General features: G+C 48.4%; 1 protein-coding gene across 6 annotated transcripts; it reads right to left on the bottom strand.

Annotated features, from left to right (window-relative positions):
• Nucleotides 1-87,321: 87,321 nt before the first annotated feature.
• TMEM205 (transmembrane protein 205) lies at nucleotides 87,322-143,812 on the bottom strand. Of its 6 annotated transcripts, none has more exons than XM_086962783.1 (6): nucleotides 143,642-143,768; nucleotides 99,300-99,387; nucleotides 99,047-99,084; nucleotides 97,267-97,391; nucleotides 92,514-92,677; nucleotides 87,322-91,868 (listed from the first exon to the last, which is right to left on the bottom strand). In XM_086962783.1, exons 4-6 carry the CDS (start codon nucleotides 97,364-97,366, stop codon nucleotides 91,566-91,568), a joined length of 567 nt encoding a protein of 188 aa, XP_086818909.1. In that variant the 5' UTR covers nucleotides 97,367-97,391; nucleotides 99,047-99,084; nucleotides 99,300-99,387; nucleotides 143,642-143,768; the 3' UTR covers nucleotides 87,322-91,565. The 6 variants fall into 6 exon arrangements, with proteins under 6 accessions (XP_086818909.1, XP_086818899.1, XP_086818902.1 ...); XM_086962773.1 differs by lacking the exon at nucleotides 143,642-143,768 and adding an exon at nucleotides 143,439-143,459; XM_086962776.1 differs by lacking the exon at nucleotides 99,047-99,084 and having other exon boundaries at nucleotides 143,642-143,812.
• Between the last annotated feature and the right edge of the window lie 367 nt (nucleotides 143,813-144,179).

Genomic DNA, 144,179 nt, shown 5'->3' with positions numbered 1-144,179 from the left:
ATTGACACTGTTGATGGCCGTGAAGATGGGGTCAAGCGTGTGTTCTGCGTTGTGTGTGGGGTTGGTGACTAGTTGGGTGAGGCCAATGTTGTTCATTCTTTCGAGTAGGTTGGTAGTGTTGGTGAAAATTGAGGTCTCCAAGGAAGATGTAGTGTTTGGAGTCAATGATTATTTGGGCGATGAATTCGGGGATGGTAGCCCAGGAACTGGGGTGTGTTCCTTGAGGTCTGTGGGTGAGGGTGCCTCTGATAGTGGTTTTGCTGATTTGGGGTTGGAAATTGAGGTTTTCCATGATCGGGTTGTATTGTGTGTGGCAGTGGTTGGTTTCTTTGTGGATGATGGCGAATCCACCTCCGTATTTGTTGATGCAGTTATGTCATTGTACACACACTTACACAGTACTGCGGCCTCCATTTCCTTGGATCCCACTTCTGACACCACCTGTGGGAGGGATGGGCGGAAACAGAATCGAAGAGGCTTGATGTGCAACTCAATCTTGGTGTAGATTTATTGAAATGATACAAAGCAATACTTCAGAACAGAAAGGGTAGGACATTCCCAGAGGGTCCAAACAGTCACTCTTCTCTTTCCTTCTTCCTCTCCAAGTGTCTTCCGTCAGGCTGTCAGGATGACGTCCCCCGGAGTCGCCAAAATTGAAGAAAGCAGCAGTAAATATATTGACCCTGTTGTTGGGCTTCTACAGTCACCACACCAAAGTGCAGGGAGTTAGAAACGAGAGAAGGGCTTGGGAACGTGCCTGCCAAAAGACTAGGTATATAGTCCTGTTTTAACGTCTCTCTCCCTCTTCTCCTGGCTCAGCCTATCCCTTAGTTTCAGGGAATAGGACATGTGGCCCACGAAAACAAGAAAACAAAGAAACAAGGTCTAACTCAGCATGAAACGTTTCAGTGGGTACATTTTCCACAAAGCCTGTCCCAGCCTCCATCTCGGGACGTTATGGGTAATCCGTAAGGGAGATGGCAGGTTGTAGTAGTGCACTGTTTCAGGGTGATGTCCCTTTGTGACCCCACCCTCCTCCCTTGTGCCAGACCCTTGGATTTCCTGCCCGCTGCCCGAGTCACCTACTGCAACTCTCCTGAGTTGCGGTGGCTTGAAGGCAATCCCCGGGGGCATCCACCAGTCTTAACACCAGTCATCTGGGCTGTCGCCCTCGACAGTGTCTTCCTCCTCTCTCCTAGCGTCAGCTGGGCTCTCTTCTTTTGTCGGCGTGGTGTCTTCGTTCTCCGTCACAGCTGTGCTCCTCCAACACTCCGCGTCTTCCGGGTTTCCTCTTTCCTCTTCTTGGGATTCCCTCTTGTTACGTACTGAAGGTCCCTCCTCTTCCGCCTTCGTTGACAAAGTCCAGTCGCCGTCCTGTCCCGGAGAACACCCTTCTTCCTGTGAGGAGGAGACCTTAGTTAGTGTTAACTCCTTCCTCTCCATTGGGTTCCAGCCGCAGATGTCGGAGAGTGGAAGACCGTGAAAGAGGCACGGTGAGTTACCAGCCCATGTCCTGTCATCCCCCCTCACAGCACCCCAATGCTAAGCTAAAACTTTCACTGGTGTACCTGTCATGGTATTTGAAAAGAGTAGGGGAGGCTCCTCCGTAATGGCGGAGGAGCATCTCCCCACTCCCAGCACAGGATAAATAAAACAATAATAACACGTTGTTATTATTTATTTAATTTATCTCTGTTGGAGTTACTTATTTCTGACAGGAGGGGCGGGACGGGACGGGCGAGGGCAGGGCAGGAAGGAGTACTCTGCACTTAAAAGTGTGCATATGTGTTTGGCCAGCCGTCTCAGGCCTGCCAAAAACACATGCGCACATATGTTTCTCCAACCTGGCTGTTGTACAGCTGAGTTAGAGAAACCCCACATGCTCCGAGGCACCGTCTGAGCGGAAAGCAAGGCTGTTCACACCAATGCTGGTGCTGCTCTCGTGATAGAGTAGCGTCTGGATTGGGTGGGGAGCAGGTGGCCTTAGCCAGAGGTCTTCAAACATTTTGATGCCGAGACCCCCCTGTCAAAATATTTTAGGCGTAAGGACCCCCGACTGACAGAAATTTCTAGAACTTGTTCCTGCTCATCATTACCAACTATCGACAGCCATAAATGCCCCATATTCCCACAGCAAATCATTTTTACATTGGGGCAATAAATTAAACAGTGTTTAGCAAACTAAAGGTCGGTGAGCGTTGGGGCATGGTCAAAGGTGTGGCTAGAAATAAAGGGCCGCAATTCTTCTTGCTGCGCTGCCCTAGGCCAATGTGAAAGAGCAGGAATGCACCTTATTTATGAAATATGGTGCAGTGCTATCCTTTCCCCCAGCGTTGGAGCACAAATTGCTGCCTAGCACCAATATAGGTAGGATTGTTTTTGTGCCAGAGGGGCACCTTCCTGTACAAAAACAATTCTGAGAGGGGTTTTCCTCTTTCTATGTGTGCTGCAGAATGCAACACACATGAAAAGAGAAAAAAAGGAGAAATGAAAAAAGGTCTCTTCGTTACACCTGCTGTGGGGAGGCGTAAGGTTTGGGTGCTGCCCCAGGTTTACATGGTTTTGCTAATCAGGGGCAGCATCAAAATCCATGAGTGTTGCGTGGGAACACCCACCGCAATGCCTATGGAATGCCTACTTGACAGAGTAAGACAACGCAGTGACTTGTGCTGCTTTGTCTTACTCCATATCTATGCGGCCATGCAAAGCCACACTAGGTGACTTTGCCTCGCCGCATAAAAATGATTAAGACGCTTGTGCCGCTGAAGCTTCAGAAAAAGTGACGTTCTTGTGAATTGGCCCCAAAATATTTTGTTTGTTTTTTTAGGTCTTTCACCATCAGGTAGCTACATATAAAATAATGGGTGGCTTAAATGAGAAATACATTTTACAGTTGTAACTCAGTGGGAAATGCACTATATAGTACTTTATGAAACCTCTATTTAATGCACTGCAGAGGTCTGTGTGTAACCAGAGAGCCACAGAATTAAATTTGGGTGGTGCAGTGGAGAATAGTGACTTGTGTAAGTCATTCTTTCATTTTATACTTTCATTACACACGTTATAAGATAGACTACTACAAACTGTGCAAATAGTTTTAGGATAAAATGGAGCTTCCATAATGTAGATTTGAATATCACATCATAAGTAATGCATTTTGTTTTGCATAACTGTCCCTTAAACACCTCCTCTGGGTACTAAGCACTGTGTAAATATAGTTATGAACAAAACCATGCACTTCACAACCCAGTTGTTAACCTTTCATATTACCACTAAAAGAAATAATCTTTGCCATCACAATGCTTGGGGTGATTTGAGCAATTAAAACCAGACCGCTCCTAAGCATCCTTTACATTTGCAGATTAACTCCTAGCACACAATTGCATTTCACTCAGGCAAGCAGGCAACCTGGCACAAAGGCTTGGTTGAAGGATTGTTTTACCTGTCTGCTGGGCCTCTGTTTTACAGCAATGAGACTTAATTAACTTCAGTTGAAGCATTTTAACTATTAGAATAAAGGTACCCGTGCGGTTGTCTTTGTCCAAAAGGAAGAGGACATGTTTTGCATTCCAGGCAGAAGTTAGGCATGGAAATGCGAGACCCCATTCCCAGGACTCCACGGCCCCCCTGGGGGTCGCGCCGCCACAGATGTAAGACCTCTGCCTTTGCCCATCCATTTCCGGCTTCAAGACGCGACACGAGGAGCGGAAGGAACAAGGCGGCCGGCAGCGGGGGCAGAGCAGAGCAGAGCAACAGGTTAGTGGTTCTTACTATTATTATTTTTTTAGATGCCAACCTCTTCTCTCCCCTCCTGCTGCCTAACTAGTTTTCATTGGCGGCAGCCACCACTGGAAAAAAGCTCTGCAAATGTACCTCAGTGGTCGACAACTCCTACTGTTTCCTTTGTTGTATTAACTTACGGCTCTCTGTCATGCACTTTAATAGGGTTTTATCCACTACTTTAATACTGCCACTTTCACACAGCTCTGCTAAAACATCCCAGTGTTGACCTGCAGGGCACAAAAAAAGTATTGAGAAAAAAAAATAATGAAGAAAAACGATCACATGCGCATTTGCATGCTTCTTGTTAAGAGCACTGGCTGTGGAAGATATCCACCAACCAAGTGCATGTAAACGCGGGCAAGAAAACTGTATCTTACACCAAAGATGTAACATTCTTTATTTTTTGCATCAAACCGTTGTCCGCTCATGTGGAATCGCTATGTTCACATGAAGGGACCATGAGCAATAAACTATCGCTCTGAATTCGTAACTATAAATGAGGGCTGGTCGTCCTGCTATATTGAGCATAGGCTTTCCCACAAAGCAAAAACTTCCACAAAAGCACTCAATTTCAGCCGAAACACACAACTCCCCAATAAAACATTTGTACTGAAGAGAATCAACATTTTTGCAAAGTCATAGCCCTTCTCTCAGTAGTCATAAAATTACAAATATGTACAAAATGACAGTTGGCAAAACAACACAGAACCCTTCCTAAAATATCCTAGCATGGATTCTCAAAGTGCAAATCATCTAGCCCAAAAGTTTCTCATAGTTGGCAACCAACAACAAAAACCTTGTCTTTTTTTTGGTAATCTGTGAGAATACCTGTAACAAAACACAAGCCTACAAGCTTTAACACAATGTAATGACAATCCACCCTTAAACGCTGACTAGCTTTAACAGATGTTTTTTGCAATAAATAAGCCAGGCCAACTTCCTTTTTTTGAGGTTTTTCACAATAAAAATATTGGCAAAGCACAGTGGCGTAATGAAACTTGAGGGGGCTCCCCCTGCAAAGTACATGCAGGGGGTCCCCCACGCTCCGTACCCAGTCCAAAGCTTTCACCCCTGAGGCCTGCCAGTGCCGGAGGGGTCGCTGGAGCTCGGAGCCCTCCCACACTTCGGGGGCTTTTGTTAGGCCACTTGCTAAGCAATATACAACCCTTCCTAAAAAGGCTGAACAAGGCTTTGAATAGTGCAAATCTTATACCCTGAGGGTTTGTCACAGCGGGTGACCAACACCAAACCTGTTGCCTACTATGGTATTCTGTGAGATTCCCAGTAACAAAATACAAGCTTTAACACATTGTAATAACAATCCACCCTTGAACAACTATTGGAGTTAACGTATGCTTTTCAAAATAAATGTCAGGCCTACTGTCTTTGCCATTACTTTTCATAATAAACTGATCAGTCCTATGGCAGCTGACATAACTTTCCCATATGAAAGGGGCGTGGCCAAAATGGCAGCGCCTGCGGACGCACAGAACTAAGCTCCCCAAGAGGCCTGTCTAAATATCCTGAATAAACACAGCAACCGCCTGCTACATGCAACGCTGATGCTGCGGTGCACCTCGTGAGTTTATGCTGTCCAGCGTTCTTGAAATCTGGATGCAGGGGCGATGGGGATCGGCGCCGATTCGGCCTGCAACTACGGAGCTCAAGTGATGGCGGCCTGCCCGGATGTGGCTGGAATCGGCGCTCGCCAAGCGCATTGCCCGCTGTGAATATGCGCCTATTGCCTCGGAAAACTGCGAGGCTTGAGGTACGCCTGCCACAGAGGATCTGCGCTGATTGCTTAACTCTGCCTCGAGGACCCTGCCTGCTACTACACGTTTGGCGCCGCTGGCAGTCTGTTTTTGTGCGATTCCAAAATGTCCTCTCTGGTCAGTGCCCGGGCTGCGGATCCCACCTCGTGGTGCCCCTTGCAGGCATGCATGGTGCTGGCGACCCGAAACACAGTTATCCCCCACGGAAGAGCACTTGATGCAACGAGCGAGAGCCCAACATGGAGGGCGCCTTGGGTGACCGAACTGCATTGCCCACCTGTCTGCACTGGACCGTGTACTCGGATATTCAAGACTGTCTCTGTTTGAGTGGTGCCGGGAATTGGCACTCTACAGCCCTGCAACGTGCCCTCTCAGAGCTGACTGCAGCACCCGTAAGTCCTCGCCGGCTGGGCCTGTGCCTTTTTTGCAGACCGCTCCCGACGGGCTAGAGGGTGTGGCTGTCTTTCTAGATCTCGTAGACACAGGAGCAGGTGCCGGTCATCTGTTGGGCTCCTCCCGTGGCCCCCCTCACTTCTCACTAATTCCACCGGGGACTGCCACAATGGGGCTTCCGCCAGGTCGCTGACTCTGTCTGCTTCAGGGAATGGAGTTGGTGCTACCTTGACCATTTTCAGCTGTGCACCCTGCCCGTGACAGATGCCCTACCCTCCTTAACTTTCTTGCCAACTGCCATATCGACCTGCAGTACACCTATTCCAATATGTTTATATCAGTGGGTGCCTCAGCACTGAACACACCTTATTGCCATCGGAGTGGGTCATCATCGCTATACCTGTGGTAGTCCACTAACTAGTGGTACCCGACAACTCGTTTGTCTTTGCACGTTTATATCCTGCACTCTACTTGGTTATGTTGTAACACCATATCTCCATGTTACCAAGCACTCTCAATTACTGGTACAACATTCCAAACTCCCTTTAAGGAACTAATACTACCAGGGTACTTTTCCACACAACGCCATACAGCCAAAAAGTGGGATAGGGAAGCCCAGAGCGGTTGAACACAGTCCCAACCATGTGATGTGACAACCCTGGGGGACATCATGCAGCAGGAAACCTCATACACACTGGTTTGATGAACTGATGAACTGGCCCATACAATTAACTCGCTTTGCGCAGAAATGGGGTTTCTGAGGGAAGACCATAAAGATTGAAAGATAGAGTGGAGGAATCAGAGTCCACACTGGCATCCTTGCTCCCTACTGTGTCCATGGCAACAGACCAGATCAAATCCTGCCAGCAGGAGGTGAAATACTTGAAGAACCGGGTAGAAGACCAGGAAGGTAGGTCCCGCAGAAACAATCTTTGATAGTGTGCCTGCCAGAGCATGCAGAAGGACACAGCATGGAGCTCTACTTGGGGTCCTGGTTCACCACAGATGTTCTCAAGGGCAAACACTCTAAATTCTTTTCAGTTGAGAGGGCACATAGGGTTCTGGGTAGCCCCCCTGACCGGGAAATCCTCCTAGACCAGTGGTAGCGAGGCTGTTTAATTACTGCGACAGGGACCACATTCTCCAGGCAACTTGAGCCCGCGGTCCATGTCAAATTGAGAACCCACCAGTACACATATATCAGGATTATACCCTCTCAGTTCAAAGTCACATATCCTCCTATCTGGAAGTCAAGAAATGCCTTCGGGACCACGAGATACGGTACTCACTGCAATATCTGACCAAGCTGTGTATTCGTCATAAGGACAATACCATTTTTTGCTCTACTCCAGAGGAGGCCTGGACCTGGATAGATCAGAATGGATTTGCACATGCCCCACCTGCCACCCTAGCAGACCCTCGACAGACATGGAGACTTGCGAGCACAGGCAGAGGCAGGGGAAGAGTACAACACCCAACGACGGCCCAACTCGCAAAAGAACGCGAGCAAGCTATAAAGTCGCTGGAGCATCTGGGTGCCCCCACATCTCCTCCAAGATCCGAATCAGACTAGGACACGACGCTGGATCGAACATTGCCTTTAACTGACTGACAACCCACAGTATTGCTGGGAGGGGCCCCAGTGGTGACCCCACAGACTGCAGAAGAACTTGAGTGACTCCTCAGTTGGTAACCTATATGATCATGACGGACCACTGTATACTCCTCACCGGCGCGGGGGTCGGTGCACCCCCCTCTCTTTGAGTGCAGACTGCATACTGGAAACATGTTAATTGCTGGCTTGAATTTTACATGGCAGCCTACTTGAAAATAATGGGCAGATCTGCTACGCCCCCGAGAATTTAAGTGGCTGATATAGCACCTTTATATTAAGCATGGGCGAATTTTGCGAATCTCGCGTTCGCGAATTTTGCGGATTTGCGAATTGGCAATCCGCAAAATCCGCGAATTCTCGCGAATTTGCGGATTTTTTTTTTTTTTGTGTTCGCAAGTGTTTCTACCAGTTCGCGAGGATTTGGTACTAGTTCGCAATTGCGAACTTACTTGTCGGCTCGCAACGGTCGCGACTATGTTGTTTCTACGTCTGGTTCATCATCACAGCCTCCCAGCACCCTCTGTTTTACCACTGGCACCCTCTCTTTGACCCATGCCACCCTCTGTTACATCAATGCCACCCTCTGGTTCATCATCACTGTAGAAGATGGGGGGGAAAAGCAAGCCCACCTGCCCTGCTTGAACTGACATGAATTAATTTGGGGTTAGTTTATTAACAACACCTGCCCTGCCCCAACTGACAATAATGAATTAGGGGCTAATTAATGTGTCACTGAAAGAATTTCAAGTTCCAGCCTGGCACCTGCTTGTCTGCTCCTTTAGCTGTAAATCAGGACCTTTGTGGCATACAGTTAAGGTCAGAGCAGGGTCACACAATAGTTGCAAGCAGGCAACCGAATTCTGGAGGGCCCCCTCAGGAAGCACTACAAAGAATCGTTACAAATCATGAGGTTGACCTTTTGCACCTGCTCATTGCTTTTGCTTTTGCTGAAATCGTTTTTCGGTTTTTTTCGCGCTATTCGCGGGGCGCGGCGTCGTGCGAAACCGACCGCGGAAGCCGCCAATTCGTGCGAATGAGCATTTTATTTTTTTGCGGCTTGTTGTTTCGCGAGTTTTTTTGCAGTATTCGCGAGCCGCTTGCAGCGCAACACGCGAATTTACCCCAAGGTCGAGTACGGGCGCGGCCATTTTGTTTGCGTGACGTATTTCCGTTTCCGCCCGCTATGTATAATCTCGCGCAGTAAGCGCATTGCGAGTAGAGGTTCGCACGAGATCGCGCGGGAAATCTAGAGGTTCGCACGAGATCGCGAGGAAAATCTCGCGCGAACTTACTTTCGCGCTCGTGAACGGGCGCCGGCCATCTTGTTTTTCATTCATTTCCTGTGTCTGGGCATGGTGTTTAATCCTCTTGGTATCTTTGCCATCCTTTGCTTGTTTTCAGTTTTTTTTTTACGATTTTGCTTCTTATCTATCCCTCTCTTTTCCTAGCTGTATATTTTTGTCTTTTCTGCTATTTTTCTTTACTTTTAAACTACTTTTTTAAACTCTTTTCTTTTCTTCTTCCCTATCCTATTCTTTCTTAATTTTCTACTTCTTCCTACCTTACCTGCCCAGACCATGGTCAAGCCAGGCGCCGTGAAGCTGCCCAGGCACTTGAGGGCCGCAGCGGCGGCGGGGAGTAGTGCTGGACCCAGTGCCAGGACAGCATGCGGGAGATTGAGGGGGGAGCAGGTGACGCGACGGGAGATATTCAGCCCGGAGGAAGTGGGCGCGCTGGTCTACTTCGTCCGGCGCCGCCTGCCCAGGACCATCGCGGGAGGCGGCAGGATCGCGGCCGGCGGCTACAACATGCGGGAGCGCCGGAAGCGGTGGGAGAAGGTGTGCTGGGCCATATCCCACCTCTACGGGGTCCAGCGCACCTACAGCCAGGTCACCCATCGCTGGACGGACCTCCTGGACCGCGAGCGCGACCTGCTGGACCAGCTCGGCTTGGAGATCCCCGGGCTTGGTGAGTAGTAGTAGCCATTTAATCACTCACTACTATGATGTTTTCTCCTGCTCTGTGTTGTTGTATTGCAAATATTTGTTTTTTACATGGAGCAAGCCAATAATGCCGCTGATGACGATTACATTGTAGTTAAATTATATTTCAAAATCTTCTGTGCATTTCAGGTGCACTGCTCTCCTTCTCAGTGGCGTTGCTACTATGCTTATTTGTTTTCTATTTCGTGGTCTCATTGGCCTGAGTAACTATTATGTATGAGTGTACTTTACAGAACTGCGTAATGCTAGACACTAGGGGGCAGATTACATTTACAAGCCCCTTGCGCCACGTTTACGTTGCCTTGCGTGACGCAACAGCGGCGTAAACGTGCCGCATCCCTGCGAGTCATTTACAGCATGACGCATCTAGGGAGATGCGTCACGTTATAAAGCCATGGGCCTGCACCACAATGGGTGCGTTCCTAGTACGCAGGGTGGGCGGTCCAGCGGCTGTGCGCCTCGCAAAATTGCCTGCGTGAAATCTACAAGATTTAACGCAGGCACTTCTGCGACGCTGCTACGTCAATTCAATTCCTTATGTCTGCTCGAAGCAGGCGAAAGGACTGACACAGCATGTTAAGTATTGGGTGGCCCTGAGCATTACTGGAGTTGCATTGCGTTGGAGACGTGACTCCAGCGATGCGCCGCTCTTACGTGACGAGATGCGTCACGCAAGTGCCTACCCTTGCGCCAGGGCGCGCCGCATTGTAAATGAGGCACATCTGCCGTGTCGCAAGGGTAGTTTTGCGTGACGCATTTGATCTGGCGCATCTCTGGAGATGCGCCAGAACGCGTAAGTAAGTATGCCCCTAAGGGGCAGAATTGCAATTACCGTCGCATCCCTGCAAAGTAGCAGGGATGCGCCATTAATTGTGCGGCCCGCTACCACCACCAAACATGGTGCGCCGTATTTGCAATGCGGCGCACCATGGGCCCAAAACGTCACCGAAGCTTTACTGCTGGAGTTGCGTCGCAATGATGGCGCAGCTCCATCAATGCTCTGGGGTACCCTATCTCCCCAATGCTGGGTCAAGCCGTACGTCTGCTTCAAGCAGGTGCAGGGTTTGTGTGACGCATCATTGTCCTAAAGGTGACTGATTGAAATTTTGTAGATTTCCCTCAGCCACTATTAGGATGTGTTCCAGCGCAGGAATGCCCTCCCTTGCGCCGGAACGCCCCCTGATGGCGCAGGGCTTTATAACGGGATGCATCTCCCAAATGCGTCACGTTGTTATAATATTATACGCCGCACCATGGCGCCCTTTTTTGTTTAGCTGCTGTGTCACAAAAGTCACGCAAGAACGGCGCAAAAGAGCCGCAAGGGCTTAAATCTGCCCCTTCCTTTGTACCCCTGACAATAAGAAAAATAGTGGCGGTGGATTGATAGTTTGACTATTTAAATGACTGGTAATGTAGCAGGCAACTGTTAGTGTTGTCACTGATCTGACTGAAATCACAATGGAGTTTGTCTGTCACTTTGCGTCTTGCCTGCGGACTGCTGCCTGCCAGTCCTAGGTGAACGTTTCAGTACTTTGTTTAGTGAGTTACGTGACTTTCGAAGTCACAGGTCCGCAAATAAATGAAAACTAACCATAATCAATATAATTTCGCGGAAATATTTTGTTATTGTTCTTTTGAAATGTTTGATTTGGTTGACATTGACAAGCAACAATCATCCATGTTTTCTGTTCTTTCTTTCATGTTGTACGTCAGCTCCCCCCAGGGGCGAGAGGAGGACACAGGAGCAGCAGGCGGCGGATGCTGTTCAACAGGGCCAGGATCGGGCAGGCCAGGTCTCCTCTGCTGGCCCCAGTAAGTTTTCATTTTAGACTAGTACCTATTTTTCCTAGCGTTCCTCATTTGACTTTTTTCAAAATTGTCTTTGCTCTTCTTGTAGACTGTATCTAAATTCTTATCCTGCCTCTACTATGACTCCCTGTGGTATTACTAGATTATTCTTATTAGTCTGTCTGTGTAGCTAACTAAGATTGCACGGTTGGCGAAACTCCCATGATTCTAGTCAGCAATAGCTCTATCAACTTAGTGCAGTCCTCTGGGATTGTCCATATTGTCTTTTGAAGTGTTCTATCTGGACTCATGCTTGCAAAAATTGCAAAACCTTTCGCTCAGTCACTCTAGTCTGGACCAAAAAACACAGATTGTATTTAAGTTTAAAAGCTTTATTAAAAGTAAACACATTTATTAAAATGAAGTCATAATAAAACTAAACGTTTAACTGATAATGGAAAAGTGGTTAGTGCTGACAATTAATTGAAGACATTTCTTGTGGTCGAGCCGAGCTCTCACCTGGTTTCAACTTGATCTTGTTGTTAGAAGTCCATCTTCTGTCTGTGTGGAGAAAAATGGTGCGTGTTAAAGAAACAGCCTTCATCAGTTGTGCCAAAAAGTGCAGCAAGACAACCTTCCCTGGAAAAAGGGACATTTTTTTTAACTTTAACGTAGACAGTCACAAATTACATTGTTTTCACATGTCTTCATTCCTAGACCAAAGACTAGTGAGTGCTTTATTCTAACATTCTTAAATGTACTTTGTAGGTGGAACATCTGGTGGCGGGGCCAGTGTGGAGGTGGTGGTGCTCGACACGGAGGCGGAGGGCGATTCTTCAGGGGAGGAGGCGGCGGCTGTGAGAGTTGAGACGGTGGTGGTGGCGGCCAGAGGTAAGCTCTTATATATTCCTTACTTATTGAGATTGAAGACTAGCTGGGAAGGCAAGAATATGAGATGCATGGCTGGGTGAATGATGAAGCAATGATGGGTGGAAGGACAACAGCCTGGGTGGGTGACACAGAAACTGTATGTGTCCATATACCTGGATCATGCTACTATCTGACTCTTAGATAGCATATGTGTATCTAGAGCAGGGGTACTCATAGTACGGCCCGCGGGCCGGTGGTGGCCCGGCAAGCCTTCCTTGGCGGTGCGCAGACCTTGCAGACAATCACTGCTCCCCCGGCCCCCACAGAGCAGAGGCTTTTTTGTATTTCACCTGTTAGCGCCCCTGCATCTCCACTCTGACAATCACTGCTCCCCCGGCCCCCACAGAGCAGAGTGGAGATGCAAGGCCACAAAGAGGTGAAATAGAACAAAGCCTCTGCTCTGTGGGGCCGGGCAAGCAGTGATTGTCAGGGTGGAGAAGCAGGGGCGCTACAACAAACAAAGCCTCAATAATATGTTAATGGTCTTTTAAAGACCTGTTAAGTACTTTGGTGTTGTTGTCTGTGTGTGCGCGTTGAGGAAGCGGTCTCAACCCGGGCTGAAGGCTGACACAGATAGACACACACACAGTGAGATGACAGAGGGGGAGGGAGAGGGAGGGCAGGAGGGAGAGAGAGATGGAGGGAGGGCAGGAGGGAGAGCAGGAGGGAGAGAGATGTATGTAAATGCTGGGTCTGGTGGCTCAGTGGATGAGGGCATCTGCTTCAGGGACCTGTGTGCAACCTCATGGTCACAAGTTATCGTTTTGCTTTAGCCCCGCCCCCTCTGACTCCGCCCCCACCAGTGCGGCCCTCGGCCCAAAACTACACTGTAAATGTAGCCCCTGAGAGAAAGTTTGTGAGTACCCATGATCTAGAGAGAGTAGACGGTCAGTGGATGAACTAAGTGTAACTTTGAAGAGCATGTAACACTGCACCCGCACGTCCGTTCCAGTGTAGGAAAGGCAAGGAAAAGAACTTTTAATTTTGTCCAAATACTACCATAAATAGTAGCAGTAGTTTGTATTGCAAGCACTGCATAGATCCGGTTATTACGGTGGCCACTCCCTACCTCTCTTAATAAGTTTAGTAGTACTCAGTCATTCATGTGTGGATGTATCACTGGTCACTCAATAAAAAGCAAAGCACCTAAAGTCATCCCATATATAAGCAAAAACATCCCATGTGAAGTGATAGCTAATCAGATTATTTATCTTCTTCAATTTTCCATTTCTAGTACTCATTTCCACTGTAGGGTGAAAGTTAAATTAATTAAGCAGTAGCCCTTGAGTTGTAACAGAGTATTCTCAGTGCCACCCGTAATAGAAAAGTAAGAGCTTCACCACCTGCATGTACTGGCCGGGTACAGTAACGCAACGCAAGTCTAGGTCACTCCTCATGGCGTGCGTCTCTTTTTCTCGGGTGCAGTTTACTGCGCTGGCATTATGCCGGCTTGCAGAAAATAACGTACCAATTTTCCAAAACAAGAGATAAGAAGAAGAATAAGACTGGTGTACTTTCATAGTCGACTCCAATGGAAGTCCACAGTGCTCGTAGAATTTGTTCCTTAAACTCCCACTAATGTTAGAGCAAGGATGAAGAAGTGTGAGGTTAGATAGATACTGGCCTCAATAGTTATGTAATGCGCTTGCAAGTTGCTAGTTGTACTGCAACACAAATTTCTGCTGAATGATTGAGTTAATCTTAAAGAGCATTGGTTACAGACTATGTCTTTCTTTCTTCATATAGATGCTCCTTCCAAACGAACAAGGAGGAAGGAGCTGGCTAGAGCGGCCCGGCAACGGAGGATCGAGGCCACTGTTGCGGAATATCGGCGGCTGGTGGCCCTGGAGGACGAGGAAAGTGTGCAGTCGACAACAACAACAACGTCGTCTGCATCGGCCTCCGTGGCCCCACGGGCTGCCACCCAGCACAGTGGTCCACCCAGACTGAGCCGGGCTGCCAAAGGCAAACGCCACCGCCGAGCAGCAAGGCCAACAGCTGCCTCTCACAGGCATTGCACCTGCAAGGCAGTGAAGGCACGCCTGCGCCGCACTACCCTGATGGTGTCCCGCCTTCAGCAGGAGCTCGCCTTGCTCCGCGAGGAGCATGATGCCCTGGCCCAAAAAGTTAACAGCATCCACCCATAGTGTCCCTTGCCCCTTTTTTAGAGACTTTTGGGGGGTGGGAATTGGGAGTTGGGTTTTTGGGGACTTTTGAAGGACAATCGTTGGGGTTAGGGAGGGTCTTGCGGGAGATTATTTTGTTAGGGCTATAAATATACTTTTTCAAACTTTATCTGAGCATACCTGTTTTTTACTGCTTGCCTGGTGGGTGGGGGTTTAACGTTGACTGTTTTCCTGAAAGTTTAGTTCCATTTTCTTCCTTTAAGTGTAAATGCCCAAATGTTTTCAACACTAAGTGCCTCTCACAGACTAAGTGAAGTGAATCCAAGAGTCCTAGGACTTTAGTAGTACTACCTTCAGTCTCTCGTCTCTCGTACTAATACTCCATTATACCCCCAAACCACCAAACGCTTATCTTACCTGTAATTTGTGTTTGAAAGTAGGGCTAGACCCAGGGCTGGCTCCACGGGAAACACCGAATAAGGTTGGCAATCTTGGTCGGATAAAATTTCCTCATAGCGGTGGTACTAGTGGTGTGACACAGTGGCAGTTGCATGCCTATGAAAAAAAAGAAAATGAAATCTGGTTTGTCCTCCTGAGCAATTCAACGGTACAACTGAGAATATAGCAGGTGACAGAAGTACAGTAGAACAGTGCCACATTGTAGCCTAACAAATGGTAAAGTATAACTACTAATTCGGTTGAAGTTCTTTCACATTAGCAATGGTTCTTTGTCAAGCAGAGTAAGAATATATCCTCGGATTTCTTCACCAGCCTGTTGCTATCACCTTATCCTCCCCAGCAAGTGTGTGGATTTATTGCTGTAATAATAATTTAGTCACACATCAATCAAAACCACACAGCCCGGGGGAAGAGGGTTAGGGTTTGAAAAATGGATGGGTACGGGGGTTTTTGGGAAAGGTTTTGGGAGACAAGAAAAAATAGCACAGCATAGACAAACAATTGTGAACATAAACAAATCTTTGGGTACAAACCTATCCATCAATCTTTGAAAGTGCATGCACTACTGCATGCATGTCAGTGAAAAGTAAGTAGTACATTCGACAACTGTGGAAAGAAAGAATGCGACAGTACAGGGCCTGTGTGGAATTATTGATAACGATATTCAACATAAGGTCTCTGTAGCCAGATACCCGAGAGCCTTGCTGGTCACTATAAATCCATTCACAACAACACTCAATGGGGTTGGTCTGGAAGGTGTCAGGTTTACTCCCCGTGATCCAGTCGATGCAAATATGGTTCCACCTCCAAATGTCACCAACACCCAGAAGTGTAAACACAGGGTGTTCGAGCCATTAGGCGGGGGAGAAAAATAACAAACTAAAATAAAAAATGTGGGATGGGTAAAGGTAGGGTCAGCAGGGAAAGGATACCTGTAACAGAAGACAAGACAGGCATCAGTGAAGTGCTGTCCTAACATACAAGGCTACTCTCATATAGTCTCACTAAATAACCAAGGAAGTAGACAAGTACCTGAGCACCAAGAAAACATGACCTTGGATAGGAAATACTATAGCCCTTTTGCCACAATCTGTGAGGAAGGCCTAAGAAACACATAAACATATAGTTAACGAACACACTCCTGTCGCACCAAACACACTCGCGTTATACTAAGACATCAAACCCACTACTCACAACATACCACAAACATGGTAGAGGACTCAATGTACAAAGGGGGTTCCAAATAGTCAAAGCAAAAATGTATGGTCCAACAAAAAGGAAGAGGGAAACGGTAGTGTGTAGGAAGCAAGAACTACAACACTGCGCTCTCTAAGTAATGACCCAGTAGAGAATCTTTGGTGAAGGTCAAACAGAAAAACGTAGTTGCGACCACCACTGAATTCTGCACAAAGAGAATTCTACACAAAGAGAACTGGGGTAGCCTGTAGTTACCTCACTACATGCCCAGTTATGGAGGTCCTTTGAAATACACAGTTATACAACGGAGACGCGTAGTTGTCCTTACTACCGCGCTCCGTTTTAATAGTACAAAAACGATCCCCGATGTGAACGGTAACACGTGGTATAGACCGCCACTGTGCTCCGCCACACACAATTCAACCAAACAGGAATTCAGCAAAGGTAGAATTCTGTTAGAAAACAGTCACAGAACCTCCCTTAACAATCCGTTCAGGCAGTAATCAGCTGACCGCACGGGCGGCCGAAGAGTTTAGAGCGGCTTTACCTGAAGACGCGTGAAGTCCGTCTACCGCCAAGGACAGAACACGGAAGCGCTCCCCACTGAGCCTCAGGGGGGGGGGGGGGGGGGAAGGTGATAGTCCACAGGAGACACGATAGAAAAGCATGCAGAGCGTCCGCTCTCATGCCGGTGCAGAACAGAAACCAGAATAACGCGCAACAGGAAGCGCGTCTGTTCGCCAGATAAACTTCCTGCAAGTCTCCCGCCTACTCATGGGAAATGTAGTTTCATAGTACGGTAGGCGCTTAGGGGCTGCGTAACCTGACAGAAGGTATAGTAGATAGAAAAGGAGAAATTGCTTTTTTTCTAGGTGTCCCCTCACTCACCAGGGTTGCCCCTTGGTGACATGCTTCATCATTGGGGCCATCCCAGTCCTCTACGGCCTGGGGCGTGCTGCGACTTGCGAATTACGTAGGAGCACTTACAAATGACTATGTGTGGTGCAGATGTGATAGTGGAGTGGACTAAGTGATGTGTTAAGGGATCAATTTAGAAGCCGAGAGAGAGCCAAGAAATGCAGTCACAGTCAGAGAAAAAGGCAAGGGATACTGTATCTATGTGGTTGTAGTGGTCCTGTTGGAAGTGGTAAGTAAGTTGCCTGCAGAAAAAAAATCCTCCTATTAGCGGCACTCCTCCATTGCAGCCGACGCTTCGTCCATCGATGTTGGTCACCAGAAGACACCCTGTAAAAAAAAGCACAGCATAGACAAACAATTGAACATAAACAATTCTTTGGGTACAAACCTATCCATCAATCTTTGAAAGTGCATGCACTACTGCATGCATGTCAGTGAAAAGTAAGTAGTACATTCGACAACTGTGGAAGAAAGAATGCAACAGTAAAGGGCCTATGTGTAAATTATTGATAACGATATTCAACATAAGGTCTCTGTAGCCAGATACCCGAGAGCCTTGCTGGTCACTATAAATCCATTCACAACAACACTCAGTGGGGTTGGTCTGGAAGGTATAGTAGATAGAAAAGGAGAAATTGCTTTTTTTCTAGGTGTCCCCTCACTCACCAGGGTTGACCCTTGGTGACATGCTTCATCATTGGGGCCATCCCAGTCCTCTACGGCCTGGGGCGTGCTGCGACTTGCGAATTACGTAGGAGCACTTACAAATGACTATGTGTGGTGCAGATGTGATAGTGGAGTGGACTAAGTGATGTGTTAAGGGATCAATTTAGAAGCCGAGAGAGAGCCAAGAAATGCAGTCACAGTCAGAGAAAAAGGCAAGGGATACTGTATCTATGTGGTTGTAGTGGTCCTGTTGGAAGTGGTAAGTAAGTTGCCTGCAGAAAAAAAATCCTCCTATTAGCGGCACTCCTCCATTGCAGCCGACGCTTCGTCCATCGATGTTGGTCACCAGAAGACACCCTGTCCACTGCCTGCCTGATGCTGAATTGTGGCTCGCTACTGTGAAGCCTGACTCCATCCTTTTTTCCCCATTGCAGAGACTGAAACCCGGCCTGTAATTATTCAATGAAAAACAGGAAGTGATATAATATTACAACACCACTGATAAATAAATATAAGGTATGTAGGCTGTGGAGTGCAAAAAGTCACAATTTGATTTTCCTAGTAGACAGTACAATATTTTTGAAAGTGCGTACTCTGAGTCACCTTTTGAAGGATAAATAAGTATGGGCAAATTAATGTAGCGGATCTTGCCCCTCAAGCTAGGTGTACTGTAAACTGTGTTTTAGAACAAAATTAGATCTTCCTAGCAGTGCTCCCACCCAGACCCTTAATAAAGCCAGTCGCAAAAATGTAGAAGACCCCCAATCAAATCTCAAAAAACGAGGCCTAGCAGAAAACTGGTGACAAAACTTACTTTGAAAGTAAAAGTAGGCCGAAGTACCCCCTTCCTAATTACCCATTACCCACCGTGGATTGCATTCAAACCACTTGCAAGCAACCAAGCAAAAGTAGCCATAGCCAGCATCGCTCCAAGACTCGAAATCCCCCCCACTCAAACACATGCAATAGAAATACTGCTAACCCTAACGAACCCTAAGTTAAGAATAGTGGCAAAGGCTTTCTTTAACTATGCCAAATCCCCCCTTTCCCACCATGGATTTTCTTCAAATGACTTGCAACCAAAATTACACATTCTCACGAGTGCTCTAAGACCCCAGAACTCAGTTGGAAAAATCTAGAACACCCCGAAACACATGCAATCCTGCTGCTAGGGCTAACCCTAACGAACCCTAAGTTACAAAAAGTGCCAAAACTAAAGGCTTTTCCGCGCGGATTTTGTCCCAACCACTTCTACCCGGTATTAGACCTTCCCAGGAATGCCCCAAGACCCGGCAACCCAACCGCCAAGAAGCATAACACCCCCAAACAGGCCAAAAGCAAAATCTCATACTTGCAATATTTCTGGGCCTTCGGTCCAAACGCGCTGCGTAGCTAGGCCATAAGTCGGGGTTGGCACGACGGATTTCCTGAAAAGCAAATGCAATCAAGATTAGAGTGTCCCAGCAATGCTCCCAGACCACGAAACTCACCCACAAACAGACGGAACCCCCCCTAAGAGCACCTCAAAGGCAAGCAAGTCATCAAAAACACAAAAAAAATTCCGCCTGGGATTTGGTCCAAAACACTTTTATCCGGTATTAGAGCTTCCCAGCAATGGCCCCAGAGCCGTCAACCCAGGAGAAAACGAGTAGAAGACCCCCAAACAGCCAAAGAGCAAAAGTACAAAAATGGTGACTTAGTCAATTTTTCACAAATTTCCCAAATCACTCCGCGCGCGCTCTGCAGCTAGGCCCTAAGTCCCCTCTGCCACCATGGATTTGCTTCAAACCTCTTGCAAAGTAAAGTATATATAGCCAGCAGTGCTCCCAGACCACGAAACTCACCCACAAACACCAGGAAGCCCCCCAAACAGGCCCCCGAAAACGCTACATAGAGCAAAATGTCAGATATAGCCAAAAAAAAAATCGGCCTGGATTTTGTCCCAACCACTTCTACCCGGTATTAGACCTTCCCAGGAATGCCCCAAGACCCGGCAACCCACCCGCCAAGAAGCATAACACCCCCAAACAGGCCAAAAGCAAAATCTCATACTTGCAATATTTCTGGGCCTTCGGTCCAAACGCTCTGCGTAGCTAGGCCATAAGTCGGGGTTGCCACGACGGATTTCCTGAAAAGCAAATGCAATCAAGATTAGAGTGTCCCAGCAGTGCTCCCAGACCACGAAACTCACCCACAAACACCAGGAAGCCCCCCAAACAGGCCCCCGAAAACGCTACATAGAGCAAAATGTCAGAAATAGCCAAAAAAAAAATCGGCCTGGATTTTGTCCCAACCACTTCTACCCGGTATTAGACCTTCCCAGGAATGCCCCAAGACCCGGCAACCCACCCGCCAAGAAGCATAACACCCCCAAACAGGCCAAAAGCAAAATCTCATACTTGCAATATTTCTGGGCCTTCGGTCCAAACGCTCTGCGTAGCTAGGCCATAAGTCGGGGTTGCCACGACGGATTTCCTGAAAAGCAAATGCAATCAAGATTAGAGTGTCCCAGCAGTGCTCCCAGACCACGAAACTCACCCACAAACACCAGGAAGCCCCCCAAACAGGCCCCCGAAAACGCTACATAGAGCAAAATGTCAGAAATAGCCAAAAAAAAAAATCGGTCTGGATTTAGTCCCAACCACTTCTACCCGGTATTAGACCTTCCCAGGAATGCCCCAAGACCCGGCAACCCACCCGCCAAGAAGCATAACACCCCCAAACAGGCCAAAAGCAAAATCTCATACTTGCAATATTTCTGGGCCTTCGGTCCAAACGCGCTGCGTAGCTAGGCCATAAGTCGGGGTTGCCACGACGGATTTCCTGAAAAGCAAATGCAATCAAGATTAGAGTGTCCCAGCAATGCTCCCAGACCACGAAACTCACCCACAAACAGACGGAACCCCCCCTAAGAGCACCTCAAAGGCAAGCAAGTCATCAAAAACACACAAAAAATTCCGCCTGGGATTTGGTCCAAAACACTTTTATCCGGTATTAGAGCTTCCCAGCAATGGCCCCAGAGCCGTCAACCCAGGAGAAAACGAGTAGAAGACCCCCAAACAGCCAAAGAGCAAAAGTACAAAAATGGGGACTTAGTCAATTTTTCACAAATTTCCCAAATCACTCCGCGCGCGCTCTGCAGCTAGGCCCTAAGTCCCCTCTGCCACCATGGATTTGCTTCAAACCTCTTGCAAAGTAAAGTATATATAGCCAGCAGTGCTCCCAGACCACGAAACTCACCCACAAACACCAGGAAGCCCCCCAAACAGGCCCCCGAAAACGCTACATAGAGCAAAATGTCAGATATAGCCAAAAAAAAAATCGGCCTGGATTTTGTCCCAACCACTTCTACCCGGTATTAGACCTTCCCAGGAATGCCCCAAGACCCGGCAACCCACCCGCCAAGAAGCATAACACCCCCAAACAGGCCAAAAGCAAAATCTCATACTTGCAATATTTCTGGGCCTTCGGTCCAAACGCTCTGCGTAGCTAGGCCATAAGTCGGGGTTGCCACGACGGATTTCCTGAAAAGCAAATGCAATCAAGATTAGAGTGTCCCAGCAGTGCTCCCAGACCACGAAACTCACCCACAAACACCAGGAAGCCCCCCAAACAGGCCCCCGAAAACGCTACATAGAGCAAAATGTCAGAAATAGCCAAAAAAAAAATCGGCCTGGATTTTGTCCCAACCACTTCTACCCGGTATTAGACCTTCCCAGGAATGCCCCAAGACCCGGCAACCCACCCGCCAAGAAGCATAACACCCCCAAACAGGCCAAAAGCAAAATCTCATACTTGCAATATTTCTGGGCCTTCGGTCCAAACGCGCTGCGTAGCTAGGCCATAAGTCGGGGTTGGCACGACGGATTTCCTGAAAAGCAAATGCAATCAAGATTAGAGTGTCCCAGCAATGCTCCCAGACCACGAAACTCACCCACAAACAGACGGAACCCCCCCTAAGAGCACCTCAAAGGCAAGCAAGTCATCAAAAACACAAAAAAATTTCCGCCTCGGATTTGGTCCAAACTACTTTTAGTGCTTCCCAGCAATGGCCCCAGACCCGTCAACTCACCTGCAAAGAGGTAGAACAACACCCCCACAAGTGCTGAGTCTTTCTTCATTGGGCGTAAACCAGCCCTCTGCTTTGATGGAAATAGGAGTCTGGAGGAGGAGGATAGAGGAGCATGTTCTTCTGAACTTGTGAACCTGAGGAATGCAGACTGCGGCACCTTCAAATCAATTAGCAAACAAGTGAAGACAGTTCTGCTGATGGGCTTGTTTTTGTGATTATCTGATTAAAGTTTGAATTATATTAACTGTGCACAACAAAGAAAGACAGACACAAAGGAATAAAAGTGAATAAGGATGAAAAAGAAAGTTATTGATTCGTTGTCTCATTTTCAGGGCTCGGTATCACGGTCCAGGAATAAGAATAAGGCTTCGTCATCATACTCTGCGAATTCAGGCAGGGTGAGCTCAGTGTCACCTGACAGAGTAGAAATTCCCTCATCTATGTTGCTGCCCACCTCCTCTTCATCCGGCACGCTCTCTCGTACTCTGAAATCTGGTGGTATGAGGTGCTGATTCATCTTGATCATTGTTAACCTCTCCACATTTTTGGGCGAGAGGCGGCTCCGTTTGGGAGTTACAATCCCACCAGCCGCACTGAAAACCCGTTCAGAAGACACGCTTGCGAGTGGGCAAGACAAGTAGTTTAAAGCCAGGTTGGTGAGCTGTGGCCACAATTCTTTTTTCCCATGCCAATACGCCAATGGGTCAGAATTAACATAGACCTCTGTTGAGTCATTCAGATAGTCCTTCACCATCGACTCAAGGTCCTCATCCAAGGTTCCTCCACTTTGCTTAGCTCTTGCTGTGCCTCTGACATTTTGAGAACCAAACCCACGCAGAGCTAGCCAATCCTCTTCAGCCTCCAATGTTTCTGTTGTCTTTCGTGCAGATGATCCGGTTGCCGGTGTCTTTAACGGCTGAGAGGTCACTTGTGCCACAGCCACAGGTGCAGAAGTGGATTGTTTTGACTGGGGATGGCCTGCTGATGTACTGCCATTTCCTTCAATTTCCAGCCGTTCTGTTTCAAACTTCTTGGCTGACAAGGCTAGCCAACGTTTGTACTTTGGAACATGTTCATCACCAAAAGGAAAGAATGCTTGGCCTGCCAGCGCCTTTTTGTAGCGTGGATCCAGAATAGTAGCACAAATGTAATGCTGTTCTGAGTGGATCTTTTTAAGACGTTCATCACCTTGTAGGAGCTCTAATAATTGCTCAGCCAGAAGCAAAGAGTCTTGGTTTTTATCTTTTCCAAACACAGAACACACCTCCTTCAGTTGGTCCTCCAGCATGTACAACAATGGGATAGCTTTTCCCAAATTATAGTCCTCCTTGCTGACTGCACGCGTGAAGAACTCAAAAGGACGAAGCATGCGTGTCAGGCTTTCAACTATGTTCCATTGCGGCCCACCCATCCTCAGCTCCTCTGCACCCTCTTTAAGGAAATATTGATCGAGTTCCGTATACTGCTCATACAGACGCTCAAGCATGTAGAAGGTTGAGTTCCAACGTGTTACCACCTCCTGGATGAGTGCTTTCACTGGCATTTGATGTTGATATAGCAGGCTCCTCAGCTGCTTCCGGGCCTTAAAAGAATGGCTGAAATGCTTGCACATTTTTCGGCAGGTGTCCAATACACTGTACGCTGCACTGCCTTTATTACCCAAGAATTTTTGGACAACCAGGTTTATACAGTGCGCCAAACACGGCACTCTGAAATAGTAACCGTCCCTCATGGCCTTAACTATATTGGCGCCATTGTCCGTGGAAACATAACCAACCTTGCGTTTTAGTGGGGACAGCCAGTTAAGGACCTTTGTGTTAAAGACATCCAAAATGTTTTCTGCTGTGTGACGTTTCTCCAAACCAAACATGGCTAGTGTTGCATGTTTCCGAGCACCTTTAAAAACAATGTTCGTGTCAACACCTGCGTTTAGCTTTGCTTTAGCCCCTGAAAAAGAGACCCAGTGTGCAGTGATGCACATGTAATCAGCGCCTGCGCCACTGGTCCACATGTCTGTTGTCAGATGTATAGTGTGAACAGCACTCTTCTGCCAAGCTGCCCCAATCACCTTCAGAACATCTTCATGTAGTGCTGGAACCGCAACTCGGGCAAAATAGAACCGGCTAGGAACCTTCCATTTAGGGCAGAGCGCTGTCACTAATTCTAGAAAACCAACCCCTTCTACAAAAGAAAAAGGGAGAAGGTCCAGAGCTAGCATTTTAGCCAGCTTAGTGTTATACAGACGGGTCATTGGGTGGTTGCGTTCATATTGCGCTTCTGTAAACAACATCTTTTTAATGTTGCCCTGGACCAAGGATTTACGGGATGATGATGATCTCTTCGACCCAGTTACGCTCGCTGATGAACTTTTCCGCATTGATGTCTCACTCTCTCCCACACTCTTAGTGTGGCTCCCATGGGGTGTGCTGCTGACATGGGAACTGGGTGTAAGTGAAGTGTTTGAATCGTCTTCTACCTCCTCGTCATCAGCAGATGAAAAATCAACGTTTTCATTACGTGCAATTCCGGCTTTCTTGACCGCCTCTAGGTGCGGAAACCATTGGACAGGGTGCGCTCTCTCAAGATGACCTCTCTGGCCTCCGGTACCATAGTTAGAACCAAGCTTACCACGACTAAATCGAAGCTTACAAAGCCTACAAATGGCTACGTTTTCCTTTTTTGGGCAAACACTAAAGAAGTCCCAAACTGGAGACTTGAAATGTCTTCGGGGGCCGGAGGAGGCGGCGATACTGGTGGTGGTGGTCCTGCTGCTAATGCCAGATGAAGTGGAGGATGTGGATTGCCGAACTTCAGTACGTTTTGCACTTTCACCACCACGAATTGAGGTCGAGGACGAGGTGGGTACCTTCTTGCGAGGAAGAAATATGGAAGCGGTAGGTTTTGGTGTACTACTTAACTCCAAATCTAATGATTCCATTTCCATTGCCTCCTCGCCGACATCATCATCACGCTCAGCAGCTTCTCGGGATAGGGTCAAAATGTCTCTTTGCTGCATGCCCGGTGGGGCTGCAGTGACCTTTGTGATGACTGGCTCGTCGTCATCGTGAGAGGCTTCATCACCAGCAGTATCTGTCACTTCTTGTTGAGCCTCATCACACTCCATAGGTTTGAGTTTTTGGACGACCTTCCTTTTACGCTTAGGTACCGGTGTCAGATCATGGTGTGCCTCACTGTCAGACCGCAGTTGTGGTTCCCAAGACAGATCACTTGCATCAGAACGAGGTGGGCTTGAAGAAGATGTAGACACCCCCCTTGATCTTTTCCTTGCTAGGGATGTGGAAGACAATGAATGATCATCAGGAGGAGTGGCTTCCAATGATACCTCGGCTTCATTGTCGATTTCCTGATGTGCCCCTACTTCGGGAGGAACAACTATTGTGGGCACTTGTGAACCTCCATGCACCTTTGCTTGCGCATCTCCTTTTGCTGCCTCTCCTTCCACATGTACTTGGGCGTGTACTTGCACATGGTGTTGTTGTTGCGGCTGTGGTTGTTCAACACTTGTCAGATGAGTTACAACAACCTGTGTTGATTCAGGGACATTGCTGCTACTTTCTTGCGATGAGCCAACATCACTGGTCGATGGTGATTGGAGAAGTACACTGACTGCCTCTGAAGCACTCAAGGGCTTTGACTTAAGTTGGCGTGGTGGTGGAGGCACTGAACCCAATGGAGCAGGGGTGCTGCTCCCAGCTTGGTCCCCAGCAGATCCTGCTGCTGCAGGCGTACTTTTTTTTTTGCTCCCAAAAAACGTGGCGGGTGGCACACCAGCCTCCTTGGTAACTTGCTTCTTCTGCTCCTTACTAGCAACTTTCTTGCTAGAGGAGCTACGGAGAACTTTCTTTGGGGGCGGGGCCATCTTCTTCAGAGCAGGTCAGACAGCAGGCCGCAGTTGCACGAATTGTAGAGTTGTCTGAGGCCAGACGTGACGTCGCGTGACGTTATGCTGCACACACACACCGCTGCAGGACTTCTTCCTGGCACTGGTGGTTCTCTTGAGTCTTGTGCACCTAATAAAAATGGAAGACAGAGGAACATCAGTTCAGTTATAGAGCACAAAAAAATCGAAAAACACTGCAAAATCAGCACAATACCAATCCTTCCATGCCCTCCATAATGTTTAAATTCAAGACAACCCACAGAAAGACTAGGCCCATGCAAGACTCACTACCCCTGGGCATAAATAAAGGTTGAAAAGTAGGCAAAATGGTTGGAGGCCTAACAACAAAGCCTGCATTCAAAATGGCCACTTGCCTGCCAGCACATGGCCAGTGCCTGTAGCTGCACTCAAAATGGCCACCAGCCACATGGCATGTCCCTCCCCATGAACACCCCCAAAAATCGAAAAACACTGCAAAATCAGCACAATCCCATTCCATCCATGCCCTCCATGATGTTTAAATTCAAGACACCCCACAGAAAGACTAGGCCCATGCACCACTCACTACCCCTGGTCAAGGCCCCAACAACAGGTCAAAAATCGAAAAACACAGAAAAATCAGCACAATCCCATTCCATCCATGCCCTCCATGATGTTTAAGTTCAAGACAGCCCACAGAAAGACTAGGCCCATGCTAGACTCAAATACCCCTGGTGAAAAGGCCACAAGTACAGGCCCAAAAAACGAAAATCACTGAAAAATCTGCACAATCCCATTCCATCCATGGCCTCCATGATGTTTAAATTCAAGACAACCCACAGAAAGACTAGGCCCATGCAAGACTCACTACCCCTGGGCATAAATAAAGGTTGAAAAGTAGGCAAAATGGTTGGAGGCCTAACAACAAAGCCTGCATTCAAAATGGCCACTTGCCTGCCAGCACATGGCCAGTGCCTGTAGCTGCACTCAAAATGGCCACCAGCCACATGGCATGTCCCTCCCCATGAACACCCCCAAAAATCGAAAAACACTGCAAAATCAGCACAATCCCATTCCATCCATGCCCTCCATGATGTTTAAATTCAAGACACCCCACAGAAAGACTAGGCCCATGCACCACTCACTACCCCTGGTCAAGGCCCCAACAACAGGTCAAAAATCGAAAAACACAGAAAAATCAGCACAATCCCATTCCATCCATGCCCTCCATGATGTTTAAGTTCAAGACAGCCCACAGAAAGACTAGGCCCATGCTAGACTCAAATACCCCTGGTGAAAAGGCCACAAGTACAGGCCCAAAAAACGAAAATCACTGAAAAATCTGCACAATCCCATTCCATCCATGGCCTCCATGATGTTTAAATTCAAGACAACCCACAGAAAGACTAGGCCCATGCAAGACTCACTACCCCTGGGCATAAATAAAGGTTGAAAAGTAGGCAAAATGGTTGGAGGCCTAACAACAAAGCCTGCATTCAAAATGGCCACTTGCCTGCCAGTGCCAGCACATGGCCAGTGCCTGTAGCTGCACTCAAAATGGCCACCAGCCACATGGCATGTCCCTCCCCATGAACACCCCCAAAAATCGAAAAACACTGCAAAATCAGCACAATCCCATTCCATCCATGGCCTCCATGATGTTTAAATTCAAGACAACCCACAGAAAGACTAGGCCCATGCAAGACTCACTACCCCTGGGCATAAATAAAGGTTGAAAAGTAGGCAAAATGGTTGGAGGCCTAACAACAAAGCCTGCATTCAAAATGGCCACTTGCCTGCCAGCACATGGCCAGTGCCTGTAGCTGCACTCAAAATGGCCACCAGCCACATGGCATGTCCCTCCCCATGAACACCCCCAAAAATCGAAAAACACTGCAAAATCAGCACAATCCCATTCCATCCATGCCCTCCATGATGTTTAAATTCAAGACACCCCACAGAAAGAATAGGCCCATGCACCACTCACTACCCCTGGTCAAGGCCCCAACAACAGGTCAAAAATCGAAAAACACAGAAAAATCAGCACAATCCCATTCCATCCATGCCCTCCATGATGTTTAAGTTCAAGACAGCCCACAGAAAGACTAGGCCCATGCTAGACTCAAATACCCCTGGTGAAAAGGCCACAAGTACAGGCCCAAAAAACGAAAATCACTGAAAAATCTGCACAATCCCATTCCATCCATGGCCTCCATGATGTTTAAATTCAAGACAACCCACAGAAAGACTAGGCCCATGCAAGACTCACTACCCCTGGGCATAAATAAAGGTTGAAAAGTAGGCAAAATGGTTGGAGGCCTAACAACAAAGCCTGCATTCAAAATGGCCACTTGCCTGCCAGCACATGGCCAGTGCCTGTAGCTGCACTCAAAATGGCCACCAGCCACATGGCATGTCCCTCCCCATGAACACCCCCAAAAATCGAAAAACACTGCAAAATCAGCACAATCCCATTCCATCCATGGCCTCCATGATGTTTAAATTCAAGACAACCCACAGAAAGACTAGGCCCATGCAAGACTCACTACCCCTGGGCATAAATAAAGGTTGAAAAGTAGGCAAAATGGTTGGAGGCCTAACAACAAAGCCTGCATTCAAAATGGCCACTTGCCTGCCAGCACATGGCCAGTGCCTGTAGCTGCACTCAAAATGGCCACCAGCCACATGGCATGTCCCTCCCCATGAACACCCCCAAAAATCGAAAAACACTGCAAAATCAGCACAATCCCATTCCATCCATGCCCTCCATGATGTTTAAATTCAAGACAGCCCACAGAAAGACTAGGCCCATGCACCACTCACTACCCCTGGTCAAGGCCCCAACAACAGGTCAAAAATCGAAAAACACAGAAAAATCAGCACAATCCCATTCCATCCATGCCCTCCATGATGTTTAAATTCAAGACACCCCACAGAAAGACTAGGCCCATGCAACACTCACTACCCCTGGTGAAAAGGCCACAAGTACAGCCCAAAAAAACGAAAATCACTGAAAAATAAGCACAATCCCAAGCCATCCAGCCCCTCCATGATGTTTAAATTCAAGACACCCCACAGAAAGACTCAGTCCACCCACCACTGAGTACCCCTGGGCAAAAGGCCCCAAAACAGCCCAAAAATCGAAAATTCCAAAATTTTAATTGCAGCAACTGTAATGCCCCAAACAAACTTACTTGTAAAATTTCTAATCCAACAGTGATCCAAAGAAAGTCAAAAAGGCCTCAAATCCAAATATCCAGCAGCATCCACAAAAAGTAATCCTTCCAGCTCCAGACCCAAATGAAAAGTGACCAGGAGATGGACAAAGCACTGGGAGGAGCCTGCTGAACAGGAACAGGAAGTTGAAGACTGTGGGGCACTTCCTTCCTCCCACCCCCCTGCCCCCCTCCCCAAAATGGACTCCTCGCTAAAAAAGTGCAGGCAAATGTCAAACTAAGGAGTTATTCAGATAAAAATCATCATTTCTAGAAGGTTTATGCTGCTTGCTGGTGGATTTCTTGTGCAGAATTGCAAATTTATATTTTCGCTCGCCGCATCTCAAATCTCGCAATTGCGAAGTACCGCGAGACGTGATCTCGCCGTACTCGCGTTGACAAACTATCGCTGGCAAGCCGCGATGACGTAATCGCGCTCGCCAATTCCCGCGGGATCACACAGCAAGATCCAAAATGGCGCAGCACTCGCAAACTATCGAAAAAAACAACTCGGCAAACGATGATAAACGCCGCGCGCCGCAAAAATTGTATCACCAACGCCGCGTGCCGCCAAAAAAATCCGCTGCGTGCGAATTTTGCGGGAAATTCGCAAATCTCGCGGATTGCGGATTTCCCGAAAATCCGCAAAATCCGCGAGCGTAACAGATTTTCCGCCCATGCTTACTTTATATTTTCTTCTCTTCTCTTCCTCTCTCTCCGCTCATTTGCATTTTACTTCCCACCTAAGATATTATTGAATATTATTTCTCCCACTTCTCCTATTGTTTTTTCTTGTTTGAACTGATTGCATTTCAGTGTAGATGGCCAATTGCCCGTTGGCAAGCTAGCCTGGGGTGGGAAGTTGGGTATTTTTATTGCGAACTGTAATCTGTTCTTCCTTCTATAGTGTACAAAAGAATCAGGATGGCTGGTATTGTTGCTGCAATTGTGGTCAGGTGGTGGGGGTTGGTTGGAGGAAACTTTCTGAGGATGGTGGTGAAGAGGTTGTAGCCCCACTTCCACTCTCTCACTTATCGTCTATTAGATGGCAAATAATCATTATATTTTATTAACCTGGAATGTGCAGGAAGACAGGTTGCGCTAAACGCCAAAAAGTCTACCAGTAATTACGTAGTCATAAGATATTGGTTGCATTGTTACAAGAAACACATTTCACTACACAAACTCTCACATCTCTACGTAAACGAAAGAGGGGTACAGTTATAGGTACCACATACTTGGGGTATGCCAGGGCCACTCTCATATGGGTGGCTCTGGGCGTTCCTTTGAAGATACTGCACACCCAGACTGACACAACAATCTTAGAGGATCTCCTAGACGGCTTCCTGCTGACACTGGTCTCCTTGTATGCTCTAAACTCAGGGCAAGCTTCAATCCTACAAACAATCACACCATCCTTACTTACTGACCCTATGCCCCAACATACAGGGGCGGATACTACAATTGCGTACACAACCTTTTCCTAGATCGCTCGCATCCGCCACTCCCCGGAGCACAATCCATTAAATTAGCACAAATACATGAGGGAATGGACTATTCATATGCAACTGTGCGAAACTTGGCATAGTAACCATCCTACAAAGCGTACTTATTCACACTACTCTACAATCCACAACTTCCACTCGAGGATAGATGCAATATATTGCTCGGTCAATGCATTGCCCTGGGTAGTGCATGCTGAATACTTGGCATGCACGATCTCAGATCACAGTCTACAGCAATTGCGAGTTTCATGGGGAACGCAAAAAGCCAGATCGTGGCGTCCCCCCCTAGCCGCACTAAATGATGTGGCATGTCCCACTTTCCTATCTCCATCCATTACCTCATATTTCCAGACTAACTCGGGCACAGCTTCACATGCAGGGGTTGAATGGGATGCCTTCAAAGCTGCCCTTCAAGGGCACGCCATTAAAACGGCCTATGGCTTCCGTATGTCACTCACAAAAGAACTCCATAAACTTGAGTTAGAAATACAAAGATGCAAGCAGCTCTACCCCATGGAGCCCCATGTCATTCCCTTACTAACCGAGGCTCATCTGGTACACAAGGAATCACTAGACAGTCTTTGTGCATTGGATTATAAACAATACCTAGCCCGACGGCATACTGAGGGGGACAAGTCTGGAAACATGTTAGCATGGCTATTATGAACTGACCTCACAATCCCCCATTATGGTGATACATACAGCAGAGGGCTGCTTAGTGAACACCCAGGAAGCAAGCAATGACTCCTTTCATAATTATTATTCTTCTCTATGTAAAGCTCCTGACACTAGCGATCTCTCTCTCATTCAGCAATTGTTTTAAGTTTATTGTATACACCACTGGTTGGCACCCCACCAGCGCGTCTCTGGTAAATGTTATTAAAATGCTACACATAACATTATTTTCAAAGTCTAAAATCTGTATAACTTGCTGAAAATCAATAAAGACAAATACTAAAAAAAACTTTCCCAAATGAACCAATCAGTCTGAGAGCCTTGATCAGTGGCTTGTCATCATAACCAGTTCAATCTTGGTGTTTTAAGAATGAGATTTCACATAAGGTAAAAAGTGAATACAGGCACTTGTTTTCAGCAAACGCATACAAATTTTGCGCAATCAAAATGTGTACTCAAGAAAACCAGCTTTCGGCAAAGCAAATCTCTCTCAGCCATCATAAAGCCTTTTGTGTTAACCGCATAAGGTATGGTGACAGTAATGCTGTCAAGCCAGATCCAAAAATGGAGTCCCTCAAAAAACGAGAGAAACAAAGCAATCAGCAGAAGCTATGATGTCCACAGAGAGACTGAACACAAACAAGACATCTCGAAATATGTTCTCTGAACAACAGTGTGCTTTTTTTAGGAAGGATGAAATTCAAGCTTGTGGTAAAAGTGCGTAAAAGAGGAACAGCAGGACGAAAAAGGGGGATTGCTTCAACAAAACAGAGATTCTCTTTCTTTTCACCAGGGTTGCACCACCGTTCTTCCTCAAACACACCATTGCCTCAGAAATCAGGGATGTGGCGCAAGTGAAGTATTTAGGGCATAGTAGGCACGGCGTAGTACTGGCAGAGACTGCAGGGCATAGGCGACATGGCCTGAACAAAGAATGTATGGGATATGGCGTGTGCAGAGAGTGCATGGCGCAGTGCTTGATTTGAGCTGGTGGTTTCCAGTGCTCAGCACCGGCACCGTACTTATGAGTCGGCCACATGGTAGCGCTGCTCATGTGACTTGGAGATGAGCAGAACAACGGCTGTCTGTGAATGCAATATTCATTTATAATTATTAATACCTGTCTCCCCAGCCATTCCTTTATCTTTGAGGACCTCGAATAATCTGAATTGTTGCTCTTGCAGGCGAGAGAGATGGTTAGTAGTTGTTTGGTAGCGATGACTGGAGCGATGGGTGGTGCAAGCTGGGGTGGCCTCCTGGTCAGAGCCCTGGCACTTATTATTTTACAAATTAAGCACTGGTGCACAGGGCACTCTGGGAAAGGAAGAGCCAGCGGATGCAGGAAGCAGGTGGACAGGAACAGGTACAGGGCCAGGAACAGACACCAAGTTGCAAAGAAAAGACAGAGAGCAGGGTGAAGGGCAGTGAGAGAATAGAAGGGAACCCTGGGGCACACCAAAAAAGAGGAAAGGCACAGGCACAAAGGAAAGCACAGCCACACCACCAAAAAGTGCTCATAGTGCAAAGTAGGTCACAGTCACGGAGTACAAGACAAAAGTAGCGAGGTCGGTGATCTACATGTTAGCCTTTGGCAGGTTTGTCCTACAATCATGGCCCCTCTCCAGCTGCCCAGACAGATGCACTGCAGGACACCCACTGCCCCACATTTTGGTTCCCTGCCACTTCTAACCCTCTCAAAAGACAAGCAGCCTTCTCTTTTAGTCATTTATGAGCTGTGGGAGGGATACCTATTGGTGGCTAGAAGAAAAGAGCAGCAGCACAGAAGACGTCCCGCACAATGTAACTTACGGAACATGTTTCGCTATTGAGATGCAAATCCAGCCACTTGTCAAAACCAGACCTGCATTGGGTAATGAATGCCATGATGGGGACCGGTCCAGGGGTCATGCCACTGCTGTTTATTTTCTTTATTGAGCCTGTTTCAGAAGGCTGACAGAGGTACAGGGAGAGTGTGATTGGTTAAAGTAGAAGATCTGAGACTGTAGCACACTGCTACGTGCTGCAAATGCGATATATTCATCACAGTATTGCATTTTGAAGAATATACCTTGAGATTGGGCACGTTTTGCCTTCTCCAGGTATCTAGTCCATTTTTTTAAACTGCTCCCTTAATAGCAGTTTTTACAATAATTCTAAATAGTCCAAATCGGAGCAGTGGGATAAGTTCAAAAACTATTTACCCCAAAGAGCACACAATTTCGCCAACTGGGAGGCCAGGATTAAAAACCAGGTCTCCAAGTCCTACATTTCCAACTAGTCCAATTGACCACAATTAGGGTGGAAGTGATTCTTTTGACAAGGCCAACAGGCTGCCCTTCCCATGGAAATGTCACTGTGTTGTGGGCTCTGCCCATCTTTAGAATATCATGCTTATTTCCAGCATACCGAGGTGAGGTGGTAGAGCGGAGCTTAGACGTCAAGTATCTTTGTATCATGGCTAAAGAGTATCCGACTAAAACATGTCCTGATACATTAGGTCAGAGGTCTTAAAACTTTTTTGCTCTGAGCCCCCCTCACCCAAGCAAAATGTTTTGAAGTTGGGCGCCTGTCCAAAACTATATGGCAAAGATGTGGGGAGTGGCAGGGGTGCTCACAGGTTGCAGGGATCATCAGATCATTACAGGGGTGCTCTTCTGTAGCTCGTAATCCACACTAAATATGGGCCTAAATAAAACAACAGCATCAAACAAGAACAGAATTGACCAAAAACAGTACTGCCCATAATTGGGGGGCTGTCAGTCCCAATGCACCCCACCTGCTGCACCAATGGTGGCTGTAGCCCTGAGTAGCGGGCTGTTTCCTCTTTTTCATTCCTTTCTCACCATCTGGGCGGGCTTTAGCACTGGTGGCGCCCTGTGCGACAATATTTGTTGGCGCTCCCCCAAAGACTACCTCCACCACAGATTCCCACATAACCACCATTTGACATTGCTCATCAAGTCTCAATAACCACTCTCTCTTAGATTAATTTTGTTTTATAGCTCGACTCATACCAATTTAAGGTGTCCGCCCACTTTACATTACACACTCACACTGCACAATCATACAGGTGTAAATGAGTGTATAGGAAATGTTGCATAAGGCAAGGACCTACAAGGTGTAGGAGTAAAATGTCATCCATTCTGGAAGGCAGCATAGTTTGGTCTGGAAAAACACAAATCCGGAATTTAAAATGTTAACCCAATGTTAGGGGTTTTCTTTAATAATATGAATTGAGTTCTACATCAATGAACCCATTTTGCAATATTAGGATAACAAAAGACTGGCAAAAAACACACACAAAGCTCTAACACATTCCTTGCAGTTTGCATGCAGCTCTTTGATGACCGTTAAAACATTAGGATTTTAACTTATACAAGTAACAACAGGATTGATCTGATAAAAGCAAAAACCCATTGACCAATTTATATTTTATGCACTTTGTGATATGAATGCAACACGTTATTTGCAGCAGACATATTAACCCTCTGCACTATGAGTCAACATTTCTTAGACAAAGCTCCGGTCTCTCTCTACAGGAAGAACATTAATCAGATGAGTTAACTTGACATTTTTATTGCTGGAACTAGGAACGGGGCACCAGCTGCTTCTAAAACAATAAACATGACACCCCAACCCCAAGTCAGCACCCGGTGCCATGGCACCGATCGCACCGCCCTAGAGCCGGCCCTGCTCACCATGCCTGGCCATCGCTTCAATAGTAAAACAAGTCCAGTCTCTTTCTGAAAGAAAATGAGCTACTGCATGCCAACCCCCTTGTTTGCGCCAAGGGCGCTATCTGTCATAATGCCAGCAAGGCTATTGAGCCCCCATGCCTACTTTTTATCGTAAAACATTCATAATCGTAATGCTGAGGGGCCCCTGGGCATAAGTGCCACTGCACTTGTTTCACTAATGATAGGCACTCCTTTGCTGTCGCCTCTGATGTTTGTTAAAAAACAACATGGGCTCCCATCTCACACCATCCCTCTCCTTTCCATCTCTCTTCCTCTCTTCATCCCTCTTCCTCCCATATCTCGGAGTCCCTCTTCCTCAAATCAAGGTGTCTCCTGTGCTTCATTCCCCCCCCCCCATTGCTCCTAGGCTCACAGAAACACTGGCAAAGCAAGTATGCCCTGGGCCTCTAATGAACTGTAGCACCAATGATACTTACCTGCTGTCCACTCTGCCCACTCAACTGGACCATTACTTCTAGGCCAGATGCCCAAAAGAGGCTTTCTGCTGCTTTGTGTAAACAAACATTTACCCCACCACACACACACACACACTCCTGCTCTGTTGCTTGGGCCCTGTTCTGTGCACAACAATGGTGACCTGGACCCTAATGCTAGCAAGGAAAATGTACCCCATGTTCTTTTTCATAGTAAGACTGCCATAACCGTGGTCCAGTGCCCACTCACAGAGGGTGGATGGGGGGGCTCCTGTGCTGTGAAACAGATATTAAAGAAGAAACATGCCTTCTCACCAAGGTGCCCGCTACCTGAAAGAAATGTGCATGCATGCAATGGTTAATCACAAAATATAAAGGCTGCTTTGGAGCCAGTGTAGCTTTTAATTAATGGCGATTCACACCCTCCGAATCTTATTGACTAAGCCACCCCCCTGTCTCCAAGAAACGTGTACGCACAGTGCCCTGCAATGTGATAATAGCAAGTTGGCCACCCTACAGAGGGCAGGGTGGAAGAGGTAAAGGTAGAGATTTTAGTGAGGGCAGCCACAAGGTCCAAGAGTGCAAGCAGTAAGGCGCGGCAGAACAAGGACTAGTACAAGGATTTGTTTTGCCACATAATGCAACATTACATTTGTGAACCCTCCACCGCCCTCACCCCTGCGAAGAGGGCCATCCTTTATTGCTTGTGTGGTACAGACTGCCTCTCATCTGTTGCGAGGCTGTAAAAAGGTGGGAAGCAACCAATAAACAAAGATCCTTAAGTATTGCCCGGCGGTGTCGCCTCTTTAACCCACAAAATATTAATCAATGAAGAGGCAGGCGCTGGAGACTGGAAGGCAGGAAACAAGGGTTTATTCTCTCCGGAGGAGAACACATCAGTTCTGACAGCAAGTATCGTCACGAGGTGCTCTAACCGCATCTCTGAGGCCTGGCCTCTTATACACAGGTTTATGATCTTTATTGCAGGTAACACATTCTTGCAATGCTTTGAAGTATGAAAGGACATCCTCGGAATCTCCCCTTCAGGCCCGTTCCCACACACATTTACAGTTGAAGTCCCCACCCCGGTCACGACAGGTGATGATTATCGCGCAGCTGGACATTCCGCCGAATCACGGAATGTGTGGGGTTGATCGGATCTCATAGGGTGGGGGCTTTGATCAATTCGAGGGTCCTTTAATGGGGGAAGCTTCCTACTGTACGGGGGGGGGGGCAATAAATAGTATCCGCAGGGCCAGGTGGCGGCCTGGGAACGAGGAAGACAAACGGGCACACAGGAAAAGGGGGTTTGTATCAAAGGACCTGGGACCATGAAAGGAATGAAGGGAGGTGTCGCGCTGGGAACAGGATGGGATTCCGAGGCAGAGCTGCGCTGAAGAGGGGTTTATGACCCAAGGCATGTGAGAGCGGGGGGTTGTCAGCGTGCGGGGGATGCCTGCGAGGTTAGGAGAGAGAGAGAGAGAGAGACGCGCTGGCTATCAGCGAGGGGCAGGGAGGCCATAGTGCTCAAAATGGCTGCCGCTTACGTGCACGAATGGGCTCAAAAAGAGCAAGATGGCGCCGATAATGTTGACGTTTGCAGCCTAACTTTTAACAGTCCTCCCTTTTCAACATATCTAGCCAACTTGCCTACTCAATGTCAATCTTCATCAAATTCCTAACCTCGGCATCATATAATGCTCCCATGCGTTCGTTTCCAAAGTCCACAGTCTTAGGGCAAATACAATTTGTACATAATGAACACAGAGGTGGCAGACATTGAATTCCTAAGCATAGACCGCATATTACAACTACAGGAATCAGGATAATGGTGAACAGTCTCCAGCCCCAGTTCTTAACGGTGTTCCAGAACCAACCACCAAGCGACCATTCTTCCTGTTCCTGGTGGACTTCTGAAGAGAGTCTGTGAAGATGTTCGATGGCTTTGTACACTGAGGGTGAGTTGTCCGGTATGTATGTACAGCAGCTGGACCCAATAATGCGGCATGCTCCACCACGGTCCGCAAGAACCACATCTAGGACAAGGCGGTTCTGGAGGGCCACTAAGCGGACCGCTTGAAGCTCGGCGGTGTTGTTAGCAAGGATACCAGCTGTGATGTTCATTGTTGTCTCAACTGCCTGAGTCAGATGTCGGATGGCACGGCTGTTTGCCATCGGGCCCCAGAGGGGAACAAGTCCCTTCATAGCATCGAGGAACTGCGCTCCTGTTGAGTCGGCTTGTTCAATGTCCTTGGCTCGTTTTTGTCTATGATGATTCGCTGGAGCCACATAAGTCGGAGGAAGGATGAAGGAGATGAAACAAGTGCCCCCCCAGCCTTTGGGGAGCCAGGTGTAAGCCTTTGTGCCGCAGACGAAATACATGTTTGGGGACGACACAAAGGAAGGTGGATCAGTGGAGTCCAAAGTTCTGGTAAACCGGCAAGCACTGCGGCCTACCAGCTGTGTCCCAAGCCCTTCTATGCACATGTGGCCATTGACGTTTATGACTGACAGGGCCACAGTCAGAGTGGCAGCCGTTCGTTTCCGCAGGAAGGAGAAGGTGGGTCTGGTTGGATTGTTGAACACCTGCATTTCAATTCGTTCTTTAGCAGGGATGTCCATGTGGATTGAGTCGTTGGAGGTCTGCGGGCAGAAGTGTGTCTTTGTTTTGTTTCGCCAGACCCCGTGGAAGAAATGCGTTACGGTTTTGCTGGAGGTGGCATTGTCCTTATAGCTTTCTTGCAGGAGGATCAGCCAAGCAAGGCAGGAGCCATGAACTGAGAAGGGTGAAGGGATGAATGGTATCGAGTGTCCAGTGGCGTGGGGTAGCAACCCACAGATCCAACAGTTGGTGGCATTGGTGGCGAGATTGTGCTGGTGAAGTAGCTGTACGAAAGAGTTATTCCAAAACTCCTTTCGCCTCTCTCTGAGTTGAGGAGAGAGCGAAATCAGATAATGTTCCTTCATGGTGGTAGGCTGAGCAGTGGTCAGGAATGTTTCGTGAGCAGGTGCATTTTCTTCCATAATCCAGAGTGTGGTCATGAGGAGAAAGCAGAAAAGGATTGTGATGAAGAGTGCAATTGTCTTTGAGCTGTGGAGTCTGTCTGTTCTTGGGTTTCTGTAGTGGGTATTTCCTGTTGCTTCCATCATCTTCTTATTTGGCGCTTCCATCATCTTCTTATCTGGCGCTTCCATCATCTTCAAGGTGCTCGGTAGCGGGCAGAACCACAGACTTCGTTTAGCTTCTCTCCGGGTGACCCTTGGTGGTGTTTAGGTCACCGTTCTGAGATTTAACTTAGTCCGTGGTCTACTTAGCCGAAGCTCCCTCCTTTCGACGCAGGAAATACCCTTCTCTGGATGGCACAGTGGGATCAGAGAATTTTGAAAGTTCAAGTGCTTCGGTATCAGGATAGCAGGTTAGTGACGGTCGGTCCTTGTTCAGGAGCTCTTCTTGGTTGTCGATGTTTTCTGTCGTGGCCAGGGTCGAGGAGACCTTCTTACAGTGGTGTGCGTGCAGCCAGTGCCGTTTCCCCTCCACACGAAGAGCCGTCCGGGTGGTGATTAACACTTGCCAGGGGCCCGTCCACCAGGGTTCCAAACTCTTCAACCGCTGAAAGTTTCGGATCAGCACAAAATCTCCAGGTTGGATGGCGTGACCCGGACCCCTGGAAGCATCGGGGATGGCCTGCTGCACCTGCTGATGAATGACAGACAGAGTTTCAGTCAATTTATACAGATAATCAGACATTAGGACGTCCGGGACGTCATGAATGAAAGTTGGTTTCGGTGCAGACCAGACACTCATGGGTCGACCGAAAACAACCTCATAAGGTGTCAAGTGATGTTTGGTGGGGGTGGAACGCATCGATAGCAATGCCAGTGGGAGGGCGTCTGGCCATTTCAGACCCGTGGTAGCCACTATCTTGGCCAGTTTAAGCTTTAGTGTGGAATTGTGTCGCTCAACAAGTCCAGCAGACTGGGGGTGGAAGACTGCGTGGAACTTCTGCTTGATGCCCAGCCCCTTTAAGATGAGATGGATGACTTTGGCTATGAAGTGGGGGCCATTGTCGCTCCATAAAATACGACAAAGGCCGTAACGGGGGAAAAACTCCTTTAACAGTACTTTAGCAGTGGCCATAGCAGTGTTGTCACGGGTTGGGTATGCTTCCACCCATTTGCTAAATGCGCATACCACAACAAGTACATATTTCAGGCCTTGGCATCTGTCTAGCTGGATGTAGTCCATCTGCAGGACTTCAAACGGGTGATTTGGGACCCCAAACCCTCCCCGGGGTACTACAGTTCCTTTCCCGGGGTTGTGTTGCAGGCATATCAAGCATTGTTGGACCAGACGTTTGGCGGAGTCTGTGATTTTATCATTGTGCCAAACTCTGGAGACAAGTTCAATCATGGGGGCTGATCCTATGTGGGCAGGGGAGTGTGCCATAGTCAGTATGGGAATCAGGTACGAGTCAGGTAGCAACCATTTGTTTGTGTCTTTTGTCCGCCAGCAGCCTTCGTCATCTTTTAATCCCACCCGTGTCCATTCAGTCAGTTCGTGTTGTGTGCTAGCCATTTGAATGTCTCTAATAGTGTCCCTAGCGTCAGTCCATTTTTCTGCTTGTGACCTGGTCACGTACATATGTGTTGTCGTCCTATTTTCAGCTGTCGTTCGGGCAGTGATTTCGGCTAGTGCATTTCCCTGTCCAATAATGTCTGTCACCTTTTTGTGTGCCTGGCATTTGACGACTGCAAGCTTTTTGGGGAGAAGGACAGCTTCGATCAAGGCGGAGACTAGATCCCCGTGCAAAATGGGGGTGCCGTGTGAGGTCAAGAATCCCCTTTCCCTCCAAAGGAGCCCAAAATGGTGAACCACCCCAAAGGCGTACTGGCTGTCGGTGTAAATGTTCGCTGTGGTTCCTGCTGCTAGAATGCAGGCTCGTGTCAGGGCAATCAGTTCCGCTGCCTGGGCAGATCGTTGCGTGATGCGGGCTGTCTCGACTACAGTTCGAGCCGTGGTGACTGCATAGGCAGCTGAAGTGGTGCCATCGGGGAGTTTGATGCAAGAACCGTCCACCCACAGCTCTCCGTCAGGGTCAGGAAAAGCCGTGTCTCTGAGGTCAACCCTACTTCTAGTCTGTTCGTCCGTAAGAGTCACGCAGTCATGTACAGGGTGCACATTGGGATCGTTCTCTGGTAAGGGTAACAGAGTTGCCGGGTTCAGTGTGGTGCATCTTTTCAGGGTGATATGGGGTGCAAGCAAAGTCAGTTCGTATCCAGTCAGTCGTGCACTCGTCAGGTGTTGCGTCTTGGTTTGGTTCAGGAGGGTGTCAACTGCATGGGGTACCAGTACCGTGAGGGAATTCGAGAGCACGATCCCCTCACTCTGTCGGATAGAGATTGCAGCAGCAGCTACAGCTCGAAGGCAGGCAGGCAAGGCTCTGGCTACAGGGTCAAGAGTGGCAGAGAAGTAAGCGCACGGTCGTTGCTTTGGGCCAATGGACTGGGTCAGGACAGATAAAGCGCACCCCTCCCTTTCGTGAGTGTAAAGGGAGAAGGGCTTTGTGTAATCGGGGGTACCTAGGACAGGGGCCGAACAAAGGGCATCTCGTAGTTCCGTGAAGGGGGTTTGACACTCAGGGGTCCAAGGGAGTGGGAAGGGGACGTCTTTAGCTAGCAGAGAAAGCAGCGGTTTCACAATGAGGCTAAAGTTTGGTAACCACTGTCGGCAGAAGGAGGTGAGGCCTAGTAGGGAGCGAACCTGTTTCTGAGTCTTAGGGACAGGAGTTTCGAGAATGGTTTGGATCCGGTCGGGAGTGAGTTTCCTTCCGTCTTTGGACAAAAGGTGGCCTAAGTAAGTGACCTGGGGTTGGCAGAATTGCAACTTCTTCTTGGAGACCTTGTGGCCATTTTCCGCAAGGAAGTGCAGGAGTTGAATGGTGGCTGTAACTGCTAATGGAGTGGTGTCGGCTGCCAAAAGGATGTCATCGACATATTGCACTAACACCACTCCATCGGGTAACTGGACTTGATCCAGTTGTCTCTTGAGGGCCTGGCTGTAGATGCTAGGGCTTTCTGTGTAGCCCTGGGGTGCTCGGCAGAACCTATATGAGCGGGCTTTTAGGGTGAAGCCGAAGAGATATCGGCTGTCTGGGTGGATGGGGATGGAAAAGAATGCGTTTTTGAGGTCAATGACAGTGAAGGTGGTGGCAGTAGAAGAAATCAAAGTCAGGATGGTGGTGATGTCTGAGACCACGGGGTACTGGGGTACCACCACTTTGTTGATCTCTCGAAGGTCAATGATAAAGCGGTATGCTTTCTCATCTCCCTCTCCCTGTTTCTTGATGATGGGCAAGATAGGGCTGTTGCAAACGTTGCTAACCACTTCCTCTACCACTCCTGCGTCTATCAGTGACTGAATAATCTTTACCAATGCCTTCTCGCCCTCGGGCTATATCCGATATTGTGGAAGTTTTGGGAGTGTTGCGTCTGGTCGGACAGTAATGTGCACTGGGTCAATCATCATGCGCCCTACGTCCGAATCCGTCTTGGCCCACAGATACGGAGGCAGAGTGTCAAGCAGGGATGTGTCAGCGTCGGTGATGGAAAACATGCGTCGGGGAGGGCAATGTCTAAGCAGAACGGGGTTGTCGTAAAGGAAAACTCGAACTCCGTCTTGAGAACATCTAATTGTCGCTCGGAAGTGTTTCAATAAGTCAAGTCCCATAATGGCGTCAGGGCTATTGGAGGAAAGCAAAAATGTGGTGTCAGTGGTGTTGTTTTCTAAGTCGAAGAGGATCGGGGCGGACAAAGGGTTAGTGGAGGGCGTTCCATCGAAACCTGTCGATGTTATAAGTGAGCCAGACAAGGGTGCCCTTGGAATCAGTCGTTTAGATAACGCACTACGTGTTGCGCCAGTGTCTACCAGAAATGGAGACTTTGTACCCAAGACCTTAGCAGTGACGTAAGGGCCTTGCTGGTCAACATAGAGCTCGACTGGATCCCTCCCTTGCCCTTGGCAGTCCTATGCAAAGTCGTGGGCGTCATCGTAGCCAGATTGCTGGCATTGGTTCTGTCTGGGTCGATCAAATGTATTTGGTCTGCCTGATCTGTCGTTAGTCGTGTCATTTGGGGGCCCTCGCTGCTGTCCCTTATTTCTCGGTCCACTTGCTATGTCCTTGGGGTCTTTGTTTCTGATTATTTCCAAAAGAACCGGGCACTGGGATTTCCAATGGCCAGTTCCTTTACAGAAAGCACACTGGTCCTCTCTAATGTCTGTACGTCCAATGTGGGGAGTCAAAGTGCGGTCCTTGGGAGGTGCAGTCTTAGGGACGTTCGTCTGATAGTTTCCCCGGTATTGGTCTCGTCCTATAGTCACCCCTTGCAGTTGTGCAATCATCACCCTCTCTTTCAAGTCCTTCTTCTTTTTCTCTGTTGCTCTATCGTTTTCATTTTTCTGATGTTCATAATATTGGGCCATCTGGAGGATAGCCGTAGGTTTGGAGGCTGCCCAACTACTCTCGCTGGCCTGCAGTTTCTGGGAGACCTCTGGTGACAGACCCTTAACATAATTCTGGACAAACAGATGGTGTCCGGTTGCAGTGGTCATGTCCTGGCCGCTGTAATCGGAGAACACCGTTTCAAACCGGGAGAAGTAGTCCGATACATCCTCCTGGGGTTTCTGGCGACAGGCCGTTACTATCGACCAGTCCACTTTCTTTTCTGGAATCAGGGTTTTTAATTTCTGTACGATTTTATCTGGGAGGTCTAAAATGGATTTCAAAGGCTTTTGTCCAGGTTCTCGTTGTTTATCAATGCCATCGAGTTGTGACCAGGTATGTCCAAACAGCTCAAGGTGGTCGACTTTCCGGATTTGCTTCCACACATCAGCTGGTAGACATAACCCGAAAAACAAGTCGATGTCAGCCAGGGTCATAATCGTTGAACCTAGGGCTGTACCCAATTCAGTATAGAAGGCAGTGGGGTTTTTACGTAGGTCAGGCAGAGATTTCCGGAATGTCAGAATCTCTTGCCGGTCCCATGGCTGGTAGACCCAGTTGTACACTACCCTTCCTTTTGCATCTTTGTGGTTTGCATCATCGTTAGTCCCTTCACCTCGTGGAGGAACCCAGTAAGGGGCAGCCTCTCGTATCGGCATCATGGCGTTAGATTGCTCAGTTTGTGGTTCGGTCGCTACGGATGTCGTGGGTTTAGTTCCCGATTCTTGTTCAGTGAGGTGGCGGAAAACCTCAAGCGTACGCATAAGGAGGTCCGTCACATCACACTCGCCCTCATCCCCGATATCGACCTTCCGGTACAGAGTCGTTAGGCTCTCGGGACCTTTGTCTCGATATCGGTCCTCGTATGCGTTCAAGACATGGTAACACAGTCGTACGGTAAAATGTCGTCTGTGACTCCCTGTATACGAGTTAAACATATCCGTGATGTACTCTTCATCTTCCTTCCTTTCTACCAGTGTCCTTGCTATCTTGTCAATCCCTGCTCGCTCATCTTTGCTTAGTCTGCTTGTTCTTGCAGAACCAACCCTTCGGGTCTCAGGGTCGCCTAACGTTGTCGTTTGCGTAGTATCTAATACAAGGAGTTCGGCCGGCACAGAGGCCATGGGGGCCGAAGCTGTGGCGCTACTCTCGTTTGTACCTGGGGGTGGTGGGTGCTGTGCTAAGGGTTGGGAAGGGGCATATGGAGGGGGCATGTAGATGATCGGAGGACCTAACAGCAGATCATCGTTGGCTCGTTGTTTCGAGGGTAATTCAGGGTAGAGCGTGGAGGACGTTCTAACCGGACACTGGCTTGATGTTTCCATTTCTAGTTTCTGTTTGGCTTCCTCTCTTTCCTTTATCTCTTCTTCTAGTTTCTGAGCAGCTAGGTGGGCTGCTTTTCGCAGCTCTTTTCCCAACCTACTCTCAGTTCTCTTTTTACGTTGTTCAGTTTCTTTGCGCCACATGCCGAAACTATCAAGCATAGTGGGCGTTGTCTTGTTTTTACCAAGGGCTGTTTCTAGCGCGTTTATTTTATCATCATCGAAGGATCCTATCAGTGGCCACTGACTTTCTCGATCCTTTTTCGTATATTTATGCCACAGCTTGCTATAGGCTATAGCAATCAATCCATGCTTCATGAACATGTCCTTATTAGGGGTGCCTTCCAGTGGAGCCGGATGGTTCATCTCTAATAAGCGGTCCGGGCTAAACAGGCTACCAATCAGTGGGGAGAAGACAGGCATGACGGATCACAATGGGGACAAAAGTCAGCACTACCTATCTTATCACTGCGTGCAAAGACTAGACAGAATATTTCTATTCTACGTTGTTTGCAGGCAGTGAATACCTCATGAACCAATATCGAACAGTCAATGTTCGGTCAATCAAACAATCAGTGGGGAGAATAAGTAGGCCCGCAAAGGTCTGCGTTACCTACCCTTTCACTATCTGCAAAGAGGGAACCTGTTCTTTCCTGTTTGCAGACAGCGAATCTCCAAACAAATCAACAAAGAGTAATACTAGTATTTTCCAAACAATCAAACAATCATTTCGCAATTCGTCGTGTTTACACGACCTTACCCGGACCGCACGGACAGTTTCTTGTCTTCCGAATCCAGCGCCCGATCGTCCTCTTTTCTTCGTATTCCTCGCGGCACTCCTGATGGTTCCCAGTCAGGAACGTAGATCACTCGAGAGAGGTCTGTTCGGAACCAGTGAAGTTCGGATGATCGGCTGTCAGACGAGGGTCTATCGGACAGGTGCACTCCCGATTGTTGCAGTCGTTCACTCTGTCGTCAGGACCTCTCCCACTGGATCCACGAGTCGCTGATGGGCCCCACATTTGGGGCGCCAATTGTAAAAAGGTGGGAAGCAACCAATAAACAAAGATCCTTAAGTATTGCCCGGCGGTGTCGCCTCTTTAACCCACAAAATATTAATCAATGAAGAGGCAGGCGCTGGAGACTGGAAGGCAGGAAACAAGGGTTTATTCTCTCCGGAGGAGAACACATCAGTTCTGACAGCAAGTATCGTCACGAGGTGCTCTAACCGCATCTCTGAGGCCTGGCCTCTTATACACAGGTTTATGATCTTTATTGCAGGTAACACATTCTTTTTTTTTTTTTTGGAAAACCTTTATTAGACATCATAGGCAAACAAATATGGGCCTACAACCCACCGGCCGGCCTCGAGATCGTTTAAAGCACACCATAAGCAATTGGGCTCTCAGCAGCATATCGAGCAGAACACGATTCATCCAAGTTACACTGTAATTAAGTGCGCCGCCGAGAGGTAGGAGGAGTGAAGGTTTAATTTTAAATTTTAAAAAGGTCCAGAGTAATAGGAGCCAAGAAGGATCAGAGTCCAAACAATCCGTACCAGGACCGAAATGGGCATCAGTACACAGGAGCATCAGCGAGCGCTATCTATTAAGCAAGAGGCTGGTGGCAAATAAAACAGGAGAGAAAGCAACCAAACATCACATGTACCCCAGCCACTACCCACCACGTGCCAATCCACCCCTTGACCCAGGGAAATAAGAAGAAGAAAGAGTAAAAGAAGAAGAAGAAAAATAAGGCCCATAGTAACTGAACGATCGAAGAAAAAAGGGACCCCCCACCCTACACGCATGCGAAGGCTACGGCCTACCCCCCCTAAGCAGTGTGTCTGTCGCCCCAAGAATACCCGAAATGCAGAAGAAAGAGAAAGAAGGAAAAGAAATCACATAAGACCGGAGGAGGGCCAATTAGATGTTCAAAACAGTCAGCATCGTTACCCACGGCCACCCATCCCCGGACCCCGACCCAATACCTGACCAACATTTAACTCCCAAATTGTCCATTAATGTCCCAGTAAAGCACACAACCGGATACAGCCGAAAGAGAGAAACATCCTCATCCTTGTCCCCTTCGATCCAGCATGTCGACGGAGTCCAGATCTAGAACAGCCACCGTTGACGGAGAAAGCGAAGATGAGGGCCACTGCAGCGCACGGCGCCAGCCACCAAAATCTCCCCACCACAGAGCCAGACGATGAACGCACATCCAAAAAGGGGCAACGTACAGCCGCAACGTTTGAAGGGCAGCCGACAAAGACAGCATTCTCAACTCCAGGATAAACCGGTGGGACCCACGAGGAAGCCCCGAAGCAGTCGTGAGGCAAGGCGCCCAAACACAAGTCTCCGGTGTCCGCCAGGGGCCAAGATCTTTACACATCCCTGCAACAGAACTGGGAGGCTTGGCAGCAACTACATCGCTCACAGCCAGCGCCATCAAGACCGTCTGCGCAGGGTGGCAATCACAGGCGTGCACAGGGTGTGGCGAAGTGCACAGCACAGGGGGTTCGACATGTCCATCCGAGGGCTCCGCAGTAACAAAGGTATCCGATTGGCATTGCAGGTCCAGGACCATGTCACGCACAGCAACACGGAGGTCTGTCAGGGCATACATTACATCAGCCAGGCTGGGAGATGCCGCAGAATGAGAGAGAACTGCCGTCCCACACACCCCGGGCGCAGGATCAAGTTGTAACCCTCGAAGTTGGTTGCCTTCGGCCATCGCTTCAGCCCCTCGCCAGTAGCCGGTCCCCAAAGTTTGCCACTCCGGGGAACACAGTTGTAGTACGGTACCCTTCGCTCGGCCACCCGGCGTCAGTGCAGCACAATCCACTGGGGCCACGCCAAATGGCCGCCGTGCGCCCAGCTCAAAATGGCTCCCAATGCTGCTCTGGGGAACAAGAAGATGTCCGGCGCCGTCCACCGGCAGAGGGGAGGGTGAAGTCTGTCGTCTCGGTGGCAAAATGGGTCCGGCACGAAGGCGTGCAAGGCAGGGCGGCCCGCTGCAGCAGGGAAAGCAAGGCGGCGATAAATCTCCGTCAGCCGGCCCCGTCCTGATACAATGTCAGCCGTGGTTACAGCTGGGGACTGCAGCCTCCGGAGAACAAAGACCCGATCCCAGCTCTGCAACACTGTAGCAGAGACCGGAGCACCTCGCCGTCTCTACCACCAGGATCGCGCCGGGAAACACACCGCTGGATACAGGAGCGCCTCACGGATCCGGGACGCCGAAGAACGGGCAGGATAACTTGCAGGATGATCAGCAATTCGGGAGATGAACGAGAGGGTCGGCGGAGCCGAGGGATCAGGCGGCCATCATGGTCGCGGGCTAGGCTCCTCCCCCAGGTAACACATTCTTGCAATGCTTTGAAGTATGAAAGGACATCCTCGGAATCTCCCCTTCAGGCCCGTTCCCACACACATTTACAGTTGAAGTCCCCACCCCGGTCACAACAGGTGATGATTATCGCGCAGCTGGACATTCCGCCGATTCACGGAATGTGTGGGGTTGATCGGATCTCATAGGGTGGGGGCTTTGATCAATTCGAGGGTCCTTTAATGGGGGAAGCTTCCTACTGTACGGGGGGGGGGGGGCAATAAACAGTATCCGCAGGGCCAGGTGGCGGCCTGGGAACGAGGAAGACAAACGGGCACACAGGAAAAGGGGGTTTGTATCAAAGGACCTGGGACCATGAAAGGAATGAAGGGAGGTGTCGCGCTGGGAACAGGATGGGATTCCGAGGCAGAGCTGCGCTGAAGAGGGGTTTATGACCCAAGGCATGTGAGAGCGGGGGGTTGTCAGCGTGCGGGGGATGCCTGCGAGGTTAGGAGAGAGAGAGAGAGAGAGACGCGCTGGCTATCAGCGAGGGGCAGGGAGGCCATGGTGCTCAAAATGGCTGCCGCTTACGTGCACGAATGGGCTCAAAAAGAGCAAGATGGCGCCGATAATGTTGACGTTTGCAGCCTAACTTTTAACAAGGCTCAGCCCTTGGCAGAGTAAATAAGGGAAGTACAGAGACAGCAAAGGCAGGGCGATGAATGCATGGAGAAGGAGAGGCGCAGGCGTCAAACGAAAGGCTTGATCACCAAGGGGCCCAAGGCAGTGTGCAGCAACACTGGGCAGTACTTCCATTGAAGGCAGGGACGTGCACTGTAGGCCTCCAGGGCATCAAGAGTACAACACAGGAGGTGAGGCTAAGGCACAGGCAGTTAGAGAATGAAAAAGGCTATGCGGCCAGGAACAGAAAGTCAGGGTAGGAAACAGGTTATGCTGCCAGGAACAGGAAGTCAGGGTAGGAAACAGGCTATGCTGCCGGGAACAGGAAGTCAGGGCAGAAAACAAGTTATTCTCCCAGGAACAGGAAGTCAGGGTAGGAAACAAGTGATGCTGCCGGGAACAGGAAGTCTGGGCAGGAAACAAGTCATGCTGCCGGAACAGGAAGTCAGGGCAGGAAACCGGCTATGCTGCCAGGTACCCTGAGTTAGGGTAAGATAGGAGCATTACTTAGTCATTAGAGGGCACAGGCAGCCAGACTTTTAGCACTTAATACTTTTAGTACTTAGCAGGCACTATAACATTTGCCAGATCATACAGTGACACACCATTCACTGCAGACCAAAAATGCTCAAGGTAATATTTTTCCCCAGAGCAGTCTGCGACGATAAAGGTGCAGCCTAGGATGTGGAGGTAGAGGCTGCCACCTGGTGGGCACATCAAAAAACCTCCTTCTAAGTAAATCCGAGATTGAACGGAAAAGGACAATACCTGACCACTTCAACGCGATATCAGCAACCAATAATGCAGTGGGGCCAGCAGCTCGTTGGTCAGGCCGGAAATTAAGTGTATCCGTAGCAGACATGGCGCCCTCTGTTGGACCCAGAGTGTGTGTCGGAGGACAGATCTTCTCATTAAAGCGCCAGTACTCTTACACTCTCATATCAGGTTCTGTTTATGCCAGTTATTGCTAAGGGGCGTCTGGGAGCCAGTAGTCCTTCACAACTTCAAAACAAGTGGTGAATGTTGCTTGTACCGTACGTGGTTTTGCAACACCTTAGCGGTTAATGCCCTGCTTCACATAACTCGAACTTCTAGTCCAGTACTCGGTATTAGCACTAAAGGAAATTCTCCTCTGACCTTTTATTGTATATGACCACAAGGCGAATTAATCTCATGGGCTGCGTAATATATATTTGCTTTCCTCAGCTTGCGGTGTCCGTGGTCTTCAAAGAAGCTAAATTCAGCCGGCAAGCACATAACCTCATCGTCAGCCGACCTCATCCCAGTCCTAACCCAGCGAGGCTTTTTCGTGCAATAATCAGGCCACACTGATGTTTAAAGCGCAAAATGCCATTTATTAGTGTAGTGTTGCTGCCAGTGGGGTGTACCACTGCAGCAACACGCCCCCTCCTACTGTCCATTGCATGTGTTGCCCCTAAGGCGTAAAGGGGCTTTGGTACAGCCCTTACGTGAGCGTAACGTGGAGCTGATAATAAAAAGCCCGGCAAGCCTGGGCGTGGTCAGTTAGCTACTAACCACTAACGTAGCACGTGTGGCCAGCCAACGCTCCTTTCTAGGCCCCTGGCCAGCTTTAGCGCAGGACACCACATTGGCGACGAAGCGGTGGTCTCATCGGCCCCACCGCGTGCTTCTCACCAGCGCGCCTTGTCATCGGCGCCCCCGCTGCCCCGCAGCCCAACCCGAGCGGCCTCGCTCGCAGCACCCTGCCGGACTCACCCAGTCCGCCTCGAGGAAGCAGCGGCCCGCCTGCAGGCTTCCAGCGGCCCACGCTGCCCTTCGGCGCTCCCGCCCGGCTCCCGCCTGTCACCGGAGCCGTCCTGCGGCCGCCGACGTCGCCGTGACTGAGGAGTCACCCAAGGTACGAGCAGCGACGTGCCCCACAGGCCCCTGCGGCCCCGGCGCCACGGCCTTCGCGCCTTTGAAGACGCCGGCCCAGCGCGACACCCCCGGTGTTCCCGCGCATGCGCTGTACGCGCCTCCGACGCTCCAGTGCCCCTCTCACGCATCTGGCGTGTCCTCGGCCCCGCAGGCCCTGCATTGCCTCACGCTTCCGGCGGACCAGCGCCTGGGTGCACCTACTGAGTGCCAGCTCTCTCTTCACCACGTTGTAGCCACCTCACAGCTCCCCCTGCCGGCCAAGTGCGCCCTAACCTCCTGGTGCATCCTGCTCAGCGCTCCAAGACCTCGTGGACGCCAATCAGCCTCCTTCCCTGCCTGCTAGGAGTGCCCAGACGCCCCACAGTGCCCTGTTTCGGCCACCATGGCCAATGTGCCTCCTCTGGAGCCTTTCTCCATCACAGGGACACCTCCCTCGCAGGCTACGCGATGGCGCAAATGGGTTGAGCGTTTGGAGAACTATGTTATCGCGGCTGACATTGCCGTAGCACGACGTCGCGCCATGCTGCTACACCTGGGTGGGGAGACTATTCATGATATCTCTAAGGACATCACTGAGGGAGACCTGCCTCACACCTACGCCACCCTGCGAGACGCCATCACGAGGTACTTCGAGCCTTTCACTAGCGCGGACTACGAACGTTTCCTACTCCGTCAGGCTCGCCAGCTCCCTGAGGAGTCAGTTGATGTATTCTACGCGCGTTTAAAGAAGCTAGCCAGCACGTGCAGACTCCCGGACGCGGATGACGAAATTCGCGCCCAATTCATCCAAGGGTGTTCATCCCTAAAGCTGAGAGAGAGAGTGCTGGAAACGGACGCCATGCCCATGCGCGATATCCTTGCTTTAGGACGCTCTAAAGAGCTCTCCAAGGCGCGAGCAGCCCACATGGAGCCAAGCCCAGCAGTCAAGATCAAGACTGAACCAGTGTGCGCGGTCAAATCACAGCGTCCAGACAACCGGACGAGACCTCAGAAAAAGGACTCACCTCACCAGCCTTCCCGAGACCGATCGTGCATTTGGTGCGGAGGTGCCACCCCACACAAAGGCGCCTGCCCAGCCCAAGGAAAAATCTGCAGTGCATGCGGGAAGGCCAACCACTTTGCAAGCGTCTGCCTGTCATCACAGCGGAAGAAGCAAAGCGCCCCGGCCAGGAAGGCGCGACAGGTAGCGCCACTACCGAACACGTCTAACAGCAGCGACATGGACGACGACGAGGAAGATGCCGCGTCGGTCCACGTGGTACGCATGCTCAACACCCTGGCAGCCACATCGTCCAACGAGCCCATGTGCACCGTCCATGTCCACAGCCAGGCGGTCAGAGCCCTCATCGATACCGGCGCAACGATAAACCTAATGGCAGCCAGCGTGTACCAGTGCCTGGAAGATGCCCCCACGCTTCACCCCACCCGAGTGCAAGTATTCGCCTACGGGACCCGACGCCCTTTGCGCCTCTGCGGCGTGTTCCGGACAACCGTGTCTCACAACTCCACGCAGCTGCAAACAAAGATCTATGTATCCCAGGAAGGGTCAGGGTTCCTCCTCGGCTGCAAGACTGCCCGCGAACTGGGACTCATCCATTTTGCCCTCACAGTACAAGCACAAGGCCTAGATCACCTGGTCGCAGACCACTCCTCGCTGTTCGAAGGCATTGGATGTCTACGAGGCCCCCCCGTCCGACTCCACATCGACCAGTCAGTGGCCCCTGTAGCCCTCCGACACAGGCGGATTGCCTTCCACCTCCGACCCAAAGTGGAAGCCGAACTTAAAATGCTAGAGCAAGCCGGAATCATCGAGAGGGTGACTGGACCCACCCCGTGGGTATCCCCCATTGTCGTAGCCAAGAAGCCAAAGCAACCTGACGCAGTGAGGATATGCGTGGACATGCGCATCCCCAACTTGGCCATCAAAAGAGAACGTCATCTGACGCCAACCATCGATGACATCATCGGGGAGCTTGCTGGATCCAAATGGTTCTCCAAGATGGATCTGCGGTCGGGGTACCATCAGATCCCGCTGCACCCGGACTCGCGCCCAATCACAACGTTTTCCACACATGCTGGCCTGTGGAGGTACACGAGGCTCAACTTCGGCATCTCCAGCGCCGCCGAGGTGTTTCAGAACATCATCCACACCGTCCTCCAAGGCCTTGATGGTGTCCTAAATGTGAGCGACGACATCCTGGTGCATGCCCCGACCCTGGAGGAACACCTCAGACGGCTCCAAGCCGTGTTCAACCGTCTGCAAGAGAGAGGTCTAACGCTCCTCAAGGCCAAATGCGAATTCCTGCGCAAGGACATAAGCTTTTTCGGATACAAGTTCTCCGACCAAGGAGTGGGGCCCGACCCAGACAAGGTGCGAGACATCCACAACGCGCCAGCACCCACCTCCATAACAGCTGTCCGCAGCTTCCTGGGCATGGTAACATACTGCGGGCGCTTCATAAAAGATTTGTCCGACCTTACGGGACCACTCCGCGACCTCACCAAGTCGAACGCCACCTGGAAATGGGGTCCGGAGCAGCAAGAATCTTTCAACAACACGAAAGCAGCCCTGTCAGCCGACACGACTCTGGCGTACTTCAACCCACGGAATGAGTCGCAACTGCTAGTGGATGCCAGCCCCACCGGTCTGGGTGCCGTCCTGTCGCAACGGCAGTCATGTGGAGAGTGGGCCCCCGTAGCTTACGCCAGCCGCACCCTCACACCTACGGAACAGCGCTACTCGCAGATTGAGCGGGAGGCAATTGCCATTCTGTGGGGGTGCCGCCACTTCCACATCTACCTCTATGGCCACCCTTTTTCAGTCATCACCGACCACAAACCCCTCATACCGCTCTTTCAAGGCTCATCCTCCCGCCCACCCCCGAGGATAGAAAAATGGGTGATGCACCTGCAAGAGTTCCAATTCTCCGTGGAGTACCGGCCCGGCACACGCAATCCTGCGGATTACCTGTCCAGACACGCTCGCCCTGTCACGGATGCGGAAGCCGCCGAAGCAGCTGCCACTGAGGAATACGTTCGGTTGGTCATCGAGAGGTCGAAACCACGTCCCATGTCCCTGGAGGAAGTTTCCAGAGCCACCAAAGATGACGACTGCCTCCAGATTGCGATCCAGGCCGTCGAGTGCGGAGACTGGAAGGCGCTCCAGAGCCCTGCGTCCTTCCGCACCTCTGACGCCCAAGCCATCCTGAAAGCCCTGTATCTGATTCGACATGAGCTGTCAGTCTCCACCGAAGGATGCCTCCTGAGAGGCCCCCGCCTGGTACTGCCCAGCAGCCTGACCCATCAAGCCGCCTTGCTCGCACATGGATCGCACCAGGGGATCGTCAAATCCAAGAGTAGACTCCGGAGCAAGGTATGGTTCCCCGGGCTAGACAGAGCAGTCGAAGAAGTGGTCCACAGATGTCCCGTGTGTCTGGCAACAAGTCTTCCCAACCCTCCGGCGCCAGTCGCAACCGAAGAAGGCCCGACATCCCCGTGGGTACGGGTGAGTGCAGATTTCGGCAGCCTCCCCGGAGGCAAGTACATGCTGGTAGTGGTAGACGACTTCTCCCGCTACCCGGAGGTGGAAATCGTATCGTCAACGGCAGCCTCAGAAGTGATACCAAAGTTTGAGAAGATAATTGCCACCCATGGGCTCATGAGAGAAGTCCGCACAGACAACGGCCCGCCATTCAATGGCAGCGAATTTACAGACTATCTCCAGAGCCAAAACGTGAAGCACAGACGGATCACGCCAAGATGGCCTCAAGCCAACGGAGAGGTCGAGAGACTGATGAGAACACTGAATAAAACAATACAGATTGCAATTGCTGACGGCCAGTGCCTGGAGTTAGCCATCTACCAGTTCCTCCGGGAATACCGCCTGACACCACATTGCACCACGGGAGTCTCCCCGAGCCGACTCTCATTTAACCGGGCCATGGCAGACACCATCCCACATCACCCAGCCTGGGAGCTCGCTCCAAACCCGAAGAACAGGTCCATGGAGCAACGCACTAGAACCAACCAAGAGGCGTCCAGGCGGAGACGAGCATCGGACAGCCCGATACAAGTAGGGGACAAGGTTCTAGTGAAAGACCGCCACCCCGGAGGAAAGTTCCGCCTGCCATTTGAACTACACCCATGGACTGTGACCGAGATCAAAGGAACCATGGTCACGGCTGTCAGGGGTGGAGAGACTGTCACAAGAAACATCTCGTTCTTCAAGCAAGTACCAGACCCTGACTATGATCAAGATGAGTGGCAACCAACATCCCAGATGCTGCCATCAGGACCGGAAGAAGCTGGCGCTGCGACAGCTCGAGCTGAAGACGCCGCCCCGACTGTTCCAACCACAGAGAGTACAGAGGACGAGTCCAACGTCAACGACAGCAGGAGCGCAGAAGAACCGCTCCCAGCTACAGGAGAGTGCCGGAGCCAAACAAGATACAGCCTGCGTCCATGTCCAAAACCTTCCCAGAGGTACCGGGACTTTGTGGCACAGTGTTGGCGTTGAGCTGATCGAGATGGCTGACCCCACCGAGACTAAAGTAAGACTGTTCCTTTGTTTGCTCTTTAAAATGTTGTGTGCCACCTTCTGAGCAGAGACTGATCCAGAGACCTTGAGTGGACTTTGTTTACGCTCCACAGCCAGTCCTCACAGCAAGGTGTGCTGACCTGATTGACTATTGAACTGTTGCGTGTTATTTTCCTGTTTTGTTTATTTCATCCCCAGGTAAAGGAGGAATGTAGTGTTGCTGCCAGTGGGGTGTACCACTGCAGCAACACGCCCCCTCCTACTGTCCATTGCATGTGTTGCCCCTAAGGCGTAAAGGGGCTTTGGTACAGCCCTTACGTGAGCGTAACGTGGAGCTGATAATAAAAAGCCCGGCAAGCCTGGGCGTGGTCAGTTAGCTACTAACCACTAACGTAGCACGTGTGGCCAGCCAACGCTCCTTTCTAGGCCCCTGGCCAGCTTTAGCGCAGGACACCACAATTAGGAGCAGGCTGCACAAACATAAACAACAACCCAATACACATTAATCAACAACAAATTCCCTCAACATCAACTCAACCTCCATACACTCCGGACTCACCTTCCCTTCCATTCCATGACCCATTCAGTTCTTCATCCCTTTCCTCAGATCTCTCTTAGCATCCTGGCATTACACTCATGCCTCCAGTCCCCCCCCATCATTCACTCTTCCCCCCCACAAGAGGTGGGTGCACCCGCTAGTTACTCCTCCACCCCTCCCGAGTACCGCCAACCCTGCAGCCCGTCCTAAACTGGCACGCTCTGCCAACCCTACCCCTGAACCCTAATAACTGTAGGGTGGGTGGGAGGCCTTAATTATCTAGCCCACCCGACGATGCCGAAATGCAGGAAGAGGAAGTCGCCTTCCTCTCCTGCATTTTTATACCCACCCCCCAAACCAAACCCCTAACACCTGCCTGGCCCTCCCAGCGTGAACAACCCTGGGGGAAGACTAGACTGCATCTACGCTTCCCCGGGGCCCTGCATCGCGTAATAATCAGGCCACACTGATGTTCAAAGCGTAGAAGACCATTTATTAGGACCAGGCTGCACAAACATAAACTCGCTCTTCCCCCCACGAGAGGTGGGTGCGCCCGCTAGTGACTCCCCCACCCCTCCCAAGTACCACCAACCAGGTAACCCCCTTTAGGGCGGTTAACTGCCCCCCCCCCCCCACTCCTGGAAAACACTGTGCATCTTTCGCTCCCAACCAACTTAAGCATTCCTGTGACACCATATCGCCTCATTCCACAACTTGCTGACCATGTCCCTCATTTCCTTCATATAATAAGCATTCCCCATTGTCGAAAGATGAGCACTGTTGTCCCTAAAGAGTAGCCGTTCCTCCAGTCGTAGTCAAGGGTGCGCTAATACTTTAATACCTTTTTCTTCGCAAAAAACTCTCATAGCTCGGTTCAATTCCTGCAAGCCTTTTCCACTGCCCCATGTTCGATTGTTCTCTCCAGATCCGTCTAGGCACAAATTCAGTCCATGCGATACAAGTCCCAGCCAATTTTTGCCTCATGATTTCCAAGTCCCTTTGCATTAGCCGTAAGAGCGCCAAACCTGACAGCTGAATCAAGTCATTTTCCCCCAAAAGAATAATCAGGAGATCCGGACATCCTTTCTGAGGGACCATCTACGCGAGCCAGGGCAATAGTACCCCCATCGCATCCCCCTTTCCCCCACCAGTGCACCTCATGTTGTTGTCCTCTGAGTCCCAGGTTACGGCCGTACACCTGTTGCTCTGTGTATTTGAAGGCCCAGTGCACAAACGAATGCCCCACAATCCATGTGATATGCTTGGCCCCCGAGCCACCCACGCAACCTAAGAGAAGAAAAAAGATTAAGTAAAACATCCTGATACACAGTTCCCCCACAGACCCCCCAATCCCACATTCACTCCAAACGCAGACCAGGACCCTACTTCCGGACATAACGCTCACAACACCGAGACTTCCACCTGCCAATCCGCCGGATCCTGTCCCATGACCAACCCAACCGTGCAGCTCCCGTCGCTGCCCCAATGCGGAAAGAATGCGTTCCAAAACCCACCGGCTTCCACCCCAACCTGCTCAAAGCCATGCGCAAAACTGCCAAAAATTGTGCCACCGTGACTCTAGCCCCAGACGCATGACAAAAGATTTCACCCAATGCTGCCCCCGAGGAACCCAAGAATGCCCTCCACTCAGCCACCGAGCACACTCCCCCACAACCTGCTTCATACAACCAAACCCCCTTGCCCCACCCCAACTGATCCATTTTAGACTGGCCCAACCAAATCCCCAGACGACCCACATCCAACCTAATGTCCTCATATCTCCTGCCACCGCCAGCCCTCGTCCCCAGCAACCCAGAGACCCTGAACGTGCCAAAAAACATCCACACCATGCAAAAACGGAAAATACGAACCTCAAAACTGTCATAAATTCACAACAGTAAAACCTCATCCATCTGGACCAACAAATCAAAGGTGATGGCTTCCCTCAACACCCTCCCCCCCACTCTGCTCCCTGCCTCAACCCCTGAGCACCCTACCTATGACCACATCTTTCGTAGGGTCAAAACCAAAAAACTAACTACCATAAAAGGACAGTCCCGCCAACTTCCCGGCAATGGTCGCAGACGACAACCCCTTGTCAATGCAATGTACTACAAACTGCAACACCCCTTGCTCCATCACTGCACGATCTCCACATGCCGCACCCTGTCACCATCCATAAATGAGCCGAACTCCGCCCACGTCAGCCTGTAGGTTTGCCTCATTGAATCTGCCACAGATTTCTCGACCAGGGCTAAAATCCTCACTCCCCTAAGGCCCAGACGCCGGCCGGCAATCTGGTCTTGCACTGATCCGCTCCAGGTGCCAGTCTCCGGAACCGTTGCCACTGCGAACAAAACAGAGCATCCGCAATGTCATTATTCGCCCCAGGGACATGTTTGGCTCAAAAAACCACATTCAACCTCAAACATTTCAACATGAAACTCCTCAACAGACGCAGCACTCTCAGATCTCTCACCCTCTGCCAGTTGACCAACTCGACCACAGTCATATTGTCCACATGGAACAACACTGATCTCTTCTGAAACTCCGATCCCCACACCTTCAAGCCACCAACAAGGGGAAAAACTCCAGGAACGCAATACTCCTCCCCTGCTTCACCCAATGGGCCGGCCAATCCTCAGCATACCATCTGCCATCCCAAAAGATGCCAAAACCTGCTGCCCCGGCTGCGTCAGAGTAAATTTGGATTTGCCACACCATCCTTTCTTCCACAAAGTCAAGTGACACCCCCTTGAAATCTGTGAGGAACGTCAGCCATGTCTTTAAGTCAGCCCGCACTCCCATGGAAATCTGGACCCTGTGGTGTGGTAGGATTGCCCCCCCGACATGACCATGCCAAGCTGCCTGCAGAATGTCCGTCCAGCCCTCACTCCTCGACATGCAAAGTTCATGAAGCCCAACAGTTGCTGCACTGCCCTCAAAGCAATCCTCTTTTCTCCAACCGCCCACAAGCATGCCTGTATCTCAGCCAACTTTGTCTGCGGGTGGCGAGCCATTCACTGAATGGAATCCAGCTCAATCCTCAAAGTCAAACAGCAGCTTGGCGCAGCTATTTTTTCAGGCGCGAAGGGAACTCCAAACTGCTTCCCCATCTCCTGAAACTGTGACAGGGCCCTGCCACAGTCTCCTGATCCATCCTTCCCAAGGAAAAGAAAGTCATCCAAATAGTGAGTCACGTCATGATGCCCGCTAATCTGTGTAAAGCCCATTGCTTGAATGTGCTAAACATCGCGAAAAGTGCACAGGAAAAGGCACATCCCATGAGCAAGACCTTGTCCACGTAGACGGCCCCTGTAAACTGCATCCGCAGTAGAGAGAAATACGCAGGGTGTATCGGGAAAAGGTGGAAGGCAGATTTAATATCACACTTCGCCATTTCCACCCTTGGCCCAAACACTGGCACAAGGCGGATCGCATAGTCTACCGACGCATAGAGCACCCGGGAGTCCACCGCCGTGATGAAATCGTTCACAGACTGGCCCTCCGGCCACGAGAGGTGATGGATCACGCAAAACTCACCCTCCTCCTTCTTAGGCACGGCTCCCAAAGGGGAGACTATCAAATGTTCAAGGGGCCAATCCACAAACGGCCCGCCACCCTGCCTTCCAACACCTCCTTCTCCAGTTAAGCCGCCACCACCCCTGGCAGTTCTTTAGCTGATTTCAAGATTGTCCGCCCATCTCTGCACCCTCGGACCCTGGTAGCCCACTCAAAAGCCCTCTGTGAAACCCTATTGCAACTTCAAAGCCGCGTCCCTGTCTGGGTAACCCACATGCCACGGGGCCATCGCCTCCACCTTAACCGGAGTAGGCGCCCTTCTTTCCAGGCTGCCACCTACCCTTCGCATTTGTGTTTCGCCACTGCTCCGAAGGCGTGACCAAGGTGAAACATTAAGTGACAGCATGCCGGCCTCCACATTTGGAGCACTCATGTTTGAACGTACAAGGGTATCGCAAGCAATATCCCTTGTTGTACCTCCAGAATGCACCAGTAGTGCTGGTGCCTGGCTTACCTGATTGACTGGTGTTTCCCGGGGGTGTGGCAGCCCCTCCCGCCCCAGAATTGGCGGACCGTGGCGGAAAGGACCGGTAAGGGACTGGCAAACCACTGGCCGTGTGCATGGACGCCGACAAGTGCGTCAACGCCATCCACTGCATCCACAGTTCCTGATCTATTTTGCCCCCAAGGTTTGTCAGAGTACACGCTAACCCGGGCCCGGAACTCCTCCTCATAACTCAACTAGGCAAACCCCCCAAATTGCAACTGGCCCTTCCTTATAATATCCATGTACTTCAGAAGGGGGATAGCTCTGTCTAAGTGTTTTTCGCAATAGATACGTGCGTAAATAAGAAAAGCGGACGTCCAGTTTTCCATGTTTACTGGCACCCTGGGTTGCCTCGTCAGTTCCCATTCTTCCTTCTTAGAGCCCTCTTTCACCTGCACCTCCCTGTGCAATAACGGGAACACGTCTACGCATTCATGCTTCCAGATCCGATTCTTAATCTTATCCGACAAGTTGGAGCCCAGCGGCATAGCTAAACCCATATAAGGCCGCTTCTTCTGGTGTTTGTCCCCCCTTTCTCGTCTTTGTCCTCCTTCCCGTAAGGTTTGTCAGTCTGGACCCCCGCCGTCACCACTGCTTGACCTGCCTCTGTCTTGGGCGAACCCACCCCGGACGCACTGGACGCCGCCCCCCCCACGTCCCAACACCCACCGACCTACATGCCTTCTTCCGTCCTCCCTTCGGCTCCTTGTCCCAAGCTGACCACCAAGACCTGTCAACGGTGTCTGCGTCTCTCCCGACCGTCCACTCGAGCTGCTGGTTTTCGTGGTGGCCACCTTTGCCTTGCTTTTCTTCTTCTGTGAGGCCTGTAAGACACCAAGATCACTGTTGCTCAGCACCCCCCGTCCTGTCATCATCATCCCTCACCTCCCCGTCCTCCAACTCATCACTCTAAAAATCATAATCCATTCCAACTCAAGCTCATCACCAACAGGCTTCCTGGCAACCTTGCGTACCGCTCTCTTCACTCCTTTCTGCACCTTCACACCACCCACGCTCTCGCGCTCCACACTCGCCACCGCTTCCCGTTCCAGCGCTGGAGGGAAGGCCACCGCAGACCCCCCTGCTGCTTCAAGGTAGCATCCTGGGGCAGTCTTGCGCCCCTCCGAGCCTCCCACCCTTCTACTGACAGCTGGGAACTCCCCCACCCCCCAGGTCGCTGCCCCTGCTGACCCACTCTGCCCTCAGGCAGGGCCCACCTGGCCCTGTCCCTATCGTCTTGCTCGGCCCATCTCTCCTCCTCTGAGGTGGGCGTGGGGGGCCCCTTCGCCTCCTCATCCCAGACTGCCCCTGACCTAGCTGCCTCCAACTCGGCCCATCGCGCCTCTGATTCTTGCACAAGTAGACGCTGTTCCCTGATCCTGTCCTCGAGGTTCATGGCTTCCCACCTGGGAAGCAAAGGTGGGCAATGCCCCCTGGGCCCCACACCCTGCATACGCACCCATTGTCTCCCCCCATACTCTCCACCTGAGCAGGGGTGCCTGGGCGTGAGCTCCTTGAAAGATCCATGGGAGCGTCCTCCCACTGGCCCCAAGATTCTTCACAGGCTGCCTCTCCCCCCATGACTGGCTTCTGCAAACTCCTCCCACATGGCAATCCACAACCAGCTCCCCTTATCTCTTGCCTCCAACCTACAGGCATTTTTTCCCTACTGGGTCCCCCAGTAGCTGGGGGCCCGGGCCCCTCACATCCCCAGACACCTCACTTGCTGCCGGCTACCTCCTCTGGAAGGAGGCCTTCTTCCCCGCCTGCGCAGCCAGCCCCCAGGCATTCTCCCAGATTCACTCAAGCTCCTGCACCAGCCTTCAATCGCTGCTCCTCTCCCGGCCGCTCCCCTCCCCCGCCCCAACGCAGCTCTACTCGGCAGTGGTGGCTTCTCCATGCATGCCACAACCGCCACAGACCCTCCCGCAGAGGCCGCCCACGGGATGCGTGAGAACCCCACCCACGCCTAGCTCGAGACCCCGGGCCTAAGGAGGTCCTCACGCCCAGCCCGCCCCACGACTCGTAAGGCCTCCCTAACCTCATCCGCCGTGACGTCGGCCATCGTGTCACCAAAACTAACTACCGCTCCACAGAAGGATCTGCCCGGACACTGCGCACCACTACACCGACCAGTGGGCCCCGCCGCAAACTCCACGCAACAGCACCAAAGCTCCACAAAAAGCCTACTTAAACTCACTCCCCTTAATTAACTAGCCCACCCGACTATGCCGGAATACAGGAAGAGGAAGCCGCTTTCCTCTCCTGCGCTCTTATACCCACCCCCCAAACCACACCCCTAACCCCAGCCTGGCCCTCCCAGCGCGAACAACACCAGGGGAAGACTAGACTGCGTCTACGCCTCCCCAGGGGCCCTGCATTCACACAACTATCTCGCTAGCCAAGTACTCTTTTCTCCAATAAAAGAAATGTCCAGTCAAATCTTAATTGTACGACCCTCCCCTTCCTTAAAAGCAGAGCCACCCGTTTCACTTCCTGTTTTTCCATGAAAGGTAAATAATTTTTTGCGGCCTCTCTACAGCTGTCCGTCACAGACAGCACTGTACACCATACTCCACAGAGCACGTCCTCTCTCAAGACTGAATGGCGTTCGCATCAGTTGCCTTGCTCCTAATTTTGGTTTTCCTCCCTTTCTGTGTTTAACCCACCCACAGGTTCTTATTGCTATCACTGTCTGTAGATTCACGCAGGTAATTCATGCATAATGAAATATTTTAGTCAGCGCATACAATTGATTATATCATTCAGATTAATTTTAACTGATAAACTTTTAACCTTTCAATTTTTTTTTAACCCCAGGAAGTATATAAAATTATACTATTATTTTGCATTAAGAACACCCTTTAGATGAATTGGTTGGTCCTGACATTATATGAAATCTTCTGTTTCTGGACTGGATATGAAGGCAATAACTATTTAAACTTTGATTATTCGGACTCTATGGGGAATCCCAGAGAATGTCCGCTAGGAAATATATAAGAAGATCGCTTGTTATCTTTGAAAGATATACCCAAGTGAGTTTTGTTTCCGTTAGGCACGATTGAGTGGGTTATAATGGTGATCCGCCCATGATTTAGAGAGTTCAGTGAGGGTTGCGATTAGTTGTAACTGGCTCGTAATATTTGTAACAATTTTTTTTAATCTTTGACACTTAATACACGTGTAATGACTATTCTGCATCTTAATTACCCATCATCCGTTTGGATGTAAACTGCCCTCTAGTATCAGCTTGCGGCCCTTAAGCAAATTGAGAATACTAAGTGTCAAGAGACATACCTATGCGAAAATGCAATATTATTTATGCTTTATTTAGACAGATTGAAATTCTTGATTGAATTAATAAGGTCGCTGTTTTCATCAACTGGTAGCTATTAGAATATTGCTCTAAGAATGTATATAGGCAGGGGGTTACAAGAAAGAGGTGATTTCTGATAATCAATGCTTGTATAATAGGAGATTAATAATTTCTATCTCCCTTTGTTTTTTCATGTCTATCTGGTCTTCTGATTTTGTTTTTTTTTACAAACCTTCATGTATATTGGAAAACTAAATGTCACTTATTACATTGTTTTTACAGCCCTGAGGAAGTCTATGTTGGACGAAACGCGTTGGATGGGCTGATGTATGCATATCGCATATCACTACGAATAAAGAATAGTTGAAGAAAGAAACTTCAAGACTCCTTGTTCAATCCTTTTTGGGTTTTGTGGATCTTGACAAATTGTTTGTAATTCACAAAGGAATTATGTTTAATAGTGTGCTCCTTTTTTTTTTGTTTGATTGTCTGTAGATTTGTCATTAGTCCTGCTCCGAACGTATCATTCCATGTAAAATCAAGCATTGGCAAAGCCAATAGGTCTCACCTTTGCGAGTCTATTGGCTTTGTCAATATTTTTTAGACATATTGCACAGCAGCATGGGGGAGGCTGTGCAACATGGTTAAAAGTAAAGTAAAATAAAGCGCTATGACGCGGCCAGTGTTGACCGAGTTAAAACCCTTTTTTCCCTTTACTTTAAGCCATGCTGCACAGCAGCCCGTTTTGCTGTATACTATGTCTAAAACACATTAACAAAGCCAAATAGCTCTAGTGTATGTGAGTGCTATTTGACTTTGTTAAACATTTTTGGTGGTGGACGGTAGGATTGGAGGGGACAGGAGGAACTGATAGCAACATGACAGAATGGGAGGTGCAAGCAACCAACTCGAGGGAGAGGTGGAGGAGGGGCAAGAGCACAGATGATGGGAGGGAGCAGTAACACAATGGACAGCGGGGGGGGGCAAGCAAAACAGGGGAGGGAAGTCGGGGGCAAGAGCACAGACAGTGGGAAGACAGAGCAGGATTGGAAGGAGCAAGCAAAATTAGGGAGCAAGCAAAATTATCGACAGCAGAGGAGGGACAGACTGCAGCCACATGCACTACAAAAGAGTGCATGAATAAAAGTAAAAAGAAAAAGTACCTGCAGAAGTATGCTGCACGTTGAAGCGCACTGTCGGCTGACAGGAAGCTGTACTTGGCCCATGCTCCACAGCAGGGACAAACATTTGAAGCCTCAGGAGGAAGCAGGAGGCATTGACCAACAAGAAACAAGGAAACGAATGACGCTGAAGCCAACCAGTGGTAAGTAATGGGCATACTCCTCGCCTGCTTTAAGCTTCTAGTCTACAAGCGGGGTCTGAAGGCAAAACCTAAAAACAGCCATGTTTAAGCAACACCAGTTAGCTGCCTTTTAGTGTCACCTAGTGGTTACTAGAAAAATTCCAAAGAAAATATGGAAGATACTAGATCGATCTTGATAGACATTGAAGATAATAAATAAGCATTGGCAATAACAATCAGTCCTGCTTGTATATAATGGGGAGATCCATTGGCATTGCCAATGCTTGGTATTTATGTTCCTAATGTTGTTTCTTTTCATTTAAATTGCCATCTACCTGTTTTAGCGATATTGGTGGTTGGTAAAATTACGGTCTGATTTAAGTCCCATACCGGGTCCGATTTAAGTCCCATACCGGGTCCTGCTCTAGCAGTCCCAGGACACATTACATTTGCCATGATGTGCCGTGTAGGGATCAGTTCAAAGGAAATGCTGCTATAGTGGATTAAATGTTAATTATAGGTAATGTTCATTAATATATTTATCTACCGTGGCTGCACTATTGTTACAAGTATGACCTTCTCCTCAATTAGTTTGCTTGCCAGGTTCTATCTAGAGTTGATTCAGGAGGTGTTTTTTGCTTACAGTATTGGCGCTTTTCAGGATCGCAGTGGAGCCAAAGAAGTGCCCAATGAGGATCGGCGATTTGGAGCAGGAGGGCTCTCCGGAAGCACGCGCTGTGCAGCAAGTTAAGTAGCCTTGCACATTTTTGGCTTGCAGGCAGACATTAATAATATTCAACCTGGCAGTGGTGGCTGCACTCAAGAACAGAGGAGCTCTATCCCCAAGCAACACTGAATATCTTCTCCAAAGGATGATGGTGAAGGGTTGGAGGAAGAGGCAGAATTCAGAGATTGCTTTGTCCAGATACTTAAACTGGTAGAAGTGCTCCAGCGATTGAGGCAAAATATAAGCTTTCCAGAGCCACCTGGGGAAGAAGATAAGTTGTATTCAGCCCTCCAGAAAACGAGTTTCAGAATACCTTTCCCTGTATAAAAGCCATAATCTAGCCTTAGAGTCCGACACAGTGGGCTCTAATCGCCCATTAAAGGCCCGATCCAGTTCTAAGAACTTGCAATAACTTTGAAAGTGGACACCCTCAGGGCAGGCCTCTCTATACAAGGCACTCTTATGTCTGCATAGTCAGCACCTTCAGACTGAGTGGATCAGAAGATAGAGATGGGATGAAACAAACCTATGCTGCTTTGAAATTTGCGCTTTGACCGAGTGCGTATATGTCCTATTCTACTCAACATCTTCTATGTGATTTATAATTCTTTGCACATCAGTTGCAGCGAGGTTCGGGCTTTTCTTCAACTTTGCCACTAATGGAGCAACAAGTCCGTTTTTTGTTGACTTTCTACTTTTGATAGTCGGTGTATGTCAAGTAGTGACATCTGTTGCAGTGATAGCCACTCGGAGGCACATGTGGAGGAGAGCCTGGAAGGCAGACATCAATCTCTCTTAATACACCTGTCGCTTTCAGGAACAAATCCCTTAGTTGGAGGAGCTTGTGAAAAGGTTAGTACCGGACGGGGAATTGATATACATAAAAGTAGAAGACTTAGAGTCTCTGGTCCAGCTTCTGCTGCAGAAACTCTTTAAAGGCAGGTGTCATGGTCAGGGCACCCTTCTTCAGATACATTTCCATAAGTTTCAACTTCCCAATGAACCCCTCCTTCCAAGACCTGAGCATGTTATGGATCCTACTCAGAAATATGGGGTTCAGTGAAATAATTTTTTCAACATTTGAAATTCAGCTACTTGGATAAATGGGTGATGGGTTTAATCCGCTCAGGGTATGAACTACAGAACTATAAGAATTTCCTGTTCCGTTGGGGTCCCCTGGTCCGCTTCTTGTCACAGGGTCTGCCCTCTGCGGTCTGCCCATCCGCCTTTCATGCCCTTCACCTTTTCCAGATTTAATTAGATTGTATGACTGAGGGACTGAGAATGAATGTGTGTGTTGGCGCCACCACCTGGGGGGGAGGGGGAGGGGGTAGGGGGTAGGGGGGGAACTAAGTTGGGGTTGTTAGTTTGCTACCTGTTGCGGCACCGCATAGCCTGTAGAGGCTCTCCGATTTTTTGGGCCCTACGCAGCACTGCTTTCCTACGTGGGCTTTGTCATCCCTTTGGCTAGAATTACCGGTCGGTTGACCGTGAAGAGGCTTGAGCCTGTTTTCTTTGCTTCTCATCGGCAAGCACTGACTCTGAGAACTGACCCTGACTCTGAGAACTGACCTTTATTGATATACTATATTGCCTCATTTGCCTCCTTTTGCGATTCTTACAGCACCCCCTGTGTGGAGAATGTTGGGGGTCTGCCGCTTGTAAATTTTCTTTTCTTTCCTCTCCCTTTCTTTTCTGCAAAACAATAAATACAATTTTTTTTAAAAAAAACTTTCCATACCGTCTCTTAATCTTATTCCAATCAACTCACTTTTTTCGTTCCTTCTCTGAGCATCTTTTTCGTTTTCTACCTTAATCCCCAAGGATACACCAGTGCCCCCCAGCCCCTCCTGTGCCCAACCCTACCCATCTCCCCCAATGACCCACCACCTCCCTTTACCCCTCCCTCCTCCCAATCTCTGGGAAGTATCCAGACCGCACATCGGTCTGTGTGAAGATGGAGCACAATTTACATAAACCATAAATATAACATGAACATTGTAGTTTAATTACAAGAGTAAGGGGATTCTTTATTTTAACTCCAAAAGATTCCTAAAGGCCCTCAAACGTGCTCTAATAGTTTATCCCTTCTCAAACCTCTATCTATATTAGAACAAACAGGCAGAGAAAGAAAAAGGAAAAAAACTAAAAAGGAAAACAAAGACAAAAGATTAACTAAATATATACATGGTCTTCTTAGCTTGGCCTAACCCACTGTGGTTTTATGGTTTAAGCCCAGTCAGAAATTCATTGGCTATTATTTCCTAGGTAAATAATTTTGTCTCTCCCTGCCAGACCACCTTCAGACACGCCAGGTTGTTTAGAAACGCTTGGGACCCCCTTATCCTGAAAGAAATTAATCAGTTGACGTAGTCGCCACCGTCTTTGGACTGTGACATGACAGCATCCCGGTCAGACAAAGAACGAGACATCTCCAACATTTGCTTAGCCTCAGGTCCGGCTTCTTCAAATATTAACTGCCTTAGAAGTAAGTTCCCAAAGAAAACCAATACAGCCCTTGGTTTGGAACCTTCTCTGACCGGCTGTCTCAAGAAAAAAAAGTGTCCTGTGGATTTGGTGAACCTTTTGCTCCCAGTTCCAGTCAGCAAGTTCCAGGAAAGCTTGGCAAAAAGATATAACATATAGCCCCTAATGCTTGATCCTTCCTTTCCTTCAGGAATTCCCAGACCCCTCCGGTTATTATGTCGCTGGTGGTTTTCCTATTCCTCCAGTTTCTACTGACTATCAACAATCTGCTTTTCTTGTGCTTTAGTCTATGTGAGATTGTAGTATAGTTCCTATATTCCCAATAGGCTCTGCGCATTGGAATAACAAACAGCAGTGTAGACGTAGGACTGAGTTCATCTAGGTCTCTACTGACTATGTTAGACTTAATTAGTTTTGCCAGCTAGCTCAGAGGTCACTAGAAACTTTCTCGAATGTTCAGGAAAGGGTTAACCGTCCTGATTTAGACAAGAAGGGATTAGTTCTGACAACCGCATGAACATGACAACTTTGCTCCCTCAGAATAAAGAGTGTATCTCTAGAGTCATGTGAAACAATAGACAGCTATTTCACTCAGTCAATCGTGCATGCTTAGTTCCACCAGAATGCAGAGAAATAGAGAGACGGGCGTTTTCAATAAAAAGGTGTCATTTTTTTGAACAGTCTTCTTTCTCATGCAAGAGAAATGAATTGCCATAATTGCAATACTTATTATAAAGTAAAGTGCGTACAGTAAAAGTAGTATTATGAAAAAATTCTGTAAAAGCATTGATATGGTTTTAGCCATATGATACTTAAAATGGATTAAATATATACATACATAAAAACATTGACTAACAAACTCAACTGGTGCTTCTAAATATGCCTACCCCGGTGTACCTGACCTGAGCCTAATACGTGGGAAGGAGTAAGGAAGTTTGCAGTTTTTAAGTTCAGTTATTTACCAAGTATAGGATTCAAGAATTCTCTATAAGGTTTTAATCAGCTCCGTACCTTGGTTATGGAATGAAGGAGGTCTTGTATCTAGTTTCTCAGGACTCGATCTCCCAGCAACCCGCGAGGGTGACTTGGGAACACCGGAGCTGAATTTTCTCAGCTGGAGAAAAGACAGCGTCTCTTAGTGCGTCAAGGGGAGGGGCGGTTTCCGTCGGCTCTCATAACAGCTGGGCTTCCGGGCAAGTAGAACGTTGCTCTGCTCCCAACCACTGTGTGTTTGCTTAAGGCAACGTTGGTATATTTATACCTGAAAGGTGCCGGGTTTGACGTAAGGTTGGACATCAGACGTCACTAAGAACTAACAGTTCTTTCTGGACTCCAGGAGTTCTTGTGCAAATCAAAACAAAAGCAGGGGGAATTCCCGGGCTGTTGGAGGCTTGGTTTGTTTAAAGAACGTGTTGTGCTTTCTAGGAGTCTATGGGAGTAGCCTTGCCGTGCTTTGGACTGCATGGGCTATTACTAAATATGGATATGATTCTTATGCCTTTATAAGGATACTAATTATTATAACCACATAAGGGAATGAATCGGGAATATCAAATTAGGATCCTAGATAGAAATACAACAAGATTGTCAACCACCTCTGTTTCCACATTATCAACTCTTGCTTCGAGCTCGGTCCAGCACTCCCCTATAGCGCTACAGGTCTTTTTTTTTATAATCAACTTTATTAAAATCCAAGCAAACAACAAATTCATATTGGCATCAAAATCAAGCATAATATCACACTGTACATCCACAGATGCAGCAACAAGATTTGCGAATCACTTTGCAGGGGAACATCATACATAGGATGGTCTTGAAACTGTGAAAACATGCACCCACCCCTCATGACAGGTTGAACCATTTGCCCCATATCTTTCCAAAGAGTTTGGGGCATCCCCGGGCTTCAAAGAAGGGTTCCTCCTGCGCCCCACACCAGCCCACACCCCGTCTCCACCTCCTCACTGGTGGGGGCTTTGCCTGGGACCATAGTGCCGATATATCTCGCTTCACCACCGCCACCACTGTCCTGAGGAAACGCTTGTCAGCCCGAGAGCCATCTAGGCCATCAAATACACCTAAAAGCAGGTGCACTGGGTCAAGGGGGACGGTCCACCCCAGGGTCTGGGAGAGCTCCAGTTCCACACCCGCCCAGAATGGAGTAAGGACAGGGCACTGCCAGACCATGAGGTAGAAATCCACGGGGGAATGGTCGCAACAAGTGCAGGTCAGGGCAGGCCGCACTGGGCTTTATATAAGCGTGTCGGGGTAAGGTAAGCCACGTGAAAATAATAGAGTTGGACTAAACGCAGTTTGGATGAGGTTGTCAGGGTCTTGGGGGTCATGAGGGCATCCCTCCAATCTGCTTCCTCCAAGGGGCCCACCCAACCTTCCCAACAGATTCGCAGCGCGTCCAAGGATGCAGGACTATTATTCACTAGGGAGCGGTATATCCGGGAAACCACCTCGCCCACCCAAATCCCCCATCATTACCTGGGCTTCAAGAGGGCTAAACTCTGAAAGGGAGGTGGGGGAGGAGAGGTGCACTCCCAGGGAATGCCTAAGCTCCAAGTATTTGTAAAATTGGGAAGAGTGGAGGGAATAGCGCTGCTGCAGGTCTGCAAAAGATCTGATATGGTCCCCCACACAAACGGCCCGAGAAGCGAGATCCCTATATGGTCCCACTGCTGGAAGTCCGGAAGGGATGAGGTCTCCTGCAGCTATGTGCCACACCACGTAAGTCTCCGGTCCCATCTCATGTGCTGCAGTGCGGTGCACCAAGCCAAGAGGACTGACCAAGTGATGGGGGGTAAGTCCCACGGAATGGAGGTTCCGTATAAGTAGGCCTGAAGCTGCGGAAAATCTATTGCTTGGAGTTCCACCTGGTATGCCGGGTCGGACCAGCTGCCCGTGAACCAATCTTGGATCACGATAAGTTTTGTGGCAAGATAACAGAGATGAAGGTTAGAGGCTCCCATACCCCCGTCATAAGGAGGTATGCGACAGTGCGCCAAACACATCCGCGACCTCTTGCCACCCATAAAAACCAGGTGAAAACGCAGTTAAACTCCCGAAACCAGCTCGCCAGGGAGGTGAAAAGAAAGATTCTGTAGAATATACAGGAACCGGGGGAGAACCATCATTTTAAAGAGGGCACTTCTACCCAGGGGATTAAGAGGAAGAGATTGACATTTTCTAAGATCCCCCTTGGTTTTGGTGAGTAGGGGTGTAATGTTCAAGGCCTATTCGAGCTCTGGAAGCAGGGCAACCCAGAGCTCCTGGTACTTGAAAGATTGTCTGCGCAGGGGGATGGTTGTCTGACAGTCAAAACAGGCACGGGATGGGTGGAGAGGGACCAGAGTGGACTTCGCCGGGTTGAGCCGAAGGCCCGACACACATTCGAAATCAGAGAGGACCTCCAAGCAGCGTGGGCCAGACTTCTCAGGGTCCGCCAGAAAAAGGAGGACGTCATAGACGTAAAGGGCGATCTTATCAACCCGTCCCGGGTCCCACTCCCAGCCCCAGATGCAGGGGTCTTGGCATATTAGGGATGCCAGGGGTTCCATCGCTAGCGCAAATAGGAGAGGGGAGAGCGGACACCCCTGGCAAGTGTCCCTCGCGATAGGAAACGCCCCAGACAGCACACCGTTGACCAGGACCCTCGCTGTAAGGCAGGAGTACAGAACGTGAATAAGGCGCCGGAAAGGCAGGCCAAACCCCATCACCTCGTCCATGAAGGCCCAGTCCACCGTATCAAAGGCTTTTTCAAAATTAATGAAAAGCAGGGCCAAGTACGGATTGAGATGGTGACGGTGTGCAAGATGGAGATGGCGAATACAGTGCTGCATACCCCGGGCAGGCCTAAAACCGAATTGGTCCAGATGGACCAAATCCCGTAAGAGAGGATGGAGGTGTTGGGCTAACGCAGTAGCGAAGATTTTCACCTCGGTATTGATGAGGGAAATAGGGCAGCAGTCTGCACAGGCAATAGAGGGAGGTTGGTCTTCGGGAGCACAATAGTGGCCACATCCATTGAGGGCGGAAAGGACCCCTTCTCCACCACGTGGCGAAACAGATCCACTAAGTTCGGGACCAGCAATTCGCGGTATGTCGCATAGAATTCTTGCGGATAGCCATCTGGTCCCGGCGTCTTACCAGAGTGTAAGTGAGAAATGGCTGCATTCATTTCTTCTGGAGAGAACGGGAGATCAAGAGTCTCCGCACCGTTTGGGAAAGGCACGGCAGATAGGTCCCCGTCTCCGACAACAGTGCAGTTAGGGGGCCTAGGGGGAGCGGTCCTTACAGAGATGGGCGTAGTATTCCGCAAACGCTCGAGAGATAGCCGGAGAGGTTCAATGGAGGGCACCATTCCCGTCGGAGTCCTCGGGAATGATGCTGGTAGCCTTGGGGTATGAAATTAAGGTATGTAGTAATTTGTAGTTTTTATTTCCCCAGCCATATATCCCTGAGCCACCGAAGAACGCCAGAGCATTTTGGCAGCCTCTAGGGATATCTGACAGATCTCATCCCAAATTAGCGCGAGCTGTTGTGCAGAATGCGCACCCCTGAGTTGACTCCAGCTGCGTAAGACGGGTGTCTCGAACCACACGCTTCGCATGGACTAAACCTCTGGCCACACCCCTGATGATGGCCTTACCGACCTCCCATAAAGTGCCCGGCAAGGAGACCGACCCTGTATTGAGCACGAAATAGTGCTTCCGTTCCTGTCTGAGCGACTCAACAAATTCTTCGTCTTGTAAAAACCAGGCGTTCAGTCTCCAAGTCGTACAAACGCCCCCTGGGGCATTCCCAAGCCGGAGGGAGACAGGAGAATGATCCGAAATGCCCCAGGGCAAAATAGTGGCTCCGGACATCTACGAACAGTCAGGGGCAGTCATTAGGAGCAGGTCAATACGCGAATGAGTGTGGTGGGCAGCAGAGGTGTGAGTGTACTGTTCCCACTGGGATTCCATACCCTCCACGCGTCGCAGAGACCCAGGGAGGAGGACAAAACAGACAAACGCTTAGCAGAAGCAAGGCGGGACGCAGAGGGAGCGCCTGTCGCGTCACCAGATGGGTGCATAACAGAATTAAAGTCACCTCCGATTACCGTCAGGCCCTAGGGGAGGGTGGAAATTAGGCACGTGAGGCGCCAAAAGGCATTGGGCGCGACGGCGGGAGGAATGTAAAGAGACACAAAGCTAAGAGGATGCCCCTTGATCTTGCCAACCAGGGCCACATAACGGCCTTGTGTGTCCATTTCAACCTGGGACAGAGTAAAGGGGAGACCATGGCTACAGGTCTTGGACAGATTTCTGACCACCCCTACACCTTTCTTGCTGCATTCTGTGCTTTGCGTGAATCTGCTCTGGATTCTTCGCGTTGCAGCATTATGAATTGGAGGACAGTTTCTAATGTAGGCGGATTGCCACCTGAAGTACCCTGCGGGGTGATTGAATGTTGATTAATGAGTCCTTTAAGGAGTAATCCGATTTCAGGCTCCTGGTCCTTTGCATGTGGTGTCCCAATTTTTTTCCCCAACTGTCCATGCTGTTGTAAAGATGGGATCTCCAGCTGTATCAGGGCCGCTTTCGTACTCACTCAACCCTATTGAGGATCCCGATCTATCTGCTGACCATCTCCTGTCCATCCGAGAGAAACAAAAAGCAGTCATTGGTGTCCATGTCTATGTCTGTGTCTGGGTTTAGTTGCATAGTAGCCTGAGCCAGGGCGCCTTACTGCTGATCAGTTTTAGAAGGCGGGGGTCTGCTGCATTTAATTGACTCATTAAATCCTGGTCAGGGACATCTTCCCCCTCCTAACTGCCGGGGCCACCCCATCACATTGTCAACATGAAGCCCCGTTGTCTCATTCCCATAGACCTCCTCATCCCAAACACAGTTAGTTTTTCAACCAACAATTTCTCTGAACCTCCCTCTGTAAGCATACTTACAGCTCCTGACAAAATTGTTGGCTCCTCGTCAGGACCCAATGGCTATACTGCCATAGCCGGGGCTTCACCCCCCACCCCAGTCTCGCACCACCTCCGGTCTTACTACCTCTACGTGTTTCTCTGCAAAGGGCGTGTAGCAGCTCCAGCACCGTACTGCTGGGCAGGCGTCGACCAGAGGATGCCCCTCCTCTCCCTCTCTTTTCCAACAGCACCGCAGCCCCCACAGCCGGCTTGGGCAGCAGCAGTGTTCGTCAGGTTCCTTGTCATGCTTTTGCGCCTCCGGTAGTCAGAAGATCCAGATGGGAGTGCAACAGGCTTTCCCTTCGATGCTCCAGCCGCCTTCGGACCCATCTTTCCTGACACCAAGTTGCCTTGACACAAATCACAGCTGGAGTGCACTCTTTATCAGTGCTGCTCCAGGACAGTCTCGAACCCCCAGCCAACCCCCCGCCGATAGCACACAATGCATCCAAGAACATGCCCCACCATAAGAAGTTTGCAGCCTTATTCTTTCTCCTTTTCTTTAAAGTCCAGATTCATGTTTCAGTAAACCACTTCTACGGCCTCAGGCGTCCGCCATCTTGCTTCCCAGCAAGATCTATAGCCACTCTGATTTACATTGAGTGCCCCGTTTTCCTTTTGAACTTTTATGGGCGAATGTAGGACTTATAGCACTGTGACTCCCACTGTGACTTTTTGTGCCTGGCGTCGGATGACGTAACACGCAAAATGAGCGTTCGTACTTAGGACCCCCTTGTACCAAATGGGCAGTGGCAGCGATTGATAGGACCAGAAGGAGTAGCTGTGTCCAATACGGCATGTAACACATTTGGGGAATATGATTGTGAGAGTATTTTAGCATAGAGGTCACTGGTAGTGGAAACTTCTGGCGTGTGACACACTTTTTTTTTTATTTAGGAAGTGAGGCGAAGGAACGGCCAGTAACTTGAGGGAAACAAACAATCGTCAGTGAAAGCACTGGGAATACTTGAAGGTAATTGTATGTATGTAAATTACGTGCAAAAACAGAAAGATGATCTAGAGTCTAGACAGAGCCTAGGAGAACGGATTTTGATCCATGTTGGCTTCTATGTTACTGCTTATAGGTTTCCATAGGAAGCATGGAATGGTGAAACGTGGAGAGTACGTACCTTCACTGAAGTGGACTTGTGCTGACCCTGAAAGTTAGAACGTTAATCCAGGTATTTAGTTTACGACCCGGAGTGCAATTAGTACACACTGCCCCTCACTAATAGGAGCGGGTAGTTCTGCGTAAAGGTTTGTGATCACCACCACGGAGCACTGCGTGGGCAAACAAGGGATAGAAAAAGATAGGTATACTAGATGTACATATGTGTAATTGGAAGCTTCCATTATTATTGTAGATATTGTGTGCCCTTGTCCTGAGGAAGCCGGAAGAAATTGATGGCTGAACACGACCGCGTCAGTTATAATTGAAGAGTCCAATCAAGTTGAGCTTGGTTAAAGGTTATATGCGCACATAATTAAATGAGAGAGGTGTAATACCTCATGTGCAAAGAGGATTATCTGAGAGTGTATCGCTCAGATTTATAAGTTTACATGAGTATGTGTTATTGTTAGGGTATTGTGTATATGTACATTTGTATGTTAGTTTGTGAAATTGATCAATGTATTATTAATGTTTATGTTTATGATTAATTTATGTTAAATCAATTGATGTGCCAGAGACCTGCCCAATGGTATGTGTATACCAACAGAATCATTAGTATTTGTAGTCACATAAATTATTGAGAACGTCAGGGGTAATTTATGGTGCCTTAGACGAAAATAAAAGAGTGCTTCATCCCTCCATACTCCTTCGTTTTACATCCTTTAGATGTTCCATGCCCATGTATAGGAGGGTTATTTCGGTATACCCCCCTGGTTGTACCAAGTTCCCTCAGTAAGCAGAGCACTAGTGGACACTTAGCGGATTGTGCATTTATGGCCTGCCATATTGTCAGACCAAAACAGAGCCCTTCTAGCGTTAGCTGTGATCTTCTTTTATCGCCACGCATTAGTCCATTTCCGTGCATACCACTTGCTCCCCATGATTGCGCCAAAACCTTCCATGCCTGATGCATGTGTGAACAAGCATAGTTCGGGGTGCCTGCTCAGGGAGCTCTCCAGATAAGAGCCTTTGACATCAGCGAAGAATTTGGCCCACATTCTGAGATCCTGCTCTAACCCCTTGCTCAGTCTAACCAGGTGGAGTTTCTTTCTTACATTGGCCGTGGCCGTGGCCCTGGCTAACCTTCTGGCAAAAACTCTCCCCACTGGGATCACCATTGCAGCAAAATGTAATTTACTTAGGAGGCCCTGAATGGTGCCCAAGCTTGCCTTTTCCTTTGCCAGCGTTACCTGAATGGCCTGAATCAGGGCCTATACCATGCCCACCGGTAATCTAGACACACCCTGCACTGTGTCCAGCTCAATGCCTAGGAATATCAGGACCTGCGCTGGGCCCTCAGTTTTCCCTGGTGCCAGAGGAACCCCTAAGTGGTCAGTTAATCCTTGGAAATTCTGCTGTTCCACCCTGCAATCTTGCGTCCCCTCCTCCCAATGAACAAGAAATCGTCCAGATAGTGTCACCCATTGTACACCGTAGGTTTCTTGGAGTACTCATTGTAAGAAACAGCCGACTGCCTCGATGTATTTTAGAAAATAGCAATGGGGTTGCCCGGTGTCCCTCAGGACCTGGGGCTAGAATTATATAAAATATCAGTCCTGTTGGGTATGACAATTTCTTAGTTGATCCAACAAATTAATAGTAAATGATTCACAATGAGAAAATTATTCACGAAAAGAACAGTGTAACACATCAAGAATTGAGTTTAAGTTATATATTTGAGTTGCATATCAAATATCAAGGCTAAACAATGTACATTACTGCACAGATGAAAATCAAGTGACTGGTGACAAGTGAGAACAAAAGCACACTATATACAGTATACACATACAGTGCAGTGAACAGGGGGAGAAATTTGTAGTTCGTCTGGACAGTTATATACATCACACCCAGAGTCACTTAAATTGTTTCATTTTGTACATAGGTCTTTGAATTGAAGGTAAATTTATAGAGCGCGAATTGCTGCCCAGGGGCGCTAGAAAGTAACAGAGGAGACCTCTTAGAGTGGCTAGCAGAGAATTAGTGGGGAGAGTTAAATAGGAAAGTCTTTAACTGCTTGCGGAATGAAGAGAGGTTGGGGTTGGCTCTAAGATGTAGGGGAAGGGTGTTCCAGGTCTTGGAGGCATTGTAGGAGAACGTCCTGCCGCCAGTCCTAGTCTTTTTTATTCTTGGGGCCTTAGCCATGAAAGTCTGGCTTGAGCGAAGGTTTCTGTTGGGTTGGTAGTGGGTGACTAAGTCACGAGTAATCACAGGACCTGTGTTCCAGAAGGCCTGATGGGCAATGCACATGGCCTTGAAGAGGATTCTCTGGCGCACTGGCAGCCAATGAAGGCTGACCAGACCGGCTCTCACTGATTGCCTGCGAGGAAGCTCGAGCAGTGAGCGAGCCGCACAGTTCTGCACTGTCTGGAGTCTGCGTAAGGTGTAATCTGGAGCGCCAAGGTAGAGCACGTTGTTAAAGTCTAGGCAAGACTGTATTAGACCCTGGATAGCTACCTGCTTAGCTTCTATGGGTAGAAGGGGGAGGATTTTCTTTAGCGTCCTAAGGAGGCCGAAACAGGTGGCTGAAAGTTTTGTGGCCTGGGTATTAAATGAGAGGGTTCTGTCCAGCCACACCCCAAGGCTCTTGATGTTGTCCTTGGGTGCTGGAGGGGTGCCTAGACAAGGGGGCCACAAGGAGTTGAAGAAGCTGGGGTTGGGCGGGCCCAGGAGCATCAGCTCCGTTTTGTCCCCATTTAGTTTGAGGGATGAAAAGGACATCCAGTTCTTTACTTCCTCTAGGCACTCTCTAAGTCCGCCTGACATTGGCGTGTTGGCCTCCTGCGCCAATGAGACCACCAGCTGGGTGTCGTCCGCGTGAGAAATAATATTGACCCCAAATGGACGGACGACCTCAGCCAATGGCCTCATATAGATGTTGAAAAGTGCGGGGCTTAAAGAGGATCCCTGAGGGACTCCACACCTTAGTGGTCTATTATTGGATACAGACTCACCATCGAATACTCTAAAAGATCTGTCCTACAGGAAGGATTTGAACCAAAGCCAAGCTTGGTCCTTGATTCCGACACTAGACAAACGGTACAGCAGGGTGTCGTGGCTGACCGTGTCGAATGCCGCGCTGAAGTCAAGAAGGATCACTGCCACTGATCCTCCTTGATCCAGGATTTTTCTGGATTCCTCAGTGACCATAAGGAGGGCAGACTCGGTTCCGTGTTTGGGTCTGAAGCCCGTTTGGGTAGGGTCTAACAGTTGGTGGTCTTCTAAGAAATTCACCAGTTGGAGATTAATGTATCTTTCCAGGATTTTACTCACCCATGGGAGCAGGGAGATAGGCCGGTAGTTGCTGAAATCTAAGGGGTCCAGATTGTTTTTTTTTTAACAATGCTCGGACCATGGCCCGTTTCCAGACAGGAGGGACAGTGCCGGAGGTGATAGATACGTTCAGGACATCCCTAATGGTCGAGACGTATTGTGTGCGTTGACGTTTCGACCCTAATTGGTGCGCAAAAATTATTGTGCGTCTTGATCGGGTCTTCTTCAGGACAAAGCGGAGTGGGGGGGGGGGGGGGGGGTGTAGCCACGCTGCAAGATGCTAGAGAGTCACTGCAGAGAGGGGTGATTCGAACGGATCAGTCCAAGTAGTCTTGACAAGATATTTACAGGATGTAAGATCTCCCCCACCCCGTTGAAGTCGGTGGTCACCTCACGGGAGGCTTCATCTCGGAGTCAGAGAAGTCAGGACACGGCTAGAATCAGTAAATTCACGTGATCTGACCACAGACTCCAACCGGCTGGGGGAGATCTTACATCCTGCAAATATCATTTGTTGCAGCTGTGAGCGAATTTGCAGGCTTTACCCGATTAGCAGGCCCCGGCGTTGAACAGCCTGCAAGTGCCTGTGGTGGGCAGTTTGAACCCCCCCCACTGGCCAGCTCTTCCGTGCACACCTTGAAAGGGCTACTTGAAGTGGCGTCTCCCAAATTGGTACTGACCTTTAAATGAAGATTGTCCATTCTGATTTTTGTTGTGCGATTCCTTCTGCTGCAGGGTAAATTTGCCCATGTGCTCCAACCAGAGCATGACTTCTTTTTTTACCCGAGCCCATTTCGGGGCACAGAGCCATCTTCTTTCTGAACTCCCTATCATAATTGTACCACCCAATGGCCCCTGACTTTAGGACCTCCTAATAGTGAACGGTACAGGAATATTGGAATAACCCCGGGCCCTGTTCAGGATTTCTTTCCACCACTACAGATGACCGGATGGAAAATGCCTCTAGCCAGTTTCACCTTCTTGTCTTCATACGTCCCGTCCACCCTTGTGCCAATCCCATCTAGACCATGCATTAGTAATGTGAATATATCAACAAATTCCTGTTGCCAAATCCTGTCCTTCGCCACCAACAGGGCCTGGCACGCCAGTAAGCAGCGATCAGATACCAGGGGGGCAACAATTATCAGCGGCAACCTGTCCACTGCCATAGGCGTTACCTTTGGTGGCTCTATCGGAATATGTAACAGGCTGTACGTTGTGTATCTACTGGGTGGCCTGCCACTCTGATCTGTGCTTCAGGCCCCAATGCAACCGCCTGTTGGACAGGGGAGGACAAAGAGGTGGGAGGTACCGCTTGATGTGGAAGTGCCTGTAGCCTGTGTAGCATCAGACTGCCTCTCCACCTGTGTAAAAGGTGCTGATACCTTTTTAAGGGAAACTCTGCTCTGTGTCTACTCCTCACTGGTCTGATTCTCCCATACATTCACAAACACCTGGACCCCTCCCCCTGGTGGTTGAATCATTGCGTGAGAGCGGGGTCCCCGGTCTAGCAAAACGGGATTTTAAGTCCCCTATAAAACACATCATGGTGTCCATCAGCTTACCCATTTTGTCCATGGACTCAGATTTTGCTGGTGCTGAGCTAATGGATGGCAATGCCACGGTCTCTGCCTCGCACTAAATCGCCAGTGTTCTAGCCCTTGGCACGGGGAATTGCTTATTCGTTGGCCTGCGGGCTCTTTTCGGTCTCAAAGGCCCAGCATCCGTGGGGGTGGTTGTTCCGCGCCTGTTATGTTGACTTCGACCCCGGAGTCCAGGGTTTTCTCGCATTCATTAAACCCTTCGCTAAATCCAAGCCTTTTGCCTTCGCCATCTGCATGAATGCTTCCCAGGCTGCATCAGGAGACGAGCTGGGCTGAGAGTCCCCGACTGTCGTCATCTAGGAAAATAGGGAACGTGAACCCTGGCTGTCCATGACTCTGCCTTCAAGCGATAGACTTGGCTGGTCCTGCAGCGATAGATAATTGGGAATGAGAATGACCCTACACCCCCCCATGGCCATTGTCATGGGCTGGTCCTCTGTTGAATTTCTGCATCCTTTTCCCTTGCTCCTCGTGCCCCCTGCCCTGCCATATTTACTTTTCTGGTGTGAGGCGGCCACACTGTGAACCTTGTGTGCGGTCATTCTGCCCTAATGGACAGTCAACGGTTACTTTGTCAAGCGCAACTCTGGAGAGGGAAGTGAAAGGTAAAACATCACAAACTGCAACTCCCAATGTGTGCCTTAGACAAGCAAAGGAGGATGCCTCCTGCTGGCACCAGAAAGAGCCCGCATCCTCCTCAACCTGTCTCTGCAGGTTCCTTGCTCTTTATCTAAACAGGAAATTCAGGAAGTAGAACGTTTCTTTCTGCCGCCACTCTTAAGACCTCATGTCACACGCGTGTTTCGCATACCTGGTGGTGCTCGGCGATTCCCTATTGCCCCTCGTCCCGTTTGTTGCTCTTTTGTCCCTGGTGCTTCTTCCACATGTGTTCTAGTTGTGGTCTAGGATAAATGAAACCGGTTACTTTTTGCTGTCTCCCTTGCCTTTGTCTCACTGCAATGAGGATTCCACCATTGTTAACTAGTCACCCTTGCTGACTGGTGTCAGTCACCGGTGTGCTACCTCATACCTGCTGAACAGCCTGCTCCTGTGGCAGTGCGATGTTCCCCCGTTACAGACTATGTTTTTTTCATGCAGGCAATGAAGACTCAGCTGCAGACAATCAAAACAATGAATCCACAAACTATGCCTTGTGGGGCCCTGGATGAAGACATACGCCTTTTAGGGCCCTGAATGCCCCCAAGCATGGCCGGGTTGCTGGGGCTGAGCGCAGCCAAAGCCTGATGCCGGGCGAGAGTGCTATGGCAATCTTGCGGGCCCCCGTGTCAGCCAGGAGCCCGTCGGAGCACCCGCTCAACCGAATATGCTGCCCTAACATAGCCGATTTGCTGAGGCGGTGGGCCGCCAAAACCTTTGTCCAAAAGTGACAGCCAGGGCAATCTGTCAGACCCCTCGTGACAGCGAGAGGTCGGGTGCCTTTCACGGCCACCACTCGATGCGTGACCCTGAATGCCGCCCCCAGCAATGTGGATTTACTGGGGCGGAAAGCAGCCTCACCCTGGCCAATCCGAAGGGGCGGAGCCTACTTGCGGCTTCGCGCACTCGGCCCCTCCCTTGTCACCATGAAGGCCCCATCACTTGTCCCTTGGCCACAGCAGTAGCGAGGATGGAATCCCGCCAAGGGCGGTGTCCCTACCCTGGCCACAAAGGCAAAGCCAGGGCAAGCCGGGACCACAGTAGGCCACCCTCCCCGCATTGCGGGGCCCGAATTGCTGGTGAAAGAGGAGTTCGAGTCAGGGAGGACTGAGCCCCGTTCCTGGTGCCCTCAGGCTGCACTGGGGCAGCGCACAAGCACCCAACCTGCATCAAGAGGGCCCGGATTGCAGAGAGAGGGAGTCAAGAGCCCGGAAGGGAATTCCAAACCCCCAGTGCCCCGACCCCGTGCCACAGTGCTGAACATTCGCGCCTGGTCCCTGCAGACCTCGGACGACAGCCACAATTGTGGCTTGAAGGTGGTGGTGGGGGGGGGGGGGGGGGGGGGGGGGGGGGGGGAGGGGGGTTGCTAGTATGGAGCACAGCTGACTCACAGCATTACTACGAGACTCCCAGGAGCTCCTGACCGTAGAAGGAAATGCTGACCCCGATCTCCCGAGGACCAGACGGCGTGGCCTGCTGTACGAAGAAGGAAGGCTGTCTCTCTTGTTTTAGTCTGTCAGATTCCTTCTGACAGTGATGAGTTTTTGGATACCGAGGCAGTAGCCTCATTCATTTCGAATTTTTTAGTCGCTGTTTAGGTTGTCTTATTGATGTGTGACTCTTTGTCACAGTTGAGGTTGTATCACATGGTCAGCTCAGTGATGGGCCGCGGGTAGCGGTCAATTGAGTTTGCAGAATTGTCAGCATGTTTGCTCAGAGAGTCTTGTCTTTGTCTATCTAGGTTCTTCTGATAGTGTTGAGTTTTGGGTGTCTGCCGCGGCGATTATGCCATCAGACAGGCAAAGGATTTTGGTTGTTTGCTGAGGCGATTATGCCATCTGGCGGCTATAGGGTTTTGGTTGCTTGCCGAGGCGATTATGCCATCTGGCAGCTAAAGGGTTTTGGTTGCTTGCCGAGGCGATTATGCCTTCTGGCAGTGGTGAGTTTTGCGTACCTGCCGGCGTTTGCCTTCAAGCAGTGATGAGTTTTTGGATGCTGCATTGCTGTTTCAGTTTCGCACGGTTAGCGCTTCAATGGGTCGCGGGTAGCGGTCAAATGGGTTTGTAGAGATGTCTGCGAGTTTCCTGATCAGTGGGTTTTCCTTTTGATCTAATCCTTTGTAGAATTTCCTGTTGCGTTTGAGGAGATGGTCGTCCAACATCTCAATGCCTAGGTCTCTGTGGAGGTCTGCTGTTCGTGTGAACATAGGTGCACCTGCTGCAATCCGTAAGGCCTTGTTCTGTAGTCTCTGTAGGTCTTCCCGAAGCTGCGGACGGCAGCCACTCCAAACTGGTGAAGCCTATGTCATTGTTGGTCGAATTATTGTGGTGATTGCTCGCACCTTGCTCTGCATGGGCATCGACTTGGTCTTCAGGAGTGGGTATAATGCAGCCAGTTTGGCTGCTGCTTTCTGGCAGGTCTTCTCTATGTGGTTTCTTCAGCTGAGTTTAGAGTCCAGAGTCACCCCTAGGTAGGAGCTGCTGTTTTCCCATTTGATCTCATCCCCATTGAGGAGGATCTGTGGATGTTTCCTGTTCAGCTTCCTGGTGAATAATGTTGCTGTGGTTTTACTTCTGTTGAGGGTGATCTGCCAGTCGCTGTACCATTCAGAGAGACTGTTGAGTGATGCCTCAAGGTTCTTAGCCACTTCTATTTCTCTGAAGGATTGGGAGATGACTGCAACATCATCAGCGTAAAGAGCCAGATCAGTCTTCTTTAAGTCTGTGCGGATATCGTTGGTAAATATGTTAAAGAGAAAAGGTCCGAGAATTGATCCCTGAGGCACTCCAGCAAGGATAGGGCGCATTGATGAGAATTCCGCTCGTACCGTCACGTGGAAGGTCCGTCCTAACAAGTAGTTTGAGAGCAGTTTAACCAGGTAGCTTGGGAACTTGAGTTTGATGAGTTTGTAAATCAGTCTCTTGTGCCATACTCGGTCGAAGGCTTTGGCTACATCCAGGAAGACTACTCCTGTAGACTTGTGGATGTTGAATCCATGGCTGATGATGTCCACAACTCTGAGAAGTTGGTGATTTGTTGAGTTGTCTTTCCGGAACCCAAACTGTTCTTTGGAGAGGAGGTTTTCACTTGGGCAAAGTCCGTGAGGCGAGCGAGTATAACTTTTTCAAAGAGCTTTGATAGGCCCGATAGCAGACTTATGGGTCGGTAGTTTGCCGGGTCTCGTAGTGGTTTTCCAGCTTTAGGGAAAACAATGACTCTTGCCTCATTCCAGGCTTTGGGCAAGTACTGCTGCTGCATACACGCATTGAATGTCTCTGTAAGTTGATCCACTGCAGCATCTGGAAGCATCTTGATGTCTTGGTTTGTTATTCCATCCTTTCCTGGAGCCTTGCCATTTTTTACTTTCTTTATTAGGGATTGGACTTCACCTGTTGAGCATTCCTCGATGGTTGAAGCTTCGGTTTCTGGCGGGTGCTCCAGGTGGTGCTTTGTGACCTCTTGTTCGACTTCTGCCGCCATTTTGCTTGCCTGGTTGGGCCTGAAGGATGCCTCCAGTGTCTCGGCGAGTACCTCAGCCTTGTCCCTGTTGCTGCATGCCAGGTGTGTCTTTCCTTGTAATGGTGGGTTTGGTTCTTTCTTTCCAGTCAAGCGTCGGGTCATTCTCCATAGAGAGTTGTCAGAGTCCTTTAGGTTGGCTGTTGCTGCTTCACATTTCTCACCTCTGTGCTGGCTTATTTGAGTCATCAGCTGTTTCGTCAGTTCGTTGTAACTTTACAGCAGATCGGGGGTGCAGTACTTTTGCCACTCTCTCCGGGCTTTGTTTTTGACAGCTATCGACTTCTTGATGCCATTCGGGAGGTCGTAGATGGAGCAGCGTTTGGACTCTTGCTGGGGTATGCTGCGTTCAATAGTAGAATGGACTGCAGCTGTGAAGTTGTGGACCGCCTGATAAATTTCTTCAATGCAGCGTATGGGGCCAGGGGCCAGTGTCTCCTCAAGGCTTCTCTTGTAGAGACTCCAGTCCGCCTTCTTGTAGTTGTGCCTGGTACCCTGTTGTTGATTTTCAATCACATCTCCAACTGTGATCAATACTGGGTTGTGATCAGATGTCAGCACTGTCAAAGTCACAAGCTCCATAGATTGGGATAGGTTCTTCATGACTACTATGTCCAGGACATCGGGTTTGTACCGTGCAGCACCCGGGTAGTGTGTTGCGCAAGTTGGGCCTGCCACTACAAAGTCCTTCTTCCTGGAGTGGGCAAGTAGAGCGTGTCCTTTCGTGTTTGCAGTGCGAGAGTTCCAGCACTGGTGCTTGGCATTAAGGTCTCCTCCAATTAGTGTTGGTATGTTGGGATCTAGTAAGGCATCCAGGTCTTTTGGGTGTAGCTTGTCTGGGGGTGAGTAGGCAGCAATCAAAAGTAGAGGGCCTGCTGGCGTCTGGATCTGTATGCCGGTTGCTTCAATGCTCCTCGCTGGTGGTAGTGCAATCTCGTGGTGCTTCACTTTTGTGCTGACAATGACTGCTGTTCCTCCACCCTTGGCTCCATTGGGGCGATCTGTGAGGTACACCCTGTGGTTTGCTAGGTTAAGCTTCTGGCTTCCTTGGAGATGAGTCTCAGAGATAAGCGCAACACTCACTTCCTTAGTTTCCATCAGGTGTAGGAGTTAATCTGTTTTCTTCTGAATGCTGTTAGCATTCCACATCATGAAGAGAGAGTTTCTTTTAGTTTTTGCTGCCATGGGAGTTGCTTTCTTCACCTGGGAAAAGTCCGGCGATGATAATCGCCACCATTGTCACCACGGGGTGGATGTCCATGTCTGCGACTACTTTCACAACCTTCACAATGAGTTCCTGCCAGTTGATGGTTGAGCCCATTACACAGGATGGTCCCGGTGTGGTTGTTGGAGGTGGGCTGGCTTGCTTAGGTGCCGTGATGTCCGCGTATGTCCTTCCATCCACGTGTGCATCACTACTGCTGTTGTTTGTATTGGGGTTTGGGATCCTGTGTGCCAATGCAGGTCTGCGGTTGTAGGTCTTCCTTTGATGCTGGTCTGTTGCTGATGATTGTTGGGAAGACCTTTGTGGTTGTGGGGGTGGCTTGCGTTCTGCCTTCTTTGCATTCTGTAGGTAGGGACAGCCGCGATAGCTCGCTGGGTGGGGTCCTGTGCAGTTGGCATACTTTGCTGGTTCGGTTTCTCGGTTCCTTGTAAATGTAAATGTACAGGAATTTATATAGCGCAAATCACCACTGGTTTCTAAGCGCTTGCTTAGGGAACCCGTCCTGGTATTCCCCTGTGAGATAACCCCGGCAGGGTATCCCCAAGGTGAAAGCCAGGCATCCCGCCACGAGGGGCCGTTGTGGAGATTAAGCAAGCTATTGCCCAGAGTCGCAGAGTGTGAACCCGTGAGTCAAGTAGGCACCGGAGCGAGAATTGTCGAGTCCATGGACATTTTAGGACTCAAGACCCCGCTGAACCGGGAATTGAACCCTGGCCCCGGGCTGACCTCTGCTTCCAGGTCTGCCTCCTCTAACCAGTGAGCCACACTTCTCCACTTGTGCATTGGTTAGCGGTGTGTTCGCCTCCACAGCGTACACACTTTGGCTTCTGTTGGCAGACAGAAGAGGTGTGCCCCAAGCGCTGGCAGTTGTAGCACATGACTGGTCCTCGTTTCCCTCTAGGTGCTTCTGTGGACACAATGCAGCTGCAGTGCCGTGTGACTGCTGAGAGGTCTGCTGGCTTCCCATTCTGGCTTGGGGACAGGGTTACAACAAAGAGGGGACATTTTTTGTTCTTGTCTGCTGGAGAGGCAATCTGTGTGACATTTTTGACTAGGAGACCAAGATCAGCTAAGTCCCCTGCGATGTGCTCAAGTGATGCATTTGCTGGGAGACCCGTATTACAAATCGCTGGGCTTTTGCCGTGGTCATTGAAAATGTATAGTACTCCATTTTCTGTTCCGTAAGTATGGTGGTCACGCTCCTGTAGTCATCTCATCTGGGGTGGTGAGCATAATCTTGGCGTGGTCTTGCCTGGGCTTGATTGTGTAGGCGGAGTTGCAATGTTCATCCAGTAGTTCCACAAGGTCCTTGTGAGTGGTTAAGTTCTTCAGGATGATGGGGGGGATCCGTACTCCTTTTGTGGGACCTGAAGAGGTCCCTGGTTTAGCTGCCCCGTGGTCCTGGGGGTTGGCGTCGCAGTCCTGGGTATGTTGAAGAACCTGATAGCGGTTTGCGGTTGCAACTGTGGGGCTAGTGAGAGGTGCGCGGGCAAGCTTTGCGTGTTTTTCTGGTGAGCTTGGAGTGGAGTTGCGCCCCTTTCTTTTTGACTGTAAGCGCCATTCCATGTCATCTCCGGTGTTGCTGGGTTGAACACCTGCATCCATGGTTGATGCTGCTTGGTGGGGGGGCTGTGGGTCGCCTTGGGCAGACATAGTGTAGCAGCTATGGGGCTTCTATGGATATAGCATCACTCAGCTTTTGCTGAGAAAAAACCTGAAAATCACAAACAGCTTGCCAGGGGAGTCGCAAGGTCCAGAGTATCACAAAGTCAATTGATGCAAAACGACATAATCAGCTGATGTATAATCACAAATGCAAAACAATGCAAGAGAGTAGCACAGCATTTAGCAGGTCAGAAGCGCAGGAAGCAAATGATGCGAAACCACAACTTCAGTTAATGCAAGATTACAAATGCAAGCGATGCAATAGAATATGACAGTATTTACCAGTTCAAAAAGCACAGAAACAAATCACCAGTGCAATTGTAGCAGGTACACTGTTTTGCTGACCCCCGGTAATCCAGCGGCGACTCACAGGAAGGCTGCACGCCCCGAACGGGCCACGGCAGGAGCAGTCCGTCCAAGAGGACGGGTCTGGGGGAGGGTCTGGGGAAGCCCGTGGGATTCTCAGGCAGTCAGCCTGCCCCCCTCTCTGGTGCGCAGCCTGGCCCCGGTCAAGCCAGGGAAAGCAGGCCCAGCACCTTAGAGGAGTGGGGAGAGAGCGTGGAGGGAGGGAGGGAGAGCCCTAATCCGGTGCTGCCATCAGCTGATCTGATCTCTGTCTGCGGGCAGGTATAATAAGTACCTTGCCCCCGCCTTCTGCCGCGCCGGAGGTGACGCGGAGCCAGCAACGTGCTTTGGGACTCCCAGGGGATCCCCACCACTAGACCAGATGATGGCGATGTGCCTAATGTGGCACTAGGGCGGCCGCCCTCTTGAGTGGCACACTGCATGTGCCGCAGGCAGCACCAATCCAGGAGTTTTATTTACCGGGGCATAAAAAATCCCAAACCAGATTTGGGGTGGGGGTTTCGGAAGGTTTGGATTATCCTTATGTTCCACAGGGTAGGCGGTAGGTTGGACCCTGGAGCTTTCTAAAGTAACCCATGCACACGTGGAGTATGTAGTTGGTCATCTCAGCATGGTGGGTCACAGTGAGGTAAAGGGGGGTGGTCTTGCTGCACTCTGTCTAAACTGTGTTACCTTATATTCGCCCAACCCAAGTTTGGGTCAGGTAGTAAGCGGTTCTAAACCTTATGACTGCCGTGGACCCCTAATAAATCACTACTGATAGCCGGGGACCCCCGCATAAGCAACTTCTAGGATCTGAACCTCAAAAACACATGTATATCGATTCGCCGGTCTTTGTTACGTCGCATGTGGATATACATTATGATAATATGCTTGATTTTGATGCTAATATAAATTTGTGGTTTGATACAAATTCAATAAACTCGATTATAAAAAAAAACCACATGTACATCAAATAGATACCCAAATTAAGGAAATTATTTAATTCACAAACAAAAAATAGTGTAAATGGAAAGTTCAATTTTAATGTGAAAGTTGGAGCTAATTCAAATCTGTCATTTGTAAAATATGAAGGGATATGAAAGACTATCCATCACTGTCTTTAATGCTTCCAAGTCATGCTCTCTTGTTGTCATCTTATACCATTGCTGCTTCAATTCAGGCTACCGGCTACTACCATAAATCAAGGTAATACCAACTTCCTTTTAAGCTTTCAATTTTAAATTTCTTCACTTATATAGCACATCTTAAAACTTTCTATATACACAAATGTAATTAATCAACTAACATTTACTTTTATGGCCAGCCCTGGACACCCTAAATAGGTGTCCCGGTCCCCAAGGCATCCTCGGACCCCAGGTTTTGAACCACTGTCACAGACTATCCCCAGGGGACCCGAGTATCTGTTACTGGGTGTGGTTTGGTTCAATCCCATGGCCCTAGTTTCCCTGCTCTCAGTTTATCACGCTCAATTACGAAGCAGGGGACACCCAAATCCTGGTTAAGATTTTTCACGTATATTTCATGAAATAGGAATTCTTGTATTGGAGGTGTATTCACAGGGTGGGGGTACATGCATCATCGATTGTGCATGAGTCTATCACTATCTGAGGCAGTATTGAAGCATCCCACTTTAACCCAGGAGTTCTGGTTTAGGTCAAGAATCTTTCAGTGTGGGGTTTGTTGGTGTGCTGATGGATGGGACGTCGTCTGGAGGTACTTAAGGTGGAGAGAGCCCTATCTGAGCTCTAATGTGCTGCTATCAGAACGCAGTAATGGCCAGCAGGAGAGTCAGATGTGCAATTGCTGTTCATTTTTTTAGATTTAACGTTTTGAGTGTAAAGTGAAAACTGGGAGGTGGGCATATCAAGTGTGCTATGCTGTTATGATTAGCAATACATTAGAAAAGTGTGCAGAATGATGTGATAGAGTTGGTGGGTAATGTGCATAAGGGCAGTTTAGGCTTATGGGTGTGGTGTTTTGCGGGGGGTGTTGGAGAAGTGTGGAGATTAGGTTTAGAGAGACAGCTTGCTCCTATGGTATATGGTGAAGCGCACTTAGCATGTTCTCCACCGGGCTGTGTTGCACAACCTGGTGGAGAACATGCCCAGGCTCCCAGGCACTGTCTGAGCGGCCAAACATGCCTCTCAGACCAAGCAAGACACTGCTCATGCAGCTTCATGATTGGCTGGGAGAGTCCAGGTGCTTCTGGTGCTGCGTGCAGAGTGAGGACAGACAGGCATGAAGCTGCATCGAAGGTACGTTTATTTTTTATTGTTTTTTTATCTGCCCCCACCACCACCATTCCAAGGCAGCCACCACTGGTTTTGGAGGGTGGAGGTGGTATAGAGTATTGCAGACTGTACTGTCACGTGGTGTTGTGGACAAGGTGTAGTTTCGCAGGGCAGAGGTGGTATAGTGTACTGCAGACTGTATTATCATGTGGACAAGGTGTAATTGTGAAGGGTGTAGGTGGTATATTGTATTGCAGACTGTACTGCCATATGGTGTTGTGGACCAGGTGAAGCTTTGGGGGGTGAAGGTGGTATAATGTACTGCAGACTGTATTGTTAGGTTGACAAGGTGTAGTTTTGGATGGTGGGGGGTGGTACAGTATATTGCAGACTGTACGGTCATGTGGTGATGAGAACAGGGTGTAGTTTTGGAGGGTGGGGTGGGTATAGTATATTGCAGACTGTACGGTCATGTGGTGATGAGAACAGGGTGTAGTTTTGGAGGGTGGGGTGGGTATAGTATATTGTAGACTGTATTGTCATGTGGACAAGGTGTCGTTTTGGAAGGTGGTGGTGGATATGTGGTTGACTACACTAAGTGTTGGTTTGAGAAGAAGAACGGAAGGGTGAAGGGCTGGACTGTTAGGAGCAGAAAGGAGAATTATTGTTATAGCAGATGTAGGGAGGGTATAAGCAGAACTAAGGACAGAAGGAGCAGAGATGGAAAGAGTTGAAATCTGCTAGGGTAGAGAGGAAGAAAGAGAAGCAGAGAGGGGGGTCAAATGAGTGGTAAGTCATCTGGAGAGGGAAATTAGATGGGGGCACGATAGGCAAAAGAGAAAATAGCTAAATGAGTTGGTGGAAATAGAGTGCGTTAGGTGGAGGGAAAGGCAAAAAAAGGGAAAGCAAAAGAAAAAGGAGCGGTTTTGGTAAGAGGGGTAAAGAGGTGGTGATGATGGATTGCGTGTGGTGGAGAAAGGTAGATGGAGTGTGAAAAAGCAGGAATGAAGGATGTAGGAGAATGAGCGAGGAGGAGAGGGAAAATGAGCAAGAGAGATGGTGGAAGTGAGAAGACAAACGAAGGGCTGAGAAAGTGATGAAATATATAGGTAGTGTGGGTGGGTGTTAAGTGAGAGGGATTGGTGAAGAGTGGAAAACTGGCAGAGGGTACTTTCTGTATGAAAAAGTCAGCCTGTAATTAAATGAGATATTGAGATTTAAGTAAGTACGGGGGAGTAATACAGAGATCTGGTGAAAGAGAGGCAGTGTGGAGTTAATACTTTTTTGTAACAAAGTGCGTTTACGTGTGTACCTGAATGAAAGAATATACACCTTTACTAGGCATGCTTTACATCGCATGTCATTACAACGCGGTCGTTACAAAGCAAAGCATTACATGGCAAGTCATTTCAACAAGTTGCTGTAGGGGGCACGCTGAACTTAGGTATAGTATAATTTACTATTCCTACTCCAGTTTGTGCAACAGCAAGGAAGGTGTTGAATTGTAAATCCAACACCTTCCGCCCCCTACAGAAAGTCGTTGTAACAACTTGGGATGTAATGGTTTGTGTTGTAACAACATGGTCGTTTTAACGACTGCGTTGCATTGGCATGCAATCTAAATGCTGTTTCCCGAATTAAATGCAGAGAACTGAATGGCAACACAGCTGGGAATAAATATACTCTACCTAGAACTGCAAATCATCTCGATCAAGCATTAAACTGCAGCAATTTATTCTAAATTCGTTCTTTGAACAGCTATTCAAGTTAAAGCAGGTCAAGAGATAAAATTCTGATTTACTTTGCAAACCAAACAAGGGACTTCTGAATACCATGGCATTTGAGACATATACCAACCACTTTCTCTTATATTTAAGGGGGCACATAAGGTGTCTGTGTCACATACATGTCTAGGAAAACCACACTGATCACATTAGGGAGATTCTAGGTAACTTATGGCAACACCAAATATACACTCAGACTTGTATTTTTCACAAGGCGACCACAGATTGCCAGAGACTTCTGCCGACATTCATTTGGTCAGGAATAACAGCACAGGCCTTCTCTGGAGGCCTGGTCCCTCCATAATCAAGCAGACTTGAAATGTATTTGGAATGTACTAATTTGTTAGACTAAGTCATTCAAAACATTTCTCCTATCGCGCTTCTCAAAGCAGCCCTACTTAGGAAACTGAAGACTCAGGACAAGCCTCATCAGTGGTGTAAGATTTCTCTCATCCAAGTAGGCAAGTACTGGAGCACATGAATAGCACGCTTTACTGACTTGTAGGGGTGGGGGTTGTTTGTACTCACCCATGAGTTGTGTAAAAAGTGACAGTCAAATACAACTTACAGAAATGCATGGTCCCCGCTGCTTGATAAAAGGAATGGTCCCACCCGCCATACATTGTCTAAATTGTGTGCAGCAAATTTAAAACCTTTCATTAGTAAGCCATTCAGATAACCTTGTTTGCAGGGAGGCAATACTAAAAATATAATGAAAAAGAAATGAAGATTCACTGGGAATGTTAAGATTTTGGGCAGGGTGATGTTTCACAGTAGCATGCACAACTAGCCAAAGGCCTACTTAAGAAGGCCCTCAGAGCCAGTGGTACAATGTCAAGAGGGGAAATCTTACTTAGCCCCTTCTGGCTTGGGCCTTATTGAGAGTCTGCAGATAGCTCAAGTGCACATCAGGGATAGGAGCCCGAGATTTGTATATCAGACTTCCAGGACAATATTTGTACCCATGGATGGTACAGGAAGCGCTGAAGCGTAAGGGCCTGCCCATAGAGGAAATACTGCACAATACTGGTAGGTCAAAAGAGGTGCATCATTCCTACAGGCCAAGTGATGTTGTCAGGCCTCAAAGGTGAGAGCTGCAGATCAGGTCTGCAGGTCAAAAACTTGCAGATCAGATCTACTTAAAGAGCTGCAGTCTGGTATGGACATGATTCTCCTAATCACAGGTTTAGACAGAACAGAAACGACCTAAGAGCCGCACTCCAAGCCTAAAGTTCGGAGAGCTGCAGGCCGGCATAGGCCAAGTTCACTCCATTGCAAACCACGCAGATGAGGTTGCAGAGCGACGAGATGCCATGGTAGCGGAAGAACTTGTGTCGCAGAGCCTTGTACTTGGGGTCCTTCTCCTGGAGGGTCTTGTAGGCATCCCGCTTCTCCTTCCGTCCAACCTCATCACCCAGGCCATGCTCCCGCTCGATCTCCTGCATCTTCAGCATGGCCTTGTTGGTGCTCTGAGACAGCCACTGAGCGTTGACAGCAGCTAGGACAAGGCACAGGAAGAAAAGCACAATCTGCAAGAGAGGAGGTAGGAACAAAGTCTGTACAGTGCTAGGATGCCATCATCGTAGCTTAAAGCAAAAACACATCTAGCACCCACAGCTAAAACAACAACTTTTCCCAATGTGGTATGCAATGATTTACACGTGCCCAAAAGTGTTTATATTTATGTGTATGTCTGAAAACGTGTGGGGGTTTGCATCTTAACTGCATGCAACCCTGAAACACTAGATAAAATACCTGGAGGCTATCTCTCGACAACAATAACTCCAAATGATGGCAGGCAGTGTGCTGGACCTGTTGTGTTAAGTGCCTTAACTTTTGCTTGTTTTTGCTAATTTTTTTTTTTTTTTTTTTTTTAAGTACAACAGTTGGTCTCAGCTGCAGGCAGTCGTTTAGGCTTAACATTGCTGTGCAGCCAATCCTATGTCTCTCTATTACTTTATCAGGAGTGAAATGCGTGCAGTCTCTTGACTTCACTAGCTCCTCCGAACAATATTGGCTGTAAAAACCTTGTAGTGTGGCTGTGCACTGTGCATTTTACATTTGTAAGTGTAACTCACTCGGTTTTTAATCATAGTTGTTATGCATATTTTTTAATTCACATATTCTATTTGTATTTATTTTATGTATGCTTGCCACCCCAGCACATTTGATACCTGCAGGCTCTCGCTTGGGCTCAGCAGCTCCCTGGGATGGTAGGTCGCATAGATAGACAGGTTCAGGAAGGCACATCCCAGCACAGAATAGAAGTAGAAAGGAAACAGCTTGCTTTGTACAAGCCCAAACGTGTGTCGACTCACACCCTGGATCAGCACAAATCCTAAGGAACATAAAAGAAACCAACTTTGTTACGAACACGGTGGTAGGCACCACTTGACATGCACAGAAAGCACATAGTTTACAATGGGGCCAGTTCCTTCATGGTGATCTATATATAACATAATACAACTAAAAAAAGAGATGGACCTGCTTGAATTAATCTGAATCCCTGATGAAGCCCCGGAAGGCTGAAACATATCTGCGGTTGCTGGTTTGCCGTTCAGATGAGGCTGGACCTGGCAGTTCCAGCTGGACTATCCTTGCAGGATGAATAAGAATGATGTCATATGGTTGCTCTGTTATGGTGAGTAAAAAAATAAATAAATAAAAGAAGGACTACAGAATGAATTATGTTAAATGTTAAAAGGGTCCAGACTTCCATTCAGCACTTCTAGCTTCTCCCAGTAAGTCACAAAGAAAAGCGGGAATGCCCAACGTGGTTCCTGAGCTCTTACAGTGGCTATCTTTCCATTAACACTTCGCTGGACACTTTGAGCACGCGTAGATATATTGCGCACAAAGTGCAAGGAGACCATTAGCACGCACTGACGCCTCAGAAGATGTTCATTAGCGAGCAGTGGAAGGATTAGAAGTTGCAGGGTGTATTTCTGGAGTTAACTTCCATAATACCCTCCTCTATAGAAGCCCTTTTAAAAGTTATCACTCCGCTGGATTTTGAGCTTATCAAGTCTAATTAGTCTCATAATGTATTTGAGTTCCAACTTATTTACCACCTCCTGGAGTAAGTCCTACCTGCTCACTACTGGCACCTATATAAATAAAATTTTACAAAAGCAATACATGCCTCATTCAAATGTAATAACATAGTTTTAAGTCCTGAAACACTAATAGTAGCCATGGATACTACCCCAGTAACAACCTCCTGCCCTACGCCCTAAAGAAAAAGTCTCAGAATCTTCTTGTGCGTTTTTCTCATAATATGAAAACATGGGGGCGGGCGGGATCTTAGAAATAAGCGAGTGCTTAAACTTGGCAGGACCCATAACAAGCAGAGCAATTCACTGGCGTGGGTAGGCACCACCACCAAACTTATCAAATGCTGGCTCTGCCACTTTATTACCAAAATAAGCTGCAAGTAAACGCTGAATTATAAATCAGAGCCGGGCCCACAATACCGTGAGATTTCCCTGGGATCCCGGATGGTGGTCCCTTACTTAGCCTTTCCATCAAAATCACTTCCACCCCAGTTGGGTCTAGTGGGCTAGATGGAAACTGTGGTTCGAAGAGACAATTTTCCAGAACTCTTCATTTCACTAAGGTGTGTGCTCTTGGCAATCACCTTCTGAACAAATGCAGGAGAAACTCGAAAATAACTGGGTGGATGACCACACATGCTGAAGACACTGAGAAAGGCTACAACACATCTGGTGTTGCAGGTGCTCTTGTTCAGCGAGAATTACCAATGCAGGGTTTGGCTAACGCGCAGCAAGGCCATGCCAACATAGAAATTAAAGTGAAACGCCAGTGCTGCCACTTGATTTAACAATTTCAAGAAGGAAAAAGAATCGAACAAGCCCTTCTCAACCACGTTTTCAGTTTGAATTAATCTACTTTATTTATACGGTAGGGTCAAGTCTGATTTACACATACCTCCTGTTTGCAATAGCAAAGATGAGATAAGATCATTGGTCAGGATGTACTCGGAGTAAGTACCAGTGGTTGAAACTAATTCACCCATCACGTTTTTTACTCTATTTACAAAGCAAATTTAACACAAAGACAATCTGTTTTGTAAAGCACCCAGTCGCTCCCACACTAGTTACTTGGTGCTGATAAAATGTTTATTATTTCCCAGCATACGAAGGTCATTCAGTTGACCTCTGATGGATAAATGCTGAATGGACAAGCCAGGAACGGCTCCATAAGGCGCATGCGCTCTGCATATCCCTCTTCTAAGGCTGCAAAAGCCACAAACCTGATGGTTTCCAGAGTGCAAACCCGACAGGAAAAGCCACATTTTACTCAGAACCTGAGGCAATGCCACATTTCCTCGAAGACGTTTTGAAAGACAAAATTATGGCAGAAGTTCCCATCATGCGTTTGGAGGTGACATGGAAATTAAGTTATTCTTCTCATCGTTTCTGAAAAGATATTGGTGACTCATTAACCAATCGCTCTAAATAAATGTTAATCAGAAGAAAATTCATAATGTAAGCTCCTTGAATAGGAACGCATTTTGGGCATTTGCTGTGACTCAAATGAACACTGTGCCGAGAGATGCGGGTTCTGGCCGAAGCCTAGGTCGAGTAGTCAATAAAAGGAAGTGGAGCAACACTGCCCTCGTGTGGGGCCAATCAACACCGCACATATTATTGACGCACACAAATCAAATAAAACGAGCCCGGTGGGTGAGGTCCTGCTAATGAACCACGCTTCTGTCAAAATAAATTAACATTTTGATTTGGTCCCGCTGCAGCAGGAAAGGTATAAATCATGCGTGAAACGTTCAAGAGATTATGGCGTTGTAAAGTTTTATGGTGCCATGTTAGGTCTCCAAACATCCAGGAGTGACGTCAGTGTACTGGGGGAGCACGATATGCGAGGACTGGCTGTGCTAGCGATTTAAAAGACAGTTGGTAACGCTCAAATGAGGAAAGGCTGAGCGCGGGTGTCAAAATAGCTCCTACTGGGGTGCATAGCAATAGAGTTAACCTCGAAGTGGAAGAGCCCTACTTGAAGTTACTGGTGGACATTTCCTACTTGGCTGGCGACGAGGATTAGTTCCAAACATCCACGTGCACAGCAGAATGCACCACCGGACCCACAAGACCCACCTCTTCTTGACACCTACCCTGCAACCCCCCCCCCCCCCTGCTAACTCTCACCCCCCCCCCCCCTCTCCTAACTCTCACATCTCTGGTCATCATTCAGTGCTTTGAAGTGGCATCAGGGTGGCAAAACACGTTTTTTAAGTAACCAACACAATACGCCATGGCAAGCCCAGAGCAACAGTCGGTCTGCAAGCATAGTTACTGAAAATATGGCACGGATTTAGCCTCGTGCCCTAGCCCCAAGGGCTGGTTTTAGCAGAGGGACCGGGAGTGCAAGGCGCTGTCCAAATCAGATTTTTGGCCGTCCCATCAGTAACGCCCACGGAGAAGGCAGAATGGATGTTACCCTCCTTCATTCCCTGGAGCGGCGTGATCAGGCCTCGGTCTTTCTCGAAAGAATACCAATGACACTTCACCTATTTGAGGTGGGCGTTGTCCCCACACTTTTGCAGGTATATTAGAGGAATGGCGGGGGCATGGAACTTTTTACCAGTTGCGCTAAGGCGGAGGAGCGTCGCCCCACTTCTATTTCAGCAGTGCAAAAATAAAAAATAAAACAATAACAGGATGTAATTATCATTGTATTTTTCTATACAGATCTCGGAGCCAGGTCGGGCGGGGCTGGGCTGTCACCAGAGCAGAGTGAGGAGTGGTTTGCACTTCTGTAAGTGCGCATGACGGTTTTAAGACTTTCAAAACACAGAGGGAGTGTGAATGTGTGTGTGTGTACAAATTGCTGGTGAAATCCGACAGACACCTCACCATACCCGACTGAAAGCACCTGTACCCAACTATTTACCGGGAAATACATTTATTAGGGGAGTGTAACACCCCAAACAACCCCTGAATCTACGCCCTTGACTTGTTCGCCAGTGCTCGTTTGCTTCAGCTGTGCTGCCCTCAAGCAGGGACATCAGTCAGCAGTCTTTGTTTCAGAGAAACATAATGCTATCCTCTAATACCTCTACTTCGCTATTGGAGCAGGACCAAGGCTGACTGAATACGGATGGGTCTAATATGAGGTGGCTTTGTGGGCAAAAAAAAACCTGCAAACAGATGCGGTCTGGGTAGCTGAGAGTAATTCAAGCATTCCGTCCAGCCACCGCTTTTTTGTATCTGCATTGCAATTCCTGATGAAGTGATCATTATACTCCTTCGTAGTTTTGAAACCTGGAAATCCCCAACTCTTTGTGTCATAAAATGCTACACAAATTGAAAGAAGAAGCTAGTCAACCTTTCTAGTGTGAAGATGTCAAGGTTTGGGTGCGGTGCTGGGGGCCTAATGGAACATGCCAGAAGTTACCATGGTTGGCAATAATTACAGACCTCCATCTGCTCTTAATCCCAAATACACCTCTTGATGCTCTGTGTACAACCAGAATCCATCGCTTTTATCATGCTGGCTCTCTGGAAGCTCATTAGAAGTAAATCTAGAGCCTTTAATCTAGTCCCAGAATGACCTAAAATTGAGCTAACACTGGGCCCTCCCAAATGCACGGATGTCCATTCCCCCAAAAAATCCTGAAGCCAGGCCTGACTGAACCTCTGCTAAAATCACCACTATAGATAGAGCTTTAGCATCAGTCTGACGGCCATGCTGGCGTGAGGATAATCTTTGTTCTATAAACTCCTAACAAGGCGATCATTTGGCCCATGCATAGGTTGCAGACAGCGGCCATAGACTTCTTAGCCAAGCCCTCAAGTTTGGATCCAGGCTCTCCTGGAAAAGTGAAATCTTCACGATTGTGTCTAAAATTTAAAACTCAAATAGGTCAGTCTCAGAATCACCAGTGCTTACCAGCAATGAATGTCATCCAGAGCTGCATGCCCCACGAAAAGGACAGGATCATCAGGTGCAGGACCTTCACCAGGGCTGCCGGATCCCCTTCAGTCGCCATCTTACCAGGTACAAGTCCAGAAAACCTAGACAGGAAACACAGACCCCTTAGAGTTCGAAAAGGGACCCAAAATGAAAGGTTCAACTATACATGAGACGAAGCCAGTTTGCTTGGTGCACAAAGAATTTAAGGCCATCCTACAAATCATGTGTCATAAAGATAGCTTTTTAGAGAGACACCAACAAGGCTTTGAAAGAAGAGTCAAATTAGACAAAAGCAACTTCTATGTGATGACAAGTGCAAAAGCGTCCTGGTGAAATAGGCCAAGCGAAACACAAAAGAAAGACAACTTATTAGGAATGGGAAAAGGCCCCTGTACCCCAGGTTAAGCTAAACACAAGATAAATTCAGTTCTTTAAAGGAATTAAAGTTTATCATAGCCCAACACAAAAGGCTGACCTAGGCAAAGGAAGCTTCTCAAGATGTCAATGGTAGCATGTGGTGTAGGCCATGCTAAACACAAGACAAGGACAACTTTTTATACGCGCTAACAAGACCTTGTAAAATAGATCAAGGTGACCATGAGAAAAAGACAACTTCTTAGAGGCGTCAACAGGGCCCTTTAAAACAGGTCAAACTAGACACGACACAGGCCAGTTTTGTAGAGATGCCAATGTGGCTTTGTAGAGGTCAAGGCAGACATGAGACAAAGATGGATTTTTTGGAGAACCAGCGGGGAACTGCAAGAGAGATAAAACTGGACTTGAGAAAAAGAGGCCTGTATCTTTGAGGCGCCCACAAAGCCCGGTAATTGCAAAAAGAACAATTGATGAATAGAACGTTGAATAATGTCAAACATTCACCCCCCAGTACAAAGATCTGGGTCTGTTGTTTATTTGCTCATCATGCCATTCCAATTTAAACCCAGCCATATACAAATCAGTATTGACCCTGCTACCCCATTGGCATGGTCTAGCTAGCCCGAACTGCCAAGCCAGGTCCTCCCTAGACCGGAAACAGGCATCCTGGAACCGGTTTCGGGAAGGGGGGGGGGTGGAATTACCCCTCACCAGCCAGGCTAGCTTGACTCTAGTGGCATGGAGAACACAGGACCCACATCCAGGCATACACAGCTCACTAAAGGCAACAAATGCGAAAAAAAGAATTGGACAGAATGCAGAACAATGTCAAACATTCCCCCCCAGTACAGAGATCTGACCTTAAAACCACCAAGCCCGGTAAAGCAGGCCAGTCTAGACATGTGAGAAAGACATCTTGGAGAAGTCATGTGTGAAGTGGTGACTATTAACAGGCTGAGCTAGTCACAAGAAAGTGAGCATTTTTAGGTACACAAATAAACAAATAGAAACACTGTGACTCGTTAAGCGAGGCATGGGGAGAAAAATAGTGCAATATGAGGCAGGTCATGAGGCAGGTCATGCTAGACACAAGATGAAGTCAGTTTCTGATAAATGCCCATTGTGAAAACTGCGCGTGAGAGACAGGGTGAGCTAGTTAAGAGACAAAGCTTCTCCCAGACACAATGCATGAAGAAAAGACTGCCATACAGACTGAGCTAGACACAAAACAAAAGCATTATCTCAGCCTACGTGATAAGGGAGTCACAAGAGAAAGGATAAGCAAGATAAGTACCAACAGCAGTATCTTGGAGACGCAAAATTGGGTCCTGCTCGGTAAGTCAAACTTGACAAACGAAAAGTCACTTCTATGTAGGCTTACCCGAAGGACACAGGTTTGGAATACAGAGAGACAGCTTCCTGAGGACACAAAGTGCAAAAGAGTGCCCCATCAGAGGACAAACTAGACACAAGGCAAGCACAATCTTTTTGGTACTGAAAAAAGATCCCGTGAGAAGGGTGAGCTAGACATGAAGCAGGCAGTCGGCGGATGGTAAAGCGAACACTGGCTCGGCCTAGGTGAGGACGTTCCAGGACTGCAAAGTGACAGGTGACATGCTGCTGGCGCTACTTACGATTGTCAGGCTTGAACGTTCCTCCGTCAGCTCCTGGCGGTCACTCCGTGTGATCTCAGACAGGTGACTGTAGAGTCCTGTGCAGCGGCTGGAAAGGGGCGACATATTAAAACTCATGCATTGCTGTAGGTAATTTAGTACTGCGTGCTTTCTTTCATCTCCCAAAACTATTACTAGCAATTCATTAAAGGCAGTTATAGGGTCTATGGTACAACAGTCATGGTAATCACTAACAATAACAAAACGCATGGTATCACCACGTACGCTCTTACTGCCGAGCGAGGGGCAGGTTTCTTCTCACAGGGGGCTAAAAAAGTGTCCCTAACGCACACCGACGGAAGCTCGTTCGTGGTTACCGATCTATGCAGGGCTACAACGTAATGCATAAACGCTAGCTCACCGGGATAAATGTTGCCTAAAGCAGTGGCGTAACGAAACTCGCGGGGGGGGGCTGCAAAGCGCATTGAGGGGGTCCCTACGCTGCGGGCCCAGCCCTAAGCTTTCAGGCCAGGGGCATTCCAGTGCCAGAAGGGGCCCCCAGATGTCGGGGGCCCAGCCGCACTGAGGGGGCTTTTGTTACCCACTGGCCTTACATTGCATGAACAGTGCAGTGAAGATACGATTTACATCATGAAAAATGCCACGCAGCGACCAACTCGTCACTGGTACGTACGTAATAACTAACACTAAGATGGGGTGGGGTGTACGAAAGCAGTATGGGGGGGAGACGAAGACTTCAGTGTAGGCTGGTAAAGGTGGAGCGCAGCTTATGGAAGCGGAGAGGATCGAGTGATAAAAGCTGGAGATGGAGTGCATTAGGGGAGTTGCTGTAGCGCGACAGAGCAGTACTAGGGTGCATCTGAGGCAGGTACGTGAGAGTAGTGGAGGTAGGTCATACGGAGGGCTCGGAAGAGCGAGAGAGCGAGAGAGAGAGAAAAGCTGTGGGCTGGAGGGCCAAGTAGGGGCAGGATTGGAGTGTTCGAGGCCGTGCCGGGTAAGGGAATCGGGGCTTTTGTAACCTGCACACATGTCACTTTTTCCTCCTGTAATGTATCGTTTGCTCCTCTTGTATTTTGGTTGCTCACTATTGTCACTTTTGATTCATGTAACTTAACGTTTGCTTTTGTAAGTTGTCCACTTATAATTTTCTCCTCATGTATTATTGCTGTTCCTAGTGTGAAGCGCTCTGACACCTTCTGAAGTCCGTGCTATATAAAATCGCATAAATAAATAAAAAACAAACAATTCCAAACATCACCAGGCCCCCACAGCAAGACCCATTCTTCCTTGCCCACTATGCCCTGAATGTGAAGGGCTGTGGGCGAGGTGTTAAGACTAACACCGTTTCTGGACTGCATGGGTGCCAGGGGGCGGGGAGTAGCGAGGTGGAGGTACACGGCGGGATATTAGAAGGGGCAGTGGTGGTGGATGCAAGGTGCAGCAATGGAGGCAGCAGGTGGGGGAGGACCTGAAGATGAGGCAGTGAGTGGTAAGGGGTGAAAGATGCAAACGTGATGAGGAGGATGATGGATGGGGAGGAAGAGTTAGCATGGCAGGCAGTGAATCGTGAAGGTGGCAGGTGATAGAACATCTTGAGAGATATAGGCACCCATCCCCCACAGCATTTAAAGGGAGGCATATCTTCTACCCACAGGACAGCTCAGCTTTCTCACCGTTGCAAACCTTACAGCCTCCACACCTACCTGCCCGATTCCTGAGGCCCAAAATAGCAGCAGGGCCTGTTTGTTCACAGAGCTTGTGTGGCGAGAGGAGGGGTTAGGAGAAAGAAGAGGAGGGGCATGGTGCCCACAGCAACGAGTTATGACTCAGCTCCTCAAACTGCAGAGTCACTGCCATGCGCCACCCTTGCCAAGTTTGCATTTGGTCAGGGTCGGCTTTAGCGCTGGTGACGCCCTGTGCGACAATCATTTTTGGTGCCACATCCGGCGCCATATTCCCTCACTACCACCCGGGCAAAGTGTCCACCATCTCTCCATAGCCTCGTTCTCACATTTATTTCTGTAGTTTTAAAGCAGAATGTAGATCTAACCAAACAAACCCTATTTTAGTTGCATTAGGAACAGATAATGAAAGACTGGAAGGAAAAAAAAACACACTACATCCTAATCTATTTCATGCAGTTTGCATGGAGCTCTTCGATGAAAGTTCACAACAGTCACTTCTCTATAGTAGGGTTGTAGCTTATAAACTGCTGTAACAAAAGGATCTCTGTGACAAAAGCAGTAATCCACTCAACCATCCACATAATATACAGATCTGTGATCTGCACGGTAGGACTTCTTTGCAGCAGGCATATTAACCCTCTGCGCTACTACAGGAGATAGAAATGGGAATTGTGGAAATGTAAGTGCGGATATAGAGAGGGAGATGGGTGTAGTATACTATAGAGTCGGTGTTGAGGGGAGTAAGAGGTGGAGAGGCACTGGTACAGAGTGGGGAGCTGGAAGGGGGCAGAGGGTGCTTTCTGTAGAAAAAATCAGCACTGTAAACGAATGCGTTACTAAGACTTATGTACATGAGGAAAGTGATACAGGGATAAGGTTAAGGAGGCAAGGCTACGGAGAGAGTGGTTAAAAGGCAGCGCAGAAGGGTAGGTGGGAGAACAAGTATATGTGAGAGGGTGTGTTACTGTGCGCCTGATGGGGCTGCCGGATGTTAAAAGTGTATGTGGATCCGGCTCCCACATGAGTCACATTCAAATTCAAAGAGAGAACGGAATCTTTTTTTTACAGAATAAATACATTATTTTCATTCCACCTGTATCTCCAGATCACTTACATTTCAAGGAAGGCTGGCTCACCCTCCTCCTGCTGCTCAAGGGTGGAACCAGGCGCGTCCTGTAATTATGATGGACAGATGTTTTACGAACATTGATTTAAAGCCTATTGACAGATCTCTTGTTACTTGGAATCAGACAGATTACACCAGTGTGTAAGGGTTCTGGAGTGGATTACAGCCTTGGACAAACCCTGGGGGTAGAACACCTGCTTTGATCCTTGCTAGACCCTCTAAAGCGGGTTATTGTTTTGAAAATCAAAATTGTGTACATATTTGTAATTCCCTGCACAGTGTTTGCATGTGTGCCTATAAAATGCTCTTAAGGTCTTCCCCGACAACTTTAGCGGTCTACTTGCTACTTGTGTCCCGGCGTCCCAGAGACACTGTCTGTTTACCTGCCTGCAAAATTATGTTCTCCCACCGGGCAGGAGCACACAGCTGCCCCAGCCTATTTGAGAAAAAATACTATCAATTGCTCCCACCCCACGGAGGGGACAAAAAACCTGATTCGGCGGGGTGGGAGCAATGCGGGCTCCTGCTGCAGCCATTCTGGGCCTCCCCCAGAGCCCCTTACAAGGGACCTGCAGTGGGGCACCCCAAGAGGGCACCCCACTTTAAAATTAAAGAGATGCCTATGGCGGCTCCTGCAGAAGCAGTTAGGCGGCCAGGCCACAGGGGCCCTGGGGCTCCCCTTTGCAGCCCCCCATAAAAAAAGTGGTTTGAGGTGCCCTGGGTGGACGCTGAGGTTTTGGGAGACAAGGGTACCCCGATCTGTCAACCTGGGGTGGTAAGGAACAAATAAAGAACAATGGTTCAAAGCGTGGCCAAAAAGGTCCAAAAGCAAGAGTGATGACCCAGAAAGGGGCACTGTTTTTTTAACAAATGAAATCAATTCAATAGGGAGCACGAGACAGTCTGTAAAGGGTCATGTAGGTCAAAAGATGACAGATATTTATTTGAACAAATTCAATTTTAGAGTGCTCACGTAATAAGTAAAAGAAAGCGTTGTGTGAAATAGGAATAGCGGATTTTTAAAAAGGCATCACATTGACAACAATATAGTATAACTCCATAATTATTTATACATGTCATGAGGAGTTCATGTTGTGGGGTGGACGCTGAAGCACCCAGTAAATAAAAACAAAATGACGGCTGCTGTGCAGCTCAATAGGGCAGCTTGCAGAGAGCCAACAGGCCGCGGGGCTCCACCTGTGGCCCTGTATACTTAAAAAATAAAACAAAAACTGTGGGTGTCCCAGGTGGGACGGGAACACCCAGAAACATGAAATCAATAGCAACAAGGTAAATAATAACCGCTCACTTACTAGTCGCTGCTTCTTCAAGGAGCGACCCATAAAGGGGGGAGGGTGGGAGGGAAAGAGATAGAGATATATATATATACATACATATATATATACACATACATACACACATATATCTATCTATCTATCTATCTATCTATCTATCTATCTATCTATCCATCCATCCATCCCAGGCTGGAGCTTTTGCTCTACAGATAGGAATGTAGTTTCACCTAAGGGCTGGCATTTGATGTGGCTGTGGACGTGTAACTAAATACAAGGCCCTCTGTGGCTGTTTTATGATTGCATTTTTGGGGTGAAACATGTTAGGAGACTCAGAGATATGTTTGTTTTATTTTATTTTTCTCTTTAAAGAAAAAACAACATCTCTCCAACAGCTTATTTTCACATTTTTCACCCTCTAAAATGTAATAATAAAAACTATGTGAAAAAAAGAGTCACAGATATGTAGTTTAAAAAAAACATTAAATATTTTCAAGTAATCAATAATAAACATTGCATTGAGTGTATTATTGAAATATACATTTGACTAAAGTTATTGATCATTTTTGGGAAAAGAGGATATATATGATTTATATATAGGCGCTTGGGCGACGAGGGGGATGGGACTTGGGTGTGGGGCTTAATGAGGGGGCTTGGGTGCTGAGGGGGACGGTTTTTCGCTATGGCAGCCAGTCCCAGTGGTCAAACTGAGCCACACGCGGCCAAAGGCAGTGCACGTCGTGGGAGTGGCTTTACGTATTGTATAAAATAATAATTTGTTAAAAAAAAATTAGAAATTCACTGAAAAAAAATCTAAAAGGTTAAAGCGACAGGTTTGAGAATAATATCTTACACTGTATTAGAAAAAAATCTTAGAAAGTCACTGGAAAAAAATCAAAGGTTAAAGTAACGTTATAGTTCGGTGTGAATTTCAGTGACCACGTAATATTCTAAACATACAAGACCATTAAAATTCACCAGTTATAGTTAGCTTCAGTGACTATAACTCGTACCATAAGGTAACTATAACTTGTGCTTTCATGTTGCACTGCTAGTTACCTCCCATATTACATCACTCATGAAATCTATGACATCATTGATATCACTGCAACATTTGCAATTAAATTATTGATGGGTAAACTGTGCATTGCGGGGCGTGAGTTATAGTTACATTAGGGCAGAGTTATAGTTACTCGAGATAACTATAACTGATGAATTTCTGTGGTGTTTTTAGTTCAAAACTTTAATGTCACGGACATATTCATCTAATTGTAATGTTACTTTAACCCTTGTTCTTTTCAGTGAATATGCAAGTGACAACATGGTCAGTGACATTAAAGTTTTGAATTTAAAAAATAAAAAAAAACACAGAAATTCACCAGTTATCGTAAGCACAGCTAACTATAACTTGTGCCCCTGCCATGCACTGCTCATGACCTCGGATATTTCATCAATCATTACATGTTCTATGACATCATTTAAAACTTCACTGATGACATCTAAAATGACATCATTGGAAGTGATCATATTTCAGTGACAGGGCTGATGCACAAGTCCTTACGTTTTGCATTTTCTCCTTGTATGGCTCCTCTGCCCTTGCTGTCTGCTTTGATGGAAATGTCTCCTACATGGTGTACATGGCCAATGACCCCGACTGAGAATATCTGTCATCCAGGTTTTTGGTGGGAACCCGGGAAAGAGGGGTGGCGAGCACAATGAGTCTCAGTAGCGCAAGCGCCGGTTTCTCTAAATTGTACCTGTTTATTATTACTTGTGTGGTATCTATTATAAAGTAAAGCACTAGGTTGAACAATCTTATTATGCTGCTGGGTGCTTGAGGTCTGAGCTTGAACACCCACACGTTTCAGTACAGAGCAATAGTAGGACAAACCTCCAGACTTTCTAGGCAAATGTCACCAGGCCCTATAGTTGAAGCCCAGTAGGAGCCCCTACTTGAACCGTGACCCATTGAATGGGGCCTGGCAATTACTTTCTCCTTTTTAGGTAGGTCTTGATAGCTGGTGCCAGACCTTAGATGACCAACAGAAAAAAAGAGCTTCACAGAGTACTATACGAAAGGGAACTCTGGCTCTGTCCAAAAACTGTTTTCCCAGAGTACAGATTTGTATTGGGAAGAGGTTGTGTGCTCCCGCCCAAAGAGAGAGGGAGTGTTCTGCAGTGTTTGCCCTGTGGGAACGCTCATTCTCAACAAAGCAACATTGAATTGATTATAGTGACAGGTCTTTGTTCAAGATTATCAGTTTGATCAGTTTATTATGAAAGGTTACGACAAAGGCAGTAGGCCGGACTTATTATAGCAAAACGCACATGTCATAGGCCTTCAAGAGTGGATTGTCATCACACTGTGTTAACATTTGTAGACAGATATTTTCTTACAGGAAATCTCACGGTTTACCATACTAAGAAAGGGTTTTCATGTTGGTTTCCCTTGTGACAATCCCTAGGAGCAGAAGAGTCACTTCGAGAGTCCTTCTTATACTGTTTTAGGAAAGGTTTTATATTGTTTTGCCAACTTAACTTTTGAACATAATTGTCATTTTGTGGCCTCAGAGAGTGGTTATGGAGCCTCTCAAATGTTGAGCCCCCCAGTATAGAGTTTGTGATTAGGCAAAAGTTCAACGCTCTGGCAGAAAAATGTGCTTCAATTCCATTTTTGACACCAGAGAAAGCTTATGCTTGAAACATCAGGGCAGAGCTGGCTATGGTGACAAACCACTGACCAAAGAAACAGTTCTCATTTGTTGATTATGGAAAGTTACAACACAGACTGTAGGCCCAAGTTACTTATTGTACAAAATATTGTGTGAAACCCACTAGGCCGTCAAGGCTGGTTTGTCATTACACAGTAAGTAAAGGTCTTAGTGTTGCCCTTGGGTTGTCACATGGCGTGACAACCCAAGGGCAAAAGATCTGCAGTTTGAGAATCCTTGTTAAGCTATTTTAAGAAGGGTTGTATACAATTTTGGCAACTGAAATAGTGTGCATATTTGTAATTTTATGACCGCTGAGGGGCTTTGGCGCCGCCCAAATTTGAATTACACAGAGAACAGAATTTGAATGGGCTGACGTTGTGTGCTTCAGCTGAAAAAGGGTGCTTGTAATGCAATTTTTGCCACAATGGGAAGATTTGCACATTGAGAATCCTGGTTATACCCTTTGTTGAAGAGTTTTGATATCTGTAATTTTGTACATATTTATAATGCACAATGTAAAAGGACTGCATACTGATAGTTGCCTTGATGAGAAACTTATGCAGTTGGCATTATTTGCTTATGTTGAAACGTCAGGGCTAAATTGCTACAGGCCTCATTGATTTATTAGAAAAAATGTCATAGCACTAATCTTATTACGAAATTTATGACAAAAGCAGCAGGCCCAACTTATTTATTGTGAAAATAAAATGTTAAAACCAATAGGACTTTAAAGTACGGATTGTTATTACACGGTGTTAAAGCCCATAGACAGGTATTACATTGCATCAATTCTCACAATTCACTGTAGTAAGCAAGGGTTGTGGTATTGGCTTTGTGTTCTAGTTTTCCTCTCTGACAAACCCTGAAGATAGATAATCTGCACTTAAATAATCCTTAAGCCTTTTAGGAGTCATTAAATATTGTTTTGTCAACTGTAATTTTGTGCATATATATATATATATATATATATTTGTCTGACTGTTTACCTTAGGGTTGCATTGTGTGAATGCTAATACAGAATTCAGTAATCTTAAAATGGTTATGTTGACAAGTTAATGATTAGGGCTCTGGACCTAATTTGTGCTTTGGGAAAATGTATATTAGCTACCATAAATCTAACATGTTTTTTTTAATGAAAAGTTACAAACTGTTAGCCGGACCAATTTATTGTGAAAAGCATTAAAAACCAATAGACCCTTAAGGGTGGATTGTCATTACACATTGGTAAAGCTTTAGACATATATTGCGTTACATGGAATGCCACAGATTACCGCAGTAAGCAAGGGGTTTGGCGCTGGTTTCCCCCTGACAAACATTTGAACATTTGCAATGAGATAATCATTATTAGACTCTTTTCACAGGGGTTGTCTATTGTTTTGCCAGCTATAATTTTGCATATATTTGGGATGTTAGGCCTATTTCTTATGGGTGCCAGCTTATGTGCAATAAAGGAGGCCTCAGTTTGTTATAGCAATAAACCAATAATTTGTTCTACAGGATTGATTGGCTCATTGAGAAAAGTTATTTCAGATGCCAGAAGTCTGAGCTGTTCATTGGGAAAATGTATGATGATCGAGGTAGAAGGGATGATTTAATTATTGTGAAGTGCATTTATTAACCCCTTCCCTCCGGGGGTTTTTCACCTCCTGTGCGGGTGGGACGGGGGCCGCGCGCAGCACCCCCGTGCTGGTGACTAGCTCAGCTCGTCATGAGGCACAGCGGAGCTGCACTCATAACAAGCTCAGCTCGTCACGGCCACACCCGTTTTCCGAACGTTCAGCACAGTGGGGAAATTATCGCTGCGTGCGAACGTTCCAACGGCCGTGACGAGCTCAGCTCGTCATAGGTGCAGCTCAACCATGCCTCATGACGAGCTGAGCTCGTCATTAGCACGCAACGGGTTAAAACCAATAGGCATTTAAGGGAAGATTGCTATTACCCAGTGTTGAGGGCTGTAGATTGGTATTATTTACACATAATCTCAGAGATACATTTAGTAAACAATGGTTTTTGTGTTGGTTACCCTCTCAGAAAAAACATCTGGGTAAAAGATTAGTACTGTGATAATCCTGGTTAAACTTTCTTAAATGGGGTAGTGTCTAGAAGGCTATTGTAAAAAATATGTTAAAAAAAATAGTATCCTTGTATACTTATAGGGACTTTGGGACAACTCTCTGTCTGTTAAAGTGTGCTTCTCATTCTGCTTCTTTGTGTGCCAGCATACTGAACAGGGCAGTCGATAAGCCTATTTCTGTCATTGCCTCTACAGCCCTGTAACAGCATGTGCATTACATGCACATCTGCCTGAAAAAGAGTGGGCTTCATAGTGTGAGCTGGTGGCCAGTTTTCCATTTTTCCCTTTCATTCTCCCTTTTTATTTCGAGTGTTCTACAGCTCCCCAGACAGTGATACCAGGGTGCTTGCATCGCCAGCTTTCATCTGCAGTGTGTTGCATCCTTCGTCTATCATTGTTTCACCATTTCAAAACAGCCAACATATTTAGAAGCATTATGTGGGCCAGCCTGATTTAGTACAAAAAGTGATGCACCAAACAGTTTAGCATTCGAAGGTGGCGCTCCAGTGCAGGGTTTACCATGGAAATGTACTGTGCACACTGCATCATGAGTTTTACTGCTCCAAGATGGCAAACACGTAGTTTCTAAATGTGCCAGTTTAACTTTAAAACAATGATACACTGTGTACATTACCATTTGCGAGACCGCCATTTACTATGTTTATTTGTATTTTTGTATTGCAAGCATATTCACACCAAGTTAAGGTGGTGGCATGCTTTCTATGTTTCACATACTATTCTTTTAATTCATCGTTTATTAAATCAATATCCTGAAGAAGGAAGTGTCATTATTATACTAGACGGAAAACTGTAAGTTATCTAAAACTGGTTATAAAAATTGTCTTTTCATATATGACATGTAATGTGTATATAAACATGTGACATTATGAAAATCAATAAACATATGTTTAAAAAAAATTAATCGTTTATATGCATGTGGAAGTTTGTGTGTCCATTTTACTGTGATGGGTAAGTGGGAAAATACAAGAATGAGTCAGTGGTTAGAGGAATGGTTTTAAGAGTGCAAGAATGCATGACGAAACGACAGTGTTCCTAAAAAAAAAGTTAAACCCCCCTGTTACCATCCTCCTACAGACCTATATCATTAATCAATGCCAACAGTAAAATCTATTCCAAAATCTTAGCTGTCCGTCTTTCAAGTATTATCTCCACCCTGGTTTCACCATTCCAGCATGGGTTTATCCCCAGCCGCGATACGACTGATCATGTCCGGCGTGTAATAGCTTTGATGGACTGGGCAGAAGATACGAAGACCTCCATTGGAATCACCCTGTTGGATGCTGAGAAGGCATTCGACAGGGTGTCTTGGCTAGATCTCTGTGAGGTTCTTCGCTTGAAGGGATTTGGACCTGGTATGCTCCAAGCAATCAAGTATTTATATCATCTACCTACTGCGTGCATACGCTTATCTGGTAGAGAGTCAGATCTCTTCACAATTAAATCGGGGAACGTGGCAAGGCTGCTCCAGGTCACCTTTATTATTTGCTTTATATATTGATTTTTTAAATCTAAATTAAATCAGTCTAGTGATATCAAACCTGTGAAAGTATGCGACATGGAGTATAGAGCTCTGGCATACGCAGACAACATGGTTATTGTCACTACTGACCTTCCCTCTGCTGTTTTAACAACTGAAGACCTCGCTTCACAGTTTGGGCTTTTGTCAGGCTATAAACTAAACTTAACTAAAACCCAGATCTTATGTGTTGGAGGCAATCCTCCGGACGGTATTCCTACCGTCTCATAAGCAACATACTTGGGAATTAAGCTTTGCTCACCTATTAATAAGATCCCTGAAATTAACATAAACCCAGTATTAGACAAAGTGAATTATACCTTAGAGAGATTAAACCATCTTCATTTTTGTCGCTGCATGGAAGGTCGAATGTGTTAAAGATGCTCGTGTTGCCCAAGTTCCTGTATTTGTTCAGAACCATTCCAATTGAATTCCCAGCCGCGTGTTTTAAAAGACTTGAGAATATCAGCTCTAGATTTCTATGAGACCACAAGAGGCACAGAAGGTCATACAAAAAGATGGTGCTCCCTAGAACCTCTGGGGGTTGGGGGACTCGCCATTTTTTATTTTATTACTGGGCAGCAGTTCTGCAATTTATTTCCCCTTTGGTGGTTGGAGAAAGGGCTTGACCTCTCCCCTGCCATAGCCCCTCAATTTACGAATTTGGACTGGGTGAGGAGGCTAATAGCTGTTTGTTAAAATTTGTGGAACCCAGCTATTTAAAAAAAACGAAGTACAAAATTCAAAAGGCTGCCTTTGCTGTCTGGAAGCGGGTTAAGCGGCATTTAGGTTTGTCGAATGTAAACGCCTATACCCCTTTTGAAGCCGCAGGTGTACTTCCTCTTATTTTTCGAGATCAAAGTACTGTCAGGTGGTCGCAGAAGGGGGATCAGTCAATTAGGAGATCTCGGTCTAGATGCCCAATTTTTGTCCTTTACAGAGCTACAACCACAATATGGTTTGCAAATACGTAGTTTTCTGAATTCGTTAGGTCCAGATGCCATGTCCCAATTTAGAAAATTTCCTTTAATAGAGCAGATGAGGGGGTGGGGGGGGAGGGGGGGGAGGGAGGGATGCCCATTTAAAAAAAAATTCTAATCTGATAAAGCTATTACCAGATGATCTACAGCAATGTCAGGAAAAGTGGACATTGAACCTAAACACAGAGGGAATTGATCTAAACACATCTATCGCCTTGACACATGAAGTATCGATGACCGGTAGGATGTGTGCACAACACTACATGACTATTTATGATCTATATTATACCCCCGGTAAAATTGCTAAATGCGGTACAGGAGCTGGAACCAAATGCAATAGGTGCGGAACTTTCGCTGCAGATGCTGTGCATATGTTCTATTCGTGCTGCAAACTGGCGGATCTGTTATCCTCAATTCAATGTTTTCCTGCAGTATTAGTGGGACCACCAGTTTGTATCACAGGGGAGATGGTATTGATAGAAGCCAAATCAGACGCTGAAACGCACCTACGACCTCTTTTTTGTTTATTTGCATGGCGATCTTGCACGCTTGTATCACGAAAGAATGGATCTGCCCTGATCCTCTGTCATTTTCTGCCTGGAGGGCTAGACTTCTGGCGATGTTTAATCTTGAATATGCAATTTATAAAACTAAGAGGAATAGGAAGAGAGTAAAGGGGGCAAAAATATGGGCTCCGGTGGCAGAAAGGATTGGCGAGACTGTGAGCTAGGGTATACTCTGTACTTTAGCCTTGGTCGATCATCCCATCTCCCTCTATTTGCTTTGCTTCGTTCTGTTGCTTTTTTGGATTTGTCTTAATGCACCTGGTTGATGTGATGTTTATGTGGCCATATCTGTTAAACATTGTTTTTTGCAGAATTTGATTTTGTTTCCACATATCCACTGTTGTATATGTTGAAGTGTGATTATTCCTTGCATAACATTTAAAAAAAATTGTCTTTGCATATATGACATGTAATGTGTATATGAACATGTGACATTATGAAAATCAATAAAAATATGTTTTAAAAAAACGGTCATCGTTTACATGCCTGTGGAAGTTTGTGTCTATTTTACTGCAATGGGCAAGTGGGAAAATACAAGAATGAATCAGTGGTTACATGAATGGTTTTAAGAGTGCAAGAATGCATGACGAAATGCAAGTATCATGACTTAAAGTACCCAAACTAAATTGATGACTGAAGAGACACTTGCAGTAAGAAACCAGATCTACAGGCATTGCCATTGCATGTTTTATTTTGTTTTTAAGAGATAGCAGCAGCTCCCCATACAGTGCTATTGCTACTCCCCATGAGTGATTTTCTCCCCAGTTTGTAGCAATATGTTTGGCCCCTGCTTCTAAATTGGTGGCCTTCCTAGAATGGCATTGTTCACTAAGCATCTGTTTTGTTAAATCCGTTTTTAATTTTTTCCATAAAGAGAACAACAGAAGGGTCTAAGTGAACACAGCATCAGGCCCAGAACCCTATACAGGGCGTGATGCTAAAGAGCCTCCAGGGAATTCAGGAAACTTAATTGAGCATTTGAAACACAGCATGTCGCCTAAAACCCTTATTGGGCCGGCCGTGAGATATTTGAGGCATAGCATTGAAATACGATTGTGGGTAAAATTAAGACCCTTGCTAAATAGACATAACACCATAGTTGAAAGAGGAACAGAGTGTAGGCGAGAGGCCCACAGGAAGAGTGTAGTGATAAGTAGATGTAGAAATGTCAAGAAAGTTAACAGATGGAACAGGGAAGCTATACAGCAGGGGGGAGGAGGGGGGGGGGTGCGGGCAAACGGGGGGTGGGGAGCCAGAGGCGACAGTGCAATATGCTAGTGATCTGGAATCTGATTATATATCATGTGGGATTATGGGCAGGGATAGTGTGATTGTGTGTGTAACCTGCTCGGATCAGCCGGGATTAATGCATCTTCGAATAAGCGTAAGGCTGTGAACTTCGAGGGGCGATAGCGTGCATGTTCTATTTTACTAAGATATGAGACTAGTGGCTTACAGATTGTGGTGAGGTGAGTATCGAGACTGCAGTCGTGCTGTGAAAAGTTCCATAGTCACTACATGCCATAAGCGCACAAAGCAGGCGGCAACTGGGGGGGGGGGCTCAGCTTTCTTCCAATATAACGCTATAAGTTGCTTAGCAGCTCTGAGCATGTGAATGGCTACGCAACAGTCGCTACGGTTAAGCGCTTTTAAGTTGTCGGGCCTAAGGCCTAAGAGGATCGTGGCTGTGGACTCCGGCAGAGGGAAACCAAACACCTTCTTGATGTGGCTAAGAGCAGGGTCAGAAGAGGGCATGCCCACCAAATGTGAATGAAGTGTCCAGATGTGTTTGAACCTCTCCAGCACATTTTATGCAATCGAGAGGGCTTATAGTACCACTGTGTCATGATCTTGTACGCAGTTTCTAGTTGCGATATACTGCAATAGACCTTTGGGATGTCTTGCCACAAGCGACTCCACTGCGCAGGCGTGATCCCAGCGGGGGAAGACAACTGGCATTGGCGCTGATGCGGAGGAGTGGTTACTAGCGGGGGATGCTACAAGATCTGGTAAGTCCGGGAGATAAGGTCCTTTGATTCAGCAAAGGAACAAACCAATCATTCAAAGGGGGTGAATGGGCAAGTGGCTGCGTGTTGAATCTCTACCAAGGATAACCAATGCTGCAGCTGTGCATATTGGAGCCCTGCTTCCGCCTGAAGTTGGAACTCCTCTCTGCATTGAGTAAACGTTTTGAATGTGCCCCCTTCATAAAAGATCACTGATCGTTCTGCATCCACCTTTCTGCCATTTTGAAAATGCCTGGGAGGTAAAGGCCGAGGGAAAGAGCGGGTTGCCCGCTATGGGAGTGTGAGGGGAGGGGAAGGTCGCGAGTCCCTTGTGCACGGCCATTTTGTCCCATATATCCAATGCAGTCTATGTGGGCACTGCGATATAGGTGCTGCGCGAGCGCGCAGTCCGGTGCAGCCAAACAAGATCCCAAATTGTTTGCCCCGTTACAGACCTATCCATGTGAAGACAGATCTTGTCACTCACAGTCGTTGTCCACTCTAAGACAATACGGAGATGGGCGGCCCAATAGTACTCCAGGAGGTTGGGACATGCCAAGCCTCCTCTGTCCCGCGGGAGCATGAGGATTTTATGAGAGAAGCGTTTTATATGCCCGCTTCATATGGAGCTTGTGAGATCCTGTTGAAGGCTCTGGCTCTGATGTTACGGGCTAGGGGTGGGGAGACATTGAAACAAATACAGTATTATTGGGAGTATCAAAATTTTTATGGCGTTGAGGCGACCCAGCCATGAAAGAGTCAAAGATTTCCATCCCCTGAGATCCTCCAAAACTGTCTTTCTGCATTTCCGCCAATTTATTTGGGTCCATGTGTCGAGGGAGGGAGTCAACTGAAGCCCTAAATATCGAATAGGATTAGCGACCCATTGATAGGGAGAGTGTGTTTTAAGAACTGGTATCTCGTCCTCAGGAATGGTAATATTCAGAGCCCAGGACTTACCATGGTTAATTTTGAGGTCTGATGTGCGTTCAAAGGACTGCAGTAGGAGTGGAGCGCAGGGAGAGACATAGGTGGACGTGACAGCGTAAGGATGAGGTCATCCGCGAAGAGCACCACCTTATTATGCTGCCCCACAAGGGAAAGGCCATGTACATCCGCTGCCTGCCTAATCAGCACTGCTAGCGGCTCTACCACGAGGGCAAACAGCAGAGGGGACAAGGGGCAGCCCTGCTGCGTACCTCTGTAAATGGGGAAAGGGTTCTTAAGCTATCCGTTAACCAATACCCTGTCCTGGGGAGAAAGGTAGGGAGCCATGATCATAGTTATGTTCTAATCCACACCGATTTTCTGCAGCACTGCTCAGAGAAATGACCAATCCACCCTGTCAAATGCCTTCTCCGCGTCGAGCGATAGGAGGCATGCTGGTATCTTCCAGTGTTGTGCCTTCCATTCAAGGTGTGCAATTCTACGTACGTTGCCCGCTCCCTGCCGGCCTCGAATGAAGCCGACCTGATCCGGCTCCACAAGGCCGGGAATGTGGGGATCCAGGCATTTAGCCAGCATTTTAGTGTAAATGTTAAGGTCCGTATTTAACAGAGCTATGGGGCGAAATGAATGTGTACAATGTGGGGTCTTGGGTCGATCACTGGCCCGACGGGCCAGGGACATATTCCGGTGGTAGTATAAGGGCTTGGGTATAAGGGCTATTTCGGCCATGCCCATGAAGGGTGTTGGCCGTTCCGTGTCAGAGAAAGAGTTGTACAACCTCAGGAGGTGAGGTTGGAGCTGGGTCTGAAACAGGCGATAAAAGACCAGCGGAAGGCCGTCCGGACCCAGCGATTTCCCACGGGTAAGGTCCTTTAGGGCTGCCGTCCGCTCCTCCGTAGTGAGGGGTTCCTCCAGTTGTTTGACGTGATGGGGGTGCAGTGGGGTCCAGGGCCATTGATCTAAAATATCACATATCTGGTCTTGGGACAGCTCGTCTGCCGTGTAGAGGGCTGAATAATAGGCCCGGAAGCCTCGCACTTGGCCCTTTCTGCAGTGACCCTCCCCCGTTAGGTAGCTGGATGTTGGCTATGTGGGCTTTTGCAGTGCGCGCTCGGAGGCGTTTCACCAACTGTCTGCCCACCTTGTCCCCCCTCTCGAAATGCCGTTGTTTTAGTGCCAACAGAGTTTGCTCTGCCTTATTGGTGCGGAGGGAGAAGAGTCGTCCCCGGAGGTTCGCAAGCCATCGCTAACATAAGAGCGTGGGGCGTTCCTGATCTTGCCTTTCCAGGCTTTTAATATCTTTGGTAAGATTACCCTCCAAGAGACGAGCCTTGCGCACCCATGCAATTGATAGGGATGTGATGTGACCGAGGATTGTAGCCTTAAAGGCATCCCACACTACAGGAAAGGGTGTTTCGGGGACATCATTACTCACAAAGTTGGAGTCAATGGCAGTCTGTATGCTCTCCACATCTTCTGGATCCCTCAGGATATGCAGCGGCAAGCGCCACAGTGGAGTGTGCATGGGGCAAGCAGCCAGATCCTGCAGGAGAAGTTCAACATGGGCATGGTCGGAGAGCGATATGGCGGACATAGAGACCGCCAACATCTCCTTTATCAGGGTGTGAGAGAAAAAATATATAGTCAATGCACGAGTACGAGCGATGGATGTGTGAGTAATACGAAAAGTCCCAGACCTCAGGGGAATGGTAGCACCAGGAGTCCAGCAGACCAAGGTTTGCTATTTGTCTCCTGAGCGCAGAGGACATAGTCCCTGTCTCGTGCGAGGAGGCTTCACTACGGTCCTTCTTAGGGTCCAAAGCCAAGTTAAAGTCACCCCCCCCAAGATCAGCGAGGAGCCATCCTGTGGTACATGTTCCCGCAAACCACCGGGAGGTAGGAGTCCTGCATCTGGTTAGGTGCATAGCCATTACACAGCGTGAAGAGGCATTACCCAATCCGTACCCTTGCCCTAACGAAGCTGCCATCCGAGCTACGGAATACCTTGGATTCCCCCTGCCTGATACCAGCCCTGCAAAGGATAGCAACTCCAGCCGTTTTAGTGGGTGCCGCAGCCCAGAATTGGAGTGAATATTTACGGTGCACCATGCAGTGAGTATCTACTTTTAAAAGGTGGGTTTCCTAAAGGAGATTGTCAGGGCTGTGGTGCAAGAGGTAAGGCCATGTTTATTGCAGTTTGTTGGGAGAGTTAAGCCCCTTAACATTAAGGGATATAATCTTCAAGGGGCAGGGAACAGCCATATTTGTATCCAGACCCGTATTAGTCCATCATGCCACCATAGTGAGCAAGCTGGGGTAAGGTGAAGAGGGTGTAGGGGCTTGCAGCTGCTGTCTGAGAAAAAGCACTGTCGAGTGGGGATTCCCCGTCCGCCGCAGTCAGAAAAGAAAAACAAGGAGGAAAAGTAGGACAGAGAAGGAGATATGTATAGACAAAAAACACATAATCAACATTGGCCAACCGGGCCACATTGATCTGTTCCAATCACGGGTCAGCCTACACCGCAGTGCCCAGGTGATTCCAGAGACGTCACACTCTCAAGACCGGATAGGGGGTGGGTCGTCAGCTGCTTCTGAAGTCGTCCGGAAGAGAGCACCATCAGCACTGCATGTGGGAGCTGGGGTGTGTACGAAACCTTGGGGCGATCACCGGCCCGACGGGCCAGGGACATATTCCGGTGGTAGTAGTTGCAGTCAGTTTCAGAAGTGTGGGATTTAGAGATAGTGAGCTTGCTGCCGACTGTTCCCCTTCCAAGGACCTGATGTGCTGTATGATATCATGCTTAGCTTGCGAAGTTGATTGATCGTCAAGATGCAGTGACCGTCTGGTGACAGCGCACAGTAGACAAGGATGGTTTGGTGGGCACCCGTGTGAGAGGCGGGAGATGCGTGGGGCTAGCAGGCGGTGTTGAGGAGAGATTAAGTAATTTGCCGCTTCTTTATAGGACCGTAGCACCCGACGCTTGGAGTCCCACTGAAAGATGAGGGCGAATGGGTGTCCTCACTGGTAGGAGATGTCCATGCTTCGCAATTTGTCTGTCACGGGTTTAAAATCCCGACGTCTTCGCAAGGTGATGGGGCGAGATCTTGAAAGATTTGTATCTTATTTCCGCCGTAGACGAAATCCGGTTTGGCGCTCGCTGCCCTGAGTGTAGCCTCTTTTTCCGTAAAGAAATGGACCCTATTTAAGATGTCTAGGAGGACATCCAGCCTGCCCCGGGACCTGAAACCCGGTATGCCCTATCCAGGGCCTGTGGTGATGCATCCTCGCCCCCCCAGACCTCACGGAGGAGCTGAGCCACGTAGGTCATAATGTCTTTCCCCTCCGCCCCGAGGGGAACCCCTCGGATGCAGAGGTTATTCCGGCGGCTATTTCCAGGTCCTCCTGCTTCAGCTGTAGCTCGACATACTGCTCTTCCAGGGTGGCCAGGCGCTGCCAGAGTTGTTCCTGGTCTTCAAGTCCGGGCATCTACGGTGTTTTCCAACCCGTCTACACGTTCTCCAAGATCCGTTACCTCCTTCCGAAGCTCCCGGACACAGGAGTGGACCTCAGTGCAGAGAGCGCCTATTTCAGTTTTGAGCTCTGACATGAATGTGGCCATAAAAGCTTGCGTGAAAGGTGGTGAGTCCCCCCATCTCAGAGGCCACCTCCACAGGGGCCGGGGCACCCGCCTTGCCCCACATAGCAGCTACAGGGTTATCTTTGGGGGCCGTCGTGGAGTTTTTTCCCACTTTGTTGCGTGTCATCTTTGGGTGTTGTAAGTCCTTCAGCAGCGCCAACTGTAGGGGTCAGTGGGCGGTCACAGAGTCGTACTAGAGTGGGCCCAGGTACCAACTGTACTTGTCTCACAGCAGTAATGGGGAATCAGGACGTGCCTCCTCGGGGTCGGCAACAACACTGCGGCGTCCGTCCGACTAGATAAGGCAGATCGCTGCTCGCTTATGTGGTCCCATCAGTGATTCCCGCCTTTTCAAGGTGCGCACTGTCCCATAGATCGGTGGAGGCCTGTAAGGCTAGGGTCGGTGTTGGGGTGAGGTTGTATGAAACTATTCCAGTGCGTAGGCAGGCGGCGGTCGTCTCAGGGGTCAGGGGCTCTATGTATCAGCCCCAACCCCCCCAAAAGCTGGTAGCTCACAGATGTCCCCTCTAGCCCATCTCACGCCTCAGTGCAGCGCGCAATGTGCTGTCAAAATACTATCTGGTCAGAGCATCCACCAACGGCAATGGCCATGGAGATTGGGTGCCGCAGCGGGGATCATCCATTCAGGGCCCAAGGGCATGTACATCCCAAGGTAAAATTATGTGTCCATTGCAGCTGCACCCCCCCCCCCCACCAACAGATGGGTTACACAAATGTCTCAGGTGGAATCACGGGGTGCCAGCTCCATCCAGGCCACCCGGGGAAACACCAGCGGCGGGACAGCCAGTCTTCAGGACCCCCAATGGCTACGCACCCGCCTCCTTGACACAACAGTTGTGGCAGATGCAGACCGTATATGTCTTATGGCGCAGCAGGATGAAGGATCCAAGAGTGGGGGTGCGGATGGGCAGGCCAACAGCAAGGATACCCGCTCTCCACACTCCCCCCGCGTGTATGTCCGCTTTATAGTCGCACCGCTGCCAGTCCGTCAGGTAAGACGCCACTTCAGGGCCCTTATGTCGCCAGCGCCTTAACACTTTCATCCCGCCCCACGCCAGTTTCAAAGAGGCCAGCAAGGCCCAAAACGATTGTCCCAGTCCCACAGGGAGCATAGCGCTAGACAGGGCAGTGAGGGCACTTGCTTTCGGGGGTCCCCACAGAGCCCTTAACGCCTCCCAAGGGCCACGCGCCGCACCCCACGTTGGCTACTTACAGGGCCTCCTGATCCTCCCATGTGGGTTCCCGGAGAGAAGTGGCCCGCAATCACGAAAGAGGTCCTCCACACTACCTCCTGCCAGGGTCCAAGCGCCCCCGTCACCTGTTAATGTTGGGTGAGAGCCCCGCTGGGCCAGGGGATACAGTCTGTGTTGACCCGCGAAAGGGGCCGATCCAAGCGCAGTATGCAGAAAATGGCGCCTCAGAGCCTCAAGGTCAGCTAGGAGGCCAGGCTCCCTCTTCAGACCAGTAGCACTCCGTTCACTCCCTGGGGCCGATACCCCCACTGCTCCGCCGTCTGCCCCAATGTCGTGGATGACCGGAGAGTCCCCTGGCGCATTCAAGGAGACCCCCAGCCTGATTGCCGTGGGCCTGCGGCCCCCTCACCTCTGTCACTGCTTCACAACAGGCCTCAGCACCACAGAGGTGTCTCCCGCCAATTGCCACCTCCTCGGCATCTCCCTTCAGAATCAGGGCGCCGCCGGCTTCCAAGGACTGTGAGGGGAGCTCCCCCAAGCCGGGGGAGGCAGCTCAAGGCGTTTTGGTCAGGAAAACAGCTCCGGCAAGGCTCATAAAATGGCAGCTCCGCACTCACTGCAGGGGCAGTCGTCCGCTCTGGTCAATTTGCGCTCGCTCTCCACCCCAGGGCCCCCGCTGCTCCGCCCTCTATTTAGGAGCGATAGATGTCCAAGGGGTCCCTGAGGGGACAGGATTAGCCCCTACAGCTCACTGGGAGACCCCCGATCCAAGCGCCATAAAATGGCGGGCGCTCTCACTGGCAGGCCGATGTGCGGCAGCTTTATCACCGCTATCACCACTTCCGAGCCATCCTCCACTCTTTAACAGATGCCCCTAGCGGTCTGCAATCGTGACACCCCCCCCCCCACAAGAGTCGGTGTCAGTGAGTCCCCAGCTCCGCTTAAATAGCTTAAATCAGCAGGGGCTGTCTAGAGCTCCTTCGGTGTGCGTCCTACTGCATTGCCAGGTAGACCACGCCCCTGCATCTCTGTTTTAACATTCAAAGATGGCCAACACATTTAAAACCAACACGTTGGTAATCTTGGAAAGGTACAAAAATGACACTACCATTCGAAGAAGGTTGCCTAATGCAATATTTACTAAACTATCATCTTGGAAGGGTACTGTGCATAATGTACCACTGTTTCAAGATGGCTGAAATATTGCTTCTATATATGGCAGTAATGTTGAAACAATGATACGCTATAAACAATACCATTCCAATTTGGACGCCCACTGCCACGTTTACATTTTTTTAAAAGTATTTTCTATTACACACTTATGCCTCCAAAGTTTATTTGGTTGTATTTTTCCTTTTTTTTTTCTCCTTTTCTTCATTTTGCATGCCATTGGTAAGTTAGTGTGTTTATAATGGATGAGTGAGTAATGCAAGAATAAGCCATAGAGTAGATGAAGGGATGGTGGCCGGAAGTGTTGCTGTGAGGCAGCTTGAGCTTTGGGCATTTCTGTATCCGGTATTAGGTGACAGCATGTTTAACTGAAATCCACACCTGCTAATGAATGTGTGCGTTCGGAGCCTTACGGACACCAGCTTAGCAAGGACATCTGCAGGCCATGCTGAGGTACCGAACACCCAGATCAGGTCAGAATCAACACGAGGAGTGACTACCTCCCCACTGACCACCCCAGAGGTAACACCATAATCGGAACCAGAAGGACGGTCACCCAGGCCCTAGTCACCAGCAGGCTGGACTACGGCAACGCCCTCTACGCTGGAACCATGGCCAAACTCCAGAAGAGACTTCAACGCATACAGAGCGCCTCCGCACGCCTCGTCCTCGACATCCCCCACCACAGCTACATCACTGCCCACCTGAGGGACCTGCAAGGGCTCATCGTCAACAAGACTATCACCTTCAAGCTCCTCACCCACGCTCACAAAGCACTCCACGACGCCGGACCAACATACCTCAAACGACTCACCTTCTACATCCCTAACCTCCAGCTTTGCTCCGCTGACCTCACTCTTGCCACCGTTCCAAGCATTCACCGAACGACCACCGGCGGTAGATCCTTCTCCCACCTCTCCTCCAAGACATGGAACACCCTCTCCATCCACCTGCGACAGACCCAGGACCTGCTGACCTTCAGGAGACCTCAAGACCTGGTTGTAAAACAGTAGCAGCTCCCTCACCTCTCCCCCCCCCTCAACGCCTTGAGACCTTCACGGGTAAGTAGTGCTCTCTACAAATGTCTGATTGATTGATTGAAGTAAGGGCAAAGAGCAGCATAGATTTTAAAAGGTCAGCACTTAGAGGGCCAAGTATGCTGCAGCTCATCTGCGCTCCTTAAGAATGGACTTAAAAGAGGAAGAAGCAGCAGATCCAGAAATGTTGTCCAAAGCCGGAGATCATGAAGTAACATTTTCAACGCCAAAGCGGGGCATCTGCTAAGGACTTATGTTTTTTTTGTCAAGACTTTACCTTTTTTTAAAAAAAAATACTATCAAAACGTGCTAGTAATGAAGCACATTAAGAGGTCATCCGGGTCCACATGTTCCCAAGTCTATCCTCTAATACTACAAAGTGTATGAGAGAAATTAAATATTTTCAATGCGATCAATAGAAAAAAATCTTGGGAGTATCCCCTTTATTGTAGGCTTGAAGGACATGAAAGTAGCTTGAAAGTTAGATGTGTGAATCTGTTATGAGGCTGGTGATTTCCGCTGTTTCCCAACTACGATTCAGAAAACAGAGTCTGCATCCTTTAAGAGATGTAGAAATTGTTAATAAAATGGGAATTCAATAATTTGTTATACTTCAGTTAAGGACAAAATAATAAAGATGGGCAAGTTAGAGGCTTCGAGTTGAATCAGAGAACTTTGTAGGACATTAAAAAATGGTTTTGTGTGTGTGTTCTGATACAAATTATGAGTAAATTGACCAACAGCATGAACCTAGATTGGGACACGGAACAAGAACATCCACTGCCTTGAAATGCTATCATATGCATGCCTAGAGATACAAAGAAAGGAGAGTATACAGCCAGAAATGGTCTCAGCGCCAAAATGGTTCATTCAGACTGGAGGGAGGATGAGGGTCTTGAGTAAAGGCCTGGGGCAAAGAAGAAAAAGACAGTAAAGAAGACTGTATCAGAACGCAATGCTTAGGATACAGATTCTATGTCAGGACCGGAGGCTTCAGATTATGCTAGATCTTCCTTCGCTTTATTAACATAAAGACTCCACAGCAGCTTAGGAAAATATATATAACAGTGAACAAAAAATGCTTTAAGGCCTAAAGCATTTGACGGAACGTTTAACAGATCAAAAACAACAACTCCCAAGAGTCTCTTGTATATTGCCAGTCCATAGTCCTTCCACTCTGTCCATCACCGCTATAAAACCGGCCTTCTCTTCCTCTTCCTCCTCTTTCTTCGCTGCTCCCGCAGCCAGATAAGTGCTTTTCATGTTTCCTTTATGAGATTTACTGGTTGTATTGTTTGTACGATCGTTGGGGACTCGCCCCATGGTTTGTTTCCATTTCAGAGTCCCCGGTCGCGGGAACGTTCTACTGTTCCTACGCGATATTTCTTTCCCATTTGTGTGCGGTGACTAAAAAAGCCGCCAGGGGGCGCCCACACGTCTCGCCGACTCGTGCGCCTCCGCAGTTACAGGAGCCGCGCTGAGGAGTCTGCCTGCGCTGGAGCCAGCCCTCGCGTACCCCTCTGACACCTGGTGCTCCGGGTCTGTAATCCCTATTTCTGACGCCCCGCTGGGGTCTGTATTGCGGCGCTGACCGCGTGAAACGCCTTCGGGCGCATTTTGTGCACCTCCTTGGTTGTGTGTGGCTTGGCGCGCTTGAGGGGTACGGAGACTCGGTCCCGGCGAGGAGGGTCCGCGCGCTGGGGGGGGGGTCGGTGCAGCCCTACCTGCCACGTCCGTTGGCCCACAAAGTGATCGCAGTCAGTTGGTCTGCCCATACTCGAGGAATATCTCGATTAACACCCTCCTGGGTGCCTTTAGAGCTACTCCTGTGCTTCAGAATGGAAGGAGAGTACGAGGAAGAACCCTATTCCTACCTACAGGACGACGACTTCTACCAGGCGGTGGATAGCTCCATTTACCGCCGCGTGACGGAGGTGGTAGGGCCTATGGAGGACCGCCTCTCCGCCCGCATTGTGGAGGAATGCGCGAAGCTTGCGTCCGCGCATGTGCCTCCGGCTCCCGAACTCCCGGGGACATCAGGCGGATTGCCGCCCGCATCGAAAAAGCCCTGCAGGGAAGGCCCATCCTCGGAGGCCCAAGGAGTGGACAGGGGCGCTTTTGAGCGTCTCCGGGACGCCTTTTTGGCGAAGGCAACGGCTGTGCCCCCTGCCCCCTTGGCGGACCCTGGTGCTTCGGGGGACGTCTCGACAGCCCCCGCTTCCCCTGTATACGACTCACCGGACACTGATGACGACGGGGAGTCGGTCCGCTCTTGGCTCCCGTCGTCCTCGGCCAAGGAACTGCCACGGGATGAGTCGGGCATGGTAGATCCGGACGAGATCGTCCACCCACGCTCCGCGGCTTGGACACCGGGGGAGACGGTGGCGAAATTCGTAGCAGGTCGGCTACGCAAGCCGTTGGAGAAGGAGGCTGCCTGCGTGGAGAGTGCCCTCGACCAACTTTGGAGGGTAAGGTGGCCATGACTCCCGAGTTGGACACAAAAATGGCCACCTTCTTGGCGAAGTTTATTAAAGATCCCAGGAAAGGTATCGATCGGTCCTGGCGATCCTGCCAGGACAAGCTGCTGGATGCAGTGGGGCCTGCCACGAAGATCCTCGACATGGCGGAGGAGGCGAAGGCTAATGGCACCGTCATTTCCCCGGAGGTGCTTTCCAATTGGGCCCAAAGGGTTATTGTATTCCTAGGCAACGCCAATTGCGCCCTATCTACTGAACGGCGGCGTTCCCTTCTGATTAAATTGGACCCGAAGTTGGGGGTTCTGGCCTCGTCGGAGGCGGGTGCAGTGGCCCAGGGAGGCCTCTTCGGCGAACCCTTTATCAGGGAGCTGGGCAAGTTCGTGAACACGTTCACGTTGCTGGACAAGGCGCAGTCCAGCATTAAACGGGTGTTTCACCAACGTTTCTCCAGAGGGGCCGGTCGCGGTAGGGGCCGCGCGACCGGCCGTGGACAGCAAGCCAACAATAAGGGACAAGGCTCCGGCAGAGGCCAGTACCAGACCTCGGCAAACTTTAATAACTTCTACCCCACCAGAGGGCAACGCTTCGGCGGCAGGGGGTTCAAGAAGAATTCTGGACAAGGAAATGCCTCCGGTGAGTGTACTTTGTTTAGATCAAGTTCCGATTGGAGGGAGGTTGGCAACCTTTTACGGGGAGTGGGAGTTGCTCACTGCCGACGCTTGGGTCTTGCAAACCGTACGTGGGTTCCACATAGAGTTCTACGACCAACCCACGCAAGCGATGCCCCCACGTCTAATGGTGTTTTCAGAGTCAGACGCGCGGTTGATAGACGGAGAGGTCTCGGAACTGCTCCGCAAAGGGGCCATCCGCCTATCAACGCGCCATCCCAACGGTTTCCTCAGCAATGTCTTCTTAGTGGACAAGACAGATGGGGGCAAGAGACCTGTGATCAATCTCAAAGAATTCAACGGGTGGTTGATCTATCGACATTTCAAGATGAAGGGTATCCACCTCCTTCGAGACGTACTCCTCCCTCGGGATTGGATGGTGAGACTGTATCTCAAGGACGCCTATCTGGTCGTCCCCATCCACCCGCCGCATCGTCGTTTCCTACAGTTCCTATGGAACGACAGGGTGTTCGAGTTCGCCGCACTGCCGTTCGGTCTGTCGTCGGCCCCCTGGTGCTTTACGAAGGTGCTCCATCCGGTGGTGGAGTTTCTCAGGGGTCAGGGGGTTCGGATGTTGGTGTACTTGGACGACATCCTCCTCATGGGGCCGTGCCCGGAGGTGTTGCCGGGCCAGCTTCGGCTGGCCGTGCACCTTCTTCAGAAACTGGGGTTCGTGATCAACTGCTCCAAATCGGTTTTGGTTCCCACTCAGAAGATTACCTTCCTGGGTTTCGTGGTGGACTCGGTACAGGCGGTCTTGAGCCTGCCGGGTCGGAAAGTCGCGAAAATACGACACCTGCTTCGGCAGACGATCTCCAAAGATCGCACTTCTTTGCGCCATATCGCCAAGGTGGTAGGGCTTCTGTCGTCCTCCATCCAAGCGATTTTTCCGGGGCCCCTGCACTACAGGGCGCTCCAACGTCTCAAGGCTCAGCATCTTTGACGTGGGATGAGCTACGATCAGTGGGTTCCTCTCACGGACGAAGTGAAGGAGGAAATGTCTTGGTGGCTGTCTCACATGGAGGCGTGGAATGGACGGGCGATCTTCGGATCGGCCACGGATCTAGTCATAGAGTCCGATGCCAGCAGGTCGGGCTGGGGCGCCCGGTGCGGGGATTTCTCCACCGGCGGCGCCTGGTCTTCAGAAGAACAACGATTGCATATCAACTGTTTGGAACTCCTGGCGGGCTCCTTCGCAGTCCGTTGTTGGACCAAGGATTCGGTCAAAGCCTGTGTCCTACTGCGGATGGACAACGTTTCGGCGGTTCGTTATGTGAATCATCTAGGGGGTCCTCGTTCCCGCGCTCTGGCGGATTTGGCGAAGGACTTCTGGGACTACTGCCTGTCGAGACATATTGCGGTGACGGCGGAGTACCTGCCGGGTCAGGCCAATCAAGTAGCAGATTGGCATTCCAGGCACCTCAGGGATGCCAGTCAGTGGAAACTGGATCCGGAGGTCTTCCGGTGGTTACAAACACTCTGGGGTCCTTTTTCGGTGGACCTGTTTGCGTCCCGTCTCGACCACCAGCTGCCGCGTTTTTTCAGCTGGAGGCCGGACCCTCTGGCGGCAGCCACGGACGCCTTTCTACAGGACTGGAGTCGGGAAAGACCGTTTGCGTTTCCCCCGTTCTCCATGATAGTGCGGACGGCGGCCCAAGTACGCCGCCAAGGAGCGGAGTTGGTGTTGGTTACACCGCTCTGGAGGTCTCAAGTGTGGTTTCCGGTTCTTCTGGAACTTTCTTGGGATTTTCCAATCCTACTCCCCCTGTTTCCTCTGCTTCTGACAAATCCGGATCGGGAACCGCATCCTCTCATCACGCAGAGCTCTCTCCGCCTCATGGCATGGAGGCTCTCAGGAGACGCTGGTCGCTCCCAGGCCTTTCGGGGTCTGCTGAGCACTTGCTCTCCAAAGCATGGGCCGTTAGAACGACGAAGCGTTACAGATCCGCTTGGCTTAAGTGGATACGTTGGTGTCTACGAAGGGGTTTGGATCCCTTGGTCGCAGGCCTCGTTCCCGTGCTGAATTTCCTGGCTCATCTAGCCGACAAGGGCTTGGCCTACAGAACAATCAATGCGATTCGATCGGCAATTTCGGCAGGCCATGATAACATCGATGGCCACCTGGTAGGGGAACATCCTTCTGTTTGTTGGCTTCTGCGGGCTATTCACCTCGCCTTGCCCCCTGAACCCAGGTACTCCGTCCTTTGGGACGTCAATTTGGTTCTCAACCTGTTCCTGTCCTGGCCGGCCAATTCCTACTTGTCGCTAAAGGAACTCTCGGCAAAGTTGGCCATGTTGTTATGTTTGGTTTCTTGTAGACGCGTATCTGACGTGCGCGCGCTGGATATATCTGCACGCATTTTTTCCCCGGATGGGGTTACTTTTACCGTGGGCCGACGCACCAAAACGTCGTCGCGATCCATTTCCTATCCAGCTTTTCTAGACACTCCTAAGTTGTGTGTTGTGCAATGCCTCAAAGCATACGAAGACCTGACCTTGGAATTGTGCCCCCCGGGCGAACGTCAGTTGTTGATTGCCCTGCGGAAGCCACACAAAGCTGTCTCCTCCCCCACTATTGCTCGGTGGGTGCGTTGGGTCATGCAAGAAGCGGGCATCAATACGACTCTTTTTGGAGCACACTCTGCCACAGGAGCCATGGCCTCTAAGGCGTTTTCGGTGGGTGCTCGCTTGGAGGATCTGATGCAAGCTGCGGATTGGTCCTCGGATTCCACCTTTAAGAGGTTTTATTTTAAGTCCGTGGTGGATTTGGCCCAGTTGATGGTAAGAAAGCTTTGAACTAGCATAATCTGAAGCCTCCGGTCCTGACATAGAATCGAAATTTGCCTAGCTTATGTAACGGTAAGTTTCAATTCTATTAAGGACACGGAGGCAAGGATTATCCCACCCAGGCTGCACAGTGGTTTCTCTACCCACCCGTATGGCAGTAAGTAAAGCGTTTTCCTTTACATTGTCTGTACTGTAATAGTCACTAAATGCTCCTCGCCTTATTGTTGCATTCCTGGGCCACCTCGCTTACGCTGTCCCCTTTTTTTCGACAGGCAACGAGGGTGCTAAGCAGGATCAATGAGGTGTATGCGTGATCTGCGCGAAGAAAGAGGAGGAAGAGGAAGAGAAGGCCGGTTTTATAGCGGTGATGGACAGAGTGGAAGGACTATGGACTGGCAATATACAAGAGACTCTTGGGAGTTGTTGTTTTTGATCTGTTAAACGTTCCGTCAAATGCTTTAGGCCTTAAAGCATTTTTTGTTCACTGTTATATATATTTTGCTAAGCTGCTGTGGAGTCTTTATGTTAATAAAGCGAAGAACGATATAGCATAATCTGAAGCCTCCGTGTCCTTAATAGAATTGAAACTTACCGTTACATAAGCTAGGCAAATTTCGATTCTATTCATGAATGGTAATGGTTTCTTTAGTACTGGCAAATGTAGTCTAATATTTTAAAAAATACCCATATGCAAATTATAATGTTACAAGGACTCCGCTGACCCAAGACAAAGTGTTAAGACTCAAACAGAAAGAACTATAGCTGGAAACAGAGTCTTACCATCATATGCGAAGCCCTCAAAGGCACAGCAAACTTATTCTGCTGTATATAGAACTGGCATATAATTAAATAAGAAACTGAATTAAAAGGAAGATGAGTAATAAGACTTAGGTATACAAGGGAAATCTTTCACCCTTTTTTCTACTTCTGGACTCACCAGCAATGATTCGGAGGATTTGGTAGAGCTTAAAACTACTCTTATGACGTATCTGCATAGTATAATTATCCGAAGAGATTTTCATGTTATCATATCATCATTAGATTTTTTCTAGTATATGCTATTGGGCCAAAAATAACAGGAGGGCGGTTAAAAAAAAAAACCCACATCTTTCGGAATTAAAAGTACATTACCTACAAGATTGATGTATGGAGAGTGGTTCATCCAGCAGATAAACCTTTGATTTGCAGAGTCTGCCAGGTTGGATTATTTTTGACCAATGTTGATATATATAGTTCATAGAAATTATACTTCTGATTTTCTCTGATCATAGAAGTGTTGTAGTGATAGCTGATTTAGTAAAAAAACACTTTGAGTAGATGGACACTATAGTGGCGGTTTAGAGAAACACAGCTAGAATAAACTTAATTTAAATTGAATTTAAAGTTCACCTTCCGGATTAAAAAATAAATAATCTCCAAATAAATTCCAACAGTGCTCCAGAGCCAGAGATCTGGGATTATTTTAAAACAATCCTGCCAGGGACTTTCATGAGCGCAGTTACTGATAGTGTGTATATTACAAAGGTAATAAAGGAAGTACAATACATGCAGGGAAATCAAAAAGTAATACAGCGAAAAATGATAGCCAGAGCATAGAAAACTTTAGAAGTAAAGAATTAGTTCATGAACAAAAGGAAATTGCAGCAGTTTTTCAACTGTTCTTTCAGGAACTGCATTCTGAAAAGAGGAAGACAAAGGATATCCTATCCCTTTTACAAGAGCGATCAACCCATTATGCAGACCCGGAACAAGCTGCTAGCCCGGAATTTCTGATTAACACGAACAAAATGGAGCACGCTATTAAGGATATACTGCCTGGAAAGTCCCTCAGTCTGGACCAGTGAGGTGTGATATATAGAACATTTCTGAATGTATTAACACTACAGCTAATTGAGGTTTTTAACCACATTTGCCAGGAAAGTATAGTGAACTCTCTAAAGTGGGCTCCTTGTGTAGTTTTTTGTAGCCCAATAAAAATATAAAACATTGCAACTCATAGTGACACATCACTTCATGCTCCTAAATAGAGATTATAAAAATTCTATTAGCCTCGTTGTTTTTGGGAGCTTGAAGCCAGTTCTGTTCTCCCGTACCCACTGCGGGCTATGATGGGTAACAATCACTCTGTATTCGAAAAGGGCGAGGTGGACACGGTGCGCTCCACGGCGAATGCGTGGCGGGAGCTGGGTAGGAGGGCGGGCAGGTTGCTGTTGTATGCCCCAAACATGCCGCTATTATACCATTCCGAAGTATCGGTGTCGGGCGAAATCGGTGGTCTACAGATTCTTCAGGGAGCTGGACTGCACAATATGGGTGACCTTTTCCCAGGGGCCACGTTCCTCTCGTTGCAGACTGTGACGGAGCGATCCACGAATGTGGTAATGGCTACTTTCCTTTATGTCAGACTTCGGGCGGCTATACACTCCTTATACCCTACATATCCGGAGGAGCCTTTAGCATTGGGGGCCTTGCAGTTACTCTACACCGCGACTGACAGAGTTAAATTACTTTCCAGATTATACCGCGCTGCTCAGGAGGACGAAGGAGGGGGTGCAGAGCTGGCTAGAGCCAGATGGGATAAATGTCTGCCAGAGCCATTAGCTGATGATGAATGGACTGAATGCTGCTCCATGACTGGGGGATATGTAGCCAACGGCAATTTTCGCCTATTACATTTTAAATGTCTGCATCAATGGTATTACACACCCACGCAGCTAGCTAGGTACGGGTTACGCGACTCTGCTCAATGTGTCCGGTGTGGAGAAGATGATGCGGATTTCGTGCATTTGGCATGGGGGTGTGCACAAGTGTATGACTTCTGGGTGGCTGTGACTGAGGCACTGACTAAGATGGTGACTACGGAGGTTGCGTTGGATATACGCCTTTGCTTGCTGGGGCTCGCCTCTGGTGTGCCTAGTGGGGAGCAGAGGTTGGTTCTTCTGGCGTTACAACTTGCCAAGCGGAGGGTGGCTATGGTGTGGGGTGGAAGACGAGCGCCTGATGTCCAGTTGTGGCTAAGAGATATGGCCTACTGCAGGGACCAATTGACTTGCTATGCTGAAGCTCTGCCGATGAGGTCGCGTCCGCGCGACATTTGGGCTCCATACACTGCGTATATGCTATCTCTGGAGGATGATGATGCTTCCGGCACTGAGGGTGAGGGTCTGTTGCCGGGAGATAGAGAGCCTGAGTGTTTACCTACCTGAATGGATGTGCGGTGACGTTGCCGGGGATGAGTTGTTCTTCCCATTTGCCGTAGGAGAACCGTGCAGAGGGGCTGTCTGGTTCAGGGGGTTTGATGGTGCTCAACCACTGACTGGACTCATGCGAGGCTTTGAGTCCAAGATTGCACAGCTTGCTTGACCACTGAGGAGGTCTTCAGTACCTTTTGGATTAATCTGTCATTCTGTGCTACTTAACTGGACTTTCACTGCGACTGGGACCGGGAATGTTTGGGATGGGGGGTTGGGGGTTGTTCAAGTTGGGTTTAAAAACTGTAAAATAAGACTATATGTGAAGAGCGAGATGCGACTGCGGAGGACGGCCTGGGTTTGCATTGTGACATATTATTACCCTCTGCGATCTTTGTATGCGCTCGCACGATGTCATTTGATATGTGCTTTCTAATTGCTAATTGTTGATTTGGTAGCGGCCGGCCCTGTATAGGGTTGTGGGCACACTGCTGTGTATAAGCACGTATTTGCAATAAAGGTCTTAAAAAAAAAAAAAGAAAGAAAACTAGCTGGGCATAGACATTTTCTAATCAAAGTTATCGCTGACCTTTCTGCTGAAAATAGACATTTTTTAGATGACATATAAGGTTTCAACCTGGTGAACTTAAAGTTGTTATGGGAGGTACTTACAAAAAAGAAATGCCATCCTAATTCATCAGGTTGCTAACTTCATGCATATACTGAGGCACAATAAATGGGATACCAGGGGAGGCAATAATGGTAAGCTGCGAGACAAGACGGTGGTGCACTGAACCATTTGCTATTATGATACATATGGACAAAGCTTCAACAAGCTGCCTTCCAGGTTTGGGGGAGTGGGGTAGGTTAAGAAAAACCTTTATACAGACAATGTTGACTTAATATTGAATATGTTCTTAATATCATCAAATCATTCTTGTCGGTGTCTAGGTAAAGAGTCAAACACTTCAAAACTAAGGTATCACCCTCTGGGATCAAAACTGTAACTTAGCCCATATCGCTCAATATGATATTGACAATTAATGCGCCAAGGTATTTCGGAGTGCTCATGACTTCTGATATTTGAAAACTTTATTAATTAAAATGCACTTGTGTAAATGGGATCGAAATAATTTCTCACTCACTTGCAAAAGCAATTAAAAAAAGATGACTATTCTAACTCAATACATATTTCTATTCTAAGCAATCCTCTGTAACGCAAGTAAGATTTTATTTTCAAAATGAAAACAGAGTAGCCGTAGAAAGCTATGTCGTACCACACTGAGATGGGTGGTCACAACCAGGATCTGAAAGAAAATTAAACAGCTTCCTCTCTAAGCTATTTAAGGTGATTCATGAATCCAGTATTAAACAAGGACATGGATAATAAGTTTCCTCAAAGCCAATTCTAATATACAGTCTTACAGAGCTACATTCACATTTTTGAGACAATGGGATTTTTTTTAATACCCCAATTTCATATGCTATTCCCAATTTGGTACTTCCCTGAATCATTAGAACAGACAGAAGTTAGCTTAGCTCAATTTGGCCGCAAAAAGACATTATCACAGGAGGATACTTTATGCACCGGGCTGGAGATTAAGTGAATTTCCCAAATCCAGGCTCAAATATTATATGCTCATCAGTGGAACTTTTAATTGTGGTAATGGATATTCCTTATAAGGGCTAAATGTGAGTCCATAAGAAACAGAGATGGCCTGGGTTGATTCGTGCAAAAAGGAACAGATATCTTTAGTACTCTAGGGAATCTAATGTGTTCTCCGCATCAAGGAGGACGGCGGCAGCAGGCGTGGCGGGGTTCAATCATATGCAAGACAGTGAACAAGGTCCTCAGGTTGAGGGATGTGGACCTATGTGGCACAAACCCCGACTGAGCTGGCGAAATGATGGATTCCATTAATAATGACAGTCGTATCGCAATACCCTTGGCTAGTATTTTATAATCAAGGTTCAGTAAAGACAACAGCCTATAAGAGCTACATAGTTTAGGGCTTGGGTACTCACAAACTTTCTCTAGGGGGCCAAATTTACAGTGTGGTTTGTGTCCGAGGGCAGCACTGGTGGGGGCGGGTCAGGGGGAGGAGGCGAGGCTAGAGCAAAAAAAAAAAAAAAACTGCCCATGAGGTTGAACACAGGTTCCTGCAGCGGACGCCTTTGTCCACTGAGCAACCAGACTCGACACACACACATGCCTCTCTCTCTCTCGCTCTCTCTCACCCACCCTCTGTCTCCCTCACTCTGTCTCCCTCTCTCTCTACCTCCCCCTGTCTGTTTCCCTCCCTCTGTTTCCTTCTCTCTGTCACCCTCCTCCCTCTGTCTCCCTCCGTCTCCTTCTCTCCGTCACCCTCCTCCCTCTGTCTCCCTCCGTCTCCTTCTCTCCGTCACCCTCCTCCCTCTCTGTCTCCCTCCCTCCCTCCGTCCGTCTCCCCCTCCCTCTGCCCTTCCCTCTGTCTGTCTCCCCTCCCTCCCTGTCTCCCTGGGTCTCCTTCCCTGTCTGTCTCCGTCTCTCTACCTCCCTCTGTCACCCTCCTCCATCTCTCACTCTCTCCGTCTCCCTCCTCCCTCTGTCTGCCACCCTCTGTATCCCTCCCTCTGTCTCCTCCACCCTCCCTCTGCCTCCCCGTCCCTCCCTCTGCCTCCCCGTCCCTCCCTCTGTCTCCCCGTCCCTCCCTCTGTCTGTCTCACTCTCCCTCCCTCTGTTTGTCTCACTCTCCCTCCCTCTGTCTGTCTCACTCTCCCTCCCTCTGTCTGTCTCACTCTCCCTCCCTCTGTCTGTCTCATTCCCTCGCACTGGAGGAAGGACTGGTGGGATGTGGGCTCCTTACTTGGAATAAAGATACCTTCTTCACAACATCTGCTGCTCCTGACTCTTTTCTGTGTGTACAGCTACCCGCTTCACACATGCACAAACCCACTGAATTAGTTACTGGCTAGGGCTTATTTCTGAGAGCTGCTTCTAGGGTGCTGAGGAGCTGCCAGTAGCTCCTTAGTTAAATGATGGAGACTACTGGGCTAGAAGGAAAGGATGAAGTAAGGTACAGAGATTGAGAGGGTGAAACAGAGAAGAGTGGAGGGGAATGAGGGGTGGTTAAAGGAATAAAGCTAAAAATGAAAAAAGGGACAGCAGGAAAGAATGGGATTGAAGGGAAGGACAGCAAGAGAATGGGTGATAAAGACCGAAGAGGGCCCAGAGAATTTAATAGAGGGGGGGAAAAGGGAGGAAGCAAAAAAAGGATTGGAAATTAGGGGAGTGGTCAGAGAGACAGGGTGAGATAAAGGAGATGGAATTGAACAAAAAGAGGTTGAGAGCGAAACAATGTGATGTGGTCACAGAGGCCATGGACACAGCAAAGGCAAAAGAAAGTAATCACAACCCTAAAACCCCTGTTTATTTTCTGCTTTTTCACCTTGCCTTTGTCACTCAGCAACAAATATGAGGTTATCGATGGGAAAAGGATGCACCAAGCAGGCAACCCTGTGTCTCCCTCCCTCTGTCTCTCTCTCCCTCCTTACCTGGCGTGCGTGTGTGTCAGCCGGGGCTAAGACAAGACAGCTTCCCGGCCGCACCCAAGTACTTCACAGGTCTTTAAAAGACCACTTACACGTTAATGAGGCTTTGATACGTTTCACCTCTTGGCGCCCCTGCATCTCCACTCTGACCTTCACTGGATTCGCCCGGCCACATAGAGCGCTGCTGCCACCGGCAGTGTTTGCAGACACAGGACACTCTTAAAAAAAAAAAAATTAAAAGACAGGTAGGATGGCTGCAAGGTCCGCGGGCGCCAAGGAAGGCTTGCTGGGCCGCTTGCGGCCCGCGGGCTGTACTATGAGTTCCCCTGTACTATGAGTACCCCTGGTTTAGGGTATTTGCCGGGCTTAGGAAGGAGAATAATGACCGCTTCTCTGAATGTTGGAGGAATGCGGTCTACCTCCAGCGCCTCAGCATACACCTCCAACAACCGTGGAGTCCAGATATCTCTGTATGCTTTAAAAAAACTCGGCGGAGAAGCAGTCAAGGCCAGGAGCGGAGGAGCCCCGCAATGCATTGATGGCCTCCAGTGTCCTGTCCTGGGTAATGGGCACAGCCAAAAAGTCCTGCATATATCTTTCTAAATAAACCATTGCAATCTCTGCCCGGTAGTTCCCTTGATCCCGCAGATCCCCAGAGATTATGGACATATATAGTGCTTTGTAATTTGAAAGAAAGGAATCGCATATATCTGGGGTAGAATGTAGCAGAGTGTCATTTGGGCCAATGATTTCTGTGATGTAAGCTGAGTCACGAGGGGGGGGGAGTAGGGTCTGAGCCAATAATCTACCCGGTCTTTCGCCCTCCCCATAACGCTGCATTTTGTTTATTTAGAAACAATAACTCATGTTCTGCTGTTTCCCTAAATTCAAGCAGCAGTGCCAGGCGTCTAGCCTCACCTGTACTGGAGGAACGGAATGGAAAGTTGGACGAAAGGACTTGTGAACTAGGAAGGAGATTATTATATGCAAGCAGGATTCTAACTAGAAAGGTAAAACATGGGGTGTCATTTGCAAGACGTTTCTAGGTTCTAGTAGCTCGGCTCGAAGACCTAATGTTTTGTTAAAGGCTGTTACAATGAAGATACATATTTTTTTAGTATGTCCACAACTGTTGATGGACTTTTATACTTAATCAAGTATTCACAAAATATAAATGTGACTGTGCAACAACATTTAGAAGATTTACAGACAGGCGTGGCTTGTCATTTTTCGCCAGGTGAATGAGATAACTAGGATGAGAGAGAATATGATATTTGCCTATCCCTTGAGTCAAAAGAAAGATCGTTTTTATATATCTGCTCTGGTCCCTTGAACAGAAACGAGCATTTGCAATGCAATAGGTCTCGCATCACTAAAATTGAGCTATTGGTGTTGTTCATAGTAATGCAACATCAATAGCACAAACATTCAGCAATGCGAGACCACTTGCATTTCAAATGGTTTTTTATTGTAATGCTCGATCAAAAAAAATGTTAAAAAAATAATTACCATGTCACACGCCTTCGGCAGAAATACCATTCCTGCGAGTAGCAAGGTATTTCAGTGAGTTTTAGGAGTCATTTATTTTTTATAACGTCTTTGATAGTTTGTCCACAGGTGACTAATACCTCATACAGAAACCCCTGGCTGAACTCATTGTAATTGAGCCACGGTTTAATGGCTAAAATACAAGAAATCTTGATTTGTGGAGTAGAAAAAAGAAAAAAAAAAAACAAAGATTGACGTACTTTTTCCATTAAAACGTGTGTTTGAGGGCAGATTACATAAAACGTGCAGGTGGTACTCAATTATGAACTGGTATTACCCTATTGTTGCTGTATGTACTTTATTCGATAAAAAAATAATAAAAGCATGTACATTCTCAGTTCATAATATAAAAATCAATTTCCGCAGACAAACAATGTATAGAATCATACATTTTTTCCATAAAAGATGTGTACGATAAAAGTCAATAAAAACAGCTAATATACAACCAATAAGAACAGTAGTTCAAAATAGGCCCACAATCACCAAACTCTTCTTTTTCGTCAGCAGCTTAGTGCGGGTGAGCCAAGCACTGCCCAGGTACTTGGCGACCCCGCAAACCATGACAAGGGAGGTGGTGTCAGATTTTTAGGATGCGTAGCGCCATCCTGTAGTTCTTAGAGCCCAACTTTTTGCAGATAGGTTTAAGCCACTTTCTTCTAGCAACCCTATAGGCTGCGCAGGCAAAAAGAAAGTGGGCAAGAGACTCGGTAGGGGCTGCACAGCCAGGGCAATTAGCAGATGCTGAATTGCACTGCTTCCATCCTACTGTTGATTCGTTGAGCGGAAGAGTTCCAAACCTCAACTTCAAATAGACCATCCTTGTCTCTAGGATTTTGAATGAAGTCGAGAAAGGATTCAAGCTTCCGGACAGGCTTATGTTCCAGAAACTACTCCGAAAGAATTCCCCAGTTGGAACTGAGCGTCTCCTCCGCCTGCACCCTCTCCCAATATGCGTTCTTAATTGCTTGTTTAGGTGGTGGAATCTGGCTGTCCCATATTTCCCCCAGCCCTATATCCGATACAAGCTGTCTTAGCTTGCATATCCACTTAATCCTATTGGATGTATCCAGTTTGATAAGTTCATTAAGGGCAGCATCATAATTGGCCAATTCGGGCGTCCTCTTTAAACTTACCCAAAATAATAAAGGGCCAAGCCGTACAGTATCTTTAATGGAACGTTTTCCCATATCCTGACAAAGTGGCTTTAATGGAGTGGAGGATGGGAGAGAAGCCAGACCTCTAAAAAACGTGTTCTCCGATCTTACTAGGTCAATGGCGTTCTCGAATCCCCATAGTTCAGACCCGTATAATGCTGAGGGTAATGCCTTTCCCTCATAAACCACAAGGGCCGGTGCTACAAGTCTACTGACAGAGGATTGTTGATCTCTTAAAATTGCCCCGGACACCCGCTTGTGGTTAAGAAGCATTTTGGCCATATGGGAGTTCCAGTTCATCGAATTATTAACCTGAATTCCCAAATAGTCAAACGACTCGACTATATCTAATGGAGTGCCTTTTAAGGTAATACCATTCCTGAATCGCTTTGTCGGGGATAGGGTCATTAACTTGGTCTTGGTGGTATTAATGGATAACCCCTGTGTATCAAAGAACAGGCTGAACCAAGGGCAGAGTACATAAATCGTGCAGGTGGTACTCAATTAGGAACAGGTATTACCTTATTACATACATGTAATTGCATTTATATAGCGCTTACTACTTCCAACGAGGGGTTATATGTGGGAAGGGTGCATTTCTTTATGAAATAGCAATGTCATTTTATTGAAAAAGGGATTGTCATTTTTTGCCAGGTGAATGAGATAACTAGGATGAGAGAGAATATGATATTTGCCTATCCCTTGAGTCAAAAGAAAGATCGTTTTTATATATCTGCTCTGGTCCCTTGAACAGAAACGAGCATTTGCAATGCAATAGGTCTCGCATCACTAAAATTTTGAGCTATTGGTGTTGTTCATAGTAATGCAACATCAATAGCACAAACATTCAGCAATGCGAGACCACTTGCATTTCATATGGTTTTTTATTGTAATGCACGATCAAAAAAAAATGTAAAAAAAATAATTACCATGTCACACGCCTTCGGCAGAAATACCATTCCTGCGAGTAGCAAGGTATTTTAGTGAGTTTTAGGAGTCATTTCTTTTTTACTGGTGCTTTTGCTGGTGCAAAAAAAAAAAAACAGTGGTGCAATAATAATTGAAACTATATAAAATCCTGCCCTTACAATACGCAACGTAGTGCTAAATAGTATCTTGGTGTAAATATGCACATTAGTGGTTGATTTGATTGCAGCCTGGCGCTTAAGTGCGCTCACTGCAGATGCCTTATGTTATGGGTTTTTTTACACTTTATTATAAGAGCTTTCTCTGCAATGTAACAGGAGCGGAAATGCGTCACATTCTAGAGTTAACAGCTTTTTATTCTGTCGCATTTAAATATACGCTGCATCCTTCACGAAATTGGTTTGCACATATAGGACCGGCTGTACAGAAACACAGAGAACAACAAAACATGTTCAACACAGAAGAGCTATGTGGGTATTTTTTAAAAACAACGAAGCCACACACACAGACAGAGAACAAGGCAGAAGAGACGGGGATTAGTGACTTGCCCAGAATCACAGAACAGTGCACCGACAGACTGCTGACGCCGTGCAGGGTCCCCGGGAGCTGGGGGGGGGGGGGAGGGGGGGGGAGTGAAAGCAAGCCATGTGTGCGTTACTGCGGATGTCATGCAGGGTCCCTGGCTTTGTTACTCAGTCTTGCACCAGCGTCTCCTTGGACTCTTTCACATTCGAAAAGTACACAGTTAACAGATCTAGGATATGAAAAGTTCTTTGTAAAACTGCTAACGTTAACTGAGATCTCCAAGGCAGAGTTAAAAAAAGCATGCCTGGCTCATTTGCGCCAGATACGCCTATTAGGAGAGATTCAGAAACCATCTGTTCAATATAGCTTATTAGCTCAGACTGTGTTTTCCATTGAACCTTACTTGTTGTACAGATTAACCCAATTTGAAAAAATGTTGCTGACCCGTTTTAGACTTAATATGTTTCATTTAATGGTCTCATTTCCCACCCAAAACGACTGGCCATCAAAATCAATCCCCTGTCCTTGCGATTCTGTTTCTTTACAATCGACTATACATACAACTCTATTCTGCAAGTTTTACTTAGAACCACGAAAGCGCTGGCTATTGCCCATACTTAAAATCTGGGGCTTGCGCCAATGCCGTCCAGCATATTTGGCCCTTCAGTACCTTGAAGACGAAAAAATAGCAAAAGCGATGGTGTGCTTTCTTAAATTTTGTACCCGTCACCGCTTAAATCTTTGAAAAAGATAAATTCATTTGTCTGTTTAAATCAAGGACTGTTGAAGACATTGTGAAAACTGTACGGTTTTTTTTACACTTCATTATAAGAGCTTTCTCTGCAATGCAACAGGGGCGGAAATGCGTTGCAGTTGCAATGGACATCTCACATCTACGAATCTTGTATTCTAGAGTTAACACATTTTTATTCTATCGCATTTAAATATATGCTGCATACTTCACGGAATTGGTTTACACACATAAGACCGGCTGTAGAGAAACATAACAAACAACAAAACATGTTTAATACAGAAGCTACGTGGGTATTTATTTTTAAAAAATAAGCCACAGACACAGAACAAGGCGAAAGAGACGGGGATTAGTGACTTGCCCAGAATCACAGAACAGTGAGCCAACGCTGAGATTGCTGAAGCTGTGCAGGGTCCCTGTGAGCTTCTGAGATGATCTGGAGCCGTGGGGGTGGGTGGACACACGTTACTGCTGACGCGGAGCAGGGTCCCCGGGAGCTTCCGAGATCCTCTGGAGTAGACAGAGGGAGGGAAAGTGAACGCGAGCCATACGCGCGTTGTGCTAAAACGCTGCAAGCCATACACATCTCCTTTCCGGGCAGGCCCTCTGAGCAGGAGACTGGGAGGGAACAAAACATGCCTGCCTCCCTCCCAATGAAAAGCACACATTTGGGGCTGCGCCAATAAGAAGCATGGTTGTAGCTTACACCCCCGCTTCGGAAGCTAAATCGACAACAATAGATCTCGCAAGCGAGTAACGCATGTGCTGCACTGCTAGGTGAGACTTAAAAAAAACAGAAGATTGCAATAATGAGCAAGTGCCTAAAATAACTAGTGTTTTTCTATATATCAAGTAACTGAGAACCACGAAATACAACTGCAAGCAGCTTGTAAGGAAATGGCGCACCATCAAGGAACCCATACACCGAGCCACATTCAAAACATCCCTAAACCAATACTACCAACTCCTGAAAGAGACTAAAAGGAGCACCCGTGCCAACTGCATTGAAGCCAGGTCCAACAAAAGCAAAGAACTCTTCAACATAGTAAGAGAGTTCTCCAACCCCTCAGCCACCCCTTCTCAGGAACTCTGCAACACCTGTGGTGGACTTCTTCCACGACAAGATACCCATCATCTACAAAAACTTTTAACCCCAAGCCACCGACACAGCCAGCCTTCCGCTTCCACAGATGCAAACCTGACCACTTGGTCACCACATGGGACCAGCTCACCATTCAAAACACCAAAGCCATAATGAACTCCGTCCACTCAGGAGCACCCATGGGCCCCTATCTTTACCACATCTTCAACCTCAGGAGCAAGATGATCAGCAACAAGCTCACTGCCATCTTCAAGGCATCCATTACCACTACTACCTTCCCCGAAGAATAGAAACACACAAAGTTCAAACCCCCTTCTCAACAAACCTTCCGCCGACCCAGCAAACTCAAAAACTATCTTCCCATCTCTCTGCTCCCCTTTCCAACCAAAGTATTCGAAAAAGCCACCAACAGACAACTCACAGACACCTGGAGAACAACAATCTTCTGGACACCTCTCATCCCATATCAACCACGGCACAGAAACCGCCCTGATCACTGCCACCGACGACATCAGATTCCTCCTGGACTTGGGAGAAATGGCAGCTCTAATCCTCCTCACCCTCTCAGCAGTGTTCAATGCCGTAACCCACCATGCCCTCATCAAGAGGTTTCTCCACAGTGGTATCTAAGGAGATACCCTCAAATGAATCGCCGCCTTCTTCCTCACCGGAAGGACCTAGAGAATCCACCCTACCACCTTTTACCTCTGAACATTTACCTCAAGGCTCGTCCCTCAGCCCTACACTGCTCAAAATCTACATGACCCCTTGGCCAAAATTGTCAGAACCCATGGACTAAACTTCATATCCTATGCAGAAGACACCCAGCTCATCCTCTCACTATCAGAATACCCCTCCACCTTGATGGCAAACTTCTGCAGATGCATAACGAGCGTCACCGACTGAATAAAAGACAACTGCCTTAAACTCAACACAGACAAAACGAAGTGCTGATCTATGGGGGAAAAGCATCTCCGTGGAACGACACCTGGTGGCCTTCCGAACTTGGACCCACACTCCAACAGCCCATGCCTGCAAACTTGGCATCATCCTAGACAACAAGCTCTCCGTGAAAACCAAGATAAACTCTGCCTCCTCCACCAACTTGCTCACTCTTCACATGCTCTGTAACATCTTCAAATGGCTCCCAGTCCACATCAGATGAACCGTCATTCAAACTTCAGTCCCCAGCCGGCTGGACTAGGCAATGCACTCTAAATAGGAATCACCTTGTACCTCCTGAAGAGACTGCAGACCATACAGAATTTAGAGACCAGACTTATCCTCAACCTTCCAAAGTGAACCCACATCCCCTCCCGCCCACCTCAGGCAGCTCCCCATTCAGAAGAGACGTCATTTGAAGATGCTGATCCACACTTACAAGGCTCTGCTCAACCAAGGACCAGCATACATCAAGCACCACCTGAACTTCCTCCAACTCTCCAGACACCTGCGCTTGGCCTCCCTCACACTCCCTGCATCGACAGAAGCAACAGTAAAGCTCCTTCTAATTCGATGTGAAGGGCTGGAATGACTTCCCCTTCTAACCTCATCCTAGCTGTAGGAATTCAGGAAAGTCAAGTCAAGTCAAATGATTTATATAGCACGGGTCTCAAGGCGCTTGAAGAAGGGTGGGGAATTACTTGTTGAATATCCAAGTTTTAAGTTGCTTTCTGAATGCTAGGTGGTTCCGAGTGAGGCGAAGGTGAGTGGGAAGTGAGTTCCAGGTTTTAGCTGCCAGGTAGGAGAAGGATCTACCTCCCATGGTGGTTTTGTTGATGCGAGGTACAGTAGCAAGGGCTTCTTGGTTGGAGGATCGTAGCTGGCGGGAGGGGGTGTAGAAGGAAAGTCGTGTGTTGAGGCATTCGGGTCCAAGTTCGTAAAGTGCTTTGTGTGCGTGGGTTAGGAGGCGGAAAGTAATCCTCTTATTAACGGGGAGCCAGTGGAGGTTTTTCAGGTGACCAGAGATGTGGTCTTTACGCGGGATGTCTAGTATGAGTCTGGCTGAAGCGTTCTGGATGCGTTGGAGTTTTTTCTGGAGTTTTGCGGTGGTACCGGCGTATAGGGTGTTTCCGTAGTCCAGGCGGCTCGTGACCAGTGCGTGGGTGACCGTTTTTCTAGTTTCGGTGGGGATCCAGCGAAATGTTTTTTTGAGCATGCTAAGAATATTGAAGCAAGATGATGAAACGGCGTTGACTTGTCTGTTCATAGAGAGTGAGGAGTCCAGGATGACGCCTAGGTTCCGTGCGTGGTCCGTCGGGATGGGTGCTTTCCCAAGGGCCTCTGGCCACCAAGAGTCATCCCAGGCGGAGGGGGAGGTACCTAGGATAAGGACTTCTGTTTTGTCTGAGTTCAGTTTTAGACGGCTGTGCTTCATCCACTCGGCTACTTCTTTCATTCCTTCATGTAGGTTGGTTTTGGCAGTGTTAGTGTCTTTGGTGGTTAAATATGTCAATCAGGGGTAAGCCAATTTAACCATGTTTAAAGGGAGAACATGGGCACTTTACTCTTATTAGGCATGGGTAAAGTGCACTGAGTTCTAATACCAGCAAAACAGATAAGGCACAAATTTGGGAGGAAGTTAATCACACCAGAGATAGTCATTTCCTGCAATGCCTAAAACCGGAAGGTTAAACCATGCTCTCTGCACCAGGTGCATAGATGATATACGGCTGTAATTAGATACACGTACACTAAACTACAAAATCAAATCAGGTGTTTAACCAACTGAACGTTAAGATATAAAAGGGAAGAAAACGTGCAAGGAAGTATTTGAAGGTAAGGTAGCCGCATTAAGAAGGTGTGTCTGTAGTGAAGTGAGAGACATGCAGGTCTGGTTTCCAGAGTTGGGTTAATGAGTGACTGGTCGTAAATGGAGGAAAGGTTGAGACCAATACTGGCAAGTTTACAAACCTCTGTACCACTGAGACCCGCATTAAGATAAGGGAACTTTCATTAAAAAAATAGCAAACACCAGTCAACAAAACGACGAGGCATGCGACACACGAGGCGACAATGGTTCGTATATATATTGGTCCCACTGAAATTCCAGACAAAGCTGCCTCTTTTTTCAGTGCTTTGCTGTAAAGGAAGGCTTTTTGGGGCTAGAGTCTACGAAAATAAACGACAGTTCCCATAAAGCACTAGGTTAACTCCCAAATGGATATATACAAGGGAAACCAACTTTGTGATCGATTCTCGTGAAAGAAACACAAATCAAACTATATAATTGTCTGAAGCAAACAATTATCTTGTGGAACACAGGAATAAAACTCCCATTATGTGCCCATATCGGAAGCAAACCGACAATGAAACTGCTCTAGGGGTAGTTAAATATGACAAGACGCAGCGAGTAAATGATCATAGAAAATGATGTACAACTGCCAAACTCGAATATATACACTTTTTGAATACTACGATACGATATCGAATACATGCTTAACAGATAAAACAATAATACTGTTACGATAGATGATACGCCCTTCCCTCACCAGGCTATGTGTAGGTCATCACATATTCTGCAGGCGCTCCTTCGATAAATGGGGAAATTAGTGCTTGACAAGTTTTGAACTCGCATCACATGTGTATGTTGCAGCAACCTGCTGAGCTTTTTCGCCAGAAGTAAAATCTTTGATCCGACAGTTCGACAAAGAACAGCCCAGAAGCTTGAACACTTACCAACAACGGAACTCACCTAACTGTACAAACACCCTCTGATCCTTTGCAAGCAATTGCAAACAGTGCAAGGGATCCAACTCTGTCCTGGGCCGTACCGCCCTCCACCCCGCAGCATTGATCTCGAAATAGGATGAGCTCCCACCTGGCCGCCATTTTGGAATGGGAAAAACTCCAGGGCGTAAAGCGAGGTTCAGGCTGTCTATAGAATTAGAAGAAAGCCATAGTAGACTGGGGAGAGCCGCTGTGTAGTATAGGTTGAAATCGATATTTTTGGTGGCCTTGTTTGAACGGTTGATTTTTCCTCTCAGATATGCACAAAAACTCGCCCTCAAACCACGACAGAGGGAGGCGAGAAGTTTACCATATATTGTTCACAGACTGCAGAGTGCAGACGCCCCTTTGTTTTTAGCTTCACAATAATAATGGTACTAGGAAACTAAAATACCTAGACTGCACATATGTCAACGTTTTAGAAAAGACAAGTGGGAGATTTCTGGGGGGAAAAACAAGGGAATTGACTATATACTGAAGCAGAGGCAATCTCAGACGGGAGA

The sequence above is a fragment of the Lissotriton vulgaris genome, chromosome 1_1 (assembly GCF_964263255.1).
Source record: "Lissotriton vulgaris chromosome 1_1, aLisVul1.2, whole genome shotgun sequence".
In the NCBI taxonomy this organism is placed as follows: domain Eukaryota; kingdom Metazoa; phylum Chordata; class Amphibia; order Caudata; family Salamandridae; genus Lissotriton; species Lissotriton vulgaris.
Note: the sequence above shows the minus strand (reverse complement) of the source record. Positions and strands in the feature narration are given on the sequence as shown.

Excerpts from the sequence above, each read along its gene's own strand:
- TMEM205 (XM_086962776.1), bottom strand. The coding sequence starts at position 97,366 with ATGGCGACTGAAGGGGATCCGGCAGCCCTGGTGAAGGTCCTGCACCTG. Across the intron at positions 92,678-97,266 it reads CTGGATGACATTCATTGCTG|GATTTGTGCTGATCCAGGGT; the intron begins GTAAGCACTGGT and ends TATGTTCCTTAG. Across the intron at positions 91,869-92,513 it reads GCCCAAGCGAGAGCCTGCAG|ATTGTGCTTTTCTTCCTGTG; the intron begins GTATCAAATGTG and ends CCTCTCTTGCAG.